The sequence below is a fragment of the Phocoena phocoena genome, chromosome 8 (genome assembly GCF_963924675.1).
Source record: "Phocoena phocoena chromosome 8, mPhoPho1.1, whole genome shotgun sequence".
Classification (NCBI taxonomy): domain Eukaryota; kingdom Metazoa; phylum Chordata; class Mammalia; order Artiodactyla; family Phocoenidae; genus Phocoena; species Phocoena phocoena.
The window spans coordinates 55,247,147-55,391,325 of record NC_089226.1 but is presented as its reverse complement, the minus strand read 5'-3'; the positions used below and the strand labels follow the sequence as shown (position 1 = coordinate 55,391,325).

The following is a 144,179-nucleotide window of genomic DNA, read 5'->3' as shown; positions in this document are numbered from 1 at the left end:
TATTGATGAGAAAGACCAGAATCTAGCAGGAAAAATCTTCTATAGTTAAGATATAAAGAAGGAATCATGAGACATGTAGGAGGGGTGAGGTTGCAGTAAAACCATACCCCCAGGTGGGAAACCCACAAATGGGAGGTTAATTGCAATTGCAGAAGTCTTCCCCAAGAAGCAATAGTTCTGAGCCCCACATCGGGCTCCCCAGCCAAGGGATCCTGCACCAGGAAGATGACCCCACAGAGCATTTGGCTTTGAAGGCCAGCAGGGCTTACTTTGGGGAGACGCAGAGGGCTGTGGGAAATAGAGACTCCATTTCTTCTTTTCTTTTTTTTAATAAATTTATTTATTTATGGTTGTGTTGGGTCTTCGTTGCTGCATGTGGGCTTTCTCTAGTTGTGGCAAGTGGGGTCGCTGTGGTGCACAGACTTCTCATTGCAGTGACTTCTCTTGTTTCAGAGCACAGGCTCTAGGCGTGTGGGCTTCAGTAGTTGTGGCACGTGGGCTTATTTGCCCTGCGGCATGTGGGATCTTCCCGGACCAGGGCTCGAACCCGTGTCCCCTGCATTGGCAGGCGGATTCTTAACCACTGCATCACCAGGGAAGTCCCAGAGACTCCATTCTTAAAAGGCGAACAGAAAATCTCACATGATCCAGGACCCAGGGCAGAAGCAGAAATTTGAAAGAAGCCTGGTTTAGACATACCTGCTGATCTCAAAGAGCCTCCCAGAGAGGCAGGAGGCAACTGGAGCTCATCCTGGGGACAAAAACACTGGTAGCAGCCATTTTCGGCAGCTCATTCTACCACATGGACACTGGTGCTGGCAAGCACCATTTTGCAATCCTCCCTCTAGCTTATTAACACTGGGACCCAGCCCAACCCAACAGCCTGTCAGCACCAGTACTGAGACACCTCAGGCCAAGCAGCTACCTGGGTGGGGACACAGCTCCACTCTCCAGTAGGCAGGCTGCCTTAAGACCCCCTGAGCCCACAGGTGACCTGGGACACAGCCCACACACCAGTACACAGGCACTAGACCCAGGACCCCAGGGCCCTGCAGCCAGAGACCCTAGGACACACCTCTGCCAGTGAGTGGACTGGCACTAGCCCCAGGACTCAGCTTCATCCACTGGTGGGTGGGAACCAGCAACAGGATCCCTTGGGCCCTGATCCCACCAACCAGCAGGTGGACACCAGCCCCAGGACCAACGTAGCCCCAGAGCCTGCCATAGCAGGACCCAAACCACCTACCAGCAGGCTGGTACCACCCCAGGACCCCCTGGGTCAGAGCCCTACCTACCAGAAGGCCAACACCAGCTCTGAGACACCTTGGGCCCCTCACCCAGCTATCCCAGGATAAAGCCCCACCCACCAGTGGGCTGACATAAGCTTTTGGACACCCTGGACTCCAGAGCCAGCTGTGTAAGGAACTGGCTCCACCCAACAGCAAGCCACACCAGCTCCAGTACCCCCAGGACCCTGCAGCAAGAGATTCTGACACCCACCTCTGCCCACCAGTGAACTGGCACTAGCCCATGATGCCCCAGGTCCTGGCCCCACACCAGCAGGCCACACCAGCACCAAGATACCTTGGACTCCTCAGCCAGCCACTCTGAGGTCCAGTGCCACTCACCAGCAGGTCAGTACCAGTTTTGAGATACCTCGGAAACCACAGCCAGCCATGTCAGGAACCAGCACCCCCACCAGCAGACCAACAAAAGCAGTAAAATCAAATACGTCTGCAATTAGCATTAAAGGATACAAAACAAAAAGCAGTAAGATATGATGTCAAAAACCATGGGGAAAGAAGACTGAAAATGCAGAGTTATTAAAATGAGTTAGAAATTAAGAGATTAGCAACTTAAAATATTTACATATATATAAGTATATATATAAATAGATATATGTAAATAGATATACACACACACACACACACACACACACACACATAAACACACATTGCTCTTATACACCTCATGGTAACCAGAAACCACAAATGTATAACAGATACACACACAAAAAAGAGAAAGGAATCCAAACATAACACTAAAGGTAGTCATCAAATCACAAGGAGAGAGGAAAAGAGAAGACAAAAGGAACAAAAAAGAACTATAAAAACAATTAACAAAATGGCAATAAGTATATACCAATCCGTAATTACTTTAAATATAAATGGCCTAAATGTTCCAGTCAAAAGACCTAGAGTGGCTGAATGAATACAAAAACAAGACCCATATGTATGGTACCTACAAGAGACTCACTTCAGATCTAATGACACAGACACAGAGAAAGCAGGGGATGGAAAAAGATATTGCATGCAAATGGAAACAAAGAAAAAGCCAGGGTAGCAATACTTATATCAGACAAAATAGACATTAAAGCAAAGATTGTAACAAGAGACAAAGAAGGACATTACATAATGATCAAGGGATCAACCAAAGAAGATATAAAAATTGAAATATGTATTTACCCAACATAGGCGCACCTAAATACATAAAACAAATATTAACAGAAAAACATAAAAATACTATGAGAATTTAACACCCCACTTGCATCAATTGACAGATCATCCATAGAAAATCAATAAGGGAGATCAGCTCAGTGCTTTGTGACCACCTAGAGGGGTGGGATAGGGAGGAAGGGAGTGAGACACCACAGGGAGGGGATATGGGGATATATGTATACGTATAGCTGATTCACTTTGTGATAGAGCAGAAACTCACACATCATTGTAAAGCAATTATACTCCCATAAAGATGTTAAAAAAATAAATAAATAAAAATAAAAAGATAAGTGTAAAACATGAAAAAAAAAGAAAATCAATGAGAAAACACGGCTTAAATGACACATTAGATGAAATGTGTATCTATTAGACTTAATAGAATATTCCATCCCAAAGCAGCAGGAGACAGACACATTCTTTTTGAGTGCACATGGAAAATTCTGCAGGAAAGGCCACAAAACAAGTCTCAATAAATTTAAGAAGATTGAAATGATATCAAACAACTGTCCTGACCAAAATGTTATGAGACTAGAAATCAACTACAAGGAAAAAAACTGCAAATACACAAACACGTAGAGACTAAACAATAAGCTTACTAAACAACCAATGGATCACTGAAGAAATCAAAGAAGAAATTTAAAAATACCTGGAGACAAATGAAAACAAGCCAACATCTATGGAACACAGCAAAAGCAGTTTTAAGAGGGGAGTTTATAGTGACACAAGACTGCCTCAGGAAACAAGAAAAATCCGAAATGAACAACCTACCCTTACACCTAAAGGAACTAGGAAAAGAAGAACACACAAAACCCAAAGTTTAAAATGAAAGAAATACAAAGATCAGAGCAAAAATCAATGAAATAGAGACTAAAAAAATAAACAAAAGAAAAGATCAATGAAACTAAGATCTGGTTTTTTTAAAAGATAAACAAAATTGATAAACCTTTAGCCATAGTCATCAAGAAAAAGAGAGCATCCTTAGCAGGTGCAAACTATTATATATAGAATGGATAAACAACAAGGTTCTACTGTATGGCCCAGGGAACTATATTCAATATTCTGTAATAAATCATAATGGAAAAGAATATGAAAGACAATATTATATATATATATATATATATATATATATATATATCCAGAAACTAAGACAACATTGTAAATCAACTATACTTCAATAAAAAATAAATTAAAAAAAAAGAAAAAGAGAGGGCCCAAATCAATAAATCAGAAATGAAAAAAGTTACAACTGACACCACAAGAATATAAAGTATCACGAGAGATTACTACAAACAACTGTATGCCAATAAATTGACAATCTAGAAGAAATGGAAAAACTCCTAGAAATGTAAGATCTCCTAAGATTGAACCAGGAAGAAATAGAAAATATGAACAGACCAATTACCAGTAGTGAAACTGAATCAGTAGTATAAAAACAAACAAACAAACAAAAACAACAACAACAAAAACCCAATTCCCAATAAACAAAGTCCAGGACCAGAGGGTTTCAAAGGTGAATTATACCAATGTTTAGAGAAGAGTTAACACCTATCTTCCTCAAAATATTCCCAAAAATTGCAGAGGAAGGAATGCTTCCAAACTCTTTCTATGAAGCCAGCATCACCCTAATACCAAAATCAAAGATACAACACACAGAAAAAATTACAGGCCAATATCACTGAATAACATAGGTGCAAAAATTCTAAACAAACTATTAGAAACTGAATTCAACAACACATTAAAAGGTCCATACACCATGATCAAGTGGGATTCATCCCAAGGATACAAGAATGGTTCAATATCCACAAACCAATGTGATACACCACATTAACAAATTGAAGAATAAAAATCATACGATCATTTCAATAGATGCAGAAAAGCTTTCGACACGGTTCAACATTCATCTATGATAAAAACTCTCAACAAAGTGGGTATTGAGGGAACATATGCCAACATAAGAAAGACCATGTATGATAAGCCCACAGCTAACATCATTGTCAAAGGTGAAAAGCTGAAAGCATTTCTTCTAAGATCAGGATCAAAACAAGGATGCCCACTCTCACCACTTTTTCTATATACTAACAATGAACTGTCAGAAAGAGAATTAAGAAAATAATTCCATTACTGTACCAAAAAGAATAAAATATCTAGGAATAAATCTAACTAAGGAAGTAAAAGAATTGAACTCAGAAAACTATAAGATGCTGATGAAATAACTGAAGACAAAACAAACAGATGGAAAGATATACTGTTCATGGATTAGAAAATTAATATTATTAAAATGACAATATTACCCAAGGCATCTACAGATTCAGTGTAATCCCTGTCAAAATACCAATGGCATTTTTCATATATCTAGAACAAATAATTTTAAAATTTGTATGGAAACACAAAAGAGCGTGAAGAGCCAAAACAATCTTGACAAAGAAGAACAGAGATGTAGGAATCATGCTCCTGGACTTCAGACTATACGACAAAGCTACAGTAATCAAAACCGTATGGGCCTTTCCAGTTTTTATAGCAGGAGGTGGTCCTGTCTCTTAAAGTAGAGGACTTCCCAAATACAAGAACAGTCTGGGGCTCAGAGTAGCCTGCCCAAGATATGCCATAATGCATATTATTTTGAATTAAAGTTACTTGAGAGAGGAGATTCAAGATGGCAGAGGAATAGAAGGACGTGGAGTTCATCTCTCTCTATGGAAGCATCAGGAATACATCTATAGATGCAACAATTCTCACAGAACACCAGCTGAAAACTAGCAGAAGACCTTGGACCCCGGAAAGAACTATAAAAATCCCTACATAACTGGGCAGGATGGAAAAAGAAGGGAGAGGAGGAGGAGAGGAAGTGGGACAGGGCCTACACGCCGAGGCAGGGGAGCTGAAGCAGAGGAGAGATTCCCGAATTCGGGGAAACCCTCTCTCCAACACAGAAATCGACCGGGACAGAAGGGAAGCATCTGAGGCTGTTGGAAGAGGGCCAAGTGGCCAGTCTGTGACAGATGGGACAGAGTGAGAAATACACAGATAGTCTGTACCATGGCCCAACGTGCCCCGGACTTGGAGGTGTGTTCACAGATGTGCAAGGGGGCTGGGAGCTGGAGTGTGGGGATTTGAGAAGAGGCCTGGAGGGAGAACTGCTGTTGGCTGTGGGTAGACGGACTGAGGGGACAGGAGGGAGGCAACCCGCAGCAGGGAATGCCTACAGAGGAAGACTGGACTGCCTTGGAAGCAGGGCATTCTTGCTGAGTCACACACAGGGGAAGGAGCTGCTCTTGTAACCTCTCTCTCCCCACATGCCAGTGCCTGCTGCTGAGCAATAAAAAAAAGCCCCCTCAGAGCTGGCCTTCATGCACTGGCTGCAGGGCAAAAAAAAAAAAAAGCCCGGGGAAGGGACCTTCACGATGGCGGAGGAGTAAGACGTGGAAGTCACCCTCCTCCCCACAAACACATCAGAAATACATCTACATGTGGAACAACTCCCACAGAAGACCTCAGACTTCCCAAAAGGCAAGAAACTCCCCCACGTACCTGGGTAGGGGAAAAGAAAAAAGAAAAAACAGAGACAAAAGATTAGGGATGGGACCTGCACCTCTGGAGGAGGAAAACTTTCCACACACTAGGAAGCCCCTTCACTGGCAGAGACGGGGGGTGGGAGGGGGAAAGCTTCGGAACCATGGAGGAGAGCACAGCAACAGGTGTGCAGAGGGCAAGGCAGAGAGATTCCCGCACAGAGGATCGGTGCCAACCAGCCCTCACCAGCCTGAGAGGCTCGTCTGCTCACCCACCACGGTGGGTGGGGGCTGGGAGATGAGGCTCGGGCTTCAGAGGTCAGGTCCCAGGGAGAGGACTGGGATTGGCTGCGTGAACACAGCCTGAAGGAGGCTAGTGTGCCACAGATAGCTGGGAGGGAGTCCGTGAAAAATTCTGGACCTCCCTAAGAGGCAAGAGACCATTGTTCCAGGGTGTGTGAGGGGAGGGGATTCCTTTCCAGTGTGCCAACAGAAGGCAGAGCACCACCTAAACAAGCTCCAGAGATGGGCACGAGCCATGGCTATCAGCTTGAACACCAGAGACGGGCATGAAACGCTAACACTGCTGCTACAGCCACTAAGAATCCTGTGTGCAAGCACAGGTCACTATACACAGCTCCCCCACCCTGCCCCAGGAGCCTGTGCAGTCCGCCAATGCCAGGGTTCCGTGATCCAGGGACAACTTCCCCGGGAGAACACAAGGCACACCTCAGGCTGTTGCAATGTCGTACTGGCCCCTGCCGCTGCAGGCTCACCCGGCATTCCAATTATAACTACTGTACACCTCCCTCTCCCCGGCATGAGTGAGCCGGAGCCCCTAATCAGCTGCTGCTTTAACCCCATTCTGTCTGGGCGGGAACAGAAGGCTGAGGGCAACCTACATGCAGAGGTGGGGCCTAAACCAAAGATGAACCCCAGGAGCTGTGCGAACAAAGAAGAGAAAGAGAAATTTCTCCATGCACCCTCAGGAGCAGTGAACTAAATCCCCAAAATCAACTTGAGGTACCCTGCATCTGTGGAATACTTGAATAGACAATGAATCAGCCCAAAACTGAGGCAGTGGACTTTGGGAGCAACTGTAGACTTGGGGTTTGCTGTCTGCAACTGACTAGTTTCTGATTTTTATGTTATCTTAGCATAGTGTTTAGCACTTGTTATCATTGGTGGATTTGTTTATTGGTTTGGTTGCTCTCTTCTTTTTAATTACTTCTTTATTTTTGTATTTTAATTATTTTAATAATTTTATTGTATTTTTTTCTCTTTTTTTTCTCCCCCTTTTCTTCTAAGCCATGTGGCTAACAGGATCGTGGTGCTCCAGCCTGCTGTAGGCCTGAGCCTCTGAGTTGGGAGAGCCCAGTTCAGAACATTGGAACACCAGAGACCTCGTGGCCCCACGTAATATCAATCAGCGAGAGCTCTACCAGAGACCTAAGTCTCAACGCTAAGACCTAGCTCCATGCAACAGCCAGCAAACTCCACTGCTGGATGCCTCATACCAAACAACTAGCAAGACAGGGACACAACCACACGCATTAGCAGAGAGGCTGCCTGAAATCATAATAAGGCCACAGACACCCCAAAACACACCACCGGATGTGGACCTGCCCACTAGAGAGACAAGATCCAGCCTCATCCACCAGAACACAGGCACCAGTCCCCTCCACCAGGAAGCCTACACAACCCATTGAACCAACCTTACCCACTGGGGGTAGACACCAAAAACAACGGAAACTACAAACCTGCAGCCTGTGAAAAGGAGACCCCAAACACAGTAAGTTAAGCAAAATGAGAAGACAGAGAAACACACAGCAGATGAAGGAGCAAGGTAAAAACCCACCAGAACAAACAAATGAAGAGGAAATAGGCAGTCTACCTGAAAAAATATTCAGAGTAATGATAGTAAAGATGATCCAAAATCTTGGAAATAGAATGGAGAAAATACAAGAAATGTTTAACAAGGACTAGAAGAACTAAAGAGCAAACAAACAATGATGAACAACAAAATAAATGAAATTAAAAATTTTCTAGAAGGAATGAATAGCAGAATAACTGAGGCAGAAGAACAGATAAGTGACTTGGAAGATAAAACAGTGGAAATAACTACCATAGAGCCGAATACAGAAAAAAGAATGAAAAGAATTGAAGATAGTCTCAGAGACCTCTGGGACAACATTAAACGCACCAACATTCGAATTATAGAGGTCCCAGATGAAAAAGAAAAAACAAAAGGGTCTGAGAAAATCTTTGAAGTGATTATAGTTGAAAACTTCCCTAATATGGGAAAGGAAATAGTCAAGTCCAGGAAGCACAGAGAGTCCCATACAGGATAAATGCAAGGAGAAACATGCCAAGACACATGTTAATCAAACTATCAAAAATTAAATCCAGAGAAAAAATGGTAAAAGCAGCAAGGGAAAAACAACATACATGGAATCCCCATAAGGTTAACAGCTGATCTTTCAGCAGAAAGTCTGAAAGCCAGAAGGGAGTGGCAGGACATTTTTAAAGTAATGAAAGGGAAACTCCTACAACCAAGATTACTCTACCTGGCAAGGATCTCATTCAGATTCGACAGAGAAATCAAAATGTTTACAGACAAGCAAAAGCTAAGAGAATTCAGCACCACCAAACCATTTACAACAAAAGCTAAAGGGACTTCTCTAGGCAGGAAACACAAAAGAAGGAAAAGACCTACAAAAACAAACCCAAAACAATGAAGAAAATGTTAATAGCAACATACATGTCGATAATTACCTTAAATGTAAATAGATTAAATGCTCTGACCAAAAGACATAGGCTGGTTGAATGGATACAAAAAGAAGACCTGTATATATGCTGTCTACAAGAGAGCCACTTCTGACCTAGGGACACATACAAAGTTAAGGGATGGAAAAAGAAATTCCATGCAAATGAAAATCAAAAGAAAGCTGCAATAGCAATTCTCATATCAGATGGGGAATTCCCTGGCTGTCCAATGGTTAGGACTCTGTGCTCTCACTGCCAAGGGCCCAGGTTCAATCCCTGGTCAGGGAACTAAGATCCCACAGGTCATGCCGTGCAGCGGGAAAAAAAAAAAAAAGGAAAAAGATATACCTTTTACATGTATCAGTATTCCATTACCAGGATAATGCTATGTACCAAGCATGGACAAAACCTAAGTCACACATAACAAAAAGCATCTACTACTCACACATCTGAGTTGATTGGCTCTCAATTCTGCTTATCTAGACTGGCCTCAGCTAGAATGACCAGACAGCTCTGCTCCATGCGTCACTCAACCAGGTTGGCCTGAGTATGTTCTCATGGTGATGGAAGTTGTCCAAGAGAACAAGTCTCAATGTCAAGCCCATCTCAAGCTTCTGCTTCAAGGGGTGTCTTGAAGTCAAAGTCAACTCATGGGAGAGGGCACTGTAAAGTTGCATGGCAAAGGGTGTGAACACAAAGAGTGTACTTAAAGGAAGGGTGAGAATCGAGGCCAAATGATATAATCTACCTCACTATATTATCAGCAAATCAAAAAACCTTGAGGCAAAAAGCATTAGCAAAGGGGCTTCCCTGGTGGTGCAGTGGTTGAGAGTCCGCCTGCAGATGCCAGGAACACGGGGTCGTGCCCCGGTCCGGGAAGATCCCACATGCCGCGGAGCGGCTGGGTCCGTGAGCCGTGGCCGCTGAGCCTGCACGTCCGGAGCCTGTGCTCCGCAGCGGGAGAGGCCACAACAGTGAGGGGCCCGCGTACCGCAAAAAAAAAAAAAAAAAAAATCATTAGCAGAGACAAAGAGGGACATTTCATAATGATAAGAAATTACTTTTAAACAATTTTCCATTTATAGGCAACTAATCACACAGCCTCTGTAGGAGAAACAGACAAATCCACAATCATTGTGGGAAATTAAGCACACTTCTCTCAATAAAAGATATAATAAGCAGATAAAAAAAGTCTGTAAGGATATAGAAGATTTTAACAACTTAATAAATTAGTCTTAATAAACATTTATAAAACACTGTACTCAATGACTGCAGAATTTATATTCTTTTCAAATGGAAATGGAACATTTATCAAAAGTACAATTAAGCCAGAAATCAGTAAGAAAAAGAGAACCAGAAAATCCCACATTTGGGAATTAAACACCATATTTATAAAAACCCATGGATCAAAGGAAAAAGACCACAATTGAAATGAGAAAAGAGTTTGAATCGGTTGATGATGAAACTACATGAACTTGGTATGACTAGCTGCAAATATTGGAGCGTCTAAGAAATATGCTGTGAACCAAAGTTCTGTGACTGGGAGGAAGGTGAGCTGCTTGAATACTGAATAAAAGGGAGCATTTAAACCAGAATCATTACCATAACCACTCTCCACATATCTACAGATCTCTAATTTTGTGTTCAACAGCCAGAGTAGGCAAGTTCACATGAAAATCAACAATATTTAGGGAAAGATCAATAGATATTGTTTCCCTTGAAGCTCCTTCTCTGATTTCCAAACCCATGTATCCAACAGCCTACTGAAATCCCCACCTGGATTTTTCAGGGGCATTTCAAAATTAATATGTCCAAAACTGAACCCTTGACTTTCCTTCCAAAACCTAGTCCTCTTGAAGTCTGTCCCATCTCAGCAAAGGGCACCACTCTTCACACAGTTGCCTGAGGCAAAAACCTGGGCTTGCCTGTCAGGATTAAGATACCAGAAGACGACTCACTCTCCCCCCATAAAAACTAGAAAACTGGACAAAATGCATGAAACAACTACTTTCAGACATTGAAAAGGCAGCCGTGAGCAGTGACCCTCAAGAGAGAAACAGACGAGCGCGCCCTTCACACCTGCAGGGACCTCCAGATAAGCCGAGCCACCGGGCCTGCCCAGGGGGTGCGGGGCTTGGTACCGCTGTGCCGAATGGGGACTGGGGGCCGGCTCAGGTGGAGCCCTTTGTTTTCAGCGTCGTCCCTCGGGCAGGCGTCACAGTGGCAGCTTGCAGCTACAGCTTCACCTGACGTGGTGAACTGACTGGGTAGAGGGCCTCAGGTGTGCCTGCCAACTTGAGAGTATTAATGTATTAGAGTATTTTCTAGAGATGCTTACGGGGGAAGCACGGAAGTGGCCACGGTACTTACTGTAACTTCACAGCCCCAGACCTAAACCTGGAATTCAGGCTGGAGAAGCCGGCGTCTCTCAAGATGGAGGCCAGGCGGAAGGAGGAGCCCAAGGCTGCAGGGGCGGGTGGGCGTGGCCAGGGGCCTGGCCCCAGATGCCCAGTCAGACACTAAGACTGAATCTAAAGCCGACACCCGACCTTAGCTCCGAGCACCACGCTTTAAATGTCTTTTAAGGTTTACCCTGTTTGTTTTGTTTTTGTTCTTCTAAAAATAACATAAATATAAACTTAACTCTTGTTAACATTTAGTTCAGGCATTATTTTCCAGCCCACTTATTCATAGATTGTCTTTTTTTTACTATTTTTTCTTGCCTTTTTTTCCCCAAGCTGCTTCAAAAATAGACCTGTTTTAGTCTTGTTTCTTTGTTTAATCTTTGATTCATACAGCTATTTCTCTAGCTCTGACCTCATTTCTGAGCTCTAGATTCTTGTCTCCAACTGCCTGCTGGTCATCTTCATCTGAATGTCCTGCTGTAGACACCTCAAACTCAGTAAACCGTAACCTAAATTATCTTTCCATCTCCTGTGGCTCCAAATTGCTAAATAATAAGATCTGAAACCTACTCCTCATTCTTAACTCCTCCTTTTCCTCTGCAAACCCCCTCCCACCTTATACCAACCAAATTCTGCTTATTATATTTCCTTATTAATATATGAATATATTAATATTCATTTCTATTCATTTCTCCTAGTCATTCTCTTGTTAATTTCAATGCCCACTAGGCCCCTAATCATCTCCCTGGGTATCAACTGCTTAGTACTGCTATCTATGATAAGCGTTAAGGTAGTTACTACAGTAGACTCCCAAAGAATCTCACTGCTTCCAGTTTATCTTTCACAAAATCTACCTTTCAAAGATCAGGTAGTGATCTTGTTAAAATGCAAACCTGAACACGGTTAAAATTCATTCCTAAGGTTAAAGTTTAAGCTCCTTAAATTGGATCCTGCCTTTCTCTCCAGCTTCATCTTCCACCTACTCACCTTCATCCCCACTCATATTGAAACTCCAGCAAAACCAAACCACTTGTACTGCTCCCCTACACCATTGTGTATCTTTCTTCATGTTGTCGCTACTGCCAGGCTGACCCACTTCCCACCCCCCAACTGTCACCTGTTAACTCCTCTTGTTGGTGGAAGACTCAGCTCAGGAAGCCGCCTTTGATCATCGCCACCCATTCCTCACCACCAGACTCGGTTAAATACTTCTTCCTCTTGTCCCATATGTCCCTCCAAATGATTGCACCCACTGAGATTAGGTAGCAATCAAGGGATTAAGCGATCTTTTGTGATATGAAGATTTTCTGAAACTTCATTCTGACTTTTTCTTTAGACACCTTTTCCTCTTATCAACAGAGAATGAAACAAGCTGTAGAGGTTGGTCCCATGTTAGGGCAAATACAGACCTGATCCTATCACTCTTGGTTTCAAAGCAGAAGCATAAAACTAAAGCATGCAATACAGAATATAGAAAAGGCTACCAAAGAGCTTATCAAATAAGTCTAATTATCACATTACTATTTCAAAGAACATAAGTATTCAATTAATCTCTGTGGGAGGCTTTAACTTTTAACTTGCCTGTTAAAAATCAGTAATGAAAGTTGACTTGGGGACATGAAAGTAAGAAACCACAGATTTCCCATTGATATCTAGGAAGGTTATTTTCCCAGCTTTATTGTCCCAACAAAACAGACTCAATTTTGTAAACTCATTAATCTAATTAATTTGTAATAAATATTGTTTTAAGTGTGGTGGGCCCTATCTGATCCTAGACAAAAAGTATGATGAACTCAAACAAGACTGTGTTGGAAGAACTTAGGTTTTTTTTGAAGACTCAAAACTACAAACTGAAAGTGTGTTAGTCATTTCTTCAAAACTCTACTTTCCTTCTGTAGAATATAGATTCTTAGTCCAATAGCTTCCACAAGGAGCAAGATGACCTGAGATGGTTTTTTCTAGTGATCATTGTTACACTATCATCTAAGGGAAAATTCTGCTTAAAATGACATAAGAGAAATTGTAGTTTGCTATGGACCATAAAGTCTAATTCAAATACTTTGCAAATGTATATTCTCCCTCTCTGTCTCTCTCTCTGTCTCTCTCTCTCTCTCTCTCTCTCTCTCTCTCACACACACACACACACACACACACACACACAAAGCTGTATGCTATTTAAACATCTAGGATGGCACATGGTCACCTAGGCCTTTGCATATAGGAGAGATTTCTCAGCAAAATATAAGAAGCTAGTAGTAGTATAAAAACACAGCAAATTCCTAACTTTGCCTGCATCCTAAAGTCTAGTCAATATCTATCTCAACTTTTTGTTTTCTAATTACTGTAAAAGCAATTTTATTGCTCACTGCTTGGAATGAAGGATGAGTCAGGGGTTGTTTTAAGTACCAGTTACCTAAATCTGAACAATGATAAAATTGACACAAAGAGAGATAAATTTGAGACCTATAGATAAATGTCACCTCATCAGCTGAGTGCCAGCCTCTGATTTCTCTTTCTTGGCAGCATGCTGGGGCTTGATGCAGATTCTAGTCGACTGTGCAGCAATGTATCAACCCCAAAGCTTGGGCCTTATTGCTGCTAAATATATACGGCATGCCTGTTGTAACAAATGTCCTTATTAAAAGGAATGAATCTCCTTTTAAGTGGAAGGTCACTGAAATTAACATTTTGCTTTTAATACACCCATAATAAAGAAATATTGAACTACAAGTCTGAAAGAGATACTAAATACTAACATTAGGGCTTAATCCCTTAGCAGCTTGGCAAGAAAGAAAAAGAGGTCCATGCTTTTGAACAGAGTATCCTCAAGTAGCCTCAAGTGGATACAGGTTTTTATCAATGTTGATTGGCCTTTGATTCTGTGGACCAAAACCAGTTACTGGCTAACAGGCTCAAGCACAACTTAGACTCCTAGTTGTTGGTTCTTCTATAAAACCTTCAATTTAGTGCCAATAAAAGAGTACGAGGCATAAAGTCTCCTGACAGACCAGGTAATTCCAAGCATTATAAAATAGGACTGCATTTGCTATGTGACAGGGATCGTGTTAAATGCTTGCACACGTTTTATTTCCTCAGGGTCTTAGAGTTAAATACTATAATTGTACTCATTTCACAGGTCTAGAAACTGAGGCTCAGAAAGATTAAGTAGCTTCTCCACAGTCACACATACCTCTGACAGAGCCAAAAATTAACCCAGCCCATTTGACTCCAATTACACTGTGCTACTTTGTTTCCTTAGACCTATGTGCTTCAGTTAAGTGGCTACTAGTCACCTATGGCTATTTAAGTTTTAATTAATACAAGTTAAATAAAATGTAAAAGTCAGTTCCTTAGTCACTAACCAAATTTCAAGTGTTTAATAGCTGCGTGTGGCTGGTGGCTACCATACTAGACAAAACAGTTATAGAATTCATTATTGCAGAAAGTTCAATGGACAGTGCTGGTCTAGAGTCTCTGGTAACTGGGAAGCTCTCCCTCTTTTCTGATAATGAGAATTACCTAAATTACCTCGTTACTTGACTTCCAGGAAGTCAAGTATCAAGTATACTTTAGCTCAAGTATAGCAATACTTTAGCCCCTGTGGTCAACATATTTGTGTTCATCTTTTTTTTGGTCCTGATTTTCTGCCTGTATTTTTTTCTTATTGTTTCACTGAAAATGTTCTGTTTGCAGGTTTTCTTAAATTATTTATGGAAAAGGCAGGATATAAATATAAATAAATAAAAAGCAGGACACATGACCTGATTTTTGTATGACCTTTCTGGTATAAGGTGCAGAATAGGACTCATGAGCCAGCTATATGCTGTCTTCAATAAGCTCACTTCAAATATAACAATATAGGCTGGATTAAAGTAAATGCATGGAAAAAGTTTTATCATGTAAGTTTTATCATGAATCAAAGGAAAGCAGAAGAGGCTACATTCATACCAGATAAATTATGTTTCAGAGCAAAGATAATTACTAGAAACAGAGAAGGACATTATATAATGATAAAAAGGTCAATCCACAAAGAAGATATAGCAATTCTAAATATGTATTTGCAGCAGACAACAAAATTACAAAATATGTGAATGAAAAATTGATAGAACTAAAAGAGAAATGGACAGATCCACAATAACAGTTGAAGTCTTCAACACCCAACTCACAACAATTGATAGGACAATTAGACTGAGAATCAGTGAATATGTAGAATTCAACAACAACATCAACCAACAGGATCTAATGGATATTTATAGAATACTCCACCCAAGAGCATCAGCATATGCATCCTTTTCAACGTGTATAGAACATATAATAACATAGACCATATTCTGTGCTTGAAAACAAACCTCAACAAATTTAAAAGGGTTTAAATCATACACAGTGTTTTGTCTGATCCACTGGAATCAAACTGGAAGTCATAACAGAAGGATAACATAAAAATCTACAAATATTTACAAACTAAACCACATACTTCTAAATAATCTATGGGTCAAAGAACAAATCTCAAGGTAAATTTTTAAAACACACTGAACTGAATGAAAGTGAAAATACAACACAAAAAATTGTGGGACACACCTAAGGCTGCGTTGAGAGGGAAATTTATGGCACTAAATGCATAAATTAGAAAAGAGGAAGTCTCAAATCAATAATCTAAACTCCCATCTCAAGAACCTAGAAAAAGAAGAGCAAAATAAACCATAACATAGAGCAAACAAAGCCAGCAGAAAGAAAGAAATTATAATAAAGAGGTATAAGGCAGGAGGGAAGTAGATGTGGCTATAAAAGTAATATGTGGTAATAGAAATGTCTGCATTTTCATTATATCGATGTCAACATTTTGGTTGTGATATTGTTCTATAGTTTTGCAAGGCATTACCAGTGGAGGACACTGGATAAAGAGTGTGTGGAATACCTCTGTATTATTTCTTACATTTCATGTGACTACAATTATCTCAAAATAAAGAGTTTAATTTTAAATACAAACAACAAAATAAGAGTATTTTATAACACAAATATAAAAAGAATAATTATCCAGAATATACAAAAAATTTCAACAAATAAAATATTTAAAAGATGACAAAGTAGAAAAAAATGAGGAGAAGATTTGAAAAGGCACTGCACAAAAGAGTAAAAGCTATATGAAATACTGCAGTACACACACCAGATTGGTTATGATGAAATAGTCTGACAATATCAAATGTTAGCAAGGACTGACTCAGCAATGTGAAAAAGGTTGAGCAATGTGTATGAACTCCAACACTGGTGGGAGATTAGAGTGGTGCAACTTCTTTGTAAAACTCTTAGGCATTATCTTAAAATAATTGAAGAGATACATGCCCTGTGATCTAATAATTCCACACCTAGGGTATCTTCTAGATAAATGTGTGCTTGTGGGCACCAGGATAAATATACAACACCGTTCACAGCAGCATTACTTGTCATAGCCCCAAATAGCAGCTAACTTACGTGCTCAACAGAAGAACGAATAAATAATATCTGCACATTCATACGACTGAATAACATAGACCAAGCAAAGTCAGATGACCAGACAGCACACACACCAGGCCTTTAGAATAGGATTTATAGGAGGAAACCAACAGCAGGTTTGGAAGTCCCCTGTTGCTCACTGCAATTTGGAGTCAGCACACAGGGATGAAAGGGATCCTGGTCCTGGCATGAATATGGCTGTACAGTGTCTCCTAATCAACTCCCTCCTCTCTCACTGCCAATAAGGAAGGTTGTTTCTTCACAAAGGAAGAGATTTAAAACCATAGAGTGGCTGCCTGACAAGGGTTGTGATCCAATAGATGCATGACATGGCAGAACCATGGCTTCTAGCCCCATTCACCACTTTATCATACATCAGGTAGGAGTGCACAGGCTGTTTCCTGACGAGGGGCAAAAGGACATGTCTTGATATGGCAGACAAGCATTCCAGTAGAATTGATTTCCTTAAGCATTCAAATGTAGCTAGTTCCCATGGAGCTCAAAAGCCATGTCTTTTCTAGGAGGCCAGCCTGCAGAGAATCTTGGGAAAGTTAGCCCTTATTTCTCCACCACCTCCAATCTCGGTGTGGCCTCTATGCATTATACCCCATTCTATCTGTCATATACACCATTTCAATCTATAGGCAACCCTGGAGAATGGTTACTACAGTGACTAGGGCAGTGGTTCTCAAAGTGGGGCTGTTGGAATCACCTTGAGGCCTCATCTGCAGAATGCAGATCCACGGAGGTCTCTGAGAATTTGCAGGAGTTCTCAGATAACGCTAATGTTGCTGGTGCAGGTACCACACTTTGAAAATCTCTGGAAAAAGGAAAGCCATGAATAGTCCTTTCCTAAATCAGGGGCTAAGGGAACTTAGACTCAGACAAGAAATGAGGTACCGGAGTTCTGACTGGGGTACATTGGATAACTATCGTGCCTTTCCCCGTATGCAGAATACAGATTATTCTACTTGCCACTAATCATGATCCATAAAAGCAAGATGTGTTGATTAGGGCACAGACAGCCCTTTGGCTATAAGATTATGAAGATCAGTTCTGTGATCTAAATCCACCTGGTTAAAATAATAACAATAATAAATAAAATCATCCTGGCTAAGGAGTCCAGGCTAATCCACCCAGTGACTAGAATGGTCTCTAGTTAAGAGACTCTAGGACTAGAGTTAAGCTATAGCATAACTGGCAGATTTCCTACTGTCTTCAGCCACAATTACCCCCAACCAGGAGTACGACTACGTCATGTCTCCTAGCCCTCCCCGCCACTGCCAACTGGGAAGTTTTCTCCTTTACATCTCAGCCAGGTGGTGGCTATGGGCCTGAGAATCACAGAAAACATGAAACAGCTGTGTTATCACCTCAGGTTCTAGGTCATGGTTCATGGAGGGAAACAGGTGACAGCCATTTGACCACACAGGAAAATAGCCTAGGAAGGGCATATTATGCCGTCCATTGTTGTGTGTTTTTGTGTGTACGCGTGTACACTGTGTGTAGTTAAAGTTAACATTCATAGTTACAGGGCTTGAATAAAAACTAACCAAGACCTGTAGGATTGCTCCCAAGTCTTTCCCAATCACCAAGAATCTTGTCATCCCAGGAGGTAGGAAAAGAACTAAACATGGAACTTAAGTGTCCATTGTTCACAGTCAATTTCATAGGCAGGGAGTGGGTAGTATAATTCAATGGAGTAACATAGGAAACTGGGAGTAGATAAGTGTTAGGAAACACTGGAGTGCTTCAAGCTCCCTTTGCTGCATCCAGTAACTGATGACTGATTCAGCATTATGACAGATTAGCAAAGGAGCCACTGTCAATAAGTGATGCACGGAAGAATGGGGTGGGCTGGGTGACAATCCTCCGGAAGGGATCCAAGTATAAGATGTACTTCCTCCAAATGCCTCCCATGGTTTCAGGTATTCCCTTATTTCTGGTGAGAGGCTTCTTCTGAAAACATCTATAACTGGCCCAACATAATCACCTTAACAGGAACCCAGGAGTAGCCCCATCACCACCAATCTCCTTGCTCCATGGTCCCATAGGAGTTGGACTGCATTTAGTTACACCCAGAGGTGAGGACGCCTAGCACAATGCTAGGTGGCAAGGTTTACAATAATATCAAATGCAGGATAAAGATATTACTGTGACCTCAGTTGGATGGGCCGCCACTACCCAGCCTCATGGCGTAGCAGTGCCTTCAGGTTGGATCTGCTCACTCTTAGTACAGGGTATTGTGCAGACTTCCCAACTACCAAAGAGAATCAGGTTTAGGAAAAAGTGCAGAGGTGTAGAAAGGAACATCTAGGTTCAGGTCCATGTACTACTCCAGTTATTTCCCCATCCCCTAACTGCTGGGTCCCTAACAGATGGCTGAGAGCATATAGACCCTTGCAGGGTTTGCTGGGCAGAATTCTAAGATGGCCCTTCTACGGTCTGAATGTGTCCCTCTCCCCCAAATTCATGTTGGAATCCTAATGCCCAATGTGATGGTATTAGGAGGTAGGCCCTCTGGAGGTGCTTAGGTCACGAAGGTGGAGCCCTGATGAATGTGATTAGTGCTCTTATAAAAGAGACCCCATAGAGCTCCCTAGTCCCTTCCACTATGTGAGGACACAGAGAGAAATTGGCAGTCTGCAACCTAGAAGAGGGCCTTCACCAGGACCTGACCATACTGACACCATGATCTTAGACTTCCTAGCCTCCAGAACTGAGAAATAAATTTCTGTTGTTTATAAGCTACCCAGTCTGTGGTATTTTGTTATAGCAGCCCAAACAGACTAAGACAGCCCCCCAATATTCCCTGCCTTTGGTATACGTGTACCTTTTCCCAGTTGTTCAATACATACAGTAATATAGGTACTATAGTGAAGGGATTTTGCAGATGTAATTAAGTTCCCAAATCAGTTGACTTTAAGATAGGGTGATTATCTAAATAAGGTTGACCTAATCATGTAAGCCCTTTAAAAGCAGTTTTCTCTGGCTAGTTGCCAAAGTGGATGTCAAAGAGCTATGTTCTAGCTGGTATAGAAGAAAGCAAACATTCATTTTATGAACTGCCTATGGGGGCCATGTGGCAAGAAACTTCAGGCAGCCTCTAAGAGCTGGGTCTCCCGCTGACAGCAAGAAAATGAGCACCTCAGGAACTTCTCTGGTGGCGCAGTGGTTAAGAAGCCGCCTGCCAATGCAGGGGATGTGGGTTCGAGCCCTGGTCCGGGAAGATCCTATATGCCACGGAGCAACTAAGCCCACGTGCCACAACTACTGAGCCTGCAAGCCACAACTACTGAGCCCATGTGCCACAACTACTGAAGCCCATGTGCCTAGAGCCCCTGCTCCCCAACAAGAGAAGCCACAGCAGTGAGAAGCCCATGCACTGCAACAAAGAGTAGTCCCTGCTCGCTACAACTAGAGAAAGCCTGCATGTAGCAATGAAGACCCAACACAGCCAAAATAAATAAATTTTAAAAAAAGAAAATGAGGACCTCAGTCCTACAACTACAAGAAAATGAATTCTACCAACAACCAGTGAGCCTGGAAGATGACTCCAAGCCCCACATGAACTACAGCCCTGGCTAACACCTGGACTTTCAGCCTGATGAGACCTTGAACAGAAAAACCAGCTGGAACCGAGCAGAACCCTGCGCCCCCCTCCCAAGTACAAATCCCCTCTATGTCTCCTGCCTCTTCTTTATAGAAAAGCTGAAGTCTCCAGGCCTTCCTGAGTCACAAAAGAGTAGGCTCAAGCAGCTAATGATTAGGACAATAGAATCACAGACTCAGTGTCTGATGCACATTGCTGAGTTGTTTTACAGACACTGTAACTGCCACCAGAGGGAAAAAGCTAACTGCACGATGATCAGACATGATCATGACATGAACTGCTCCATCTTGAGCAATATTGAACCTATGGCTAGCACAATTCCAAGAACTGGCCTTAAGAGAATGGGATTAACACTATTGCTCATAATAATCTATATCCTTGTGGGCATCAAAATAATTTAGCTTGTTCTGCCTTTCTATGTAAATGAGCAACTACAATGGTCAGCAAAGAGATGGTACAGACCCACGTCAACATCTTCCACTCTAAGAACATGACGCCCTATTTCAGCGTGAAGAAGTTACAGAAGACCGACCTTCACTCATAATCCCATAGAAATGGAACGATGTTCTGACAAGCGGGGATTTGTAAGCAGCTTTTGGCAGGAAAGAGCTCTTGGCAGGAAAAAGCTCTCTGCAGGAGGCACCCTTTTGTCTTGTCACTAACCTTAAACCAGGCACCCCCATGCTCTACTCATCCCTGGCCCTAGCACACCTTTCAAATCTTTTGATCACACAATACCTTGTCTAATCTCTTGGTTCTTTCTGTAGATCAAAGAAGTAGAAATGAAGTAATTAACAGATGACCAGATCTCTTCCCTAGGTTCCCCTTCAGTAATATTGTGAACAAACTCTGTGAACAAGATAGCATCTAAAGAAAAATCACGCGAAGTCAACAAGCCAGCACACAAGCCTGCACAGTGTGGGATGGCGACGACTCTGACCTCCATCTCAACGATTAACTGAGATTATGTCCCTTTTTCCCTTTAAACGCTTTCACGGCTGAGCAGAATCTTTGGAGATGGTTTTGGGGGAACAATGAATCCACCAGCTCCCCGGATTGCTGGCATTCTGATTAAAAGCAACTTTCCTTTCTACCAACATCTGTCTCTTTCTCTCGAGTATTGATTTTCGAGCGACAACCAGATGGACCTGATTCGGTAAAACAGCCACATCATGCTCCAGCTTCTGACCTATAGAAACTGCGAGACAGTTTGTGTTGTTTTAAGCCACGATGTTTGTGGAAATTTGTTATGCAGTAATAGAAAACTAACACATAGGGGACAGATGTGTTCAGTACTCATATAGAATTAGATAAGCAGTGATTGTCTACGAGTAGAGAGTTTCAGAGTTCTGTTTCCACACTCTGCAGGCAAGGAAAGGCATGGAAATATGCGGTTAAGCTGCATGGACCTGAAGAATATTCCATTATCTGAGTGGATGTCTAGATATACCAGTAGTAAATGTTACCAAACAAAAGTTTGAGCGTCAGACACACAGTAAGGCCAAACAAACCGAAACACGAGAGTCTGGAGCAGAGACAGGCTTATTGCAGAGCCAAGCAAGGAGAACGGGTGGCTCGTGCTCAAAAACCCTGAACTCCCCAATGGTTTCTGGAGAAAAGTTTTTACAGGCAAAATTTGGGGTGAGGGCTGAAGGGTTGTGTGACTTCTTCTGATTGGTTGGTGGTGAGGTAACAGGTTGATGTTCCAGGAATCTTGCGCTCAGCCTGTACCATCCTCCACCTGCATGGGGGCCTTAGTTTCTGCAGAAGAACTCAAAGATGTTGTTACGTATATCCCTTGAGGAGGAACCAGGATCCTGCTTTAATGGCTACATTACAGTTTCTTTTTTTTTTTGGCTGTACTGCACAGCATGTGGGATCTTAGTTTCCCAGCCAGGGATCAAACCCACACCCCCTGCATTAGACGTGTGGAGTCTTAACCACTGGACCACCAAGAAAGTCCTGCACTACAGTTTCTTGATTATTCCTCCTTTGTTTCTGCATTTCCTTACTTCACTGATTAGAAACTGTTTAATCTGCTCTTTGGAACTCAGTAAGGTCTAGAAGGCTGAAGCCTTGATCCTGCAAATAAGAAAGGAGGGGACATGGAACTGCTTTTGTGCCCAGGTGGGCCCCACAGGGTCCTGTTTGGTTTCATAAACAGTCATCCCTCTAATGCTTAAACTGAGTGTTGGAAAGTTCACAGGACAGCCAACACTGGGGTTTTAAAACCCAACCAATCAGATAACTCTAAGATTCCAGAGGGGTAATTAACTAACAATTCCTCAGCCCTCAGCAGACTAACCAGTTTACTTCTGCAATCTCAAAGTAAGGAGGTACAATCTTTGGGTCTTCATCATTCCTGTCTTCTGATGGGCCATACCATCATCTAACATTCCTTCTACCTTATACATAAGCAATCCAATTGTACTTGTCCTTTCAGTAACTGCATGGAGGTTCTCCTGTGCCTGTGTATTTTTTTTCATAATATTGGGGGTCACCAATCATCACTTTTGACCCCTTAATCTAAAAGCCATAACCACATAGCTTTATAAGAGTTGTTGGCTCACTCAGTCCTCGCTGGAGTTACCTCCTTCACTTGGAGGTGGGGATGGGGAGTGTGATGGTTAGTTCTGTCAACTTGTCTGGGAAGCCCATTATCTGGTTAAATGTTATTTCTGGGTGTGTCTTTGAGGGTGTATCCAGAAGAGTTTAGCATTTGAATTGATGGACTGAATAAAGCAGATGGCCCCCCCAGTGTGGGCATCATCCAATTAGTTGATGGCCTGAATGGAACAAAACGGGAGAGGAAGGCTGCTCTCTGACTATACAGCTGGGACATTGATCTCTGTCTGACTATACAACTGGGATATTGATCTTCTCCTACCCTCAGTGCTCTTGGTTTTCAGGCATCAGACTTGGACTAGAATCTACACCATGGTTCTCTGGCTGTCTGGCCTTCAAACTACACCACTGGCTTTCATGGGTCTCCCACTTGCAGATGCAGATCATGGGACTTCTCACCCTCCACAACTACCTAAGCCAATACCTTATAATATATGAACATTTTTGGCCCATTTCTCTTAATTAAATTATACTTTAAAGTGTTAAGAATAAAGAATACACATTGAAGTATATAGTGGTAAAGGGGCAGCTTATCTGCAACTTAATCTCAAATGATTCTGGAAGAAAAAAAAATTTTTTTTCCCCTTAACTTTCAAAATATCAAAATAAAAAATTAGAAAAGAAAGGAAGGGGAGAAGGAAGGAAAGAAACAAAGAAAGGCATACTCCAAGTAGAATATTTTCATCTCCTTTTATTGAAGGAAATAAAACTTGTGCTGCAGAGGCAGTAGTACCTCAGAGCATGACAAGGTGGCCATTGGGGCTGACATGACAAGCCATAATGCTGGCCAGGGGTCCTACCATAATGGGAGGACCAAAACCACAAAGATAGCAGGAGGTAGCAAACATCCCCAACACCCAGTGCAGGCATTTCCATTTGCAGAGAGCTTGGCCATGCATTGTAAAAACAGGGTCCCCTCACAGCTGGCAGACTATCATCTCAGGCCAACAAATCCATCCAAAACTAACACGTAGCCTCAGATTTGGAGATCGTTCCCTTTGACCCAAAGATTCAGGCCATCAGAAGATCTGAGTTAATCTTTTAGCTCCTTATTGCTGATGGAAAAAGAGGCTGAGTTCTTGAAACATCACATAGGTATAGCTGGACAGGTGCTGATGCCCAGCCTTGTTCTAAAAGCAGCTAAATTTTTTTCCCTGACTTTTCACACTGCTCTCACCCAGCATGTGCTCTAGGAAACCTCTCAACGTTCTAAACAAGGACAGAATGAGGGCAGCAGCCTAGGGGGATTTAGGGAGTCAAAAGCTGCTACATAGCCAAGACCATTTCACAAGAAATAGCGTGGGGAACACTATTGGGTCAAGATCCTCCCAAACAGCTGCTAGAAGCATACACAAAGAAAAATGTGGTAGCTCTCCCTCCCATATCAGGATCAGCTGTGCCAAAGTCATGGTCCAGAAAAAAAGAGCCATTTCATATCCCTGGAAGAATATCAACCTCCATGGCATTTCTCAAGTTATTCCAATTTTCAAGTACAATAGTGTGTTTGGGCAGTTTTGAAATAGAAAAGCAAGCACTAAAGAAAAATCTCAACCGACTGCAAATTGATAATGTTATAAAGCCAAAAATTTATACAGTCAAGAACTGATGGGTGGAGGAAGGATTTTGCTATGTAGAAACAGGAGTCCAAGGGTTTATTCATATAAGCCCTTGATCATAAACCACCCTCACATCCACAGATTGGGAGCAAATTCCTTATTTTAAAATGGCCATCATCCGATTAGTCAACTGCAGTTCTCTTCGATGCTGGACACACGGTTTTCAAGGATCAAAGTCTTGAGAGCACTAGATCAGGAAAGGGGAGGAGCAAGACAAGGAAGAGCATCAGGGGCTGGAATTTCCGAAATGAGCATTTATTTCACAGAAGGCGTGGCACAATGAGGCTGGGGTGACGTGGTTTTAGTGATTGTTCTTGGTTGCCTCCTTTGCTGCAGCAATCAGTGGAGTGAGGCTGGAGAGGGGCTTGGCAATCTTCAGGAACTGATGCTAAAGAGGAGAAAAAGAACAAAAGACACATGACAATTTACCATTCTTCCTCAGCAACCATTACAAGATGATAAGGGCATCCATGTTTGCACAAGGTGCTGCCTGGAGAGCTTCAGATCATCATCCCCAAATTGAAGCATATCTTTAAAAGATAACATATCATTTTGGAGAACTGTTTGGCAGTATCTACCTACAGCTAAATACACATCTATCCTATATCCCAGCAATTCCACTTCTAGATTCCACTTCCAAGGGAAATGAGCTTGTGAATCCACCAGAAGACACAAACAAAAATGCTCATAGCAGCTTTACTTATTACAGTCATAACTGAAAAGAACCCAAATGTCCAAGATAATGGAAGAATGAATAATATTATATTTATATAATACCACACAAAAATTACAGAGCAACAAGAAAGAATAAATAATTGATACACTAACAACAGGATGAATCCCACAGACATTATGTTGCATGAAAGAAGCCAGACACAAGACAGTTCATATTGTGTGATTCTATTTTATATTAGGTTAGACCAAACTATGGTGATAATCAGCTCAGAGGGAAGGTTATTAATTGATCATGACCCAATGGTACATTGCGATACTGCATTTCAGGAGCATTGATCTAGCAATTTGTTGTTCTATCCTTGAATCTAGTAAGGCTAATTAACCCAGGAAGGACTTCAATGGCTTGGTTCCTTCCCAAACCACTTTCACTGGGCTGTATTTTGGGCCACACTCACAACTATTAAAGAAGACCGTTTTGGAGAAAACACCACATGAAACCTATTTTTATGTTTTCAGTAAAAAAACATTATGGAAAGCGAATCTTTATGTAACTCAGAGCCTCTTAACTATAAATGACTTTTCTTACATTTACTAGTGAAAAAGCTTTGTGTCTTGAGGATGTAGGATGTTTCTTCCATTTGATAAGAAACATAGGAACTAACATATCTCCTTTTCTGTCCTCGCTACCAGGAAACTAAGAACCAAATCTGATGTTTAAACAAAACTATTTAACTCAAATGATTAGCATATTTGATTCTTCTGCCATCCTCATAAGTCTCTTTATTAATCATATTGTATATGTATATACACACACATATAGACATATTTACACATATTCTTTGCTGGAAGTGCTTCAACTTCTTTTTGGACAGAGATAGGATATAAAGAGGTACTGAGAGCAAGAAGTTACTATTACTACAAAAGGAATAAAAGATCTTGGCTAAATCATGAAGATACGAATTCAAACATAAAACCCTATGTATTTCTGTCCATATATGTGTTTTCACAGGAGACAAAGATGTGAAGCTTGCATGATTTAAGACTCTGAAAGTCACGGTTTTGAATATTTACAATGTACAGTAACAAATGAAAGAGTCAGTGTTCTCAGATCACATGTTTATACAACTCCCCTCCGAGCTGAGAAAGCAGCATGATCCAGCACCCAACTGGGAGGCCTCAATTTCCTTCTCTGTGTAATGAACAAAGCAGACGAGATAAGCCCTAAGGTCTTTCAAGTTTTAACACTCTGAGCCAAGCAGTGGCCAAGAGCATACACACTTGAGAGCCAAACAGACATAGGTTGACATCCTGGATCCACTGCTTATCAGCTACATAATCATGGAAAAGTTACTGAACACTTGAAACCTCAGTTGCCTCACCTGTAGAAATGGGAAAACAAGAATCTATTAACTCACAAGGTTATTAAAAAGAATAGATGAAAAAATATATAAAGTGCTTAGTGCCTAGAATGTGGTAAAAATTCAACATAATCTATTTATTAGTAGTTATATTAATCAGGAAGGAAACTCTAGAAGGCATTCATCTTTCAATAACTATATTTTAAGACCTAATTAACAATATCATCTTGAGGCTTAGAATAGCATTTGCACATTTCCCAAAGCTTAGGGTTTCCAGAACAAACCTCATATAGAAGGCAAAGGATCCTATATTATACTGCCTGTTATAAGGGGGTTTTATTCCCAAAGGATGCTAGAAACTAATGGGTTACACTTGGCAGAACTCAGATCTCATATCTAATAGACCAGTGCTCTGTAGTCAGTTACTCTGATAACAAAGAGGTGCTAAATATATTCCAGAGGGTAACATTTCAATGAAGGTTTAAGCAATTCCATTTAATTCAACAAGTATTTTCTGAATACCTATATTTTACTGAAGTGTAGCTGATGTACAATGTTATATAAATTACAGGTGTACAATATAGTGATTCACAATTTTTTTTTTTGCGGTACACGGGCCTCTCACTGTTGTGGCCTCTCCCGTTGCGGAGCACAGGCTCCGGACACGCAGGCTCAGCGGCCATGGCTCACGGGCCCAGCCGCTCCGTGGCATGTGGGATCTTCCCAGACCGGGGCACGAACCCGTGTCTCCTGCATCGGCAGGCGGACTCCCAACCACTGCGCCACCAGGGAGGCCCCACAATTTTTTTTTAACATCTTTATTGGAGTATAATTGCTTTACAATGGTGTGTTAATTTCTGCTGTATAACAAAATGAATCAGCTATACATATACATATATCCCCATATCCCCTCCCTCTTGCGTCTCCCTCCCACCCTCCCTATGCCACCCCTCTAGGTGGACACAAAGCACCGAGCTGATCTCCCTGTGCGACGCAGCTGCTTCCCACTAGCTATCTATTTTATATTTGGTAGTGTATATATGTCCATGCTACTCTCTCACTTCGTCCCAGCTTACCCTTCCCCCTCCCCGTGTCCTCAAGTCCATTCTCTGTCTGCATCTTTATTCCTGTCCTGCCCCTAGGTTCTTCAGAACCATGTTTTTCTTAGATTCCGTATATATGTGTTAGCATATGGTATTTTTCTCTGACTTACTTCACTTAGCATAGTATCCTCCAAATCCATCCATGTTGTTATAAATGGCAAGATTTCATTCTTTTTATGGTTGAGTAGTATTCCACTGTATGGAATATTCTTTATCCATGCATCTGTTGATGGACACTTAGGTTGCTTCCATATCTTGGCAATTGTAAATAATGCTGCTGTGAATATTGGGCTGCATGTATCTTGTCAAATTAGTGCTTTTGTTTCTTTCATATATATACCCAGGAGTGGAACCACTGGGTCATATGGTAGTTCTATTTTGAGTTTTTTAAGAAAATTCCATACTGTTTTCCATATTGGCTGCACCAATTTACATTCCCACCAAGAATGTAGGAGGGCTCCCTTTTCTCCATACCCTCTCCAGCATTTATTATTTGTGTTCTTTTTGATGATGGCCATTCTGACAGATAGGAGGTGATAACTCTTTGTGGTTTTGATTTGCACTTCCCTGAGGCTTAGCTATGTTGAGCATCTTTTCATGTGCCTGTTGACCATCTGCATTTCCTCTTTGGAGAAATGTCTATTCAGGTCTTCTGCCCATTTTTTAACTGGGTTGTTTGGGGTTTTTTTGCTGAGTTGTTTATATAGTTTGGATATTAACCCTTTATCAGTCATATCACTCGCAAATGTTTTCTCCCACTGAATACCTATTTTGAGTCAGGTCTCAGGTATAAGAGGAGACAAGAGATTAATAAGATAGAAGTTATAATCTAGTAAGAAAGACAGAATTGTTCATAACTAACTTTAATGCAGTACAGTATGGTAGGTCCTGCCCTGCCCTGACCAGTTGCTCTTCGTCCTCATAATACAAAAGTAACTGACTATGAAAGCCTACAAATTAATCACTGTCATTAAGTTGCATGTGATACTTATTAAAGCACCAGTTGGCACTGTAGTAAAATAACACTAGGCATGAGAAATTGTACCCGAGACATAAATGTTAAATAATGTGGTCAGCTAAAAGCAGTTTTTACAACCATATGAAATAATTATGCTGTAAGTTCAGGATTAAGCTGGTGGAATATAAAAGGCTTGGTAAACCCCCAGCTCCAGGTTCCCCACAGCCTGGGAGGATCTTACTCCAAACAAGCAGACTATATGGGACTTCCCTGGCAGTCCAGTGGTTAAGACTCTGCACTTCCACTGCAGGGGGCGTGGATTCGATCCCTGGTCAGGGAACTAAGATCCTGCGTGCTGCGTGGTGCAGCCAAAAATTTTATAAACAAACAAACAAACAAGCAAACAAGCAGACTATCATCCCCACCATCTGAGAGGGTTTCCAATGAAGAAACTGGGAAGACTTGAAAAGCTGCACTAACTATCCTCTAAACTAATGCCCTCTGATATACTGAAAATCTATCTTTTGAGCTTATCCCAGTAAAATATAACTTGTATAAGATTTGAACATCAAAGAGTTTCTTCTCATTAAGACTCACTCAAACTCTGCCAGACTAATTCAGGCAGAACAAAACAGGCACCGAAGGAAGATACAAGCAAAGCTCAACAGGAGCTCAGAAAGTAACTCTATAAGATACAGCCTAGGAGAATGTACAGAGTTTTAATAGGCTGAAGAAGAGCCTAAGGGAATAACATGAGCAAAGGCCCAAGGATAAAGATGAGGGAACTAGGAATACAAATTGAGTATGGGATGTGCTAGGACAGAAGCTTAGTTCTATAACAGCCAGTACCTCACAGACAAAAATGAAGCAAAAAAAGCCTTGGTTTAGTGATTTCTCGAATTAGGTGCTTCCCTGCATAGGGACAGTTACCTGCAACAGCTCTTTAGCTGAACCTCTCTTCTCCACATCCATTTCAAGACAGCGGTTCAGAAAGTCTCGGAAGATAGCTGACAGCTTCTCTGGGTTCTGAAGCTCCGGGGTCCCATTGGTGGCGATGAGGTACAAGGCCTGGCAACACAAACAGAGAATTGCCTTGGGCTCCAACTGAGGTTCTCTCTTGGTCCCCAGGCAGGCCCTCTAGAAATATGGTCAGCTGCTTTCTGCCTTCAGAACACAAAGAGGCAGCTTTGGTATACTGGAAAGAATATGAGTTAAGGGTCAGGTTTAACATTTAAAGGCCATGTAACCAGGTGCAAGCCAGTGAACTTCCAACTTCTTCATCTGTAAAACAGGGATGATAATAGTGCCTATCTCACATGTCTGAAAAATAAAACAAGATAGTATATTAAAAGCACTCTGTAAGCTTATGAAGTGTGTTATTGACCCAAGGGTTTATTATTATCCTTGATTATAGATCTAAATGGTTTATTATTCATTTAGCCTGATGATTTAAACACCTGCCCATTTGCTGAAGGAAATTATTCCTGGTGCCATCACTTCAGTCATCTAAAAACTCATCTCTTCCAGCAGGACAGAAATATGTATAAAGGAAGAGTTCTGTAAAGGAGCAACCTGTTTCACTGTTGCCATCCTGGTCCCCTAACATGAAGTATCTCCTGGGAAAGGTAAAGAAAAACAGAGTCAAACTAAACCTTTTAAAGCACTCAGCACTTTAATTCATAAAGTGTTTACACAAATACTGTTTCATTTAATGACCACAATAACTCTGGGTAATAGGCAGGGCAAGAATTATCATCCCCATTTCACAGATAAAGCCCAGAAACATAAAGAGATATGCCTGGAATCATGCTGTTTACACAAGTTCATGTCCTCTGACTCTACTCCCAGTCTTATTTCTGTCACACCCTACTGATATCATTTTCAAGGCCACTCTAAGGTGGAAGAAGATGAGTGGCATATGGATCCACAGGGCAAAACTGGGGGCCGAGGGTAGAAACTATGAAGGTAGTTTTACTTCGGTACACTAAAGCACTTTTCAATAATCAGAGCTATCCAACTAAGATTAGATGACCACCTATCAGTGACAATGCACAGGGAATTCCTGCACTGAATGGGAGGTTGGAATAAACAACAAAATGAAAATAAAAATAACTCTCACCTTTGCCCATGATCAAAATTACCAACCTACTTGCATCGGTATTCACATACCCTGCTTTCCCTCTCCTATTACAACGGATAAATTGGGCATGTTCTAATATAATGCTCTTTACTTCAGTACTTGATCCAACCCCCTTCATCTACTTAAGGACATCACTCCTACAGATGTCACTTCTCTCTTGAACATGACCATTTTCCTCTCCACTAGATCAGTCCCATCTGCACAAAAACATGCTATAATAATATCTTTAAAAAAAAAAAAAGGGACCTCCCTGGTGGCACGGTGGTTAAGAATCCACCTGCCAATGCAGGGTAGACGGGTTTGAGCCCTGGTCCGGAAAGATCCCACATGCTGCGGAGCAACTAACCCCATGCGCCACAACTACTGAGCCTGCACTCTAGAGCCCGTGAGCCACAACTACGGAGCCCGCATGCCACAACTACTAAAGCCTGCGCACCTAGAGCCTGTGCTTCGCGACGAGTGAAGCCACCACAATGAGAAGCCCACGCACCACAACAAAGAGTAGCTCCTGCTCATTGCAACTAGAGAAAGCCCCCGTGCAGCAACAAAGACACAACACAGCTATAAACAAACAAACCCTCGACTCCACTTAAAGATATTGCTCCACTGTTACCTTAACAAAACTCCTTACCTTAAAGCAAAACTCCTTTAAAAGAAAACAACAATGAAAAGTAAAAACTAACTGCTTACACATGCCATCTCAACTTTGCCCACCCTGGTGAATTTACTCTAATTAGGCTTCCATTCCTATCACTCCAGTGAAACTGACTGTCAAAGTCATCAATAACCTTCACACTGGCAAATCTAATGATCATTTCTTAGCGTTATCTTAAATGCAACCTATCAGTCAGGTTTGACACAGTGATCCATCCTCCTTCTCAAAACACTTTGTCCTCTTGGCCTCCAGGACACTTCTCTCAGTTCTCCTACCTGGAAGGCTACTCATTGGCCACTTTGCTAGCTCCTCTAACCTGTAGACATGACAGTATCCCAGGTCTCAGTACTCTCCCCTCACTCCCTAGGTGAGTGATCTCATTATCAACTAGCTCAGATTTTTAAATAAACCAACTATATAATACCTACTAATAAATTTATATTTAGAGTACTGACCTCTCACCCTTGAACTCTGAACTCTTATGCCCAATTCTACTCAGTATTTCCACTTGGATGTTTAATAAACATTTCAAATTAACATAGAACCTTGTCCACTCTGTTCACTCACTTCAGGGACACTGGCCTCCTCCTTGGTTTTCCCTAGGATGTATCCAGCACGTTCTCAAAACAAGTTCTTTATATACTTGACACCTGGAAAACTCTTACGTCAGATTAATCTCATGGCTCGCTACTTTATTTTCTTCAGATTTCTCCTCAAATAACTTATAAGAGAAGACTTCATTCTCTACCTAGAATAAAATAGCACACTTCTCCCTCCTTCCCCCCTTATTCTCTTAAGCCACTTACTCTGCTTTTTTTCACAGCTCTTATCTTCTCTTACTATATATTAATTTATTATCAGTAGAACAGTTTCTTGCCCATGATAAAAACTCAAATAATCATTGAATAAATGAATGAATGACTGCTAATATACCTTTTCTTTAAGCATTTATACTTTAAATTCAACAGTGCCTAGTTTTTATCCAGAAAAGAGAAATCCAACAGCCCAAACATCTTGATATGGGCCTAGTAATACTCACTCTCAGAGGATTTTCATTAAGGTATGGGGGCTCCCCTTCAATCATTTCGATGGCCATGATGCCCAGGGACCAAATGTCAACCTTAGGCCCATAGGCCTTCCGTGTAACAACCTCTGGTGCCATCCAGTACGGTGTTCCCACCATAGTGCTCCGTTTGCTCTGCTCTGGGGTGATCTGGGCACAGAATCCAAAGTCAGCTAGAAAAAGAAAGGACAAGACAGAAAGGATTTATATGTAGGGTATGCCTTCTGTAAATATTGACTATGTGCCTACCCCTAGGTATCAAGCTCTGCCTGCATCCTAGCCACTGCATCCCTTGTCTCTCCAAAGCCAGAATCACTTAACTGCCACCTTCAGCTCTTAGCCTGTCTCCTGTTCAACCCTGAAGGAGGAACATAACAAATATCATCTCTGGCTTCCTTACCCCTCCTCAAACCAGAAGCGCTAGGCATTAAAGTCCAAGCCACCCCCATTGACCTTGATTACTTGCCCCAGTACTGCTTTCTTCTTGAAAATCATTCCCATACACCAGTATCTGGTAACTAGGTCCTTGCTTTATTGCCTGGGCATGAGTCCTGGACTTAAACCCTAATCACCTACAACTAGGCATGGCCCTGCTTTAATAAGTTCCTCACCCTGTGCCCCGGGACAGAGACTGCTAACAGTCCTCCCATAAGCAGCCCATCCACCTGTGACACAACCTGTTTGTCTGGACTATTGGTCCTTACACATTCGAACAAAATGTTCTGCCTGCAGTTCATTCCCATTATATTGCAATTATATGTTTATTTAATTATGAGGCCTTCAATAAGAAGGACTGCCTTCTTACTCATTTTTTTCATTCCCAGAGGGCCCAGCATACAACAGACAATTTAATAAAAGTTTGCTGAATGAATGACTGAATGAAAGAAGTTACACTAAACTCTTTCTTCTAATTATGTATTTTGTGTTTCCCATACTAGATTGAGAACTACTTAAATACAGCCAAAAGTATTCTCAGCGCCCATCACGGGTCCTAGCACATAGTGGGCATTCAGTAAAGTTTTTTGGCTGAATGTATAAATGAGTGGGAAAAAAAAAGAAATGTCATCCTATATAGTGCTGAGTAATATAAAGTGCCCACATATCCAAGGAAATACAGATTCTCTGGTGAGTCTTGTAGCTACTCTTCTATGATTATCATCCCAGAGGAGACAGGGTCCCACAGGGAAGAGAAGTATTACCACTCCTACTCACTTAGCTTGACAGAGCCATCCATTCCCAACAGGATGTTGTCACTCTTGATGTCTCTATGAATAACTTGGCTCGAATGCAGAAACTCCAAAGCCTGCAGGCACTATTGAAGTGGTGTGGGCAGAGGGAGAAAGAAAGGACATATAATATGAAGACTTACAGAAAATCGCTAATCCAGCCTGCTCATTTGATGATAACAAAAGAGAGGCCCCAGTGAGTAAAAGGACTTACTCCAAATAAGTGGAAGAGGCAGGTCTGGAACCTAGTCTCCTGTCTCCTAGCTAAGCATTCTTTTAACATTCCGTGCTGCCTTATATCTTTCTTATAATATACTTGACCATACTGTATTATAACATAGCTTATAATAGTTTTCTTTAACTACGGGAGTTCCTCCAAAGTATTTTAGAGTTTTTTACAGAACATCAGCACCTTGACAAAGAACCCGAGGCAACAAAAAATAAATAAATACTGAGAAAGAATGGAAGGGATTTCGTAATGAAAAAACTGGAGGAAAGTGAGAGTCACATTTGGGAAACTAGACAAACGGAAATGATATTAGAAGCAGTGAACTTAGGAGGATAATCTTATTTTGGTGAGGAGATAAATTTGTACTGTTTGGGGTATGCTGGTTTTTATATTCCTATAAAGAGTTGCAGACTAACGTCCGTAGGCTACTGCAAATGTGAATCTTGAGTTCTGTAGAGAGACTGGACTTGAAATAAATGTTTACAAGTCATTCGTGAAGAGGTGATTTTTTTTTTCTTTTTAAGTTACGGTAATGGTTGGAACTGGCAAATGCTATAGGAGATAGAGGAGAAAGAAAAGAACCTTGGAAAATACCCAGACTTAGCAAGCAGAATAAGTAACATAGAGACTGAATGGAACAATGAAAATGCATGGTTCTGACCAACAATATTATTCTAGACAAATCTCTTACTCCCTCTGGGCTACTGGCTATCTCCCAACTGTAAAATATGGGGATCAGAAAAGATACTCTCAGAGTTACTACTAAATCTACTAGTTTAAGTTCATAACTGAAAGCTAAAATTTTAGGGGCTTCCACTGATTAAAAAACACTAAAAATGCAAACCAATTAGAAGATACTATTTAAATATTCTCAACTTAATACTTCCCTTTCTAAGAACATATCAATGGCTAAATTAAAAGCAAAACAATATCCAGAAGCGGCTTTTCCCTGGAAAAGTATGACTTGCTTTCCTAAGGAGGCTAGAGACTTTGGCCTCTGGATGTAAAAAATTATGAACAGGGACTTCCCTGGTGGCGCAGTGGTTAAGAATCCGCCTGCCGGGGCTTCCCTGATGGTGCAGTGGTTGAGTCCACCTGCCGATGCAGGGGACACGGGTTCGTGCCCCGGTCCGGGAAGATCCCACATGCTGCGGAGTGGCTGGGCCCGTGAGCCATGGCCGCTGAGCCTGAGCATCCGGAGCCTGTGCTCCGCAACGGGAGAGGCCACAACAGTGAGAGGCCCGCGTACCACAAAAAAAAAAGAATCCGCCTGCCAATGCAGGGGACATGGGTTCAGTCCCTCCTCCAGGAAGATCCCAGATGCCACGGAGCAACCAAGCCTGTGCGCCACAACTACTGAGCCTGTGCTCTAGAGCCCGGGAGCCACAACTACTGAAGCCCACTCACCTAGAGCCCGTGCTCCACAACAAGAGAAGCCACTGCAATGAGAAGCCCGTGCACCACAACAAAGAGTAGCCCCCGCTTGCCGCAACTAGAGAAAGCCCACACGCAGCAACGAAGACCCAAAGCAGCCAAAACTTAATTAATTAATTAAAAAAATATATAAACAAAAAGGATGATTTCAAGAAATTGGAACCCTCATGCATTGCTGGTGGGAATATAAAATGGTACAGCCACTGTGGAAAACATTTTGGCCAGTCCTTAAAATCTTAAACATAGAGTTGCTGTATGACCAGAATTTCCACTCCTAGGCATATACCCAAGAGAAATGAAAACATACATCCAACCAACAACTTGTACGTGAATGTTCACAGCATCATCCATAACAGCCAAAAAGTGGAAATTACCCAAATGTCCATCAACTGATGGAAAGATAAGTAAATAGAATCTTATTTGCTAGTAAAAGGACATATGCTATAACACGGATGAACCTTCAAAACATTAAGCTAAGCAAAAGAAGCCAGTCAGATGCACATATTATATGATTCCATTTACATGAAATGCCTGGGACCAGCAAATATACAGAGACAGAAAATAGATTAGTGGTTGCATAGGGCTGGGAGGGCTGGGAAAGAGGGTGGGGCGGGGTGACTGCTAATAGATACGGAGTTTCTTTTTAGGGTGTCGAAAATGTTCTAAAATTGATTATGGTGATGGCTATATAACTCAATATACTAAAACCCATTAAGTTATACACTTTAAATGGGTGAATAATATGGTATGTGAATTATATCTCAATAAAGATATTTTTAGAAAGGGGAACTATCTCTATGAGAACTTAAGGATATAGTAATGCCACCTATTTAGGTAACATTTAAATGTTTCTCCAAATGCTTTTTGATCCATATGGTACCCCTAATGCATATACAGTGTGAATGTTGCAATTTCTAAGATAAATCACTTGAGGCTTATTGATTTCCCCAAGCATACATTTGCATGTATCTCAACCAGTGAAAGTCAGTCCCTGGGGTGACTGAAAAACGTCTTAGATATTACAATGGTTGTGGCTTTCCAAAGGTCCCCAGTATATAAACAGATATACAGTTTACCTATGGTATCAAATTTCATGAAGAGAATGTGATTAGGCAAAAATGTCTTAAAAGGCTCCTGGGTGGGGGAGGGAAGATAATGAAACAAAAGTTGAGAAACACTGCCTTAGTGGTACAGCAAAGAAAAGAAATCAGATCTCCTAAGAATCCCAGGCCTGTGTTAATTCCATTAACCTATGTGTGTATGTGTTCTAGATCCCAGGGTTTTTAATGAAAATGTGATATTTTCTAGGACAGTATTGATTTCACATGACTTTATCTTTCCTAATATTAATATAAAAGTACATCGCTATGCCTCCAAATCTTGCATCATCAAAACCCAAGCATACTGATCCCCATAAAACTCTGAACCTAATCTTCTAATCACTTAAATCTTCTACTCTCCCTCATTCCCAAACTTTTCTATTATTAGGCTATCAGAAAGTTCCAGTCTCTTATCAGCAAAGCACCCAATATGCTCAACTTCTAATACTCCCCTCATCTTCTTGCTCTAACAAAAATGTGGCTATCCCCTGAGGACCCTGCTTTTCACGGAGGCCTTGCAGAGGTATTTATTTTCCCTTCTTATGCAAGCATTTTACAGACTTGAGACATATAATAGCAATGAGGAGAGAGGAGAATACCTATTTAAGCTTTGTTTCCTACTTCTTTTGCCTGGAAGTATTTTACCCTAGATTTTTGCTTGGTTTACTCTTTCACACCATTCAGACCTTTACTCAAATCTATGGCAAAACCTTCCCTGACTACCTCCTCTGTCGCTATCTTTTTACTCTATTTCCTTCATAGCATATGACTAAAGCAGGAAAGCAGAATAAAAATATGATTAAAATATATACCCATATAAAAGAGGTAAAGGAGGGCTTCCCTGGTGGCGCAGTGGTTGAGAGTCCGCCTGCCGATGCAGGGGACACGGGTTCGTGCCCCGGTCCGGGAAGATCCCACATGCCACGGAGCGGCTGGGCTCGTGAGCCATGGCCCCTGAGCCTGAGCGTCCGGAGCCTGTGCTCCACAACGGGAGAGGCCACAACAGTGAGAGGCCCCCACACAGCAAAAAAAAAAAAAAAAAAAAAAAGAGGTAAAGGAAAATAAGTGTTCATAGCAGTTATTTTTAAGAGGTTGAAATTATGCGTGATTATGCATATATATACATATGTGTGTATATATATATTTTTTTTTTGGAACTTTCTAACTTTCAGAATATAGTAATCTTTAAAAACAGGTATAAAAAGAGGATGATGAAAAAAAAAAAAAAAAAGAGGATAATGGGAGAGAGTACAACTAATTTCTCCCACCTCTACAGTGCCCAGGCTGAGATTCCTTCAGATGCAGGACTTTGAGATATATGGATATGGAGACCATGTCCTGCTCAAGTCTGGTTGGCCACTTGCCTTACCTCACGGCACACAGCTGCAATCTGGCCTTCATCCATACAGGTTTCTGTTACCACGTCTGTCAAAGAACCTCCAGCCAGATATTCCATGACAACCCATAGCTCATCTCCCACGAGGTAACTGTAGGAGTAAAGATAAAGGGTGAGAAGGAATAGAGTACCCTGGACCAGAGCAGTGGCTTTCAAAGGATAAGCATGTACCAGAGTGACTCTGCATTTCCCTCAGTTCTGGAAGAGTCCAGCGTTCTTTTTTCTAAGGAAAAGCAGGATCTGTGGGACAGGATCACTAACTTGACATCTCTTAAGGATTCGCCTGGGGAAATCAAAGCACACTGTTCTGTGAAGCCCCAAAAGACAGAACTACAATCACTAGGTTGAAGATATAAAATTATTTCATCACAACACAAAGTAGTACTTCCTAAAATCAGGCATGATTCCCACACCTCTCTGCATGAAAGGAGAGAGCATCCAAACATTTGACAAAGATGGGATTTGGAGTCCATCTTACCAATATTAGGGAAAGTCACTAAACCTCCTTTAGAATTCTATTAGATTTGAGATCCATAAGACCCATACTGGGTCTTGTTCAAGATTCCATTCCCAGAAAGTGTGGCACAGTAGATGTCAATATTTACCGAATAATTCAATGAGTAAAATAAAAGATAATTGTAAGTGTAAAATGAAGTATTGACTATAAGAGCCACTGAAAAGCTGTAGAATTTTATACCCATAGCCATTATGCTGACAATGATCTCCATTTTGAATGTCTCTGATTCTAAGAATGGAATAAATTCAGTAAAGGCTGCAAAACCAAAGCTGCTTCTGGAAGCCAAGGGTTCCCAATTAGTACTGTATCCCTAGAGAGATTATGTGGCTAACATGAGTTAAAACTGATAGTCTCACTCAGGGACTGGATCACTCAGCTCTATTATGTGATAAACAAAAACATCACCTAGGACAGACCTTCAAGATGGTGGAGGAGTAAGACGTGGAGATCACCTTCCTCCCCACAAATACATTAGAAATACATCTACATGTGGAACAATTCCTACAGAACACCTACGGAATGCTGGCAGAAGACCTGAGACTTCCCAAAAGGCAAAAAACTCCCCACGTACCTGGGTAGGCAAAAGAAAAAAGAAAAAACAGAGACAAAAGAATAGGGATGGGACCTGCACCTCTGGGAGGGACCTGTGAAGGAGGAAAGGTTTCCATACACTAGGAAGCCCCTTCACTGGTGGAGACGGGGGTCGGGGGAGGAAGCTTCGGAGCCACAGAGGAGAGCACAGCAACAGGGGTGCAGAGGGCAAAGTGGAGAGATTCCTGCACAGAGAATCAGTGTCGACCAGCACTCACCAGCCCGAGAGGCTTGTCTGCTCACCCACCAGGATGGGTGGGGGCTGGGAGCTGAGGCTTGGGCTTCGGGTGTCAGATCTCAGGGAGAGGACTGGGGTTGGCTGTGTGAACACAGCCTGAAGGGGCTAGTACGCCACAGCTAGCTGGGAGGGAGTCCAGGAAAAAGTCTGGACCTGCCTAAGAGGCAAGAGACCATTGTTTCGGGTGTGCGAAAAGGGATTCAGAGCACAGCATAAATGAGCTCCAGAGACGGGTGCAAGCCACAGTTATCAGTGCAGACACCAGACACGGGCATGAAACGCTAAGGCTGGTGCTGCAGCCACCAAGAAGCCTGTGTGTGAGCACAGGTCACTATCTACACCTCCCCTCCCGGGAGACTATGCAGCCCATCACCACCAGGCTGGCGTGATCCAGGGACAACTTCCCTGGGAGAACATAAGGCGTGCCTCAGGCTGTGGCAAAGTCATGCTGGCCTCTGCCACCGCAGGCTAGCCCCACATCCCATACCCCTCCCTCCCCCGCCCCCCCCACCAGCCCCGCCCCAGCCTGAGTGAGCCAGAGCCCCCTAATCAGCTGCTGCTTTATCCCTGTCCTGTCTGGGTGGGAACAGATGCCCTCAGGTGACCTACATGCAGAGGTGGGGCCAAATCCAAAACTGAACCCGGGAGCTGTGTGAACAAAGAAGAGGAAGCAAAATTTCTCCCAGCAGCCAAGAGCAGCAGATTAAATCTCCATAATCAGCTTGATGTACCCTGCGTCTCTGGAATACCTGAATAGACAACGAATCATCCCAAAATTGAGGTGGTGGACTTTGGGAGCAACTGTAGACTTGGGGTTTGCTTTCTACATCTAATTTGTGTCTGGTCTCATGTTTATCTTAGTTTGTATTTAGAGTTTATTATCATTGGTAGATTTGTTTATTGATTTGGTTGCTCCCTTCCTCTTTTTTTTTTTAATATATACGTATATTTTTTCCTTTTCCTCTTTTTGTGAGTGTGTATGTGTATGCTTCTTAGTGTGATTTTGTCTGTATAGCTTTGCTTTTACCATTTGTCCTAGGGTTCTGTCTGTCCGTTTTTTTGTTTTGTTTTGTTTTAGTATGGTTTTTAGCGCTTGTAGTCATTGGTGGATTTGTTTTTTGGTTTGGTTGCTCTCTTCTTTCTTTCTTTTATTACTTTTTAATTTTTTTATTTTTAATAATTTAAAAACATTTTTTATTTTAATAACTTTATTTTATTTTTTTCTTTATTTTTTTCTTTTTTTCCTCCCTTTTCTTCTGAGCTGTGTGGCTGACAGGGTCTTGGTGCTCTGGCCGGGTGCCAGGCCTATGCCTCTGAGGTGGAAGAGCCAAGTTCAGGACACTGGTCCACCAGAGACTTCCCAGCTCCACGTAATAACAAACGGTGAAAGCTCTCCCAGAGATCTCCATCTCAAAGTTAACAGCTCCACTCAACGACCAGCAAGCTACAGTGCTGGACACCCTATCCCAAACAACTAGCAAGACAGGTACACAACCCTACCCATTAGCAGAGAGGCTGCCTAAAATCATAATAAGGTCACAGACACCCCAAAACACACCACTGGATGTGGTCCTGCCCACCACAAAGACAAGATCCAGCCTCATGCACCAGAACACAGGCACCAGTCTCTTCCACCAGGAAGCCTACACAACCCACTGAACAAAACATACCCACTGGGGGCAGACACCAAAAACAACAGGAACTGCGAACCTGAAGCCTGTGAAAAGAAGACCCTCAAACACAGTAAGTTAAGCAAAATGAGAAGACAGAGAAACACACAGCAGATGAAGGGGCAAGGTAAAAACCCACCAGAACAAACAAATGAAGAGGAAATAGGCAGTCTACCTGAAAAAGAACTCAGAGTAATGATAGTAAAGATGATCAAAAATCCTGGAAACAGAATGGAGAAAATACAAGAAACATTTAACAAGGACCTAGAAGAACTAAAGAGCAAAACAAACAATGATGAATAGCACAATAAATGAAATTAAAAATTCTCTAGAAGGAATCAATAGCACAATAACTGAGGCAGAAGAACAGATAAGTGACCTGGAAGATAAAATAGTGGAAATAACTACCACAGAGCAGAATAAAGAAAAAATAATGAAAAGAATTGAGGACAGTCTCAGAGACCTCTGGGACAACATTAAATGCACCAACATTCAAATTATAGGGGTCCCAGAAGAAGAAGAGAAAAAGAAAGGGACTGAGAAAATATTTGAAGAGATTATAATTGAAAACTTCCCTAATATGGGAAAGGAAATAGTCAATCAAGTCCAGGAAGCACAGAGAGTCCCATACAGGATAAATTCAACAAGAAATATGCCAAGACACATATTAATCAAACTACCAAAAATTAAATGCAAAAAAAAAAAAAAAATAGTAAAAGCAGCAAGGGAAAAACAACAAATAACAGACAAGGGAATTCCTATAAGCTGATCTTTCAACACAAACTCTGCAAGCCAGAAGGGAGTGGCAGGACATATTTAAAGTGATGAAAGGGAAAAAACCTACATCCAAGATTACTCTATCCAGCAAGGATCTCATTCAGATTTGATGGAGAAATTAAAACCTTTGCAGACAAGTAAAATCTAAGAGAATTCAGCATCACCAAACCAGCTTTACAACAAATGCTAAAGGAACTTCTCTAGGCAGGAAACACAAGAGAAGGAAAAGACCTACAATAACAAACACAAAACAATTAAAATGGTAATAGGAACATACATATCGATAATTACCTTAAATGTAAATGGATTAATGCTCCAACCAAAAGACATAGGCTGGCTGAACGGATACAAAAACAAGACCCATACATATGTTGTATACAAGAGACCGACTTCAGACCTAGAGACACATACAGAATGAAAGTGAGGAGATGGGAAAAGATATTCCATGCAAATGGAAATCAAAAGAAAGCTGGAGTAGCAATTCTCATATCATACAAAATAGACTTTAAAATGAAGACTATTACAAGAGACAAAAAAGGACACTACATAATGATCAAGGGATCAATCCAAGAAGAAGACACAGCAATTGTAAATATTTATGCACCCAACATAGGGGCACCTCAATATGTAAGGCAAATGCTAACAGCCATAAAAGGGGAAAAGGGGTAACACAATCATAGTAGGGGACTTTAACACCCCACTTTCACCAATGAACAGATCATCCAAAATAAAAATAAATAAGGAAACACATGCTATAAATGATACATTAAACAAGATGGACTTAATTGATATTTAAGGACATTCCCTCCAAAAGAACAGAATGCATGCTCTTCTCAAGTGCTCATGGAACATTCTCCAGGATAGATCATATCTTGGGTCACAAATCAAGCCTTTTCAAACTTAAGAAAATTGAAATCATATCAAGTATCTTTTCCGACCACAACGCTATGAGACTAGATTATCAATTACAGAAAAAAATCTGTAAAAAATACAAGCACTTTGAGGCTAAACAATACACTACTAAATAACCAAGAGATCACTGAAGAAATCAAAGAGGAAATCAAAAAATACCTAGAAACAAATGACAATGAAAACACGAAGACCCAAAACCTATGGGATGCAGCAAAAGCAGTTCTACGAGGGAAGTTTATAGCAATACAATCCTACCTTAAGAAATAAGAAACAACTCAAATAAACAACCTAACCTTACACCTAAAGCAATTAGAGAAAGAAGAACAAAAAACCCCCAAATTTAGCAGAAGGAAAGAAATCATAAAGATCAGATCAGAAATAAATGAAAAAGAAATGAAGGAAGCAATAGCAAAGATTAATAAAACTAAAAGCTGGTTCTTTGAGAAGATAAACAAAATTGATAAACCATTAGCCAGACTCAGCAAGAAAAAAAGGGAGAAGACTCAAATCAATAGAATTAGAAATGAAAAAGGAGAAGTAACAACTGACACTGCAGAAGTACAAAGGATCATGAGACATTACTACAAGCAACTATATGCCAATAAAATGGACAACCTGGAAGAAATGGACAAATTGTTAGAAAAGCACAACCTTCCAAGACTGAACCAGGAAGAAATAGAAAATATAAACAGACCAATCACAAGCACTGAACACGAGACTGTGATTAAAAATCTTCCAACAAACAAGGATCAGAGATTTGAATTGACTACAAACTTACCAGGGGTCAACAATGAAACAGAACTCTTAAAAAAAAATCAAATCAAGTTCTGTAGTGTTTAGCACAAAGGAGGGGTCCCAATGTCTCCGTAATGGTGAAATCTCAAACGAAACTACTGAATGTCACATTTTAAGAGAATGCAGACAAACTAGAAGTTATTCAGCAGGGTAAGCAGGATAAGGAAAGATGTGAGATGCAGAATGATTTAAAGACCTACATGTTTGACTCAGGCAGATGGCCTGAAGGCATTCCCTGGGATAGAACAAACAGTATCAGGACCAGCTGTGAGAAGCTACAGGGTGGTAGGGTTCAGCCTAACCCAGAATACTGTGCAGCAATCAGAGGTGTCCACCAACATGCAGGGTCATTGGCAGAGAGCCAAGCATCATAGATGAATCTTAAATGGAGGCAGTTCTGAGTGCTGGTGTTGCCTTCTCCCCTAAGAGCTCCACCATCCATCCATCCCTAAGGCCCTATCTCTCTGACAGGACTACCACTCCATACCTGTCCAAGTAGTTCACAATATTTGGGTTCTTGTTTTCCCTCATGACCAGGATCTCATTAATAATCAGCTCTTTCTTCGGCTGCTGCTGAAGGTTCATCTGCTTAATGGCCACCTGAAATCAGAGTACATTCAATGTACAACCAGAGTCACTCAGCATTTACTGAACACCTACTAAGTACCAGACATAAACACTAAGGAGATAGAAATGAGTAAGATATGGTCTTAGCCCTTGAGGAAATCACAGTTCATCTCCGGAGACCAGTGGTACTCAGCGTGAGGTCCCCAGACCAGCAACATCAACATTATCTAGGAATGTGCTACAAATAAGAATTTTCAGTCCCCACATAAACCTACTGAATCAGAAATTCTGTGGGTTGTTTTTTTTGTTTTGCTTTTTTTTTTTTGCACAAACTTTCTATTTAATGGAAAAGTTCACTTGCTGAGTATAAGGATCATTTATTACTTGGTATTGGTACTGGTGTCACTGGAGATGAGGATAAGACATAGTTATGAAGAATTTAAATGAGGAAGTGAAAGAATTTAAAAACTGATCTTTCCATTCATCTCTCTACCTTCTTAGATCTCTACTTAATCCAAGCCTAAGTAAACAGGGACTTCCTTTTCCTCAAAAACTCTGCCCTTTAATAAGCCCTCCAGGCAATTCTCATGTGCACCAAAGTGTGAAGATCAAACTTGCTACTAAATAAAATACATATATTAGAAAAATACTTTTAAAAATCACAATATAAAAGAGGTATGCTATAACAAAAGTCCCTACAAAGTGTTACAGGAACATAAAACTCGGCCAAGAACTCTTTCACACTATCAATGCAGAGGTTTCATAAAGGGGAGATGAGTTTTTGAACTTGTTGTGGAAAAATAAATCAGAGTTGACCAGGTTAAGAAAGAATAGAAAAAGGGGATCCTTAATGTTTATGTATGAAAAGATATTGATAGGCTTTGTGTCTACGGAAATAAACAAATTTTCACATAATACAAATTTAAGGAACACGTTAGTTTCCAAGGCACTTTTGTGTCCTTTTTATGTGTCGGGTACTATGTAGGGTATTCTCAAATGTATTTAATTTAATCCTCTGAGACACGTTATGAGTTAAATATTACTATTGACCCCCTTTGACAGATGAGGAAATTGTGATTCAGAGAGGATATGTGACTTGCCTACACAGCTATTCAGTAGCAAAGTCAGGATTAGAATCTCAAAAGTGATGCCCGTTTATCCTGCACACACAACCAGATTAACCTTCCCCACAGTACACATTTGGTGACTCTCTCCCCTGTTCAAAGCAGAAATGGCTCCTGTTTGCCTAGAGATGCTCCTTGGCCCAACATTCGAAGTCCTTATGATCTGACCCCTATCTTACTTCTTTCTCACTGTATTCCTTCATATACTACAATCTGAGCTTCTCTCCATGTAGAACATCTTGCTCCACTGTTTTCACATGTTCCAAACCTTCTCATACTTTGTATCAGACCAAAAGAAACCTCATTCTCCAAACCAGATAGGCTTTTTGCCTTCTTTAAAGCCCCATAAGATTATCCTTATACCTCTCTTGTGGAACTCAGCACATACTGAATTGTATGATGATTAGTTAGGGCGTGTCTCTCGAGAAGCTTGAGAGCTCATTTGAAAGCTCAGAATCCCTGGTGCCAAGCCCAGGGCCTGACACACAGTGGGTGCTCAACAAATCTTTTCAGAAATGAAGAGGAAAAGACAGAATTGAGTGGGTTGATAAATACTTTGTTTTTAAACCACAAAGAGCATTAGCAATAGGCTGCCCTATCCTATAGGAGTAGACTTTAAATTATTTCCTAAATGTTTATTCCCTAGAAATAACAGCCAAGAACATGAACACCTAACAGAACAACTAAAATTAGCCTTTCCAGAATCAGCAAGAAGTGTAGAGATGAATAATTCAAATTTTTATGGGAAAATCCTAGACTCTATTATTTCTTCAAGTCAAGTATAGACAATCTTCTGCCAAGAGCCAGTTCATCAGTAAGAATAGAAATGATTTTTTAAAACAGTTTGATCACCTCCATTCCCTGCCCCAAGTGAAAAAAAATTGCTTTGGAGTGGAGTCTCCTATCAGGTTAGGTTTCTGGTCTGGCTGCAGCTTGCTATAACAGCTGATGATTAGCTTTTTCTAATGTCTGAAGAGGAACACAGTGATCTAAAGACACATTACATTAAGACTGTAAGCCCTTACAACACATACTAAGACCTGGAGCCTCTGCAGTTCCTCAGGCCATCCTGGAGGATGGGACAGTGCTAGTGAACCCCACAGAGGTCACTGCTGGCAGCAGCAAGGGAGAAAAGAGGCAGCCTGTGAGTAACAGACAGGCTGGCAAGACACCAGGAATCCTTTTCAATAGCCACTGACTAACTATGGGCTAGGCTAAGTGCCCTTCACCGAATCAGATCCCTCCTATTCAGGCCAGCAGATAGCACTCCTATAACAGAAAAAGAACTGGACTTGAACTCTGGGGGCCTAAGCTCTGGGGCTGGGTCTGTCACTTACTAACCTTGACTAGTCACAAGCTCTCTGAGCCTTGGTCCCTTTATCAATACTGAGAATAATAAATCCCAACCCTGAATCCCTTCCTCACAGGATTGTTCTGAGAACTAAATGAGACAGTGGTCAATGTGTTACTCATACATAAGAAATGTAAATAATACAGTAAGACAACAATGAAAATGCTAATCATTGTCATAACTGCATTTGATGAGTAATTGGCACAGAGCAGCAAGAGTGACAACGTTATCAGCAGGAATGACAGCAAAAACAAACCACCCTCCCACCACTACTGTTTATTGAATGCCTACTCTGTGCCAGCGCTGTGTTAGGTGCTCTACTGACGTTATCTCTGTAAAACCTAACAACAAGCCTGTCGAGCAAAAATCATTATCTGGGGCTTCCCTGGTGGCACAGTGGTTGAGAGTCCTCCTGCCGATGCAGGGGACGCGGGTTCGTGCCCCGGTCCGGGAAGATCCCACATGCCGCGGAGCGGCTGGGCCCGTGAGCCATGGCCGCTGAGCCTGTGCGTCCGGAGCCTGTGCTCCGCAATGGGAGAGGCCACAGCGGTGAGAGGCCCGCGTACCGGGGGGGAAAAAAATCATTATCTGCATTTTCAGGGAAGAAAATGAAGACTAAGACTTACAAGAAAGTTGCCCAAGGTCATAATCAATGCTTTCAGGTTCATATGACTTCAAAGCCACTTCCAGTTTACTCTATTACACACATTCCCTCTAAAAAATGGGCTTGAAAATTAATTGCTGGATCTGTAACTGGAAGATTTCCAGCACTAATATGCTAATCTTCTTACATATGACAGACAATAGCTCTCCTCTTCTCAGCTGGATAACTCCCAATAGGCACTTGCTCACAAACACAGAGTATCCCGCTAGCTCCACTAAAGATTTACACTCCCTGGGGGAGGAAATGAGGCCTTCCTGGCTACACTGCATTAGCCACCCTTATGGATTCCCTTCCATTCATAGTTTTCTAACCACAAGGCAGGCACATAGTGAAGTCAAGTTTGTTTCCTGTGGCCAGCTGCTCACACATGGAGCCTCAAGGCCTTCCAGGAACTGGCCAGCCCCAGCCTGCCTCCCATCAAGGGCTGTGAGGCCCCAAAGGCCAGAAACACGACAAGGGGCCGTGGTGCCTAACCTTAACTCTGCTGTGGCCTTGCAGCCCAGAAAGCACAAGTTAAAATTTTAGAATCAAAAGATTCTAACCCAGCCCTTGCTAACTGCTATTAGCACAACTCGGCCAAAGTTACTAAACTCCCAAGTCTCAAATTCCTCATCAGTAAAAAGGAAATAATATTACCTACCTCATAAGGTTCTTTTTAATATTAATATTTAATATAACCTCCTTTTTTCTATCTCTACCTCCAATACAGCATATTTAAAATCAGCAGAATGGGGCTTCCCTGGTGGCGCAGTGGTTGAGAGTCCGCCTGCCGATGCAGGGGACACGGGTTCGTGCCCCGGTCCGGGAAGATCCCGCATGCCGCGGAGCGGCTGGGCCCGTGAGCCACGGCCGCTGAGCCTGCGCGTCCGGAGCCTGTGCTCCGCAGCGGGAGAGGCCACAGTGAGAGGCCCGCGTACCGCAAAAAAAAAAAAAAAAAAAATCAGCAGAATGATACCATCCTTCCTTCTTTACCATTATTTTATCACAGGTTCCTGTCAGCATTATAAGAGTTTTATATGTACACAATAGAAAGTATGGTTGCTTACATTTATATATATGATTTTAATGCCTGAATCTTTCACATAGGTCTTAGCGCAAAGTGTAGCGTAAAGCAAATGTTCAGTAAACAGTCTGTAGAATAAATAAATATTAATATAAATGTAATTCTTAGTTTATGGTATATTTTTGCACGCATTACTTCACTCAACTCATTCACATTTTGTAAGGTATATGTTATCATGCACATTTTATAAATAAATAAAATTCAGGCTTAGGAGGTCAAATGACTTGCCCAAGGTTTTATAAGTAAGTAAAGGTAAACATCTAGGTTATTGGATTCTCACATAAAAGAACAATTAATAAATCTTTAAACATAATAATGTTTTTTCTTTTAAGTTGACTTACCCTCAATGGAGCCTCAATATTTGGCTCAGACACTTGTAAAAGCTTGACAAAACGTGCTTTCCCTATTAACCATGACTTCTCTAGTACACCATGGGGTTTCAACCACCAAACATATACAAGCAGGTCCTAGTAGCCTCCCTCAGAAGAGTCCAACTCTGTTTTCACTGGAACTGGAGGTGCCTCTCTTAAGCTCTGAGCCCCATTAGTCTTTTGAGCTAAGATCTTCCCCAGGCAACTCCCATATACAACCCACCTTCCAACATTCCTGCTCTGCAACCAAAGAGTACAATGCAAAGAAACTTCAAGCCTTCTAGATTCCCTTCATGGCTTCCTTCTGCTGAAAATAAGATCTTAGGTATCAGGCCTTAGCAATAAGATCAGAGCCTTCCCAGCTTATGAAATGTGAGAGACAAAGAGGTGCCTCCAAATGAGGACTTCAATGTCTACTGGAATCCTGGGCACAGAGTAATGGAAGGACCACTAGATTGGGAGGCAAGAGACACATGTTTAAATCTCTTCTATATCAGATTTCTCTCCCAAGCACCAGACTTGTAAAAATAATTGTCTACCAGGCAGTTTCACAAGAAAGTCTCTCAGGCAACATCTAACTTCCTCAAATCTGTACCTCCTCCTTTGTTCTTTCTCCTTGACTAGTACCACTCACTTGTGAGCCATCCTCACATTCACCAAATTCTGTCATATCTACTTAAGTACCTCTCCAATTCATCCACTTCTCCCCATTCATGCTATGCTACCACCTTAGTCCAGACCATCATCTCTCACATGGAATTACACAGTAACCTCCTGGCTCATTGCTCCACTCTTATCTCCCCCAATCTCTTCTCTGCACTGTAGGCACAGTGACTTTTTCCAAAATCTGTAAATCTCATCATGTTAAGGAGTTCTAGTCTGCAATACTGATAAACTAGAAGTGTCCCTATTGAGCTAAGAAGGGCAAAAACTTAACAAAAAGAAAAAAGAAACAGTGGAACTGAAGGAGTAGTAGTTGGTGGTGGATACTTACCTCCTGTCCTGTGGCCACATCCATTGCAGTGTACACAGTGCCTGAAGCACTGAACAACAGGTGGGGGAAAGAAAAAAACAGGTGTTAGATGAAGTGACATTTGTCAAATGAAGCTCTACACACAATCTGGCAATGCAAGTGTTAATAAAAATAGCAGCAAAAATAATCCTCCCCATTGCCTCTCCCACTCCACTCTCATGAGAGGCAGTATGTAGTAGTAAAGAGAATATATGCTCTAGTGGCCATCAGGAAGTGAGGGAAGAAAGGAGGGATGGACGAAGAATGGCAGAGAAATACTAAGAATAATGCTAGGAAAGTAATCATGTCCATTCTAAATGACTAAAAACCACACTTTATGCCTATAACCATGAACCCTGTGTGTTTGTAGATGAGTGATATGCAACAATATTTGTAACCTTACATGTCAGTATGTCAGATTTATATGATGCGATTGAAAGAAACTTAAAATTCTATGTACTGCAAAAATGTATTCCAGGCAAGCTCTGTGATTATGCTTCCCAGGGAAGTCATGTCAATTCGGGGGAAAAGTCACTTGTAAGTTTGCCTGGAAGACAGAAATTATGGTCACCAGCTTCCCAACTACAACTCTTCAGTTAGGATCCTAGCTACATGTCAGGAAGTTGGCATCATAAGATATGGACAATCAAATAAGGATGGGGGCTTCCTTGGTGGCGCAGTGGTTGAGAGTCCGCCTGCCAGTGCGGGGGACACGGGTTCGTGCCCCGGTCGGGGAGGATCCCACATGCCGCGGAGCGGCTGGGCCCGTGCGCCATGGCCGCTGAGCCTGCGCGTCCGGAGCCTGTGCTCCGCGACGGGAGAGGCCACAACAGTGAGAGGCCCGCGTACCAAAAAAAAAAAAAAAAAAAAAAAACAAATAAGGATGGGATTCTTTGCATTGGCAGTTTTTTTCCCCATTGCCTGATCACCCTACCTCTAGACATCTTCTGTCATAAAGCTGATGTCTATATTCCTATCCCCATTCTCCCCTATGCCACCAGATATACCATTCTTTAAGGGCAAATATGCCCAGTCCTCAGGGAACTGGACATTTTGAGACTGTGTCTCCATGATTACAGAGGCTCAGAAGCTATTGAGGCCCACTGGTTAGTTCCTGATTGTTTCTGCCTCAAATAGACATATGATTAGACATATGAATTCCAGGTCAAAAAAACCTTCAGGTGTTAAAGGGAAAAAACAAACAAGCAAAATGATAATAGGACTAATTTATCTTATTTGTGTGCCATGCACAGTTTTAAAATCATGGAATGTGGAAACATCAGCATAGGTGCTTAATACATATTGCATTCCTCCCTTAGCACTAACATACCTGACAAGTAAGCAAGGAAAAAAACTTCTGCAGATAGTGCCTATTTATGGGCCTCATACATCTGAACACACACATCAGCAGTTTGGGAGGTGAAAGACCCTGAATCCACAGCCCCTTTCGCTTAAATGAAGAAACTGAAGTCCAGAGATAGGACCTGATTTGCCCACACTTGTCTGTGTACCTTTCTGCTACATTCTTAACATCTCAATGTAATTATCTAAAGGAAATACCATCCCAGATTACTCTGAGGCAAGCAAAACAATTTCTTCTCAAGGTGTTAACTACCTTATACCGGTTCAGACTCACAAAAGCACCAGACCAGGAAAAAATGAGATGCACTCAAGTCCAGGGTTGTTTTGAAGATTGAATTAAACAATAGATGCAAATAACAGATGTAAGCTGTAGAATACTATACAAATACAACATCAGTGTATTATGCATTACTTTATCTTATTTCAGAAGTTCTTGGATGCATAAAAAAGAAAACTAAAACAGAAAGCTTCAATTACTTCATTAACAACAATGCTTTCACTCAAGTTAACACTGAGAGCTTTCTACAAGCCAGACACTTTTCTTCAGTTTCTTTTTAATTTTAGCTAATTGGGTATATCTGTAGAAATCTTATTATTTTTCTTTTTTATACAGAGGTATAACTTACCTAATCTGCACAAATCTCAAGTATACAACTTGATGATTTTTCAATACGTACACACCTACATGTTCACCATCACCATCACCCCTGAAGGTTCTCTCTTGCCACATCCCAATCAACACTCCCCTCCCAGACGCAATGATTATTCTGACTTATATTAGCATTAGTTTTGCCTGTTCTTTAACTCCATATAAATAAAATCATACAGCATCTGCTCTTTTGTATCTGGCTTCTCTTACTCAAAATAATGGCCACTTTTAAGACTTATCACAGTATATTATAATTTTTTGTTTGACTGTCTATCTCCTTCTGTAGCCATGGGGTCTCTGAAGGGAGAGACTGATTCATAGCTGTATTCACAGTGCCTAGCACCTAACAGGAATTCAGTTAAGATTTGCTGAGTTCAGTACATTGAGGGCAGTATACAAGATGCAGAGAAGGAATCAGAGAGCAGGAGACATGAATTCTGGCATCCACTAGAAAAACAGTTCCCATTATACTAGCAGAAGAGTCTGCAGTTCTGAGTCTTCCATTACATATTAGTGCTGGTAGGTCTCAGCATCAGGTAAACAGGGTTAATCTGGAAAAGCAGAGCTATAATTTGGGAAGAAGGTTTTGTGCCAAGAAAATAAATGGGTTTTTCACTCTCACCACAGGTGTATTTTTAGCAACCATGTCAGCTAATGGCACATCTCACATATTAAACATAATTCTGTAAACCTGAGGTCAGCCTAACAAAACACCTTCAGATGGGTGAGGGGTGAGGTGGAGAAAGAAGAACAAGATTTATGCGAGGCAAAACAAAAGCAAAATCGTATATACCAGCACACACAATTTTAAGTCATTTTTCTAGGGAAGAAAATGCCCCTACTAACCCTTGTCCAATCTTCTCAAATCGTGTATATTTCTTCTTAGGATCACCCACACTCACTATGCTCCCTTTGAAAGAAACACAGAACATGAATCAGTTTTTCCCAGATCAACATACAAAACAGGCCCCATATTTTCCCAAATGCTGAGCTGAGCTGGCAAGGATTAAAGAACTATCTCCAATACCTAAAAACCACACTAAGCAGGTCCTTAGTTTTTCCTCTTTAAGTTTCAACCAGAAGTTTCATCTCCTTACCACTTTTATTCATAGTACTCTAATCCAATTCTAAACTCCTAAAAATTATTCATTCATTTTAAAATCCATTCATTCAATAGACATTTACTCATTTTAACATGCTCACTTACCATGTTCTAAGCTCTATGTTGAATGCAACAAATAAATAGATTAGACACAGTTAAGACAGTCTCTGCTCTCAAGAAGCTCTAATCTCAGAGGAGACAGACAATAAGTATAAAGTTCCATGAAAATATAATAACTGTGGTGATACAGAAAGAGGCAAAAATATAGACTGGAAAGGCTTCAGAAGGGAAGTGATATCTGGACTAATTTTTACAGGGTTAGTAGGAATTAGCCAGGGAGAGAAAGTCAAGAAAGGGTTACAACAGAAAGTACTTCAAGTACAAAGACACAGAGGTATGAGAGAGTTGACAGTTTCAAAAAAAGTATTCTGGAGATGGTAAAACTGAGGCCCACAGAAAGGAAGATACTTCCCCTCAAGGTCACACAGCAAATTGGTGTCACAGCTAAGATTAGGAGCTTGGTTTTGGTCTCCCAGTCCAAAGCCCTTTCCACTAATGCCAATTACTAGTATTTGGTACTTTTCACATACATTATTTCCTCTGACTTACAAATGAGACAGGTATTAACATCCCTATTTAAAAGATGAGAAAAAGGAGGGCCAGAGAACAGTAGGAAATCACCCAACATGCAGGTTAGTGGCTGTGCTTCAACCCAAGGGTCCGTAACTCCCAGGCCAGTCTGCTTTCCATAATTCTATGTTCTAAGTATTACTGTTTAAAAAAAAATATGGTTCAGAGAAAAAGAATACATACAAGAGTAAACAGACGGCTAGGTCAGTGGCTTTTCTTATTTCATCATTTCGTAAGGGCTCTGGGCAAGGGCAACTTTTAAAAGAGTGAAATATTTTTTAAAAGTCAAGTAAGAATTATCAGGACAAAATCGAGAGCTGCGAAGCTGAGGAACCAGAAACCTCAGCTTTAAAAAGCAGTGCCAGTGTGCAGACTTGACCAAATCAGTCACATCAAATCCTCTTTAGAAAAAAAAAAAAATCCTCTTTAGAAGTAGATAAGTTCAAAGAATAAATCAAAGGCCTTGGCAGATGATTCTTCCAAGCCTACAGACCAACCCAGTCCTTTCTTCTCATATGAATTCTCCTGCAGATTACTGAAAAAGAGAAACAAGCTACCCTAATATTTCTGGTCACTAAAAAAAAGTAAAATGGAAGTTTCCACCTGACTGCAAGAAACAGCATGTTCTGATTACAGGAGCACAAGCTGCGCTCTAAGCCCAGCTCTGTCACTGTTTGGCTGTGTGAATTTTCGCAGAGTATTTCGCATCGCTAGCCTCAAATACCTTAACTGCAAAAAATGAGGATTATAATGTCTGTCTTCAAGGGTTAAAATGAGGAGTAAATGAAAAAAAAATCAAGAAAATGCCTTGCTTGTCATTTGGTACATAACACAGGCTCACAAAATGTTCGTTTCCCTTACTTCTTTTCCTTCAGCCAAGATGGCAGATCCATCTTATGTCAACAGGAACATCAATAATCAACATAGCACTCTTTCCCACCAGGTTTAGACAAGGCCTCAGTCTTTCTCAACACAACATTCCAGACTATTCACTAGGTAAAAGCTATCTGTCATCTCCATAACCCATGCCCAGTGGTAAGTGATTTCTAGCCCTTAAAGTGGGCTATCCACGCTATCATCACATTCCCATCCTAAGGTTGCATCTAATCAGGGCTGGGGAGACAGAGGAGGTGGGTGCAAGGACAGGTGAACAGAAGCACAGTCTGGCTAAGATATAAAGCACAGCCAGCCAGCCACATACACCTAGTGCAGAACCAAGATCTTTATAGCAACAGAATTCCACCTTTGTGCTTGACCAGTCACATACCAGAGGGAAATTAAAAAACCTGGGAAGTGCTTACGTAATTTCTCCAAGATCTCCTCATCAGACATTTTAGGCTTCTTCTTCTGCTTCTCAGTATTCCGGGTCAGAGCATCTGGCGGAGTGGTATTATTCTCAGTAGGTGAAATGGGAGATGTAGCCACATCCCGAGTTGGAGTAATAGGAAGTGGTTCAATCACGGACCGTGTGTATACCTGCATTGTTGGTGCAAAAATTTGGCAAGGCCAGTCTCTCTTAGATGTGTGTGTTAGAACATCCACAGAAGAACAAATCCCAGTAAACTCATCCCTTCTCCTAGGTCAAAATCTATGTTACTCTTCCTCTATACTCAGGCTGTGAGGATGGAATGGCCTTCCTTGCTCTCACTATACACAACAAGGGTTAGTGAGAGTCTGAGCACTTAAGATATTCAGTACAAGTTAGACAACTCTCATTATAAATAGTTTAAAGGACATTCTGTCATTAGATGGGAATCCCCTTCATCTGTAAAATTCTATTCTTTCCCACGCTGAAATGAACATCCTGTATTCCCATAGTACTTTCCACGGCTAATACAACACAACATTATCTTCATTTGAGTTACTGCCTCTTTAAATCCTGAACCCTCACAGAGAAGGAACTGCAATTGTTCTTCTTTAAGAGGCAGTAACAGTGTAGTCATTTAGATCACAGACTCTGGAACCTGACTGACTGGACTTAAATCCCAACTCTTATTCTGTTTTTTTTGTGTGTGCGGTACGCGGGCCTCTCACTGTTGTGGCCTCTCCTGTTGCGAAGCACAGGCTCCGGACGCGGAGGCTCAGTGGCCATGGCCCACAGGCCCAGCCGCTCCGTGGCATGTGGGATCTTCCCGGACCGGGGCATGAACCTGTGTCCCCTGCATCGGCAGGCGGACCCTCAACCACTGCACCACCAGGGAAGCCCCCAACTCTTATTCTTACCTTGTATGACTTTGGGCAGATTATTTAACTTCTCTATGCTTTAGTTTCCTCATTTGTAAAATGGTGATGTTAGTGATACCTATCTTATAGAGCTGCTGTGGTAATAAATTAATTAATGTGTGAAATGAGTAATATCACACCCCAAAGACACTAAGCTTTCAAATTTTGGCAAATATTATTATATTTCCTATTCATTCATTTACTTAATAAACATTTACTGAGAATCTATTCTTTGCCTTGCTGTACAAAATGCTGCCCCATCCACTATTCCTGTGAAGGAAGTCTTGGAGAAAGTCCTAACTGCAAGGCAAAAGGGATAAATGTCAGAAGATACGAGCAAACTGTATACTATTAATGTACAGAAGAGGTGATCATACGTTATACTGCCTTTCCCCAGGAGATGCATCAAGGCATTTATCACCTTTTTTCATAAAAATATCACAACAATTTTTTGGTTAGTCTATAAGCTCTATGAAGACAGGGAATCTGTGTCATTCATCCCTGAGTTCCTATATCTAACCAGTTGCCTAACAGAAAGCAAGCATTCAGGAAAATGTTTGATGAATCGATAAATAAATAAATAGGATTCTTCAGCTGGATCTTGAAGGATGGACATGATTTTAATAGGTAGAAAAGGGAGAGAACTTTCCACATAGGGGAAATAGCAATAAGTCAAGACACAGACCAGAGACTACAGCTTCTTTCCTGACTATTCCAGCATAATGATTTCTTAATTTTCTATTCTTGTACCTGTAGACAAACTATATCCCTGGCACCTTAACCTGTACTTTCATGCCTTCTCCTCCTCCTTTAGTTTTCTTGACATGCCTCCTTAAGGGCACGAACCCTGCTTTTTCCTTCTCTAAAATTCTCTTTTTCTGGCTCCCAGCACAGGTCTGCTCACATAAAAAGGCCACTGCGCTACGCTGGAATACAACCTGGACCTGGGGTCAATTACCTGCTTTCAGTTCTAGCTCTTTTGCTTACTTAGAGACTTTGGGTAGATCAATTAACCTCTCCAAATCTCAGCTTCTTCTATAAATTAGGAATTAACAATGTCTTTTTAGAAAGGAATGCTATCAAGATCAAATTTATCAATTCATTCAATACTAAATGCCTTTCTAAAACCTTCCAAGAGCTATATTAAGCACTGCAAATACATACATATATATATATGTATTTGCATATATATGTGTGTAAATGTATGTGTGTACACACACACACACAGGAGTTCGTGGTTTAGTGGAAAAAATTTTTAAATGAACATACTTGCAAAACAAAAAAACATACCAATATGAGATATCCTGAGAACGCTCCAATTTGAAGCTCATTTTCCTTAAAGTGATTTTGTAGCCTACAGAGAGGGTGATTCCACAGATTCTGCTTATAAATTCTAATCCTAAAAGGTCATCTAATCCTCCTGAGTTTCCTCCACAGCATCTCCATAGTCAGTCAACCAACATCTGCTTGAACACTTCCACGAATTCTCTAATCCAGAGACAATCTTTTTTTGTATTATCACAGAGTTTAAGCCCTAGATCATTCTTTCATTATGAAGCGCTTGTCATAATAAAAAGTCCAAACAAAGAAACACTAGTAGAGTATCATCTGATGAGAGATCAGTGCTCAATGATGCTAAACCATGTAAAAGGCAGATTGTGCCAAGTGAGGGCAGAGGGACCTGGCTATTCAGAGATGCAAGAACCTCAAAAGAAGTTAAATAAAAATCACTGCCGGGCTTCCCTGGTGGCGCAGTGGTTGAGAGTCTGCCTGCCGATGCAGGGGACACGGGTTCGTGACCCGGTTTGGGAGGATCCCACATGCCGCAAAGTGGCTGCGCCCGTGAGCCATGGTCACTGAGCCTGCGCGTCCAGAGCCTGCGCTCCACAATTGGAGAGGCCCGCGTACCGCAAAAAAAAAAAAAAAAAAAAAAGCACTCCTGATGTCCAGCATATTAATATCACTAATGTTTTTATAAATTCTCTTGAGTCTTACAGTATCATCAATGATGTACTAAGAGGCTGAACACTGCACATTTAACAGAGAAGAAAAGATCTATAGCAGACTAATATGTTGCTTCCCAGGAGACTGGAAATAATTTATGTTAGTCTTGCACTAAGTAACATTAATTCTGTATATCTTTCTGTATGTGAACAGGCTAAGTAAACTAGGCCTAAGTTGGTACAAAGACCAATTATCTAGGACACTTTTGGACTATATGCAAACTAATGATAAATAAATACACCACTTCTTGTCTTTAATCATACAGAAAATACCTTTCAATCAAGGTAATTTGGTGATTTCACCACCTGCAAAATCTAAGGACCGCTACCAGATTATTAAACCTCTAGGCCTCAGCACCCACCCCTCACTCCCCCTCCAAACTCTAATATATCACAAAGCTGCCCACGTCCGCAAAGACTCACAGATTTTGTGTGCTCTGGGCGTGGAGCAATCACTGGAGGTGGGGTAGCATCATCATCATCATCTTCATCTTCTGAAACTGGTAGCACTGCAGGGGTCTCAGACACCGTCTTCACGTTCTGCACAGTGGAGAAAAGCCAGATTCAGCATGTCCAGCTGACATGCAACTTAAGCTACCAGAGTCACCAATCTCCCAGAAGAAACCTTCTCCTGACACTCCTTCTGAAACACACATCAGCCTCAAGATCTCCACCTTTCTGTAGCCAGTCTCAGGAACTCAGCCACCTTCCCTCTCTTCTTTTAGATACCACTCCCCACTCAGGCCCTTGGGGGCTTCCTTCTCCCACCCAAAGCCTAACTGTGGATGGGGAAACCAGCTTACAGCTTCTCTACGTGCCTAGCCCAATCCAAACCCTGAACACAAGATCATAGTTCCTTCTTCTTCTATGAATTTTACTCCCTATGCTAAAGAGAGGATAAAGTACAAAATGCAGGGGAGGGATCAAAAGTTTGGGATTTCACAAAGTTTATCATTGTAATTCCTTAGTCTTTTCTGATACGATAAAAGTGGAAGTCCTGAGAGGCCTTTCCCTCTCCTTTTCCTTTCTTTACAAAAACTTACTGCAACCATTATGCCATCAGGTGCCCTTGCCTCAACCTGAAGATACAGAACATCAGAAGACCCTTGTCTCAAGAAGACAATGAGTTTTTCCCCAGATTGGATGCTATCTATTTCACTAAGCTTTTGCCCTTTCCTGGAATGAACCTTACCAGCACCACTGATTGAATATGCTATAATCTCAGCAACTTGATTTTCCCATGTAAACTGTACCAAAGCTGGGCTAAGACTGGCAGGTTTTAGGGCAGGTCCAGGCAAAAAGATCATACCATTACTGTTTATAACACATATTCAAGAGACAAAATAGCTCCAAAACATGAGATTTTTGATAGAGATTAAATGATTACAGTGTAGGGCCAGAGAAGCAAGGGATTTTTTGTATATATTGATATAATTCAACAGTTTCAGATATTTTCAGAGCATCTGCTTTGTGCTCAGTAAGATACTGTGATGAATGCTTTTGATATAAATGCACAAAAATGAAAAAGATGGCCCATGTCCTAAAGCAGCTCACCATATGATGCAGGAGACAGAGGGACAATTCCCTTCTGCTGCCATTTGGGACCTCTGGAGAGAGGAATGTCAGGAGTCAGATTGACAGGGGATAAGTGAAGGAACTGTCTAGTCAAATGTTAGTCTAGAGCTACTGTGTGGGAGCCTGGTCTTTACTACATTTAACATACTAAGATAAAGAAAACTGGCAAGCTCATAGATTCTAACAGGGCCTCCAGTGCAGGGCATAACTAGAAAACTGCCAGTGACAGGCATATGTAAGCAACTAGCTTTGGTGATCACAGGCAATGAATCCATCCTCTGGGTCTCAAGTTTCATCACTCGAGGAACGTGGAAGAATAGGACAGGTATAATTTGAGGGGTGACCCTAAGTCACTTTTAGTTCTAAAATCCAATAGAGGTTCTTCCCTTGTCAAAGCACATATTTTGATATTTTTCTGCTCTAATTTCTTTTCTCCCTAATATTTCACTCAGCAAAATTTAACTAGGAACCCAAAATGAGAATGAGGTTAACTCAGCAGCCTCTTCATCATCAGGTGAAGAGGCCCTAGGTCTGACTAATGTAGACTATAAACACTTGTTTGTTGCCTCCTAAAACTCTATAAAGAAGGGGATTTCTGTTTTCCACAGGTGATGGCTTTGTGTGGTAGTATTAACAACTACCAGAATCAAGAGATTTAGGTTTTTGTCCCAGATTTTTATTTCTTATCCCTGTGTTCTTTGGCAAGCCTGTCCCACTCTAAGCTACAGTTTCTCATCCATAAAATGGAGGTGATGACAGATGCTCTCTGCCTACCTCAGAGGGCCACTGGGAGGAAGAAATGAAGTGATGTGAGTATACAAGCACTTTGTAAATGGCAAGGGGCTAGAAAGATGTAAGGAATCAATTAAATTATCATTATGTTTAATAACCACAAACCTCTTTTTTAAGAAGTGACTTCAACTCACCCATTCATTCACTGTGTACCAGGCTCTATTCAAAGCTCTGGGGCTATACTGAAGAACAAATTAGATAAAGCGCCTGGTTTTATGGATTACATTTGAGAAGAAGATACAGTCAAAATTAATCACCAAACTACCAGGCAGTAATAAGATAAACACAGGAGAACAGAGAATGGTTGAGGGTAGGGAATTATTACTTTACATACAGTAGTCATGGAAAGGCCTCTCTAATGGCCTGAATGAAATGAGAAAATGAGCCATCAGACCCTCTGGGAAAAGAATATTCCTGGCAGATGGAAGAAATACAAAGACTCTGAGAGAAGGGGACATGCTTGGTGTGTTCCCAAAACCTCCAGGTGCCTACCTATACTACTGAGAAGTGCTTATGATGTTAAAACTGCTGAACTTTGGGTAGAAACATAGGAATCTCTGACGTTCTGGCCCAGGATTGCTCCCAACCATCCCACCCTAGCTCCATCAGAGGAGGGGTTCTTCCAGGACGAGGTAGGCTGTAACTATGGGACCCAAGAGGGCTTACATTCATTTGAAGCAGTGGGCAATGCCCAGGCCCAGTGGTGCCATCAGTGGAAGTGACCTCCCAGAGGTAGTAGCAGGAAAGTGTCAACCACTACTAGCCTGAGGTTGCAATACTGAATAAGGCAAACAAATTCTGGCCAAAGGTACAGCAGACACTAGAGAGAGGCCCCATACTAGTCATACATGCCTGGCTCTGTGCATGTACCTAAAAACTTCGGAAGAGCCAAGCAGAATGTAGAAGTTTCTGGACAGCCCTGAAAGAGGTCTCAATAATTAGCAAGGATATAGATTTTAACAATACTATCAATCAACTCAACCTAACTGACATGTACAAAACTTCCCACCCAAGTTCTACAGAACACACATTACTTTTAATCACTTATGGGTAATTCTTCAGATAGAACATATGCTGGGCCATAAAACACATCTCAATAAATTTTGAATGACTGAAAACACACAAAATGTATTCTTTCACCACAGTAGAATTAAATTAGAGATAAACAACAAAAAGGAAATTTCTCCAAAGAAGATAAACAAATGCCAAAAAGCACATGAAAAGATGCTCAACATCATTATTAGGAAACGCAAATCAAAACCACAATGAGATACCACTTCATATCCACTGAGATGGCTATAATCAAAAGACAGACAATAGGGACTTCCCTGGTGGTCCAGTGGCTAAGACTCCACGCTCCCAATGCAAGGGGCCCAGGTTCAATCCCTGGTCAGGGAACTAGATCTCACATGCCACAACTAAAGATTCCACATGCCGCAACTAAAATATCCCACATGCTGCAACTAAAAAGATCCCACACGTGGCAATGAAGATCCCCATGCTGCAATTAAGACCCGATGCAGTCAAATAAATAGATAAATATTTTTTTAAAATGACAGACAATAACAAATGTGGGGGAAGATATGGAGAAATTAGAAGCCTCCTAACATTGGTGGGACTTTAAAAGGGTGCAGCCACTGTGGAACACAGCCTAGCAGTTCCTCAAAAGGTTAAACATAGAGTCACCATACGACTCAGAAATTCTACTCCTAGGTATATACCAAATAGAAATGAAAACATAGATCCACACCAAAACTTGTACATGAATGTTAGTATGAGCGTTATTTAGAATAGCCCAAAAGAAGAAACAAGCCAAATGCACATCAACTGATGAATGTAAAAAATGTAGTATATCAATACAATAGAATATTACTCAGACATAAAAAGGAATCATGCTGATACATGCTACAACACGGATGAACCTCGCAAGCTTTTAAGTGAAAGAAGCTAGACACAAAAGACTACATGTTATACAAGTGCATTTATATAAAATGTCTAGAAAAGGTAAATTTATACAGACAGAAAGAAGATCAGTGGTTTCCTAGGGTTAGGCATGGGAGTTTGAATGAAGTGTAAATGAGTACAAGGGAACTTTTGTGGTGGTGGCAATATTCTAAAACTAGACTAGTGATAGTTGCACAAGTCTATAAATTTAATAAAATCATTGAACTGTACAATCAGTATGGGTGAATTTTATAGTATGTAAATAATACCTCAATAATGCTGCCTTTTAATAGTTAAATTTTTAAATTATATGTAAAACCAGTAGGTTCTCATTACACATTTCATATAATACAGATATATAAGGAGTTAGAAGTGAAAATTCCTCAGGAATGCCTGACAAAGATGGCAGATTGAACACAGGCATTTATTTCTTAAAACCTCACTAGAACTATAATAAACGAATGGCCTTTTAAAGGCATTAAACCCGAAGGTTGGAGAGAACAGGATAGGAGGCAAGATTAGCAAAGGAGGCAATGACTGATGGATGAGCAGTAACTGTCAAGGAGAATGATTCCAAAGCTGATGGTAGGCAAACCTGAAAACCAATCTACATATCTATGCTGCAAAATCAAGGCAAGGTAAAACAGAGTAAATATTTTTAAAAACAGAGAATCAGTCCAGGAAGTCTAAAAAACCAGGAGTTCCAGTAAGAGAAAACAAAGAAAAGTGGGGAAGACATCATCAACGAAATAATTCAGGAAAATTTCCTAAAACTGAAGCCTTGAGTCCAGGTTGAAAGAGTCCACAAAGCTCCTCACAAATTAAGTAGGTGAATATAGGGATGTAATTATGAAATTTCAAAGCAGTGGTGACAATAAAAATGCTACAAACTTCCCAAGTGAAAAATAAAAAATAGGTCAGATGCAAAGATGCAAGAATAAATAGCTTTGAACTTGAATAGCCACTGCTGAAAGCTAGATGACAAAAGGGCAATGTTTTCCAAATGCTGGTAGAAAATTATTTTCAACCCAGAATTCCATATTCAGCCAAATATCAATCAAATGGTAGAATAGAATAGAGGCGCTCCATTTTGAGACCTGAAAGATATTAAATATTTACTTTCTCAAAGCTACTGGAAGATGGACTCCACCAAACTGGGAAGCCAACTAAAAATGAAGAAGCATTGCACAGAGAAACTCCAATACAGAAATTTCAAAGACAATAATCTTAAAAAACAATAATCCTAATCTTCTAATCCTCTAATTCTTCCTGAATCTCCTTGAATAATCTTCTGTGTCCCTTATTCTCATACTTTCCATGTGTTTTTATATTTTATATCAATAATCCACCTTTACATGCATTTTTTAATCCTTGGGAATTTGTTTCTTCAACTATACTTTTAATTTCTAAGAATTCTTTTTTTATCCTCTGATTGATCTACCATGCAGTGTTTTTGTGGATGCAACATCTATAGAACCTCTCAATATATTAGATTTTTTAAAACTTTCTTTCCTGAATTATCAATTTCCTCTGGGGTCAGTTTTATTTCTTTTTCTTGGTCCTTTTCTTTAACGCTTTGTTTCTCTCAAATGTCTAGAGATCCTTGGCTCTCCCCTCATATTTATCAGTGAAAAACCATATTAATTAGTGTATTCGACTAGCATGAGTTTCCTCTGTAGTTGTGTAAGTCTATTTCTCTGCTGTACCTTCCTCTGAATGGGAGGTCTGATGCAGTCTGTACGTGAGTTATACAGATGTGGTAACTGGCAAGCATCACTTTAGGGTGAGCTGCCATGGAAGAGTATGTATGGTATGTATACCTCTCCTCCCAGTTGTCAAAAGCATCAGGAATTTATCCTTGGGATGCAGAAATTTAATGTATTTTCTTCCACTGCAGAGCTATTTCTCCTTTTTCCTCTACTTTATGCCTGTTGCAGAGATCTGTAGTTAACTCCAGTTCTGCTCTGCTTCTCTCTCTTCTCTCCCTGTACCCACACTAGGCATTTTCCTCAAGTAGGCAGTTTACCTTCTTCAGACAAGTATCTGGTTTAAGCTTAGGATCAACCTTCTGGTACCTTTTGCTCACTGTAACATGGACACTGCCCCTGCTGTTTCACTTACAGAATTTAATTTACTCTTGAAGATGACCCAAGATTCCTTCCTTTTTTTTTTTTTTTTTGCAGTACGCGGGCCTCTCACTGTTGTGGCCTCTCCCGTTGCGGAGTACAGGCTCCAGACGCGCAGGCTCAGCGGCCACGGCTCACGGGCCCAGCCGCTCTGCGGCACGTGGGATCTTCCCGGACCGGAGCACGAACCCACGTCCCCTGCACCGGCAGGCGGACTCTCAACCACTACACCACCAGCGAAGCCCTCCTTCCTGCTTTTTATATATATTCTCTCAGACCATTTTCTCTTGAGCTACTCTTATCTTCCTAGGAAATTTGTCTTCCACATACATACAGCAGCTGTGCTTTCGGCTGCTCCAATCAATCTGATCTTATCTGCTTTCTACCTTCCATGAATTCCCGACAATGGTTTATTAACATCCTGTTTTTGTTTTGGAGCACTGTTTTGAATTAATTTTTTATGTATCTTTTCTGAAATTAAGAAATTTAGTATAGCAGGAGACGTAAACATATGAATTCACCCCACTACACTGACCCAATTTCCAGAGGAATCTTTCTAAGATGGTAGTTTAGACTAAAACGCACAACTAACTATCTCACTTAAAATACTTCCGATTTAAAATATTTCCTTAGGAGACCTTCAAGATGGCGGAGGAGTAAGAAGTGGAGATCACCTTCCTCCCCACAAATACATTAGAAAGACATCTGCATGTGGAACAACTCCTACAGAACACCTACTGAATGCTAGCAGAAGACCTCAGACTTCCCAAAAGGTAGGAAATGCCCCACGTACCTGGGTAGGGCAAAAGAAAAGGGAAAAAAGAGAGACAAAAGAATAGGGATGGGACCTGAACCTCTGGGAGGGAGCTGTGAAGGAGGAAAAGTTTCCACACATTAGGAAGCCCCTTCACTGGCAGAGACGGGGGTGGGGGTGGGAAGCTTCAGAGCCACGGAGGAGGGCACAGCAACAGGGGTGCAGAGGGCAAAGTGGAGAGATTCCCGCACAGAGGATCGGTGCTGACCAGTCCGCTCACCTGCTGGGATGGGTGGGGGCTGGGAGCTGAGGCTCGGACTTCGGAGGTCAGATCCCAGGGAGAGGACTGGGGTGGGCTGTGTGAATACAGCCTGAAGGGGGCTAGTGCATCACAGCTAGCCAGGAGGGAGTCCAGGAAAAAGTCTGGAGCTGCCAAAGAGGCAAGAGACCATTGCTTCGGGGTGCTCGAGGAGAGGGGATTCAGAGCACCGGCCTAAACCAGCTCCAGAGACAGGTGCAAGCCACGGCTATCAAACGGACACCAGAGATGGGCATGAAACACCAAGGCTGCTGCTGCAGCCACCAACAAGCCTGTGTGCAAGCACAGGTCAATATGCACACCTCCCCTCCAGGGAGCCTCTGCAGTCCATCACTGCCAGGGTCCCGTGATCCAGGGACAATTTCCCCAGGAGAAAACACGGCATGCCTCAGGCTATGGCAATGTCATGCTGGCCTGTGACGCCCCAGGCTTGCCCCACATTCCGTACCCCTTGCTTCCCCCGGCCTGAGTGAGCCAGAGCCCCCTAATCAGCTGTTCCTTTAACCCCGTCGTGTCTGAGCGAAGAACAAAACTCCTCAGGTGACCTACATGCAGAGGCGGGGCTGAATCCAAAGTTGAACCCCAGGAACTGTGAGAACAAAGAAGAGAAAGGGAAATTTCTCTCAGCAGCCTCAGGAGCAGCAGATTAAATCTCCACAATCAGTTTGATGTACCCTGCATCTGTGGAATACCTCAATAGACAAAAAATCATCCCAAAATTGAGGCGGTGAACTTTGGGAGCAACAATATATACATTTTTTTCATTTTTCCCGTGTGCCTGACAGAGTCTTGATGCTCACACCGGGTGTCAGGCCTGTGGCTCTGAGGTGGGAGAGCTGAGTTCAGGACATTGGTCTACCATAGACCTCCTAGCTCCATATAATATCAAACAGCAAAAGCTCTGCCAGAGATCTCCATCTCAACGCTAAGACGCAGCTCCACTCAATGACCAGCAAGCTACAGTGCTGGACACCCTATGCCAAGCAACTAGCAAGACAGGAACACAACCCTACCCATTAGCAGAGAGGCTGCCTAAAATCATAATAAGATCACAGACACACCAAAACACAACACTGGATGGGGTCCTGCCCATCAGAAAGAGAAGATCCAGCCTCAGCCACCAGAACACAGGCACCAGTTCCCTCCACCAGGAAACCTACACAATCCACTGACCAACCTTACCCACTGGGGGCAGACACCAAAAACAACGGGAACTACGAACCTGCAGCCTGTGAAAAGGAGACCCCAAACACAGTAAGTTAAGCAAAATGAGAAGACAGGGAAACACACAGCAGATGAAGGGACAAGGTAAAAACCCACCAGAACAAACAAATGAAGAGGAAATAGGCAGTCTACCTGAAAAAATATTCAGAGTAATGATAGTAAAGATGATCCAAAATCTTGGAAATAGAATGGAAAAAATACAAGAAAGGACTAGAAGAACTAAAGAGCAAACAAACAATGATGAACAACAAAATAAATGAAATTGAAAATTTTCTAGAAGGAATCAATAGCACAATAACTGAGGCAGAAGAACGGATAAGTGACCTGCAAGATAAAATAGTGAAAATAACGACCACAGAGCAGAATACAGAAAAAAGAATGAAAAGAATTGAAGATAGTCTCAGAGACCTCTAGGACAACATTTATCGCACCAACATTCAAATTATAGAGGTCCCAAATAAATAAGAAAAAGAAAGGGTCTGAGAAAATCTTTCAAGAGATTATAGTTGAAAACTTCCCTAATATGGGAAAGGAAATAGTCAAGCCCAGGAAGCACAGAGAGTCCCATACAGGATAAATGCAAGGAGAAACAGGCCAAGACACATATTAATCAAACTACCAAAAATTAAATACAAAGAGAAAATAGTAAAAGCAGCAAGGGAAAAACAATGAATAACATACAAGGGAATGCCCATAAGGTTAACAGCTGATCTTTCAGCAGAAACTCTGCAAGCCAGAAGGGAGTAGCAGGACATATTTAAAGTGATAAAAGGGAAAAACCTACAACCAAGATTATTCTACCCAGCAATGATCTCATTCAGATTCGATGGAGAAATTAAAACCTTTACAGAAAACCAAAAGCTAAGAGAATTCAGTACCACCAAACCAGCTTTACAACAAATGCTAAATGAACTTCACTAGGCAGGAAACACAAGAGAAGGAAAAGACGTACACTAACAAACCAAAAATAATTAAGAAAATGGTAAAAGAACATACATCGATAATTACCTTGGGGTAAACAGATTAAATGCTCCAACCAAAAGACAAAGACCGGCCGAATGGATACAAAAACAAGACCCTTATATATGCTGTCTACAAGAGACCCACTTCAGACCTAGGGACACATACAGACTGCCAGTGAGGGGATAGAAAAAGATATTCCATGCAAATGGAAATCAAGAGAAAGCTGGAGTAGCAATTCTCATATCAGACAAAAGAGACTTTGAAATAAAGACTATTACAAAAGACAAGGAAGGACACTACATAATGGTGAAGGGATCAATACAAGAAGAAGATATAATAATTGTAAATATTTATGTAACCAACATAGGAACACCTCAATATATAAGGCAAATGCTAACAGTCATAAAAGGGGAAATTGACAGTAACACAATAATAGTAGGGGACCTTAACACCCCACTTTCACCAATGGACAGATCATCCAAAACGAAAATAAATAAGGAAACACAAGCTTTAAATGACACATTAGGGCTTCCCTGGTGGCACAGTGGTTGAGAGTCCACCTGCCGATGCAGGGGTCATGGGTTCATGCCCAGGTCCGGGAAGATCCCACATGCCGCGGAGCGGCAGGCCTGTGAGCCATGGCCGCTGGGCCTGAGCGTCCAGAGCCTGTGCTCAGCAACGGGAGAGGCCACGGCAGTGAGAGGCCCATGTACCACACACACACAAAAAAAGACACATTACACAAGATGGACTTAATTGATATTTATAGGACATTCCATCCAAAAACCACAGAATACACTTTCTTCACAAGTGCTCATGGAACATATCCAAGATAGATCATATCTTGGGTCACATATCAAGCCTTGGTAAATTTAAGAAGACTGAAATCATATCAAGTATCTTTTCCGACCACAATGCTATGAGACTAGATATCAATTACAGGAAAAAATCTGTAAAAAATACAAACACATGGAGGCTAAACAATACACTACTAAATAACCAAGAGGTCACTGAAGAAACCATAGAGGAATTCAAAAAATAACTAGAAATAAATGACAATGAAAACACAATGACTCAAAACCTATGGGATGCAGCAAAAGCAGTTCTAAGAGGGAACTTGATAGCAATACAAGCCTACCTCAAGAAAGAAGAAACATCTCAAATAAACAACCTAACCTTACACTTAAAAGCAGTTTGAGAAAGAAGAACAAAAAAACCCCAGTGTTAGTAGAAAGAAAAAATCATAAAGATCAGATCAGAAATAAATGAAATAGAATGAAGGAACAATAGCAAAGATCAATAAAACTAAAAGCTGGTTCTTTCAGAAGATAAACAAAATTGATAAACCATTAGCCAGACTCAGCAAGAAAAAAGGGAGAATACTCAAATCAATAGAATTAGAAATGAAAAAGGAAAAGTAACAACTGACACTGCAGAAATACAAAGGATCATGAGAGATTACTACAAGCAAGTATATGCCAAAAAAATGGACAATCTGGAAGAATTGGACAAATTGTTAGAAAAGCACAACTTTCCGAGACTGAACCAGGAAGAAAGAGAAAATATAAACAGACCAATCACAAGCACTGAAACTGAGACTCTGATTAAAAATCTTCCAACAAACAAAAGCCCCAGACCAGATGGTTTCACAGGCGAATTCTATCAAAAATTTAGAGAAGAGCTAACACCTATCCTTCTCAAACTCTTCCAAAATATAGCAGAGGGAGGAACACTCCCAAACTCATTCTAAGAGACCACCATCACCCTGATACCAAAACCAGACAAAGATGTCACAAAGAAAGAAAACTACAGGCCAATATCACTGATGAACATAGATTCAAAAATCCTCAACAAAATACTAGCAAACAGAATCCAACACCACATTAAAAGGATCATACACCATGATCAAGTGGCGTTTATCCCAGGAATGCAAGGATTCTTCAATATACGCAAATCAATGTGATACACCACATTAACAAATTGAAGGATAAAAACCATATGATCATTTCAATAGATGCAGAAAAAGCTTTTGACAAAATTCAACACTCATTTATGATAAAAATCAACCAAAAGTAGGCATAGAGGGAACTTACCTCAACATAATAAAGGCCGTATATGACAAACCCACAGTCAACATCGTTCTCAATGGTGAAAAACTAAAACCATTTCCACTAAGATCAAGAACAAGACAAGGTTGTCCACTCTCACCACTATTATTCAATATAGTTTTGAAAGTTTTAGCCACAGCAATCAGAGAAGAAAAAGAAATAAAAGGAATCCAAATCAGAAAAGAAGAAGTAAAGCCGTCACTGTTTGCAGATGACATGATACTATACATAGAGATCCTAAAGATGCTACCAGAAAACTACTAGAGCTAATCAACGAATTTGGTAAAGTAGCAGGATACAAAATTAATGCACAGAAATCTCTTGCATTCCTATACACTAATGATGAAAAATATGAAAGAGAAATTAAGGAAACACTCCCATTTACCACTTCAACAAAAGAATAAAATGCCTAGGAATAAACCTACCTAAGGTGACAAAAGACCTGTATGCAGAAAACTATAAGACACTGATGAAAAAAATTAAAGATGATACAAACAGATGGAGAGATATACCATGTTATGGATTGGAAGATTCAACATCGTGAAAATGACTATACTACCCAAAGCAATCTACAGATTCAATGCAATACCTATCAAACTACCAATGGCATTTTTCACAGAACTAGAACAAAAATTTGCATAATTTGTATGGAAACACAAAAGACCCCAAATAGCCAAAGCTATCTTGAGAACGAAAAACGAAGCTGGAGGAATCAGGCTCCCTGCCTTCAGACTATACTACAAAGCTACAGTAAACAAGACAGTATGGTACTGGCACAAAATCAGAAATATAGATCAATGGAACAGGATAGAAAGCCCAGAGATAAACCCATGCACATATGGTCACCTTATTTTCAATAAAGAAGACAAGAATATACAATGGAGAAAAGATAGCCTCTTCAGTAAGTGGTGCTGGGAAAACTGGACAACTACATGTAAAAAAATGAAATTAGAACACTCCTTAACACCATATACAAAAATAAACTCCAAATGGATTAAAGACCTAAATGTAAGGCCAGGCACTATAAAACTCTGAGAAGAAAACAGGCAGAACATTCTATGACATAAATCACAGCAAGATCCTTTTTGACACACCTCCTAGAGAAATGGAAATAAAAACAAAAATAAACAAATGGGACCTAATGAAACTTAAAACCTTTTGCACAGCAAAGGAAACCATAAACAAGACCAAAAGACAACCCTCAGAATTGGAGAAAATATTTTCAAATGAAGCAACTGACAAAGGATTAATCTCCAAAATTTACAAGCAGCACATGCAGCTCAATATCAAAAACACAAACAACCCAATACAAAAATGGGCAGAAGACCTAAACAGACATTTCTCCAAAGATATACAGATTGCCAACAAACACATGAAAGAATGCTCAACATCACTAATCGTTAGAGAAATGCAAATCAGAACTACAGTGAGGTATCACCTCACACCAATCCAAACGGCAATCATCAAAAAATCTACAAACAATAAATGCTGGAGAGTGTGTGGAGAAAAGGGAACCCTCTTGCACTGTTGGTGGGAATGTAAATTGATACAGCCACTATGGAGAACAGTATGGAGGCTCCTTAAAACACTAAAAATAGGTGCTTCCCTGGTGGCACAGTGGTTGGGAGTCTGCCTGCCGATGCAGGGGACACGGGTTCGTGCTCTGTTCTGGGAAGATCCCACATGCCGCGGAGCAGCTGGGCCCGTGAGCCATGGCTGCTGGGCCTGCGCGTCCGGAGCCTGCACATCCAGAGCCTGTGCTCTGCAATGGGAGAGGCCGCAACGGTGAGAGGCCCGCGTACCGCAAAAAAAAAAAAAACAAAACACACACTAAAAATAGAACTACCATACGACCCAGCAATCCCACTACTGGGCATATATCCTGAGAAAACCATAATTCAAAAAGAGTCATGTACCACAATGTTCACTGCAGCTCTATTTACAATAGCCAGGACATGGAAGCAACCTAAGTGTCCATTGACAGATGAATGGATAAAGAAGATGTGGTACATATATACAATGGAATATTACTAAGCCATAAAAAGAAACGAAATTGAGTTATCTGTAGTGAGGTGAACAGACCTAGAGTCTGTCATACAGAGTGAAGTAAGTCAGAAAGAGAAAAACAAATACCGTACGCTAACACATATATATGGAGTCTAAAAAAAAAAAAGGTTCTGAAGAACCTAGGGGCAGGCCAGGAATAAAGTAGCAGACATAGAGAATGGATTTGAGGACACGGGGAGGGGGAAGGGTAAGCTGGGATGAAGTGAGAGAGTGGTATGGACTTATATATACTACCAAATGTAAAATAGATAGCTAGTGGGAAGCAGCCACATAGCACAGGGAGATCAGCTCAGTGCTTTGTGACCACCTAGGGGGTGGGATAGGGAGGGTGGGAGTGAGACGCAAGAGGGAGGAGATATGGGGATATAGGTATATGTATAGCTGATTCACTTATAAAGCAGAAACTAACACACCATAGTAAAGCAATTATACTCCAATAAAGATATTAAAAAAAATAAAAATTAAATAAAATACTTTCTTAGCTCCAGCACAGAGACCAAGTTCTTTTGCCTGACATGATGGATCCTTAACAACTTGGCATTTGTTCATGCTACCTCACACAAGAAAGCATTGATTGCCCTTTTCTCTGGCTAGTATCATTGCCTATGTTTACCTGAAACTGTATTATCAATCCTTGTTTACGTGTTCTGATTCCTCACTAAACTGTAAGATCAAGAGCAATGACCTTACCTGCCCTTGATCTTAGGCACTCAAAGAGCCTATCACATAATAGATGATCATTTTATAAATGAGAATTCAGGCACTTAAGTGCTATGTAATCTGGGAGATATATCTCAGACCAATGAGCCACAAATAAAAGAATTTTCGAGCTAGAAGAAACCTTAAAGGTTATGTTTATTAAATGAACAAATCGTAGGGCCCAAGAACCTTGTGCAAACTGTTCTGTACTACCAAGCAGAATAAATCACTCCATTAAATATGACCCCCATGGTACATTATTCATGTACCCCTCTTGCAGCCCTTATCCTTCTATTCTGTTGTTAATTTTTTCTCAAGGACTAAGACAGTGTAAAATTTATCTGTGTATCACTAACACCTGGGCACAAAGAAAGTGCTAAGTAAATATCTATGGTATGAATGTATAAATGAATGCTGAGGAGAACTGAATTTTGTATTGGTTTCTACTACTAATTCATTCAAGGATAGGGAGCAAGTCACATAATCTCTCTGAGTCCCAATTTCTTAACTTGTGTCATGGAGGTTATAATCTCATCCAATTATTTCCCAAATCAATTGGAAAGATCTGTGTGAAACCAATATGGAAAACAATGCAATACTACCACAGTACAAACCAATACTACCACAGTCACATATCCCCCATGTGAAACTAGTAAGAAAATAAAGAGGACTGAGCCACAGGGAAAAGTCTGAGTTGGGGAGAAAAATGTCCTTTACAGCCTGGTAAACCAGTACACGTTTTTACCAAGCAGGTGTCATCCTCTCTGCCATATGGCATGAGCCCCAGGGCCCCTCCTCCTCACTAAGGAACAACAGAGCTAAAGCTTTACTGCAGTCTCCTTTATAAGACCTCTCTGACATCATCTTTCTCAGTTCCCTGCCACAGTGAAAACAATCCAGGACAGGGACTCAGACGACCCTAGTTCTAATCTGGTTGTGCCACAATAGCAATTATGAGCCTTCAGGAAAGTCTGTTTTCCTACCTGTGAAGTGGGGATGCTAATCTGTTCACTAAGTAATTGTGAGGACTAATTATGCTAACATACATAAAGTTACTAGCACACTGCCTGGCACATATTAGCTACACGATAAATAATAGCTGTTACTCCTCCTATAAAGGCATAAAGACATTTGTGCCACAAGGCACAGCTCAGCTTTGGTTAAGGTCCCTTCTTCAATAATTTGCAGTTCAATAATGGGGAGAAACTCCCAAGGATCTTAACATTAGCAAATTCTTCCCCACCTTTTAATTGTATCTATTCCATTTGATGAAAGAATGAATAAGGGGAAAGCGATACAGACTGGGAATCAGATATCTACTGCCATTAACCATTCTCAATTTCAGTTTTATCATCGATTATACAAGGATAATAACCCACCTCATTAAACTCCTATGAAGATTAAAAGAGGTAGTGAATAAGAAAGGACTCAGTATGCTACAAGGCAATGGACATATGAACATTTTTTATCATTGATTACAGTATAAATGACTCAGAATAAACCAATCCCCATTGCTGAAAGCATGGTTCAAAGTATTTGGATGGTGACTCAGTATTGTGTTAGAATGTATGACTCCCCCACTTAAAATTCTTCAATAGCTTCTCATTACCTTTAAGATAAAGTTAAAATTCCTACATGATCTGACCTGCCTCCCCTCCCCTCCCCTCCCCTCCCCACCAGCCACCTCTAGTCCCTTCACACTTCACATCCCAATCATAACAAACCACTTGCAGTTCTCTGTACAAGCCTACCTCACGAACTTCCTTGTCTTGGCACATGCTAATTATTCTCTGTCGGGAATACGCTTGTCTCTTCATAATTCTTCCCCAAGATAACGAATTCAGCTCAGACTGCACCATCAAGAAGCTTTCTTTATACACCCAACCTTTTATTCAGTAAATTGTTCCTTGCCAGATGCCAGGGATCCAGTAATTGACAAGTGAGACACAGCCCCTGGCCTCGTGAAGTTTTAGCAGGCTGCACTGTAAGTGTTTGTGCCTTCGTGTCACTTACAGGATTGGGAGATTCTTAGGAGTTGGGATAATGTCTGATTCATCCCTATATTGCCACTTCTCCACACAGGACCTGGCATAGAATAGGGGCTTTGCAAATGTTTAGTAAATCAATATGAAATAACCAACTTTGCACAAGAGACAACACTGGATATAAAGAATAGCAGTATTCTAGTATATAAGTCACAGCTTAATAGCCATTAAGACCCTTTTGGATACATCAGCATCTCATCTTATAATCTGCCTTGGAAAACAGAATTTGTAAGTTATGAAGGGCAGAGGGACCTTTGAGGTCACCAGTGACTCCTATCACATTCCTTCAAGTGATAGGGCATTCACTACAACTTCAGAGGACAGAATGAATGACCTTAAATTAATAGGATCTGCTCCCTTCAACAATTAGCCCTAATCCTGGTTTTGTAGACCCAACCAACCCAAAAGAAAGAATTCTCCTCTAAATGCAACTATTTGAAGACATCTCTAAGTAAAGTATATCATTCTCATTTATTGATGAAAAAACTGAAGCTCAGAAAGGCAAACTGGCTTTCGTAAGGGTCAAAGTGAAAACTGAAAATTGAGCCTAGCAGCCAGTTCTTCTGGTTCCAGGGTTAGGATTTCTAGCGCATTCATAAATTAAAGCTGGAAGGGATGTTTGTTGTTTATTAAGTCCAATTCCTTTACTCTGAGGCCCAGGGTGGGAAAGTGACCAAGATGAGTACCCCCCAGCCCAGGCTCTGCATCTACCACACTTGACTTGATCCCTAAAAAATCATACCTGCCCATATCAGAATAGAGGAAATAAAGGCTTACCAAAGTGTTAGAAGAATTATAATCCTCAGCTGATTTATCTGCAAAAGGAAAAAGACAAGGGACTCAGTCAGTAAACAATTACAGTTAATCCTTTCTTGAGACCTAAGGAAGCCTATTCACTAAAGCACTTGCCAAGCTCAGAATAATAACAGTGTTACTGGTACTACAGGCCCAACACCATTTTAAACACATTATACACATTACGTCCTCTAATCCTCACTACAGTTCTCAGTACTATTAGTATGTCCACTTTCACAGATTTGGAAACTGATGTTCAGAGAAGAGAAGTAATTTGTCCACAAATTACTTAGCACAAAGGTTATTAGGAGTCAAGATTTGAATCCTGGTCTAATTCTAAATACTAGGTTAGAACTATATCCACATCATCAGGCCTCAATGATCAAGGAAATTTCCTGTATTCTAAGAGAAAGGGAAAGCATTCCTGGCTGGCATCACCCTGAGCCATCTATAACAAATCATGACCAGCAAGTGGCTTTAGCTTTTAGAAAGGATCCTTCTACATCCATGTCTATTCCCCACAAGGAGAGAAAGACTAAGCCTTAGGAAAAGAGATGCATTAGTCATCTCAAGTATAATTAAAGGCAGGGTCTTATTTCTAAGAATAGGTCCAAGCTCCTTCAATCAGATAATCACCATATTTTATTAATTCCGAGACATGTATTTTTTCACGTTAACATCTCAGAAAGAGATGTGTCCTACAATCAAAAGTATTTCATGATTTAATTGGCAGCTTCTTTTTCTTTAGGGGCATGTAAAATAACAATGCACCTTACAATCAATGATATCTTAGACTTGATAAACTATGAAACAGACCCAATGGAAATCTTAGCAAGAAAATAAGTTTAAAGACCAAGTATTGTGTTTGGATTTATTCTTTAATTCCTAAAAGTCCAAGAAGAAATTGATTTCACCAGTTCACCACCAATGGGAATTAAGGAGAAGAAATATTATATCAAATCCTACATCTTCCTCACCGAGAAACAAGCCCAGAGAATGTCCAAGATCTCAATTCCATCATACATGAAAGTATCAGGTAGAGCTTCTTTGGTCCTATGACAAATTATGAACCCATAAACTGTGACAATATGTTCTTAAAACAAACCCTGAATAGCCAGCTGTACTCTGGATAAATCAATTCAGAATATAGCTTAAACATAATTCACTTGTTTTTCTTGTCCAAAAGCACATTCTATACCAAGTGCAATACTATGCCTTCCTTGCACCACCCCTAACCTTATGTACTGCTAGTATTTTTGAGGACTGGGTATTCTGGTAATAAATATATCTCCACCATATAAAAAATAAGTACGTTTGCTCCTTTTAAATGTGATGTACAATTTCTGTATATAAAAATCAAATTCCATAGCACAGAATGACAGAGCAGAAAGTACTTGCAATCCCTTCATTTTACAAATAAATAAACTAGGGTTCAGAGGAAAAGAAACTGGTTCAAGGTTACATAAATCAGTCGCAAAGTAGGGCTAAAACCCAGAACCTGGCATTGTCAATCTAGTCAAGGCTTTGCTTATCACATTAGCTACTAGTTGGTACAGAAGATAAAGTGATGAAAAGACAGGAAACTTAACAAAAAATTGGCACGGAGGATTGTGCTTGGGCTTTTAGACAGCGAAGGATTTAAAGGCCCAAGTTGAAAACACACTTCCAACACTGGTATATCACTCAACTGATATGTTGAGGTTCTATGAATAAGTCACTTAATTTCCCTGAGCCTAATTAATTTCACTGAGTCTGCAAAATGGGGATAATGCCCTTGCGTTTCCAATCTCCCAAGGCCGTCATGAGAATCAAATGAGATGGTTTATGTGCAAGCATATACAAATTGAAGTAGTGTTATCATAATTAATAGTATGAGAAGAAAGGAAATAGGAAAATGAGAGATAGGACATTAAAAATAACTGTGCCAGGGCTTCCCTGGTGGCGCAGTGGTTGAGAGTCCGCCTGCCGATGCAGGGGATGCGGGTCCGTGCCCCGGTCCGGGAGGATCCCACATGCCGCGGAGCGGCTGGGCCCGTGTGTCATGGCCACTGACTGAGCCTGCGCGTCCGGAGCCTGTGAGGCGCAACGGGAGAGGCCACAACAGTGAGAGGCCCGCGTACCACAAAAAAATAAAAAATAAAAAAATAACTGTGCCATAAACAACAAGGTCCTGCATATAATACAGATAACTATAATCAGTATCCTGTGAAAAACCATAATGGAAAAGAATATTTTAAAAAAGAATGTATTTATAACCGAATCACTTTGCTGTACAGCAGTAATTAACACAACATTGTAAATCAACTATACTTCAATTAAAAAAAATTTTTTTTTTAAAGTGCCAAATATACAGTTTTGCTTGGAGTTGCCTTGGTCTTCAACTTACAGAAAACAAAAAATCCCTCACGTGTGTATGCATGTGCACACACACACACATTTGCACAAATTTATACACACAGAAGTAGCTGTATGGACACATATCTATACATTCTATACATATACACTCAATGTTATTCATTTATGCATGCATGGAACATATACACAATTACCTGAATGTGTATATCTATACCCATATTTAGTCATAAATTCTTAAGTGGACTTTAATTCCAAACATATGCAAACCCACATAGCTATGCTTCCATATACATAAATAGTATTTGTACACATCTACACACATATACATAAAAACAGATTCTTCGAAAGACTTTGCTGCTGAGGCTTTCAAAGCCAGCTTCTAATCTGAAGTCTCCACAACAAACTCTTGAAAACACAAGCCGTAACCTAGAAAACTTTCCTACCCATCACCCCTCAACCCCAATACTGCCTTGGAATGACCCAGTCCCTCAATGGAAGAAGTGAGACAGACCCAGCAGGCCAGATATCAGGAAGGAAACATGCTAGGAACATGTATGACCCTCTCCAGGGCACCACTATGCAGCATGAGCAAAGCTGCAGTCTGTCATCCTCACCATCTGTGCCTACTGCTGCAAGCCAGATACTTGCTGGGGAAAGCATCCTTCAAAATTAGCTAGTTCATCCCGGCTCTCACCTTCCCCAACAATACTGCCCTTTGAAAGAGACAGCATGAACACCAGAAAAAGCACTGGACTCAGAGTTAAGACCAGTGGTTAAGAGATCACTAATGTAGCCACATTAGAAGGGCATTTTGGGCTCTAATGTTTGCAAAACAAGGGGAAACTGGAAGTGGTATATACTAAAGATACTTCTTGCCCTAACATTCTAAGATGCTATATACAAGGCAAGTTTCCAGAAATGTAGGCCTTCCTATGACTTGTCTAAGAAAAGAAAGATCTCTCTGCTATGGAAGGAGGTGCTCCAAATAGAGTTACTAGAAGCAAGTGGTAAACTGAAAAGGTACTGGTCTAGGAATTAGGAGACCTGGATTCTAATCCCAATTCTGCAATTAAAATCATTCTGAAAAACACAGTCCCTTATACATATAGAGAGAGTACATCTAAAGAACATTTATTATTACTGGCCAGTTTTTCATTGGACTGATTGGACTGATAAAAATCAGTTCCTTGAGGAAGAAATTGGGCTTGCCTACTTAACTGGGTTATCACATAACCTACTGATATTGAAAACGATGATAATGATGGCTACATTTTCATGGTGCCATTTTGCAACCTATAAAGAACTTTCGTATCAATGAGCTCATTTATCCTCATTACAACCTCTTGAGATAGGAATTATTATTCTCATTTTGAAGCTCAAAGAAATGAACTACTAGAACATAATGAGTATCAGAATCTAGATCTTCTAGCACAAAGTCTATGTTCTTAACACGTAATATCACAGTACTTTTTCAAAACATGCAGTTTCAGAGTAAAGACTCAAGTTTGATGCAAAAACCCATCATCTTGGCTCTCAAATTCCAAAATTCCATCTTAGCGAACGTGCCATCTCCACTCTTTTGAAAAACGCTCTTCCTCCACCCCACACCAATAGGCATCTACTAAGATGAAAACCTCTTTTTTCCTAGACTGCCCTGGACACAATCCCCATACCTGTAAAGCTCATGTACTTCTGGCTGTTGGAGGTCTTCTTCGAGTTATAAAATTCTAATACATCCAGGACAGCCTGCGGGTTTTTCTTCTGCTCCGACTTGGTGATATTTGATGTCTGAAGCAAGCGGGCCCACTGCTCTGGCATCCCCTACAAGAGAGACATGCGAGGCTGTCAGCAAGGCATAATCACAGGGGACCCTGAATGAAATTCAGAACTAACTCTGATAACTGATGGCAGCTAAAGATGGGTTTAGTCATTCCTTTCTCTCTCTGCCCTCAGAGTTCCACACTGGTCTCTCTTATAACACATCTCTTACTATATCTGTCATTTCTTGTGGTATTTGCCCCTTCACCAGGCTATTCCTCCTTTACAGCAGCAATCATGTCTGATTTGTCTCTGGATCATCAGTGCCCAGCACAGAGCCTGATGTTAAGGGGCCACTTAACCGAGGTCTATTTAAGGAATAGAGATTCAAAGGCTTCTCTAGTACAATTCTGGAGGGGAGGAATGTGTCCCTCTCATTACTATAAGAAGATAGTAATGAGGGTCTCGGGCAAAGATAGAGGCATCAGGAAGTCTGGAAAGGATTAAATCTAACAGTGCATAGCCAGAACTCTGAAAGACCAAATGTCTTTCTGTGGCCCAGGACTTACTGTAAACTCGCCTGTGACAGCATCAAAACCAACGTGAATCGTGTGCTCAAAATCTGAAGGAAGAGAAATCTCTGGCCGTTCCTTCTCCTTCTTTTTATTTGCTGTAAGAGAAACAGGAAAAAGGAGATAAAAACAAGGACATTACTACATTTTTAGGCTTATTTAGCTCTTTGTTGAGCTCTAAGCTCCTTTAGAGGCCAAGGACTGTGATACAAATGAGTCAGTTGACCCAGAGCAAGTCACTTCCTTTTTTCTGAACCCTGGTTTCCCCATCTGCAAAATGAGAAGACTCAAGTAGATGGTCTCTAAAGAGCCTTCCAACCCAGACATCCTACATTCTATGAGCTTATATAACCTGCTTCTGTTTGTTTGATCCTTGATTATGGACCACTTTAAGGTTCTCTACATTACAGAATTTTAGATTTGGAAATTGTTTTAATTAAATGAATAGCTAATATTTTATCATGTGCAATGATTCAAGTTCCTTCTTTTTTCTATTATAGTTGATTTAAATATTATATTAGTTTCAGGTGAACAACACTGTAATTCAATATCTGTATAGATTATACTCCATTTAAAGTTGTTATAAAATATTGGCTATATGCCCTGTGCTGTAAAGTATATCCTTGTATCTTATGAATTAATTCAAGTTCTTTATTAATATTCACTGTAGCCTCACAACAACCCTGTAGTTAGGTACTGTCATCCTTATTCTGCAGATAAAGAAACTGAAGCACAGAGACTAAGTTATTTGCCCAAGATCAACTGGATAGTAACTGGCAGCAGTCAGACCCAAATCCAGGCCGTCTGGCCCAGGCCCTGAGCACTAAACCACTCTACTATGCTGCTTCCCTAGGCTACAAACTTAAAGAATCACTAAGTCTGAATATTTGTAATCATCAAGGGTGTTGCATACAGTAGGTGTTCACTAAGGTTCTGGCATAAAAAGCTTCAATATTTAAAGAGTTGTCGTGCCCTTGTCGTACCCTCGTATTCCGCCAAGATTCATATGTTCTTAACTCCCAGTACCTCAGAATGTGACTTTATTTGGAAACAGAGCCATTGCAGATATAATTATTTAAAATATGATTAGGTCAAACTGGAGTAGGGTCAGCCCCCTAATCCAGTCAATGTCCTTATAAAAAGGGGATATTTGAAGACAAACGTACACTAGGAGAACACCTTATGAAGATAAAGACAGAGATCAGAGCAATGGTTCTTCAAGCCCAACAAATCACCAGAAGCTACGAGAGAGGAATGGAACAGATTTTTCCTCACAGGTATCAGAAGGAACCAACCCTACAAACACCTTGATCTTGGACTTCTAACCTCCAAAACTGAAACAATAAATTTCTGTTATTTAAGACCCCTAGTTTGTGGTAATTTGTTGCAGCAGCTCTAGCAAACTAATATAATCCTTTTCCAACTCAAAAGACTTTCTGGCCTTGGTATTAGCTAGACCTAGTCCACTGGAGCCTCAAAACAACTGTGTGACAAGCAGGGTAGTGATTTTGGTGCCCATATGACAGAAGAAGCCAGAGGTTCCAAGAAGTTAAGTAGCCTGCCCAATGTTACAGAGCAAGTTAGAAGCAGATCTGGGGCCAGGACTGAGGTCTTCAGCCTCCCAACCCCAAGGCCTTTGTATTCTCTTACACTACTATATATAAAATAGATAACTAATAAGGACCTACTGCACAGCACAGGGAACTCTACTCAATACTCTGTAATGGCATATATTACATTATATAATAGTAATATATATTATTACTACGCTTTTAGAAAAGAATCTAAAAAAGAATGGATATATGTGTATGTATACCAGATTCACTTTGCTGTACACCTGAAACTAACAAAACATTGTAAGTCAACTATACCCCAATAAAAATTTTAAAAATAAAAGCTATAATTTCATACACAAGAAAACCCTCAACAATAAGAAAACGCAATTAATGAAATACGCAAAAGACCTGAAGAGACACATCACCAAAGAAGATATAGATAGAAAAGATACTCAATATTGTATTTCATTAGGGAACTGCAATTAAAACAACAATGAAAAACCACTACACACCTATTAGAATGGCCAAAATCCAAAACTGACAACACCAAATACTAACAAGAATATGGGGCAACAAGAATTTTCATTCATTAGTAGTGGGAATGCAAAATGGTACAGTCACTAAGACATGTTGGCAGTTTCTCACAAAATTAAACATACTCTTACCATACAATATAGCATTCGTGCTCCTTTGTTATTTACCCAAAGGAGCTGATAACTTGTTCACACAGAAACTTTCACGTGGATGTTTGCAGCAGCTCTATTCATAATTACCAAAACTTGGAAGCAACCAAGGTGTCCTTCCATAGGTGAATGGATAAGTAAACTGTGATACATCCAGAAAATGGAATATTATTCAGCACTAAGAAGAAATGAGCTATCAAGCCATGAAAAGATAATGAGGAACCTTAAATACATATTACTAGGTGAAAGAAACCAGTCTGAAAAGACTATATACCATATGCTTCCAACTATCTGACATTCTGACAAAGGTAAAACTATGGAGACAGTATTAAGGGTCAGTGGTTGCCACAGATTTGAGGGGAAGGAGGGGTGAATTACCAGAGCACAGAGGAATTTTAGGGTGGTGAAACTATTCTATATGATACTATAATGGTGGATATTTGTCTTTATATACATACACTTGTTCAACTCATAGACGTAAAACACCAAGAGTGAACTCTAACGTAAAATACAGACTTAAGGTGAATATGATGTGTTGATGTAGGTTCACATATTGTAATGTACCACCCCGGTATAGGATATTGGTAGTGAGGTAAGTTGTACATATGTGTGGGCAGGAGGTTTATAGGAAATCTCTGTACTTTCCACTCAATATTGCTGTGAACGTAAAACTGCTCTAAAAAATAAACTCTTTTTTTTAAAGACTTTGAGAACTCTGCTCTACAGACTTACATCTTCTTTATCTCCCACTACAGGCATACCTCGTTTTACTGTGCTTGGAGTTACTGCACTTCACAGATATTATACCTTTTACAAATTGACGATTTGTGGCAACCTTGCATTGTCAGATGATGGTTAGCATATTTTAGCAATAAAGTTTTTTTTTTTTTTTTGCGGTACGTGGGCCTCTCACTGTTGTGGCCTCTCCCGTTGCGGAGCACAGGCTCCGGACGCGCAGGCTCAGTGGCCATGGCTCACGGGCCCAGGCGCTCCACGGCATGTAGGATCTTCCCCAACCGGGTCACGAACCCGTGTCCCCTGCATCGGCAGGCAGACTCTCAACCACTGCGCCACCAGGGAAGCCCGCAATAAAATATTTTTTAATTAAGGTATGTACATTGTTTATTTAAACATAAATGTACACTTAATAGACTACAGTATAGTGTAAACATAAGTTTTATATGCATTTGGAAACCAAAAAAATTCATGTGACTCTTTTTATTGTGATGCTCACTTTATTGTGGTAGTGAGCATCACAATAAAACTGGAACTAAACCCACAGTATCTCCAAGGCATGCCTGTACTTATGTTTCACACATTCTACACCACTGAACCAGTGATGGTTCACCAAACGTAATGGGCTCTTTCACACCTCTTCCTATTGTCTCAAGTTACTCCCTCTGCCTGTGAATCCTGCCTTTCCCTTTCCCTTCCCTTGCCACCTCACCACACAAACCCTTTTATTTATCCTTGTCAGGTCTCAGCTTAAAGGTCATCTCTTCTGTGAAGTCTTCCCTGATCTCTAGGTTGGGGAGTTCTTCACCCTCCCTTCTGTTCCCACAGCACCATTATAGTAATTGCCTATTTTAAGGGTCTATTTTTCCAACCAGACTGAATTCTAAGTTCAGGGGCCATGTCTAATTTATCACGAATCCCCAACAGCTAGCAAAAGCCAGGCATAAAATAGGTGCTCAGACACTGAGTGAAGAAAGGAACAAACAATCAGACACCTAACTCAACTTGACAAGGAGTCTAAGGAATCTGCCTAAGACATGCAAATTCTCTCCAGGGCAGGAATAAATGTTCCATTTTTATCAGCTCTGACATGATTTTCACAATCCCATTTCAAAATCCTGCTCTGTGGTAGCTCAGCACACTGGCCAAAAGATATTCTGAGGTCCTAATGCCTCCAAAGACCCAATATAACCTTGATGAAAGGCAGCAAAATGCAGGGGGCGGCGGTGGGGGGTGGGGGGGAGGACACACAAGAAGGTCTAGAATCCAGGCCAGTTTTGCCTCTACCACACCATACAGTCCAGGTGCTCAGCTTTCTCATCTGAACAATGGGGAGAATGAACTAGATGATCTTAAGTGCCCTTTCAGCTCCTACACTCCAAATGTCTTTGAAAACAGAAAGATCAGCACTCTCAAAGCCCTGTATCTACATTTCTTCCTGACACAGCATCCCACAGTTTTAATAGGTACTTCATATACATCATCTCATATATCACCACAATCCTGAGAGTCAACTTTACCTGGAGATTAGGAAATTGAAGCATGGACCTGCCTACAGTTCTTGAAGTAATTCAAATTCAAAAAGTGTGGCATCAAGAGCCAAGGCCCTTTACATTCTACTACTTTACCTCCCCTAAAGAATTTCAAGTTGAATCAAGAAAGCATACTTTGTTATGATGAGAAGAAATGACATTAAATAAGAACTTACCATGTATAAGACACTATAACCATAAAATATTTTCCTTAATTCTTATAATCCTATGGGATACATTATTACTACTGTCATTTTACAGATGAGGAAACTAAAAAGCAGTTAAATAATTTGCTCAAGCTCATACAGCTAGTAAGAGCTGGGATTTGAACCCAGGTCTGATTCCAAAGGTTCTTTCCTTAGTATCTTAGTGAGAACCATTTGCCTACATGCCAATTGCTAGGGTTTAAGCTATTTTTACACTTGGCAATTTCCCTTCCAGAAGCAGCTGCTTTGAGAAAGGGAACGGTTTATTACGGTTCATAAATGGTTCATTTATGACATAAGTCCATCTGTCTTTCTCATAGCTAGAATGCATGGGACATGTCGCAGGGCTTTGGAATTGCTTTCTGTTCCTAAATTTCCTCTGATCTAGTCAATTAAAAGATTGTAGAGAAGAACACTTATGTTATTTTTATGCTTTACTTAGATTATTTTTATGTTTTACTTAGATTTTTGTTTTATAGTTATATATCTTATATTTTATATATTATTTCTATGATATGCTATTAATATGCCATATAATATACCATCACAGGCACGGAATGTCAAATACAAAACAAACTTCGGTAATGGAAACACAGAAAGACAGTGGCTCAGAGGATGAATAGCCTATAGAAAAGAGCCCCAGGGAAGTGAAATCACTTAACACATGAACATATAAAGAGTATCTGACATTTGTAGTTTTAAGAGGCTTACCTTTTTGGCCTCAGTTTCAAATAGAGTATTTGTTCCAGAGGTCCAGGCCCACATCCAGAGCTTAGAATCCTGCTTCTGACATTACAGAGAACTCTTGAGAACTCCTTAGGAAACCTCTCCTTGGGTCTGTTTAGCCTCAGTGCACAAATTCTTTAATCTGGCTTAATAGCCCTATCTAAACCAACAGGAAATACAGGCTATATGTAGGAAGAGAAAGGTATTTTACCCCAGGATCATTCTTTAATTCTATCTTGGAGGAATCCCATTAAGAGTTGTTCTTTTGTAAATCTCATAACAACTCTTAAGTGTTAATCACAGATTCCAAAAGAAAACCATGACTGCAAGCAATAATAGCCACAAAATTACTTCCAACTCTTAATAAAGCTGCAGTTTGCATAACCTTTTTCACACCTTTAGCCTTATAATCCACTCAGCAACTCTCTGAGATAAATTTTTTTTTTTTTTTTAAGACCTTTTTAATTAATTTATTTATTTTGTGGTACGCGGGCCTCTCACTGCTGTGGCCTCTCCCGTTGCGGAGCACAGGTTCCGACGCGCAGGCTCAGCGGCCATGGCTCACGGGCCCAGCAGCTCCACAGCATGTGGGATCTTCCCAGACCGGGGCACGAACCCATGTCCCCTGCATCAGCAGGCGGACTCTCAACCACTGAGCCACCAGGGAAGCCCTGAGATAAATATTATTATGTACCCATACTATGGGTAAGATAAGTGAGGTGAAGGAAGGTAGAGCAACTTACCAAAGGTCCCAAAATTAGGGATGGTCAATGGTGATAACCTCCAGTGCTTGAACTCCAATATAGCTGCTTCTACATGCACTATGCCTTCTGCAGACTAAGTGAATATGAATGGAGGTCATTAAATGCAAATTTGTTTTAAAATAAGTTAAAAGAACTAACCAAATCAGTTCTACTAAAGGCATTAGTCTGAACATCTCTAGGATGGGAGCCTTCAAACAGTACATGGTGTCTGAGGACTTAGAAGAATTAAAGAGCACAGTCCAGAAGTCAAGAGACAATTGTTCAAATGCAGACTCCATGCACCGCAACCATGTAGCATATGACCTTGGGCAAGTCCTTGACTCTCTGAGCACAAGAGTATCAGTGGAAAGGTCCCTGGAATCATAGAAAAAAGCTATAATCGCAGATCAGCCACTCCTAACCAGATGACCTTGGGCAAGTTACTCAAACTGAACTACCTCAGTTTACTGTCTACAAAGTGAAATATTTATCTCCCTGAAAAATTGGCACATTTTACAAACATCAAAGTTCCTAATATAATATGTAGTAACTAACAGGCATTCAATAAATAGTAGCTCGGTTACTGCTGTTACTTTTTATGGTTATTACTACTGTGTTAGTACTATTTGTTATTACTATTTTTATTACTATTGTTCTTATTATTTTAAGGATTAACGAAGATAAAGAAAATGTACGTGCTGTGTAGAAGCTAGAGAGCTTTACAAACATGAGTTATCATTAATAAAAGAAAGTGTCAGAGTAAGATTTCCCAACCCACTCATTAAGACAGTTTAGAAACTGTGGCTAAGGAAAAAGAAGAACGAATCATCTGATTTCATGAAACTAGAGATCACAGACTTGAGGAAATAAAGTGAAAAAAGAAGCCTGCAAAACCATCCATCCTAATATTAACCCTATCTTTGGCCAAGTCCATTTGGCTTTCTGGTAACATGGGAAATGAGGCTGACATTACAAAATCCCAGGTTGCAGTACAGCCATCCAAGTTTCAGCACAAATCATTGACCTTATTTATTTTTTTTTTAAAGATTTATTTTTAAGAAGCCCTTCTCATTGGTTCAGATGACCTAATCTAAGCTCAAGGCAGTAAAACACTCCAAACTTGGAGAGATAAACACTGACGTAGTCCAGTTTTAAAATTAACTTTGCTAAACTCTTCCCAAGCTTGGAGAATTCCACTTCGGTTGTGAAAATGCAGCCAGGAAAAGATTCCAAACTAAATGCTACAGGACTTCTTAGAATAAACCAAAGGCTCCAGATCCTAACCACAGGAACCAGGCTTTCCCACATGGAATTCTGCAACTCAGCGCCACCTATCACAGGCCCTCAATTACAGCTTCTTGCAATCATTTATGCATCCCCCCAGGCACACACTGAAGCCACGCTGGAGGTCAGCATTAGGTAATGCCCATAGACATTCTACCCATTGCCAGCTCAAATCTCAACCACTAACGCAGCCCACAGAGAGCTCTTCTTTCTCATCCCCCAAATCCCTTTAGACCCCAAAACTACCCCTCTGGAAATTCTGGCTCCAAAAGTCTGGGTAGGATCTGGGCAACTGTATTTCAGAAAAGCACCATGAGTGAGTTGGACGTGTAATCTGGGTTGGGAACAACTAACACAGATAGTATGTTGTGATGTAATAGATACTTTAGGAAGACTATGTTCCATACTCATCCCTGCCACTTTCCAACTGTAAGACGTTGATCAATTTACTTTTCTCTAAGCCTCAGCCTCCCCAACTGAAAATGAGTTGTTACAGATATCAGATCAAACAAGAAATGAGGTTTCCCTTAAAAGAAAAGAAAAAAAAAACTTCATATTTGTATAGTGTTTTAGAGTTTAGAAAATGCTTTTACATCCACCACGTCAAATGACAAAAGCCTACTCATGATATGGGATGGATGGGAATTAAAATCATTCCCCACTTTACAGTTAAGGATACAGGGATTAAAATAAATACGTAAAAGGGCAAAAAATCACAGAGTTAATAAATGTTAGAGGTAGGACTCAATCCAGACTAAGTCCAGTTCTAGCCCATTTCTCTGTATAGCTGGTATAAATTCTCAAATACTTCATGAAGGGCATACCACTTCAAAGACTGCCAACACTGCGGTGCATCCTTCTAGGACTAAGTTAAGCACGAAGTGGCAAGTCAACAAATCCTTATTGGTTGAATGATAAAATCAAAAAGCACAAAATCAAGCTGAATAAAGTTTCCAAACAAAAGGAAAAAATTCATTTATTTCATTTTGATGTATGCATTAATTATAGCCATCTAAGGTCTTAAAGCAAAGGAGTGAAACCTATGTGCTCAGGGTATGTATAGGCAATACAAAACTAGGTGGTGAAAGAGAGGCCACTACATCGTTTCACAAGAACTTCTTAGAACTCTATGCTTTCTACATCTATGCTTCGAATTTATAGAGCTACAGCTTTGATCTTGAGCTATGAGACTTATTTTCAGACCAGATTTGGCCTAGGGTTACTCAGCGAGGATTTCCAGAAGAACCTCTGCATCTACAGCTTTATTGCTGAACAAAGTACTTCACAATGGCCTAGTTTTGTTTCACATACATATACAACCTGATCCAACCTCATCTTTATATCTCATTTATGTAATTACAGCATTTCAAAACTATAAGAGGCTGTATATGTCTACTGGTTTGACTAATTTTTTAAAATTGTTTTTTATTGAATGAAAGATTCTTCAAATTCTAGAGTGCTTTACAATTTTCAAAGGTTTCACACATGATTTCTTTTTTTTTAACTTCATTTTATATTGGAGTATAGCCAATTAACAGGGTTGTGATAGTTTCAGGTACACAGCAAAGCAACTCAGCCATACATATACATGTATCCGTTCTCACATGATTTCATATAACCCCATAATAACCCTCTTTTTCCCACACCCCTATATTGTCTTTTCCCCCTTCCCTCTCCCCACTGGTAACCACTAGTTTGTTCCCTATATCTGTGTGACTCTAATATTTTAGATGAAAGCACTAAAGTCCAAAGACAAGTAACTGACCCAAACCAGGCAGCCAAATTATGAGAGAACCAAGACTACAACACCCATATCCCAATCGCCATCTCCCCATTCAATACATAAGGTCATCCCTTCGGTTCCCAATGATGTCTAAACACTTCCATCAGCTGTTTTTTTTTAACAGAGTATTATTGAGATATAATTCACATACTATACAATTCACCCATAGAGTCTAAAATTCAGTGACTCAATACATTCATGGAGCTGGGGAATCATCTCCACAATCAACTTTAGAACATTTTCATTACCCCAAAAAGAAACCCCATACCTCTTAGCCACCGTCCCCTAAATCCCATTCACATCTCCCTACAACCCTAGGCAACCACTCTTCACTTTTTGCTTATGAATTTGCCTGGATAATATGAATTTGCCTGGAAAATTCATATAAGCAGAATCACACAGTATGTGATCCTTTGTGACTGGCTTCTTTCACTAATAATAATGTTTTCAAGGTTCCCCCTTTTGAAGTATGGATCAGGACTCCATTTCTTTTTGTTACCAGCTAATATGTCTTTGTATGGATATACCATATTTTATTTATCCATTCATCAGTTGATGAACATTTGAGTTGTTCCCACTTTTTAGCTATTATCAATAATGCTGCTGTAAACATTCATGTACAAGTTTTTGTGTGGACATATGTTTTCATTTTTGGTAATATAGTAACTCTTTATATTTTTGATATAACGTCCTTATCAGATATATGATTTGGGAAAATTTTCTCCCATTCTGTGGGTTATCTTTTCTCGTTCTTTCTGAAGCAGAAAAGTTTTAATTTTGATGATGTCTATTGGTCAGGAATCTCATCATCTTCCTGGTTTGTCAGTAAGAACAATTCCAGCTTTTTATTTTTAAAAGTCCTTCTTATTGCATGTAGAAACTTGGGCTGAAAGCCTACTTATTTATAGAGATCAAGAATTATGGCTGATAAAGTGCAATATTAAAAATAAGCACACATCTAAACTGAGGGATAAACAAAGTGGCCATATATGTGGGAGAAGATTCTATGGTAGAGTAACATCACCTAGATCATAGCCCCTCACCTAGGAAGTTGGCAGCTACTACATAAATGAATTAGCCAGAAAACAAAGTTAAGCAAGTTATGTGTGCCTCTTCTATCTAGACCCCAAAAGAGTTCACAATGAAGGTGGGGTAGAGGAAAGGGTAAACACAAAGATGCATGCCCAATGTACTCAATAAGAGTCCTCAATAGTTCTCATTTCAGTTTTTCAACAATCATTTCCTATATGTAAGATCACTGCCTATTAGACACCTCTATGTCAAGATGTCTCAAATACAAAGTGTCTAATATTATCTTTTCACTTCAAATGCAATGCGTTTAAGTCATCATCTTTCCTGCTCTCCAACCATCAACCTTCCTCACTTGTTTCTCTTCCTGTGTTCCCTATTTGGTTAATGATACTATTATCTACCATCTCCCCTGATCTGTAGTTATGCGTATATTTTTCTGCAACATATTTTCTGCAATTCACCACTGTACTTGACATATTTGGCCTACTGTTTCAGAATCCTAATTCTGACTTTACCATGTAGCCTACTAGCTATGCCTCCTAGCTTCAATGAAAGAGTAAGAGAAAGGGTACTGGGACTTCCCTGGTGGCAGAGTGGTTAAGAATCCGCCTGCCAATGCAGGGGACACAGGTTCGAGCCCTGGTCTGGGAAGATGCCACATGCTGCAGAGCAACTAAACCTGTGTGCCACAACTACCGAGCCTACGCTCTAGAGATCGCAAGCAACAACTACTGAAGCCTGCGTGCCACAACTACTGAAGCCCGTGCACCTAGAGCCCGTGCTCCACAACAAGAGAAGCCACTGCAATGAGAAGGCTGTGCACCGCAACGAAGAGTAGGCCCTGCTCAACGCAACTAAAGAAAGCCTGGGTTCAGCAGCGAAGACCCAACGTAGCCAAAAATTAATTAATTAATTAAAAAAAAAAAAGAATCTGGATACAAGGGACTTCCCTGCACTGCTGGTGCAGTGGTTAAGAATCCGCCTGCCAATGCAGGGGACACAGGTTTGATGCCTGGTCCAGGAAGATCCCACATGCCGCGGAGCAACTAACTCTGCGAGCGACAACTACTGAGCCCGCATGCCACCACTACTGAAGCCTGAGCACCTAGAGCCAGGGCTCCGCCACAAGAGAAGCCACTGCAATGAGAGGCCTGCGAAGCGCAACAAAGAGTAGCCCCCGCTCAACACAACTAGAGAAAGTCCGTGTGCAGCAACGAAGACCTAATGCAGCCAAAAATAAACTAATTTAATTTTTCAAAAAAAAAAGAATCTGGAAAGATGACATTCCAAATGAAACTAGTTTGGGGGAAAAACCATATCCAAATGAAGACATTTCAATATTTCTTATATTTTGTGAGGTCATAAACAGTTTAAGAACTTAAAAAGTAAGTAAATATATGGCTTCGGATTGCCCAAAATCTGGCAAGAGCATAATTATTTTCCTAGAATTTTGGTCAGATATAGTTAATAGAGTATAATAATGGGTCTATTTTCCATTTGACTTCACAGTCATTTCAGGAAAAGAAGATAAGGAATAGGGAAAATATTTAATGAGAAAAAGAGGGATTAAAGGAAAATTAAATCAAGGAAGGGACAAATATTATATTCAGGTTACCAAAAAAAATTTTTTAAGTATACAAATGATGAGAAAGAAATGAAATACTGTACTTTTATCACCAGGTAAGATGGCTCGGTAAAATCGGTCCTTCTTTTTCTTCTCCTCGGGGTTTGGAGGCAGAGGTTTGGAACCGTGGTTTAGGGTTCCAGCATCTTTGCTGCCAGCTCCAATCATAGTGCTGGTATTTCTCATCGGAGGGGCTGGGGGTTTGTCTTGAATGTCTAGGCCGTTATTCGACATTGTCAGCACCAGCAGCAGCTACTGGAATCAGAAAGAAGAACATAACTCTTTTATTATTTTTTGAGCAAAAGGAAATAGGTATTGAAAATTTTAAAGGAATCCAAAATTTTACAACCCTTCCTCCAGGACCCACCTCAAGCCCTTCCACTGCATACCATGACTACTGCTATCTTATTCAGTCCGCCATACTCAAAGATGTAATACCTACTCTGTGCCAAGCACTGCTGAAAATTCACAAGGTTCTTGCTTTTTTCTTCATTCTCCTATTGGCATTGGAGAGCACAAAAAGCCACCATGATGTGATTTAAGAGGCAGAAATTTGGCCCAGTTAAACTGAGAATGAATCCCTGTGCTACTTAACAAGCTTTAGAGAAATTCCTTAACCACTTGGGTTCCATTCAGTCATTCACATGAAGATTAAATAAAACTGCCAACAGCATTCCACATAGTGAGTTCTCTGCCAAGCTCTAATTTTGTTACCTTAGGAACATCATTCCTTCTCTGGTAGGAATTGTATCACTATACCAATGGTCAGTAAAGCTGCTGGTTTTGTAAACAGTTTTACTGGAACACAGCCACATCCATTCACTTACCTATTGTCTATGGCTTCTTTCACATTCTAAGGGCAATACTACGTAGTTGCAACAGGCCTAAAATATTTAGGTTGTTCACAAACCTACAATATTTTACTATCTGGTCATTTACAAGAAAAGTTTGCTGATCCCTGGCCTTTATCATCTCTCCAGTATCTCCTTCCTCTAAAATTTGACCTTGTTCTAAATATATGATGATCAATGCATTAACCATCTTGTCCTATATGGTGCTGAATTTACAGGCAATTTCCAGTGCTTCCGGGAAACAGAAGGAATAAAATCTAAAAGAAAAGGAAAAAAAATCCCTATCACATGGAACCACTAGTTTTAGTGAAGATAGATGTTATTACCTTAAATAAGTGTGCTTGACAATAGATAAATATGAATATATCCAGAGTTAATAAAGTTTCTCATTATTCTTCATGCTACAGTGGAAATTATATCTTTTGTTTTGTTTTGTTTTTTCTTGGTACGCGGGCCTCTCACTGTTGTGGCCTCTCCCGTTGCAGAGCACAGGCTCCGGACGCGCAGGCTCAGTGGCCATGGCTCACGGGCCTAGCCGCTCCGCAGCATGTGGGATATTCCCGGACCGGGGCACAAACCCGTGTCCCCTGCATCGGCAGGCGGACTCTCAACCACTGCGCCACCAGGGAAGCCCCTGGAAATTATATCTTTAACCATGACTATTTAGAATGTAAGCTCCTTAGAGTCAAACACAATAGTGCTTTTTAGACTGAAGTTTCTAATCATCAAAAAAAAAAAACAACAGTGTAATAATCATCGAAACTTTTCAGAAATATAGATGTCCTTGTATGACCCTCATAAATTCTGATTTAGTATGGCTGGGTTAAGCCCAAAATTTATAATTTTAAAACTTAGTGATCCCAGTGCCTGCCAGAATTGAATACCACTGCTTTAGAAGTTAACTACTTAAATGCTATGGACAAAATCTATAGGAGTCTTAACATTTTCTAATAAGTGCAGAGCTAAATGATCCCTTGCATCCATTTTTTCCCTCAATCCTTTCTCCACATGCCATCAGTGATCTTAAAACACTCATACCTCTACTTAAAACCCTTCAGTGACATCCCAGAATAAAAGCTAAAGTTCCTTAGCTTGCTTTTAAAGGCCCTCCCATTGTTTAACCCATTCCACCATCAGCTTCATTTCCCACTACTACCACTCCCTCTAATTCCCCTTATACTCTAGCCACACCCAACTTCTTCAAGTATACTGTAGCTTTCACACTTTCATTCCTTTACACATGCTGTTCCCTCTGCTCAGAATGCCAATTTCCCTATCCTCAAATTCACTCATCCTTCAACTGCTTTTTTTTTTTTTTTTTTTTTTTGCCGTACAAGGGCGTCTCACTGTTGTGGCCTCTCCCATTGCGGAGCACAGGCTCCAGACGCGCAGGCCCAGCGGCCATGGCTCACAGGCCCAGCCGCTCCGCAGCATGTGGGATCCTCCTGGACCGGGGCACGAACCAGCGTCCCCTGCATTGGCAGGCAGACTCTCAACCACTGTGCCACCAGGGAAGCCCCTCAACTGCTATTTCTTCTATGAAGCCCTTTTGAAATGTTCTCACCTTCAAGAAGTTAAGGTCCCCTCCTCCACACTCCAAAGGCAATGGGTATATTTCCAGGTTATCACATTTATTTTTACTATGTTTTAATTATCTTCGCCAGAAGAATGTAACCCAAAGGTCAGGCACGATTTTGTCACCTTTGTAATCCAAAACAGCCCAGTATAGTATCTAACTCAACAGTGGATTCAATAAATATTTCTATTAATCAAAAGTTTGACAGAGTTATATACCTTGCCTTTAAGGAATTCAGTACAGACGAAATTTTAAGGTCCTTTGCAATCTTTGATATTGAACTGTCTCACAAACTAAGCCATTGTACCTGGACACAGCTTGCATTCAAACCACACTTCAGAAATCTCTGTTCTACTGAATTTGCCAAGTACTCTCCTACCCTCCTCTTGCCCTACCCCCACCCCCCACCCCCAATGCTTCTTGTCATCTCCTCTGACTGATAAAAATCTTACTCATCTTTTAAGATCAAATTTAAACTTCATCTGTTTATATAATTCATCCTGACCTACCTCTGACAAACCCACTGCTCCTCACTTCTATTTTTGAACAAAAGAAATCAAGTAAGCAAGGACAATCTTGTTAATCTAGAGTAACTCTCTGGGTGGTGTGCTTTTTATCCATTTCTTCCAGTTTCATTTTGCAGATTTGTCTTTGCTTTCCCTCCCAGCCCCAACTCAAGTCCCTCAGCTCCCCCAAAGAGAATTTCTACTGGCCCAGCTCTCAAGAGTACCTTCCCACTCCAGACTGCCAGTTCCAAAATTACACTCCCTGCAGCCACCTGATACCCTAAGCAGGCCCTTCCTTGCCTCTTAGGTCCTTCAGCCAAAAGCTTCATTGAATATTACTCCTGTTCAGGATGACAGCCCAGAATTGCACCAAGAAAGGTTTCATCAGGGCTTCCCTGGTGGCGCAGTGGTTGAGAGTCCACCTGCCGATGCAGGGGACACGGGTTCGTGCCCCGGTCTGGGAGGATCCCACGTGCCGCGGAGCAGCTGGGCCCGTGAGCCATGGCTGCTGGGCCTGCGCGTCCGGAGCCTGTGCTCCACAATGGGAGAGGCCACAGCAGTGAGAGGCCCGCACACCGCAAAAAAAAAAAAAAAGAAAGGCTTCATCAACCTTTCTGATAAGGCTTTTCTTCATTTCTCAGTTCTTCCACTGTGTTTGGAGAACTCTAGGTGGTAGATCACCACTTTCAAAAAAAATTCTAAATTATTAAAACCTAAAATCTGTTGTTGGAATACAATGTTTGAATACTCTGTACCACATTCCAGACCAGGTCATCTAGCCTGTGCTTGAAAACCTCCAGTGATAGGAAATCTACAGTCTCACAAGTCAGCCTATTCTATCTTTGGTGACCTCATTTAGAGAGCTCTCACTTATATTGCCTTTTTTTTTTTTTTTTTTTTTTTTGCGGTACGTGGGCCTCTCACTGTTGTGGCCTCTCCTGTTGTGGAGCACAGGCTCCGGACGCGCAGGCTCAGCGGCCATGGCTCACGGGCCCAGCTGCTCCGCGGCATGTGGGATCTTCCCGGACCGGGGCATGGACCCATGTCCCCTGCATCGGCAGGCGGACTCTCAACCACTGCGCCACCAGGGAAGCCCCCACTTATATTGTTTTATCTTCTCACACTGAATTGCAATTATTTGTTTACACATTTGCCTCTCCCTGCACTTCCCTTCCCTGCCAGACTTAAGACTATGAACTCCTCAAGAACAAAGTTCAGTCATCGCAATCCCCAACACCAGGCCTGGCACAGAACAGGTAATCAGTAAAGATTTGTTGAACAAATGAACAAGCAAATGAATAAATAAATGAACAACAAATGAACAAACACTACTTCTATCTATTATTTCTAAATCCTAGATGAGGGCTGCTCAGCGAAAGTCTATTGCCTCTTCAGAACTTTACGTACCTGAAATCATCTCTCAAGACTCCCCCCACCGCCCAAAATCTATTTTCTCAGTGCTAAACATTGCCAGTACTTTCAACTATACTCACAGAACACAAGTTTGTGCCTTCTTGAACCTTTCCTTTGAACTTACTTGGACTTAATATTTTTACACTACTTTCCAGTTTCTCTGCAGCCCTCCATCCAGTTCTTTCCTATGGCTTCTGCACAAGTCTTTACTCTCTTTACACTTCATAGATCCACTCAGAGGTCATTTTGTCCATCTATACCTAGCACAATAATTAGCACATTTTAAAACCTACACTATTCTAAACTTTGTTTATAGGAAAACAAGTCCAAAATTTCAATCCTGATAGGAAAAAGAATTCTTTTTTAAAAATTTTTATTGGAGTATAGTTGATTTACAATGTTGTATTAGTTTCAGGTATATAGCAAAGTGAATCAGTTATACATATATCCACTGTTTTTTTTAAGATTATTTTCCCATATAGGCCATTACAGAGTATTGAGTAGAGTTCCCCGTGCTATACAGCAGGTTCTTATTAGTTATCTGCTTTACATACAGTAGTGTGTATGTGTTAGTCCCAATCTCCCAGTTTATCTGTCCCCACCCTTATCCCCTGGTAACCATAAGTTTGTTGTCTACATCTGTGACTCTACTTCTGTTTTGTAAAGAAGATTCATTTGTACCCTTTTTTTTTAGATTCCACATATAAGCGATATTTGTCTTTCTGTGTCTGACTTACTTCACTCAGTATGACAATCTCTAGGTCCATCCATGTTGCTGCAGATGGCATTATTTTGTTCTTTTTTACGGCTGAGTAATATTCCATTGTATGTATGTACCACATCTTCTTTATCCATTCCTCTGTTGATGGACATTTAGGTTGCATCCATGTCCAGGTTATTGTAAATAGTGCTGCAACGAACATTGGGGTGCATGTATCTTTTTTTGAATTACAGTATTCTCCGGATGCCCAGGAGTAGGATTGCTGGGTCGTATGGTAGTTCTATTTTTAGTTTTTTTAAGGAACCTCCATACTGTTCTCCATAGTGGCTGCGCCAATTTACATTCCCACCAACAGTGTAGGAAGGTTCCCTTTTCTCCACACCCTTTCTGGCATTTATTGTTTCTAGATTTTTTGATGATGGCCATTCTGACCAGTGTGATGTTACCTCATTGTAGTTTTGATTTGCAAGAAATACACTCAGCTCTTGAATAACATGACCAAATATATATTAAATCTTCTAGCAATCTCTGCTGGTCAAAGATTTGGAAGGATGACAAGCCAACGCCTTCTGACAAGCTGCAGAATAAAGCTAAGCCCGAGGCCAACATTTAGAATGAAAGTTCATCAATCTTAAGTCCAGCCCAAACATGTTTATATATTTCTGTATTTGCCATTGGCTAGATTTGACGGATCTAAATGTAAATCAGAAGTAGCATAGTTTAGGTCAGAATAGGTACAGCGGGGTGAGAATTACCTCAAGCATAGTTGGAAAATCCTTTGGCAGAGAGTCAGAAGACTTGAGTTCCAGTCCCCACCTTTAAATTTCTGTGTGATCTTTGGCAATTTCTTTCTGCTTTTTGGACCTCCGTATTCCTGTTACGTGAGGGGGTCAGATTAGATGACCTCTGAGGTTGCTTCTGGCTTTGATGTTATGTGTATCTTAAAATCTTTACTAACCTTTATCTGTCCTAGATGACAAACTGATATAACAGAGAGAAAAACAGATTGACCATGTGTTACCAATGCCCCAGAGGCTCAGGGAGCCTAATAATTTATAAGCAACTAATTATACTGAAGTACTAATTATTAATCAACTGAATGACTCTATAATAAATGTAGGATCACTGTGAGGTTTCAAAAGGGCCACTGGCAGGGCGATATAGTAAAAAGATGACTGGAGTTAAAATCAGACAAGTTTAAGTCCTGGTTCTGTTATTTACTAGCTATAGTCCTAATAGAACTCTCTTCACCTATGAGCTGCAAACTGTTGTTTCCTCCTGAGCAGTCAGTCTCTAGACAGACACTAGTCAAGAGGCAACCAAGGAGGGGAGGTGATTTATGTTTCTTTTTCTATAAAAAGCATAAAGATACAGTGCTAGAGTAGAAAAAAGGGAAAGAAAACACTTTTCAAGTAGCCAGTATGTACAAGGTACTTTACATACTGAACAAAACCAGTCAGGGATTCAGAGGAGTATGTTCACCAACAATTACTTCTTTCTACTTTACCACATCTGGATTCCACAGCCACAAGTATAAATCACAGCCAAGATAATCAAAGATTTTAAGATACACATAACATCAAAGCCAGAAGCAACCTCAGAGGTCATCTAATCTGACCCCCTCACGTAACAGGAATACGGAGGTCCAAAAAGCAGAAAGAAATTGCCAAAGATCACACAGAAATTTAAAGGTGGGGACTGGAACTCAAGTCTTCTGACTCTCTGCCAAAGGATTTTCCAACTATACTTGAGGTAATTCTCACCCCGCTGTACCTATTCTGACCTAAACTATGCTACTTCTGATTTACATTTAGATCCGTCAAATCTAGCCAATGGCAAATACAGAAATACATAAACATGTTTGGGAGGGACTTAAGATTGATATTTACTAAATGTCTGCCATGAGCTAAGCAACAGAGAAGATAAATAATTTCTTGGTCCTCAAATCAGCCACGTGAAAGTTATGTACACCTTTTACTGCACTTGTAGGCTCTTCATTCAAGTACAATTCAAATAAATAATTTTTAATGAGTACTTACTCATAAGGTGCTATGCCAGAAACCAGGGATATAGAGATAAATAAATGAATACGTTCCCAACTCTAGAGGTTCTCACGGTCTAGTAAGCAAGACAGACAGGACCTAGAAAACCACAACGTCAGGCCAATTGTAAACAGTGCTGTAGAATAGTACAAGCAGTAAAATGTCAGAAGAGACAGAAAGGAAAGACTATATTAAACTGAGGTCATCAGTGAGGCTTCACAGAAGAAGTGGTGTTAAGAGTAGGGGCTTAGGAGAATGCCCTGGTGACCCAGTGGTTAGGACTCCACACTTCCACTGCAGGGGGCACGGGTTCCATCCCTGGTCGGGAAACTAAGATCCCACATGCTGCGCAGTGCAACCAAAAAAAAAGAAAGAGTAGGGGCTTAAAGAATAAATAGGTCAGACTAGTGGTCTTTGACTCTGGACTATTAGAATTCCCTAGGAGCTTTTTAAAACACCAGATGAAGTACTTAAGAGAGGAAGTATACTAATATCTGCAATTTACTCTGAAATGCATTTTTAAAAAGATACATTAGTGGATGAACATAGGGATGTGATATAATATACATGTCAATATAATATATAATGGATGTGATAAAGCAAGTTAACATGAAAATGTTAATGGTAGAAGAATCTACATGTCGATTACACAGGTATTCACTATAAAATTCTTTCAACTTTGCTGTATGTTTCAGATTTTCCTAATTAAAAAGCGGGGGCAGCAGGGGTGCGGGGGGGGGGGGGGGGTGGAATACCACTGCTTTAACTCTGATTTTAGTTGGTCTGGGATAGGCCCAGGCATTGGTATATTACCTTGACCAAGGAAAACAGACAATAAAATGAATGATTTTGACAGAGAACGATGACGGCAAATATATCCCAGACCACAGGAATAACGTGTGAGAGTACAGTGTGGTAGAACGCAACATGAAGGTGAAAAAGTAGGACACAGCAATCACAGAGGACCTTTCATTTTCTGCAATACATACAGCGCTAGTCAGAAAAATGGTCCTTTCTGAGCAGTTCTAGAACTGTACAATGAATGTCCCATGTTAAAAATAAAAGATGACGCTGTTGATTAAAAAAGGCTGAGGGATGACAATGAGCAAAGAAGTGTTCCCTGGAGGAGGGGACCAGCTGCTATCCATCTGCACTAACGACTCTGTGGTGCCTTGAGCTCACACAATGGGACTCGGAATTTAGGAGAGTTCTCTAAATTGCCTAACAAAGTTGCTAAAATCCTTTTAAGAGTATCCCCATTGAACCTCCTGGACTAACCGTCTTTACAAATAGGGTTTCAGCCATCACCTGGGGCTGATATTTCAATAACCACTAACATTAATGGAGTGTACAAGAAAACCTGGAAATCTATTTGGTTGGTATTATTTTTCTCATTCATTCATGTAAATATTTATTCATCACCTACTGTTTGCCAGACTGTGTTAGGTGCTGGGGATAAAAGAGTGAACAAATCAGAAGAAGCAAAATCTCAGAGATGCTGCCAGCCACCCAGGGTCACACAGCTAGTGGAGAGCAGAGGCAGGAACCTGAAATGAAGTCTGTGTGACTGCAGAATCACCTCTCTTTCCACTATACCATACCTCACTGTTCACTCTAGAGGCAAAGGAATGGACTAGATAACCTTTAATATTACCTCAGGCCATTATTTAAATGAAGATGCGGAAGGAAAAAAGAAATAAAACCTATCTCATGTATTAATCACATTTCTCAGTTCCAACAACTCAGAGCTGCTAAGACTGGCATGCTCAACACTCCACCTGAGACTGGGGAGTACTGCATGCCCTTGACACCTGGTTATGAGAATCTGATCTTTAATTAATTTGTGCCAGGAGGTTTTCTTGGCAGAAGCCTGGAATGCTACAGTCTTGAATTTGCTGAAGGATGTCCTTCTGACAAGTCAAAGACATTCCCGCTATGCAGCCTCCAGCCACTCGCAGTGGTTTAGCAACAAGAAAGCAACTGCTGAGGTAGCAGGGAGGAAAACTGGAAGCTCTTTCTGAGCTGTTAGGAAAGCTACTTTAATTTTTGACCCTCAGTTTCCTCTTTTTAAAAATACAAATAGGATTGTCTATTTTACAGAGCTATCATGAGAATTGAAAAGCATATATAAAAGCTCCTAGCATGCTGCCTGACACAAAATAGATGTTCAAAAAACACCTGTTCTCATCCCCCACTCATCTATCCAGTTTCACCTCTTCTATCTCTAAACTTGTCATTCCAACCCAATCTGCTTTCAGGCTACTGCCTTTGCCCACACTGTTCTCTCTGCCTAAAATGTCCCAACTTGTCTGCCAAGAAAACTCCTACTCATTCTTCAGGACCCCGCTTGATTCACTTCCTCTACAAAACCTTCACACAGCCCTCCTATTTCTACCTTGCCCCAAATTTAATAGCATTTTACACATAATTCTATGCAGCAGGTTCCATATTTCATGATATCAACCTCACCAGACCATGAACACGTCAAGGGACAAAACTAAGTCTGATTAATGTCTGTGTCCCCGAGTCCCACCCAGCACAGACCTGGCACAACTAGGTAATTAGTAACGGTTCACTGACTAAAATGCAGCCTGGTTTAGAGAAGAAAAACACAGGAGTTGGAAGGATCTTGAAAAATCAGCTAGTTTCAAATCTTTATTTCATAGTTCTAACATGAAACCCATAAGGGTATGCAACTTAGCTAAGATCACTCAATGAAACAGAATACCTGGAAAACTTCCTACAATTGGAGAGGTATGAGAGGCAGCAAAGTGAAATGGAAAAGGCAGAGAGATTTGGAGTCAGAGACTTAAATTAACTTATGTTGACCCTATACCTTCACCCTCTCCTCCCCCTACCAATAATACTACACATCTTCCTCACCCCTATCACCCCTGCAGATAGTCACTAGAGTCACTCACAGAAACCAGCACCAAATGTCTTATAATCCTCCTCCTACCATCTTGGGAAATTCCTGACTTGTATCCCCCATTGAGCTATTCCCAATAGTTAAGGGAAAAATTCAAATTTAAGCTTCAAACCTCCAGCCCTCCCCACGGATGGCCTGAAATGAGAAAATAATCACTAAAACCTGAGGCTCATACAATCTGAGAGCTGAAGGAACCAATAAGGTGATCTAGTTTAACCTCCCAAGAAACACTGGAATCTATTCTGCTGTCTCCTAGATAGATGATCTTCCAGTCAATCTTCCTGAACATATCCTATGATTTCCCACACTGCCACACGCTGCCTCAAAGGAACATATTCTCTTGGAAGTATTAGGAACAAAAGAATGAAAATAGACTGCCCTCTCTCCTTTAAAAGAGAATCACAACTAATTTAATCAAGCTTCCAGTGTCCATTTACTTCAGACAGCCTTGACCACCCAAACTCTCATACCCAACCTTTCCTGTATGTCCTCTAATCTGACCAAATTCCTCAACCCTTTCCTGACTCTGGATCCCTCCCACTATTTCCTCTGGAACTTCCCATTTGTCATGGGCTCATTCCCCTTGCCTCTTTGCCTTAAAAGAAATTTGGTTATCTCCTGAGAAAGAGACTTCTCTAGCACCTCTCTCAACTGAAGGCTGTTTTCTCTCTTACATCCAACCTATCAGTGTGGTCCTTAATTTTCAGTGCCATTTCCAAACCGCTCCTTTTTCTTCCTCTTGTAAAACTTCTGTTCCTTTGAGTAGCCTCCACTGGCTGCTATCACACTCCCTTGCTGCCTAATACCTACTTCCTGGACACTCCACTCAAAGGTCCCTAGATCAGTGTTCTTCTGTACCCTTCCAGTTAACATTCTAGGTGATTCAACAGCCACAATGATGACCCTTCCAATACTCTGGCTATTTCATTTGCTGACCTATAGTCCAAGTTAACCAACACTCCCATGATCACACCCTGGACCTTATCCTCAAAATGTTCACTGACTCCAATATCTAGAGAGAATCATATATACTCCAAACACAACTTCCTATCCATGTAGCTCACTTGTTCAAGAACTTCCACTACAATTCCCAGACTTTATTTTGAGCTCCAATCCACTATCGGTTAGTCCCCACTACAATCACTTTCTTTTTTCCCTAAACATAGTCCAACAAAATCACTTAAACATCAAAAACCATCAACCTGGGCTTCCCTGGTGGCGCAGTGGTTGAGAGTCTGCCTGCCAATGCAGGGGACACGGGTTCGTGCCCCGGTCCAGGAAGATTCCACATGCCGCGGAGCAGCTGGGCCCGTGAGCTTTGGCCGCTGAGCCTGCACATCTGGAGCCTGTGCTCCGCAACGGGAGAGGCCACAACAGTGAGAGGCCCCGCAAAAAAAAAAAAAAAAAAAAAAATCAACCCTCTAAAATTCAACAACAAAAAAAACAAACAACCCAATTCAAATATGGGCTAAGGATTTGGATAGACATTTCTCCAAAGAAGATACATGAATGGCCAACAAGCACAAAAAAAAGATTCTCAACATCACTAATATTTAGGGAAATGCAAGCCAAAACTACGAGACACCACCTTATATCCTTAGGATGGTTACTATCAAAAAACCCCAGAAAACAACAAGTGTTGGTGAGGATGTGGAGAAACTGGAACCCTTATGAATTACTGGTAGAAATATAAGATGGTACAGCCACTATGGAAAACAGTAGAGCAAACAGTTCCTCAAAAAATTAAAAATATTACAGAATTACCATATGATCCAGCAGTTCTACTTCTGGGGTATATACCCCAAAATATTGAAAGCAGGGTCTGTAAGAGCTATCTGTACACCCATGCTCATAACAGTATGAACAAACTATTGGCTCATTGGCTAAGGGAGGGGTGAATGAGAGGCCCAGCTGATGCTCATTTGAGGCAAAGTAAATCTGATAAAAAACAAAAACAAGAACAATCAACCCCCTTGCCTTCTCTCCCTTTCCAAAATTCAATTGACAAAATCCCAGCTTTGGGATGGCTGAGCTCAACTCTCTCCAAACTGTCTCTATATTGAAAGAGCTGAGTATCCTAGAGAACATTACCTGGTTGACTGTTTTAGCTTGAAAATTATGAGGCTCTCCCTACTTATGATTACCTTGCCTCAAATGAGCATCAACTGGGCTTCTCATTCACCCCTTCCCTTAGCCAATGAGCCAACTTTCAATGAGAAAACAGAAATCTTTGCAGAAGAACTCTATCTTCCCACTCCTAAATCTGTATGCTTCCCTGCACTGTACCACCCAGTTACAATGAAGGAGGTGACCCTTCTCCCATCAAAAGCCATCCTCTCATTCTCTCTTCTCCCTCTACTCCTTTGCTTGTACTCCCTCCTCTCACCTGGAATGATCTCCTCCTTCAGCAGCTACATTAATCAATCTCTCTCTCTCTCTCTCTCACACACACACACACACACACACATATTCAGTCATTCCACAAACATTTATTTAGCATCTACAGTGTACCAATACTAATCTAGCTGAACAGGACAAAGTCCCTGTGTTCATGAACTTTATGGATTAGTAAGAGAAGCAAAGAAATAAGCAAATAAATATACAATGTCAAGTCCATAATAAAAATTAAAGAGTAGTTCGTGTGAATATGAAGGGACAGGGATGGGGATGGTACATAAGATAGTGATCAGGAAAAATCTGCTATGGAGGGGAAAGGATTAGAAAGGCGAAGCATGAGAGGAAAGGGATTAGAAAGGGGAGCAGTAAGAATGGAGAAAGCGGGGATGGGAGAAAAGGTGGGTAGAGCGCAGGACAGGAAAAATGTTCAGGAGTAGGAAGCAGAAAGAAAAGTGGGGAGAAGATGATAAGGAGGTAGAGTCACAGAACAACTGGGGGGAGGAAGGCAGTCCAAAATAATCAAGGTAGGTTAGTATCAGGCCTGACATGTGTTTCTTAGTTTCAGATGATCAAAAAGGAAAGAATTATAGTGATTAAGACATTACACAGCCTCAAGGTCTGTCATTAGCTTGACGGAGTATGGAGGAAGCTCCAGAGAAGACAGCCAAGTTTAAAGCAGCTTTATGCCCAAGTATCGAACAATTGGCCAGTTTGGAGAAAAACCATTAATATACCTTGATCTGCTTCTTCCCAACCCCATCTCCCTACACCCAATATACCTACACTCAACACTAAAATAATCAGCATTCTCAACCTCTGCCTCGTCTGTGAAGCCACTGGGTCCTGAGCAGCCCAGTAAGATGCCATTCAAAAGACTGGCTGGAAGACAGGGTACCAAGGTCTTTTTCCCAAGTTTGCCTCCAAGGTCTGTTTCCCAAGTTTGCCTATCTCCTACAGTGTTGAGGGGGACATTTCTGCAGTCCATTCTAGGGCTTTTACCAACTCACCTGTCCAAAAGGCAGTTTGACAGCCTGAAAATGCCAGAGTCACAAACAAAATGTCAAGCCCTTCATTGCACAGGTAAGGAAACTGAGGCCCCACAGAGGCTGCCTGAACAGGACCAGCCCCCCCACCCCACCCCACCCCAGGTCTCACAGCTCTCAGTTTACTCCACCTCTTAACAAGTCACTTATAATGCAATGCACCCCCCCCCCCAGCACCCAAGAGAAAAGCCCCCATGGTCCCAGCAGGCCAGCTGCTAATCCAAGGCTGAGGGAAGCATCACCCTAGCCGCCAAGCAGAAGGGTGCTTACAAAGGGGCAAGGCTCCTGAGGCAGAGCAAGTTCCTCCAAAACCAGCTTCCCCTTCACACTCTTCCCTAGCCAGAGCTCTGATTCCAGGGATGGCCTAGGCCTGGGTGGGCTCATCTGGGGGTTCCACCCTAAACCCCTTCTCTCACTTAGGGTCTCTTAAAGGAAGAGACCCTAAATCTACCGGACTCGCGTCACCACTCCCCGGAAACCAGCAGAGACGTCCCCACCCCCCCCCCACCCCCCGCCCCAGCACCGCGCAGCTGAGCGCGCCCCAGGGTGGGCCAGCATTACCTGGCGGCGGGATATGGCCCCGGCATCTCTGCTTACGGTTTTTGTAGCAGAGCCGCACCTCCCTCACGCCTGGCCGGCCGCGCAACACCCTGGGCTCCACCCAGGTGGCTCTACTTAGCTGGGGCCAGGCTCCCAGCAGCTCGGCCGCCCCAGCTTTGGCTCCAGGGCGCAACACGCTCCCGCCCTCGCAGGGCGCAGCGAAAGCTGTGCTCCAGGGTTGGCGAAGCAGAAGGGGCGGGGAAATAAGGGAGGGAAGGAGGCGGGAGAAAACCGCGCTTCTCCTTTCTGCAAAGAGGCTCTGAGGGAAGGCGGGGAGACTACTACCTTGCCACCCTCTCAGCTATTCTCCCCAACCTAGTCTTCAGCAGGAGGTAATTTCTCAGTGAATCCAGGCTTTCCAGGGACTGTCAGAGCTTCCTGGGTGGGCCCCAGAGTCAACGAAGAGAACCAGAGCTCCCCTGTGCCTTAGTTTCTCCAGCTGGGTCTGGACTCCAGGACAACTCAAATCAGACCTAGCATTCTATCAGATTAGGCTTCAAGGAAAGAAATGAGCCTACCCACCGCCTCGAACAAAGGGGTCAGGTGCTAATTCTAATGCCCTAGGGAAAACACTGGGTGGACGCTTATAGCTGCTTCTAAGCAAAGAAAGCTCAGCAGCAGCTACTATTTATTAAGTGCTGTTGTGTACCAGGTACTTTACAAAATCTTATGTCTGTCTGACCACAACCTTATGAAGTAGACACACTACCAATTCACATGTGTCAAAACTGAGTTCCAGGAATTATATGGTTTTGTACAATAAGTATTTCTTAAACACATATTGTGAATGAGGCATTGTAAAGGGCCCTGAGCAGAACAATACAGAATATTTATCAACACTGGTCCAGACCCCCTAAATGCTAGTAGTGCCCCTCAATAACTGAAACAATAATAAACACCTTCACACATTTCCAAATGCTCCGTAGGACGTAAAATTACCTCGTCAACTACCCCTCTATGTCTTGCTCTTGAGAGAGGTGTCAGGAGTCAGATTATGCATGGTCTCTTGTGGGTCATAACTAGGAGTCTGGGATTTGTTCTAGGCTTTAGCAATGGGAAAGCTTTGGAAGGTTTTAAGCCGAATGACAAGATCTAATCTATATTTTTTAAAAATCACTGACTGCTGAATGGAGAACAGAGGGGAGAGTTATGGAAATAAGAAGACAAATCAGTAGATTCTTTCAGAACTCCAGGCAGAAGAAGACGGTAATGATTTAGAATAACATATTGGAAGAAGAGATGAGAAGAAACAAGAATATTCTAAGCATACAGCTTGGAAGAAGCAGCAGCCAAACTCGGTAAAAGACAGGATGTGATGAGTGAGAGAGGGCAGTGACTTCCCCAGGACCACACAGCTGGTAAATGGCTGAGTCATTCCAACTTGGGTCTGACTCCTAAGCCTATGCTTTATTTCTCTCTGCCATGTCAGTCATCTTTGTATTGACTACCATATCCCTCTCCCTACAGCCTGGCAAAGAGCAGGTAACCAGCATTATGTCTGATCAATAATTTAAGTGTGCTAGAGAGAAATTTTCCCTGACAGAGGTCTACACCTCCATTTGATATGCTCAAAGTAATCTAATTGCAGAAGGATGTAGAGGAAGAACTCCAGGAGGACAGAAAGAGCTCTTCTGTTAAGTATTTTTCACCTTTCCCAGACCCTGAGTACTTGTGCTATTCCAACTATCAAAGTCTCAAATTTGGTAGAGGAGACAGGAAATTTCTTGAAGATCCCCTTGCCCACACAGAGAATCGGTCAGTAATACAGACTGGAGGGATCTGCTGCACTATGAGAACTCAGCTTCAAAGTAGTTTTAGGATGTTCTTTTGGGCCCACACCCTTGTCCTTCAACTTATGAATGAGAGGAGAACCAAAAAGAGTCTGCAGTCTTGGACATAGTTTTTCAAAGTAATCATCAATAATCATAACATCTGACCTTACCCAACTTCCCATCCCATGCAGCATTTGCTCTTACAGATAGGCTCTGCTGGAATATGCAGGAACAGAAAGCTCATCTGCAACGAGCACTATGAGACAGTGCTTCCTAATATTCAGCCAGGTGCCTCTCTGTAAACTTCCAATTCTGGCTACTAGAGCACTCAGAAAACATCCTTCAATGCCAAATCATATTAAAGGCTTTCAGATATGTGTATATGGTGATCTATCAAGGCCATGCACATTTTCTCTTCTCCAGAATAAACACACTCAGTTCTTTTAATCATTTGTTTATTCAATAACTATTTAAGCATCTTGTACAAGCCACCAGAGACATACACACCATCGAACAGGACTACACCTTCAAGAAGTTTATGGTTTGAGTACGGCAGTTTTTAACTTGCCCTGTGTATCAGTATTACCAGGGAAGCTTTAAAAATATATACTGAAGTCCTAGCAGAGATTCTGACTCAACTGGTCTGGGATGTAGCCTAGGCAACGTATCTGATCAATATAACTATAGCTACATATAGATATCTATCAGAGGACTAATACTACCTGATTTCAAGACTTACTATAAAGCTACAGTGATAAAGGTGGTGTGTTATTGGTGAAAGGACAGAAAAATATATCAGTGGAACAGAATAGAGACCCTAAATAGACATACACAAATATAGTCAACTGATACTTGACAAATGAGCAAAGGAAATTCAATGGAGAAAGAACAGTCTTTTCAATGAATGGTGCGAGAACAACTTGACATCCACCTGCAAAAAAATTTAGACACGGACTTCACACTTTTCACAAAAATTAGCTCAAAATGTATCCACAGACCTTAATGTAAAATGCAAAACTATAAAATGACTAGAAGATAACAAAAGACAAAACCTAGATGACCTTAGATTGGGTGATGGCTTTTTAGATACAATAACAAAACCACAATCCATAAAAGAAAAGGTTGATAACTTGGACTTATTTAAAAATTATAACTTCTGTTCTGCCAAAGACAGTATTAAGAGAATGAAAAGACAAGTCACAGACTTGGGAAAATATTACCAAAACACACATTTGATAAAGGACTTATATTCCAAATATACAAAGAACTCTTAAAACTCAACAATAAGAAAACAAACAACCCAACCAAACAATGGACAAAAAAAATCTGGACAGACACCACACCAAAGAAGATATAGAGATGGCAAATAAGCACATGAAAAGATAATCAACATCATATGCCATTAGGGACTTGCAAATTAAAACACAACAAAATACCACTACTTACCTATTAGAACGGCTAAAACCCAAAAGAGTGATAACAGCAAATGTTGGTGAGGATGTACAGCAACAAGAATTCTCACTCACTACTGGGGGAATGCAAAATAGTACAGCCACTCTGAGAGACAGTTTGGCAGTTTCTTATAAAGCTAAATATAGGCTTACCATACAATCTAGCAATTGCACTCCTAGGCATTTATCCAAATAAGTTGAAAAACCTGTCCACAAATATTTATTGCAGCCATACTCATAATTGCCAAAATTCAGAAGTAACCGAGATATTCTTCAATAGATGAATGGATAGACAAGCATCCATACAATGCGTATTATTCAGCAATAAAAGAAATGAACTATTGGGCTTCCCTGGTGGCGCAGTGGTTGAGAGTCCGCCTGCCGATGCAGGGGACACAGGTTCGTGCCCCGGTCCGGGAAGATCCCACATGCCGCGGAGCGGCTGCGCCCGTGAGCCATGGCCGCTGAGCCTGAGCGTCCGGAGCCTGTGCTCCGCAACGGGAGAGGCCACAACAGTGAGAGCCCCGCGTACCGCAAAAAAAAAGAAATGAACTATCAAGCCATGAAGACCTAGAAAAACCCCAAATGTATACTGCTAAGTGAAAAAACTAGTCTGAAAAGGCTGACTCCAATTATATAATATTCAGGAAAAGGAAAAACTATAGAAGCAGCAAAAAGATCAGTGGTTGCCAGGGGCTAAGAAAGTGGGGGCAGGGATGAACAGGTGAAGCATAGGGCTTTTTTTTTTTTTTTTTTTGACTGCGCAGCGTGCGGGATCTTAGTTCCCCAACCAGGGATGGAACCCATGCCCCCTGCAGTGGAAGCTCGGAGTTGTAACCACTGGGCTGCCAGGGAAGTCCCCACAGGGCATTTTTAAGGTGGTAAAACTATTCTGTATGATACTATAATGGTGGATACCTGATACGATGCATTTGTCAAAACCCATAGAAATATACAACACAAAGAGCTTTAGTTAATAATAATGTATCAATACTGATTCATCAATTGTACCCACTGATAACAAGATGTTAATAGAGGAAGTGCTGGGAGGAGTGGGAGAGATGGAGTACACAGGAGGTCTGTGTACTTCCTGGTCAATTTTTCTATAAGCCTAAAACTGCTCGAAAAATAAAGTCTATTAAAATAAAATAAAAAATAAAGGGCAAATATCAAACAAAAAAGACATATAAGATAAACCTCATTTTCTTTTTCATTAGATTCATTAGACCTAAAATTACTCTGTCAAATTATTGTAAAAGTTTCTAAACTCTCTCAATTTCTACGCTTACCTCATTGCAGACTGGGAACAGTTCAAACTCTACTTTGAGTGATCTGGGCACCTTTTACTAAACACAGTCCTGTTTGCAATCACCCTGGTGCAACTAGGGCACCTTCCACTAAACACAGTCCTGTTTGCAATGACCCTCTTACTGCCTGGTACCCTGTGGGAAAGGTGATAGTCTAAGGGCAGTCTATCCCCTATAGAACGTAGTTGGACTATCACCTCCATTAACTATACTTTGTACTTCTCATAATTCAGTCTGAAGCTGCGCTAGCTTTTTAGCCACTGCAGTGCCTTTGGCTGACACTGGCCTTAGGCAGCCAAAACCACAATTTTCATAAGAATAGCATCAGGCTAGGTCTCCTCTAGGCTCCCCATATTTTGCTATTTCTTTCAGACTCAAAATACAGCACTTCACTGCCATCCACCTTAAATTTCATCTTTTTTGGCTTCAACCCACCTTTTCAAGCTCACTCGTTCTCACTCGCTCATTCTGTCTCTCTCTGTCTCTCTCTCTCTGTGCCATCTAGCATAGTAGTTTTTCCTTCTAGTCTTTATCACCTGCAAATCTAGTCAGTATTCTATCTCTTCAAACATTTATCAAACATCTACCATGTGCCCTTGCCTGTACTTGGTTACAGGGATTAAAGATGACCTAGAAATGGCCTATGACTCCAGGAATCACCACTAATAAGGGAGAGTGGCATACATAAAACTAAAAAGTACTAGAAAACTGAATAAACAAAATAAACAGGATAAGATGGAAGAAACTACAAAACATGTATCATATAGTATAAGGCAGGACCACTAATATCTTTAGCAAGGAAGATCAAATTCAGGCATCTTCTATTCTAGATTTCAGTTCTCAAAAACCAGATGCTGGTTTGGTTATAGAATGCAGACCAGCCAGCTCACATGCTGTCTCTTTCAATGGTGGGTACTGCTATAGGAAGCTTGGCTAACCATGGCTTCCTCTGATGAAATACAAGACTCATGAAATTGAGGTATATTAATAAGAAGCCAGCATTTTATTTATTACTGAGGGCTAGCAAATTATAATCAAGGAAGAAACTATTAGCTAAAGAAATGAAAAAGCAGAATCAAATGAGGTAGAAGGGACTTTAAAAGACTAAACTACATAGTCAATGAAAGAAATAAAATCCTACATATATCAAATAACTGGCCCAAGTTTACACAAGTTAGCAGTTAACTTGTTTTAAGTGCAATTACTCCTTGCATTTATATAGTCCTTTGGTTTTCCAAAGTAAATAATTCACAAACTATTCATTCAACCCATGGATCTTGACCAGTGATGTTTTGTCTATGTAGTCATCTTAGCCTAATCAGGCCCTTTCAGGTCATTCAGCTGACTTCTACAAGCATATGAGTTTGCAACCACTGTTAACACTATACAAAGGCTAATGATCGGTAATAATTAGCAAAATTTGTTTAGACATTACAGGTTTCAACTGATAGCAGCTATAGGATTTGAAAGTGATTGTTTTTATTTGATTCTTGTGCAACCACAAATAATTTAAGACCAATACATTTACTGATTGAGAATTACAACTTCTGATATTACCAGTTAAATGTAGGAGGAAGTGGGGACTTCGCTGGTGGCGCAGTGGTTAAGAATCTGTCTACCAATGCAGGGGCCACGGGTTCGAGCCCTGGTCCGGGAAGATCCCACATGCCGCAGAGCAACTAAGCCCATGTGCGCACAGCTGCTGAGCGTGAGCTCTAGAGCCTGCAAGCCACAACTACTGAGTCCGTGCACCACAACTACTGAAGCCCGCGCACCTAGAGCCTGTGCTCCGCAACAAGAGAAGCCACTGCAATGAGAACCTCACGTGCCCCAATGAAGAGTAGCCCCTGCTTACCGCAACTAGAGAAAGCCTGCACGCAGCAACAAAGACCCAACACAGCCAAAATAAAAAATAATAATTTAAAAAAATAAAGTCTTTAAAAAAAATGTAGGAGGAAGTCAGTCAACAATGATGATTTGGGTTCTATTAAAATAGTCACCTAATATACCATTCTTTCTTGTAATTACATGGCAGAGCCAGTTGTCTATTAAGCACTATGGAATGAGGTGGAGAATAAAATAAATAGATAACAATAATGGCTTACCAAAATACTTCAAGAAAAGAAATAAGCAATGGAAGGATGGAAAAGGGGGGAAAAAGGCAAAAATCTATTCAGTGCCAGTCAGATACAAAGCAACTAACTAAATCAAAATGTACACGAAGTTCAAACAAGGCAAAAAGTACAGAGAAGGGAGACACCAACTACATCTGTAGAGCTGGGGGAAGTTTTGTGAAGGAAACAGTATTTGGGTTGGGTATTAAAAAGGAGTAGAATTTTCATAAATAGAGGTACTGAGAATGGGGGTGAGGGTTGAGAATCCCCTTGAGGGAGCCACAAAAGCAAAGGCCCAAAGGAGGAAAAAGCATGAGCTCTGTTTAGGAAATAATAAATAATCTAGACATTCAAGGAAATAGTAAAATAATCTCATCATTCATTCACCATTTACTGAATTTGTTCTACATGCCAGATACAGTGCAGTCACAAAGGATGAAAATATGAGGAGACCTACTTCTTACTTTCAAGAAACAGAGCATTTTTAAAGACAACAGAAGACAAACCTGTGTCACTGGCAGTCAGACTTAACAGATCCAAAAATCTGTTCCTTCTTCACCTGTCCCCATCTCAATGCAATTCTACTCCTCCAATTACCCAAGCCAAAAATCTGATTCATCTTTTTTTAATATATAAAAATTTATTTATTTATTTTTGGCCGTGTTTTGTCTTCGTTGCTACGCGTTGCAGCGAGCAGGGGCTACTCTTTGTTGCAGTGCGTGGGCTTCTCATTGCAGTGGTTTCTCTTTTTGTGGAGCACAGGCTTTAGATGCATGGGCTTCAGTAGTTGTGGCACGTGGGCTCAGTAGTTGTGCCTCACGGACTCAGTTGCTCCGCAGCATGTGGGATCTTCCTAGACCAGGGCTCAAACCTGTGTCCCCTGCATTGATAGGCGGATTCTTAACCACTGCGCCACCAGGGAAATCCCAATCTGATTCATCTTTGACTCCATTTTTTCTATCACCTTTACCTCAAAGTCACCAGCAAATCCTAACAACTCTACCTTCAATATATATCTACAATCCAATCACTTCTCATTACCTTTACTGCTACTGCCTTGGTCCAAACCATCAGCAACTTTTACCTAGAATAGTGGTTCTCAATATTTGGAGGCTAGCGGGGAGAGATTTTTCTCCAAAGGAGAAATTTGGCAATGTCTAGAGAAATTTTTGTTGAAACAACTGAGGAGGTACTACTGGCATCTAATGCGCAGAGGTCAGGAATGCTACTAATAATACTATGATGCACAGGACAGCCCCTCGCAACAAAGAATTATCTGGCCCAAAATGTTAATAGTGCAGAAACTGTGACTTAGAGTATTGCAGTAGACTCTTAACAGATCCACTCCTGCCTCCCAGATGATCCTTTTATAATGTAAGTCTCAGATCACATCACTCTCTTCTGCTCAAAATCTTCCAGTGGCTTCCCAAGTCCCTCAATGTAAAAGCTAAAGTTCTTATGAAGACCTACAAGGCCATACATGATCTTACCTCTATCCTCCTCCTCCACCCCCCATCTTACCCTGCTACATCTCTGACCTGGTCTCCTACTTTTCTCTCCTTCGCTCACACTGCTCCAGGCACAATGGCTTCCACCAACAGGCTATGTACACTCCCACCTCTGGGCTTTGGTACCTATGGTCACTCCGCCTAAAAACACATTTTCCCCCAGATATCCATATGACTCCTTTCCTCACTTCCTTCAGGTCTCTACTCAAATATCACTTCATCAGAGGTCTTCCCTGACCACTCTTCATAAAATGACAGGAACCTCTCTTCACCCCATCTCAGCACTCTTTATTCCCTCCTACTCTGCTTTATTTGTATCCATAGCACTTACCATCAACTGACATATTTGTTTGCTTTTTGGTTGACTCCCACCAATAGAAAATATGCTCCACAAGCAAAAACTTTTCCTTTATCCCCCGACCTAAGAACTATTCCTTGCACACAGTAGGAGATTGGTAAGTAATGGCTGAATGGATGAATAAGTGAATGAATAAGTGGAGCTGGAAAGACCAGTCAGGAAGAAACTAGAAAGACCAATGAAGGCCAGAAATGTGGATATAATCTTAGAATTGGCCTAAAGAAGAGGTTGCCCAAGAGTGATTATCTTGTCATATGCCATACAAATCACCTTGTCTTCTCCATCAAATAGAAACAGAGAGAGTAACAGGGCATTCTATTTTATATCAATATAAGAACATTATAATAATCAGAAGTATACAATAATGAAATGGATAATCTTTAAAGTATTAACACCCTCAATCAACCTCTCAACACGTAGGATGCAGTAACAAACTACTCTCCCATAATTTTCCCCTCTGCTTATCCTTTTGGATTCAGTTCAAATGTCACCACCTCTACCAAGGTTTTTCCAAACTCCCTCAAACAGAGTTAGCCACTGCTACTTATGGTCCTCAGAGCAATCTGTCCACTTATCTCAATTTACTAAAAGTGTTTGTTAATATATTATTATGACTGAATTCTGCCCTCCTTACCTCCATAATTCATACGTTGAAGCCCTAACCCCATCTGTGACTGTATTGGAGACAGGGCCTATAAAGAGGTGATTAAAGTTAAATGAGGTCAAGGAAGTAACTTCAGAGGAGGATCTGATGGATATGGAAGTGGTCGTGGATTTGGGGATGGCTATAATGGGTATGGAGGAGGACCTGGAGGTGGTAACTTTGGAGGTAGCCCTGGTTATGGAGGAGGAAGAGAAGGATATGGTGGTGGAGGACCTGGATATGGCAACCAGGGTGGGGGCTACGGAGATGGCTATGACAACTATGGAGGAGGAAATTATGGAAGTGGAAATTTTAATAATTTTGGAAATTATAATCAGCAACCTACTAACTATGGCTCAATGAAAAGTGGAAACTTTGGTGGTAGCAGGAACAAGGGGGGACCATATGGTGGAGGAAACTATGGTCCAGGAGGCAGTGGAGGAAGTGGGGGTTATGGAGGGAGAAGCCAATATTGAGCTCGTTTCTATTTACCATGGGCTTCACTGTATAAATAGGAGAGGATGAGAGCCCAGAGGTAACAGAACAGCTTCAGGTTATCAAAATAACAATGTTAAGGAAACTCTCATCTCAGTCATGCATAAATATGCAGACTACACCAGAGGAGATGCAGAGAACCATTTTGTGAATGGATTGGATTATTTAATAACATTACCTACTGGGGAGGAAGGATTGTAAAAAAAAAAAAGCCTTTGAGACAGTTTCTTAGCTTTTTAATTGTTGTTTCTTTCTAGTGGTCTTTGTAAGAATATAGAAGCAGTCCTTCCTTGATAATGTTAAATTTGTAAGTTTCAGGTGACATGTGAAACCTTTTTTAAGATTTTTCTCAAAGTTTTGAAAAGCTATTAGCCAGGATCATGGTGCAATAAGACATAACGTTTTTCCTTTAAAAAAAATTTAAGTGCATGGGTAGAGTTTAAAAGCTGTTATACATTTATAATTTAATATAATAATTCTAAAGGAAAAAAATGTTAAGTGTGGTCATAAGGGAGTAACCTTGATCAAACAGAACTGCTGTCCTTATAAAAGAGGAAGAGATACTAGAATCTCTCTCTGTCTCTCTCTCTCTGCCTCGAGGACAGAGTGAGAAGGCAGCAGTCTGTAAGCCAAGAAGAGAGCTCTTACAAGAAGCCAAATCCTGCCAGAACCTTGATCTTGGACTCCTCAGTCTCCAGAACTGTGAGAAAATAAATTTCTTTTGTTTAAGCCACCCAGCCTAGCAGATTAAAACATATACCTTTTCACCCCTAGACTGAAAAATTACTTTATGTCCCCATTTACTATTATATCCCCAGACCAGAATATGGCAACTTTAATAAAATGTAGGTACCACGACATATTTTTATGGAATGATATAGAGTACAAATACATTTTTTAAAACCATATTAAAAAGTCATCAAAGTCAAATGACTTTCAAATGCTTAACCAATAACTATTCTTCCCTTCATTCTCGCTAAATAAACCCTAATTTTGTTCAGGAAGGCAATGAGACAACTAAATATTCATTTTCCCAGCCTTCCTCAAAGCTTGGTGTGCCCATGTGACACAGTTTTAGCCAGTAAAGTCATGAAAAGCTTCTAAGAATTCTGGGGAAATGGTTGCTTTAAATACAAAATAGGACATAGAAGACGTGCTAGTTCTGCCTTTCCCCCTTTCTTCTTCCTCGAACATTCCTGCTGGAGCTACAGTAGCCATCTTGTAACTATGAGATCATAAGCACAAAGGCTGAAAGCAAACACTCTAAGGATGCAGACTGGAAAAACAGAAATAGCCTGGAATCCAAATAGTATTGTGAGTAACTGAACCCACGCCAGCAACCATCCTTTCTCCTCCAGACTTCTTGTCAAGAAAGCTAATCCCTACATTTTAAGTCATTGTTAGGTTTTTCTACTACTTACAGCTGAAGACATTCCTAATTAACACAAACAAGAAGCATACTAGAGAATAAAGAGGAAGAGGATTCTTACTAGTCTGAATCCTCTATCCCTTATCAGCCACTGGCCTCTAACCATAAATGAATTTCTCTTATTAGCATGAGATTGGAGATCATCTAGCAAATTTTAAAAATACAGAGTAGATATAAAAGGAGGACTGCACAGTAACAGACACCAGACAATCACTCTTCCTAGTAAGTCCTTATTTTTATAAGAATAACGCTATAACTCTGTCTTCTTCAAAAATGGCTTTCAAGTTGCTTGCACATATAAAAGATAAGATAGATAGACAGACAGACAGACATCCTAGGACAACAGTAATCATCAATGGGGTATAGGTCATAAAGTAGAAGAAAATCACAGCAAGTACCAAAAAACCCACACTGAATGTAGCTATTGCGATTCATGACCGAATTTTGCTCTGTGTATCCTGGAAGCCAAATCAAAATCAAAAGGAGGGCTTCCCTGATGGCGCAGTGGTTGAGTCTGCCTGCCAATGCAGGGGACACGGGTTCGTGCCCCAGTCTGGGAAGATCTCACGTGCCGCAGAGCGGCTGGGCTCGTGAGCCATGGCCACTGGGCCTGCGCGTCCAGAGCCTGTGCTCCACAATGGGAGAGGCCACAACAGTGAGAGGCCCATGTACCGCAAAAAAAAAAAAAAAAAAAACAAAAGGAAGGGAGTGAAATTCAAACTATTAACTCTCATTGTCTAATGGAAGAAGTATATCAGTTTTGTTATGAGACAACCATCATCAGTTGAAGCAAGGATTGGAAAACTTTTTTCTGCAAAAGGCCAGACTAAATATTTTAGGCTTTGCAGGTCGTATCATTGCTGTGTCAACTACTCAACTCTGCCTGTGTAGCACAAAAAGAGCCATAAACAAATGAGTATGGCTGTATTCTAATAAAACTTTATTTACAAAGACAGTCAACTGGCCAAATATGTCCTACAGGCTATAGTTTGCTGACCCCTAAGTCAGAATATTCTTGGATGTAAGCACCAGACCTCTTCTGGCAGTGCAGGAATTTGGCTTGAGTGCAACAGCCACTAGCATCAATGCTACTTCAGTGACAGAAACTCAACCTTGCAGGTGATGCTACCTGCCTCTACAGCCAAAGAGAGAAAGTTAGCTCCTCATTACCTTTTCTCTCATGTCATTAAGTCCTAAACCAAGTGCGGTGTGGGCATACGGTATTGGTGAAAGCTAGGTCACTGCCAGTGCCCTAGAAGCAAGGAAGTTTGAGAAGCAAGTATCTAAATTTTTATCTCCTTTAGGGGACAGCATCTTTGCCACCAAGAAGACTCATAAAACGGGGGACACGCGGCTTCCCTGGTGGCACAGCAGTTAAGAATCCGCCTGCCAATGCAGGGGACACAGGTTCGAGCCCTGGTCTGGGAAGATCCCATATGAGCACGTGTGCCACCACTACTGAAGCCCGCATGCCTTGAGCCCGTGTTCTGCAACAAGAGAAGCCACCGCAATGAGAAGCCCGCGCACTGCAACAAAGAGTAGCCCCCCCTCGCCGCAACTAGAGAAAGCCCGCATGCAGCAACAGAGACCCAACTCAGCCATAAAAAAACAAATAATTTTTTTTAAAAAACGGGGGACACAAAGTGCTGTGCAGTAAAAACAAATGACAACTATCCATTTCAGTTAACTCTTACTTATACCTTCCTTCCATATATAAATTGGTTTTTTAAAAAATACTCCAGCCTATCATCATCACTAATCAACAGGGAAATGCACATCAAAACCACAGTGAGGGCTTCCCTCGTGGCACAGCGGTTAAGAATCTGCCTGCCAATGCAGGGGACACGGGTTCGAGCCCTGGTCTGGGAAGATCCCACATGCCACGGAGCAACTAAGCCCGTGTGCCACAACTACTGAGCCTGCACGTCTGGAGCCCGTGCTCCACAACGGGAGAGGCCACGACAGTGAGAGGCCCGCGCACCGCGATGAAGAGTGGCCCCCGCTTGCCGCAACTGGAGAAAGCCCACGCACAGAAATGAAGACCCAACACAGCCAAAAATTAATTAATTAATTTTTTTTAAAAACACAATGAGATATCACTTCACATCTGTCAGAATGGCCATCACCAAAAAAACCAGAAATAACAAGTGGTAGAGAGGATGTGGAGAAAACCGTTCTCATGCACGCACTATTGGTGGGAATGTAAATTGGTGCAGCCTGTGGAAAACAGTACAGAGGTTTCTCCAAAACCTAAAAATAGAACTACCATATGATCCAACAATTCCACTCCTAGGTATATATCTGAAGAAAATTAAAATGCACCCCAATGTTCATAGCAGCATTATTTACAATAGCCAAGATACGGAAGCAACCTAAGTGTCCATCAACAGATGAATGGATAAAAATGTGATACACACACACACACATACACACACACACACACACACACACACACACAATGGAATACTACTCATCCATAAAAAAGAATGAAATTTTTGCCATTTGCAGCAACACAGATGGAGGGTATTATGCTAAGTGAAATAAATCAGACAGAGAAAAACAAATACTCATATGTAGAATCTAAAACTACAACAAACTAGTGAATATAACAACAACAAAAAAAGCAGACTCACAGATATTGAGAACAAACTAGTGGTTACCAGTGGGGAGAGGGGAATGGGGAGGGGAAAGATGCGGCAGGGGATTAAGAGGTACAAATTGCTATGTATAAAATACATAAGCTATAAGGATATATTGTACAACACAGGGAATATAGCCAATATTTTATAATAACTATAAATGAAATATAACCTTTAAAATTTGTGAATCACTATGTTGTACACCTGAAACATAGACTATTTACCCCAACTATACCTCAATAAAAAAAGAACAGTAGAGAAAATAATACACTCCAGCCTAACATATTGTCACTAACCCTAACAAACTAAAAATGCTCTCACCTTCTCCCCAAAAAAGGGACAACACACAGTCTCATTAGTTGCAACATCCCAGCATTAAATTCTAAGGAATTTATCTCTATTTGTTGAGTGCTTTAAGTACCAGGTACTACTCTAAGCCTTCATGCCTTTGTTCATGCTGCTATTTCTGACTGGAATAGCCTTATCTCTCCTTATCTCCCTTTGTTTCCAGGAAAACTCTTAATCTTCAGGTGTCCTCTCCTCTAACTGGCCATCTCTGATGCAGTCCTGCCCAAAAGTTTGAATAGGTCTTCCTCCCTTAGGATATTAGAGCACCTCATGAAAACTCTTCTCACCTTATTTACCACAGGTGTCTTACATTTCCAGCCAGACTGTAAGTCCCTTTGGTAAGGGAATGTTTCATTCATTCACTTCCATTCCCTCAGTACCTAATCAAAGCCTCATACATAGAAGGTTCTCAACAATTATACCTACTGAATCCAAACAAATCTAAACAATAAGAGCATCACATACATTTTGGCCCAGCCGCCTAATTTCCTTTTGTCTTGCTGATTCCTCTTATATCCCAGGATATATTCTTGTTTTCAAGGCTGCCTTAAATATCTCTCCTAAATATTTAAAATCCTGCAGCAACACAAGTGCTTCTTTAAAAAGATGATTATAAATAAGTTCTTTATAAATCCAAAAGCAGTTTGAAGGTCCACTGTGTCGTCAAAGCATAAGACCATTTTAAAAGGTATATCCCATTTTAAGGGCTCCTAGACTCAAAACACTTTTAGACACAGATTTCTCTTTAATGAGCTCCCATCTTTCTTGCCACTGAAATCTTTCTTCTCAATTAAGCTTGGACTCCAACTATAGTGTTCCACTGTGTCAGCCAAGGCTTCGGAAAATAAGTACCTTCTATAAGATATGACAATCCCTAACGTTTAACGTTTATGCAGTTCTTTTTTTTTTTTTTTTTTTTTTTTGCGGTACGTGGGCCTCTCACTGTTGTGGCCTCTCCCGTTGCGGAGCAAAGGCTCCGGACGCGCAGGCTCAGCGGCCATGGCTCACGGGCCCAGCCGCTCCGCGGCATGTGGGATTTTCCTGGACCGGGGCACGAACCCGTGTCCCCTGCATCGGCAGGCAGACTCTCAACCCCTGCGCCACCAGGGAAGCCCTATGCAGTTCTTTACAATCAACAAAGCACAGTCGTATCCATCATCCAATTTAATTTTTGCATACAATCCTGTGAGATTTCTCCTCACAAGCAAAGCCCAGTCCCAAAGCCGTCTCTCGTGGACTACTACCACCACCAGGGCCACCCCCTAACCCCACCAAACACACACACACACACACACACACATTTGCTATAGCTCTTCTCACTCATACAGATAATCTATTATCCATAGTGAAGTGTGAGCAGCCTCAGGGAAGGAAGCAGGCCTACCAGTGTAGAGCACAGTAAATGTTTGATAATTGTCTGCTGAATAAACAAACCAAAGTGAGTTAGGCAAAACAGTCAGCATTTTTATTTCAATAAAGTAGAAACTGAGATGACTTTCCCATATTTTCCTAGCTAAGACTATAATCAGGGTATTCTTGATTTTCAATTCAGGACTCTTTTTACCATGCTGCCCTCTCCACGGATTGGTCAGTGTACAAAAGGAGTCCTGAACTGGGACTCATAAGTCCCGGTCCTCAGACAAGCCACTTAACTTCTCTGAGCATCAGCTTCCTCATTTTTTACAAGTGGGAACAATCACACAGTCTTTTCCTCTCAGAACACACTGTGAAGACTAATATAAGATAATGTGAGTAGAAGTGACTTGAAGAGTGAAATGATATACTAGGCTACAGACAATGCTTAGGTTGATGACTCCCACTGTCACTGACAAAGTCAAAATCAGTCTGCCCTAGAAGAAACATATTCATCCTAATAGCTAAAAAATCAGCTTTATTATCCTCATTTTACAGATGAGAAAACTGAGGCACAGAGAGCATAACACTTGCCAAAGACTGCAAACCTAGTAAATATTAGGCCTGGAATTAGATAGAATTCTAGTCCATCACATCCTAAAGATCTTCCCATACTGCTTCGCCAACATTACAGAATAAAAGCTTTCAATTGCTCCTAGACTGATGGAACAGTGCTAATCTTGAGTTGAGAACATTTCATTGTCTCTCAGACCAAATCAAACTAAGTTAGCCTTGTAGGTAAGTGCAGCTTGATTGCCATCCCTGTGGTGCCACGCCTCAGTAGGATGAGCTAAAAATTGAATATGTATATTAGAAAATGTTCTGATGTGAATTTTGAAATTATTTTAACTAGACTGAAAATCTGACAGGAAAAGCAAAAGTGAACAATCTATTTTTTTTTTTTACCATTCATTACAGTGATTATGAAACATGGAAAGAACCTAGGCTTTGAAATCAGACAGTTCAAACTTAACAGTAGAAAAGAAAAACCTAGACAAAGGCCAGGAGAAGGGAATTAGCAGAGAGGATCAAGATCTGACAATGGCTGGAGCAAGTAGGACTGGTAGTGAGACCTAAGAAAACACAGTCCCCTATCCTCTTCTTCCTCCCCAAACACCCCCACAACCTGCAAGAAACCTAACCTGTGATGCTTCTTTTCTCCCTACAGCACCTGAACAATGCAGATTAGTAAGTCATTGAGAAAGTCTAAAACCCTCCTTTGCTAACACTTCCTCCTAAATGCCTCTCCGGAGACAGACTGAATGGCAGACAGGCTGTCAGAAGACACATGTTGTCATCATACTGTCCTTCATACAGTTTGGGATAGGGTTTTTTTTTTTGGTAGTGATGTAGCTGCTATTACTGGCAGCTTTAAATACCCACATACGTGTAGCCAGCAATTATTTTATTTGGGAAGAGAGTGTAAAGAAATTTGTTTTAAAGAACATATTTGGAATTTACAAAAGAGGAAAGCCATGTGAATACATAATTTTCTCAGCAAGAGCTCTGGCATAGGCCAGGTATCTGACCCAGCAGTGCCACGGTCCAAACCCCTTCCTGTAGTTAGAGCCTCTTAGACCTCACCAAGGCCTATAAACAGATTTTAAATAAAAACAACAGACTCACAGTTGCTGTATGATCCAGCAATCCCACTCCTGGGCATATACCCAGACAAAACAATAATTTGAAAAGATACATGCACCCCTATGTTCAGAGCAGCACTATTTACAATAGCCAAGACATGGAAACAACCTAAATGTCCATCGACAGATGAATGGATAAAGAAGATATGGTATACATATTCATTGGAATATTACACAGCCATTAAAAAGAATGAAATAATGTCATTTGTAGCAACGTGGATGGACCTAGAGATTATCATACTAAGCAAAGTAAGTCAGAAAGATAAATACCACAGGATATCACTTATATGTGGAAACTAAAATACAACACAAATGAGCATAGCTACAATACAAAAATGGACTCACAAATATAGAGAACAGACTCGTGGTTGCAGCGGGTCGGGGGGAAGGATTGGGAGATTGGAATTAGCAGATGCAAACTATTCAACATTATATATGGGATGGATAAACAACAAGGTCCTATTGTATAGCACAGGGAACTATATTCAATAACCTGTGATAAACCATAATGGAAAAGAATATGAAAAAGAATATATATATATACATATATGTGTGTGTGTGTGTGTATAACTGAGTCACTTTGCTGTACAGCAGAAAATAAACACAACATTGTAAATCAACTATACTTCAATAAAAGTAAAAAAAAAAAAAAAAAAAGACTCACAACCCAGAATTCATTCCCTCGACAACTTCCATCAGGTGCTTTCGAGGACCAGCCAATGAATCAGAGACAACAGATAAAAATTAATCATGAAAACAGGAAGAATGAGCTGAGTACTCCATCAGAAGAAAAAAAGGGATTAATTTTTACTGTGAAGGTCAGAGAGGCTTCACCAGGTAACCCCCTCCCCTTAAAAGTCCCCTCCACACTGTTCTCAGATTCTGACATCTCACACCAGACATCTGAAATAGGACCCCAAGGGATTCTGTCAAATTGTGAAGAAAGGAGTTGGCTAAGTCAGGTAGAGGAGAAGGCAAAGGCAAAATGGAAGAGTATATGTACTGGGCTATGTCTAAGGAATGGCCAGTGACCATGACTGGAGTGCAGGGTACACAGAAGAATAAATAAGAAATGAGGCAGGAAAGGCACATTTGGGTCAGATCTTAGAAGGCCTTGAATGCCAGCCTAAGGAACTTGAAATTTATTCTACAAACAAGGGGAACTATTATTAAGCAGAGCTATGGTATTTGACATATTTTAGAAAGATCACTCTAGAAGTATGTAAGGTAAGGGAAGATTAGAAGTGGTAAGACTGTTAGGAATCTACTGTGTTATAATAGTCTAGTTAAGAGATGATAAGAGCAGCCCAACATTGTCTACACTGTCTATACCCCAGGTCTACACTGGGGAGGGTAGAAGGGAGAGGAAGCCTGGTAAGAAGAATCAGAGCCCAAGGTGGTGAGAAGGGCATCCACACATGGGGCAGGGAGGAGGACTGAGTATAGTGAGGAGGGCATCCATATTGGGTGTGGGGAGGGTTGCCTGATACATTATGTCAGAGCCCAAGGTGAAGAAGTGAAGGAGTCCCAATGGTAGAGCAGCCTGGTTTAGGATGTTGGAACCCAAGCAGAATGAGGAGGGCATCCACACAGTGGGAAGAGCCTATAATAGGGAGCTGGAACTTCATTTCCTCACTATGTCTACTGAGAGGGCCAGCACCCAGCACCAATCCAACAGCAATAAGCATATCCAGCAGCCAGACCTTGGCTTCTAAATACTACTGAACAATAAAAGAAACTATGGCTCCTTGGTGAAATGGATTATTCCAGGCCTGGGGCACAGAAAGCACAAATGAATCTAGAATATCTTGTTTGGTCAGAAAGAAAGGGAGTGGTCAAAGAGTAATAGGGACATAAAAGCAGACAGAAGCCAACCTGAATGGGGCTCCTAGTAGCCAAATCAGGGAGAATTTGAACATCAATAAAAAATGATATAGCAATAGATTGCTACCCATTGAATAAAGTAGGAAGCCAAGAGTCCAAACAGATACAAATAACTAACTATATTGAAAGTTTGGCAAAGAGAAAGATATTTACATAGTTTCATAGTACCTTCCTATAAAATACTTATTAATTATAGCCTCACAGTGGAGAAGCCTGGCAGACACCGTCCTGAGCAAGTTAGCAAACTGAACATCAACAGTAATGAGACAATGGCAGCAAAATATAATAGAAAGAATATGGACTCTAGAGTTAGGTCTAGTTTTGATTCCATACTCTGCCACCTTGGGCTGGTTATTTAACCTTTCTGAACTGGAATTTCCTCACCTACCAAATGAGATAAAGTTGTTCTTGTGAAGTGTTGGAGAAATAATGCTTACAGCACCTATCAAAAGTGCCGAGAACAGTAGCAGCTTAAAATATATCTATTACTTAGCTCTTTTTTGCTACATTTTATAACATTTTGCTTTTACAACATTGACAATCATTTGCATTATTGTTTATGTTTACATTATTTGATACATTATTTGCAACTCTAACTTCTGCAAATAACTCATGTTTATACCCAGTTCTATATGCATCTAGGATATCATTTACAACTAATATATCAAGCCTATGAGATTATGCAATAGAAGTGGTATTCTCTTTTCAATTTGACAGATGAGGGAACTGAAACATGAAGAGAATGCATTGATGTGCCCAACGTTTAACAGTTAGCTAAATGTACATCTCAGCCCTGAAAGATATCCCCAGTGACCTTTCCTCCTCATAAAATTTATGTGTTACTTAGGGACATGGCCTTTTTCAAGGGAATTTGGAATAATATGAAAGAAAATAATCTCTCCGAGATGGGAGTGTGATTAAGGTGAACTAAGAAGGAGTAAAGGATCTTTTTACCACTCAGAACACGAATAGGCACCTAACTACCTAGCCACTTGAAACTTACCAAAAAAAAAAAAAAACCCAAACTCTTCAGAAGGACTTAAGTGAAAGAAGCCCCACAAAAGGCAAGTAATTTCACAATATGTTAAAACTAGAAGGGATCTGAAATACCAAGAAGTCCAACCTTCCCTTCCCATGTACAGATGGTGAAGCTGAGACTTGGAGAAGGGAAAGGACATACCTCACAAAGAGTTACAATATGCCAACCCTAGGGAATTCCCTGGCAGTCCAGTGGTTAGAACTCCACACTTCCACCTCTGGGGCACCAAGTTCGATCCCTGGTAGGGGAACTAAGATCCTGCAAGTCTTGTGGCGCAGCCAAAAAAAAATGCCAACCCTATAATCACTGAATGGCCTGAAAATAAGGTCACTGTAGAGTTCATTTGGTAACTATTTATCACACATCAACACAAGATACTGTCTTTATCACACTCGTGTTCTCAACTTTAAGCCTGTGTTTTCTTCTGTCTCCTCAATTACAGTGAATGGCGCCAACATCTTAGTAATTCATGTACTCCTACAGGCTTGGTAAGTAGCTGGTGCCCAATAAGTACCTGTCATAAAATACAGTATGATCCCAGGTAGCTAGGTTGTTTTCACATCCAATAACATCAGTCAATACACCATATTAACAGAACAAATGAAAAAAAGCCATAAGATCCGGCTTCCCTGGTGGCGCAGTGGTTGAGAATCTGCCTGCCGATGCAGGGGACACGGGTTCGAGCCCTGGTCTGGGAAGATTCCACATGCCGCGGAGCAACTAGGCCCGTGAGCCACAACTACTGAGCCTGCGCGTCTGGAGCCTGTGCTCTGCAACAAGAGAGGCCGCGATAGTGAGAGGCCCGTGCACCGCGATGAAGAGTGGCCCCCACTTGTCGCAACTGGAGAAAGCCCTCGCGCAGAAACGAGGACCCAACACAGCCAGAAATAAATAAATAACTAATAATTTTAAAAATGAATATCTGCTTATAAAAAAAAGCCATAAGATTATTTTATTGATAAAGAAAAGGCATTTGACAAAATCCAACACCTTTTCATGTTAAAAGCACTCAAGAAAACAAGAACAGATGGAAACTTCCTTATATCTGATAAAGAGCATGTATGGAAAACTCACAGCTAATATCATACTTAATTGGTAAATAATTGAATGCTTTCTCCCTAAAATCAGGAACGAAACAAGGATACCTGCTCTTGCCACTTTTATTTAGCATTGTATTGAAGGTTCTAGCCAGAGCAATTAGTCAAGAAAAAGAAATAAAAGCATCCAGATTGGAAAGGAAGAAGTAAAACTTTTTCTGTTTGAGATGACATGATCTTATATACAGAAAATCCTGAGGAACCCACACAGGCGCACACATATACACGTACACACAGACACACACACACACAAAAACTATTAGAATTATAAAGTTCAACCAGGTTGCAGGATACAAGATCAATACAAAAATCAATTTTATATCTATACACAAGCAATGAACGATCCAAAAATTGAAATTTTTAAAAATTCCATTTATAATAGCATCAAAAAGATGCTATTAGGGCTTCCCTGGTGGCGCAGTGGTTGAGAGTCCGCCTGCCGATGCAGGGGACACGGGTTCATGCCCCGGTCCGGGAAGATCCCACATGCCACAGAGCGGCCGGGCCCGTGAGCCATGGCTGCTGAGCCTGTGCGTCCGGAGCCTGTGTTCCGCAACGGGAGAGGCCACAGCAGTGAGAGGCCCGTGTACCGCAAAAAAAAAAAAAAGATGCTATTATATGTGCCTATTGACCATATATAAATGGTCAATAGGCACATTAAAAGTTGCTCCACATCATTAGTAATTAAGGAAATTCAAATCAAAATCACAATGAGGTAGATGCCATTTCATATCCACCAGAATGGCTGTAACAAAAAAAGAGAATAGTAAGTGTTTATGAACATGTGGAGAAATTAGAACCCTCATACACTGCTGTGGGAATGTAAAATGCTGCAGTTCCTTTGGGAAAAAGTCTGGCTGTTCCTCAAAGGGTTAAACATAGGGCTACTGTCTGAGCCAGCAATTCCATTGCTAAGTATATACCTAAGATCAATAAAAATATACATCCACACACACAAAATGTTCAGAGTACCATTATTCATGGTACTAAAAAAGTAGAAACAATCCAATGTCCATCAACTGATAAACTGATAAATAAAATGTGGTATATCCATACAATATTATTCAGCAAAAAAATCATCAAATATTACTCAGCAATAAAAAGAAATTATACAAGTTACAACATGGATGAACCTTGAAAACACACTAAATGAAAGAAATAGGATACAAAAGGCCACATACTGTATGATTCCATTTATATGAAATGTCCAAAATAGACAAATCAAATCTAAAGAGACAAAAAGTAGATTAGTAGGTGTCTAGGGCCAGGGTGATGAGAATGGGGGAGAATGGTGAGTGCCTACTAATGGGCACAGGGTTTCTTTTAGGAGGCCTAATGTTCTGAAACTATTCAACGGAACATGTGATGATGGTTGTACAACCCTGTGAATATACTAAAAAACATTGGATTGTACACTTTAAGTAAGTGAATTTTATGGTATGTGAATTATGTCTCAATAAAGCTGTTAAATACACACACACTATGGTAGAGTGACAAGAGCATCCCCTGGTCTTAAGAGTAAGACCTAGGTTCAAATCCTGGTTCTTACTACTCACTACCTGCATCACGATGACTTCTCCCTGGACCTTATTTGCTTTATTTGTAAAATTAGGATAATAATAGTAATCACTACCTTTGCAAAGTGGCTGCAAAATAAGGTAAGAAAACAGACATGAAAAGTGCCTTGCATACAGCTAATTTCCTAAGACAGTTACTTCTCTTGATAGACATTTCTTGTCACTAGTTTAACTGACAAAAATATTTGAAACAAAGAGAGGACATTTTTCTCACCTGATTTAAGTAGCTTTGTGGTATTTTCCTACAAGCTATTAATAAAAAGAAAATGAGCAGACCCCCAAATTTACAATGAAGAGTAAGAAAGCTCTAAAGTTATGAACATAGGCACTCAGCATGCAGTACTGAAGAAAGAAGGGGTATAAGTAGATACCCGATTGCCTTCTTTCCCTAGAACCTAAAACTACTTTGTTTCAATTCCTATACCCTGACCACCACATTACCACTGAAATATGACGTCATTGTTCAGGAGAGATAACAGGATTCCTAGTTCTGGGTTGGCAAGGAGAATGAGGCTTTCCTGGTTCACGGTAGACACTTATCCTGTGGTTGGAGGCCACACCAGGACACCACTGGTGGGCAACCAAAGATGGAAAGGAGAAACAAGCAGCTGTTTAATACTTTTTGTTTATAGAAGGGAACACTGAGGGATTTGCCTAAGGCCACACAGCAAAATCATATAATCTCAACTGTATGATAGGTATATGGCAAGCAAAACAATGTTTTACAAAGAATTCTGGGCCTGAAGATAGGGAAAATCAGATCTAGTCCCAAAATTGCTACCAAATTGCTGCCTAATCTTGAATAAATCATTCTCTCTGACTCTGTTCCCTTCCCATGTGCCTACTAATTCAGAAATTTCACAAATAAAAGTAACTACTGCACACACGGCACTGTGCTGAGATAGTGTGTTGAACAGAGTCTGTTTACATGTAAGTCTGTATTTATGGAGTTTACAGAAGAGAACGCTACAGAAGTCAGATATCAAAAAATAAATAAGCAAGCCCATTGTAACATAATTACAACTTGTGATACACAGCCAGTGTCAATCAGGAAGTAAGAAGTGGGTAGGAGAGCACATATGCAGAAGAAAACGTCATCAACAAACTTTAGATTACAAATCAGAAAGAGTTCCTCTCACCTCTCCCTCCATCACAAATAGGGGCTCAGTATTTCTTTGCCATACACGTTGTCACCTGACTGCCTGCTGCTTTGTGTGGCTAGAGCCTCACGGTCAACCACAAAAAAAACATAAAACATATACACAATAAACGCCAGCTCCACCAGTTTCTTCTCCTCTCTCTGAGTCTCAGTGTCTTCAACTATAAAATGGCCATAATTCTATCTACTTCACAACACTATTCTGAAGATAAAATAGGAAAAAGTGCTTTGGAAGCTAATCCACTCCAGAGTGCCCCCAGTGCTCAGTACAGGGTTAGACACAGTACAGCTTCCCCATCTGTAAAACTGCAGTAACATCTGTACCCACTTCACAGAGTGACTGTGAGGATTAAATGAGATAACATATACATAAGGTACTTAGCAGAGTCCCTGACACATAGCAATTCATAAAAACATTAGCTGCTATCAATTCACTGAACCTTATTCCCTCAGTTTAACCATTTGTAAAACAGGGACAAGAAGAGTACCTAACTCATAGGATTATTATGGAGATTAAATGGGCTAATATATTTAAAGCCTCAGAACAGTGTCTGGCACACAGTAGGTGCTATTTGAGATTTTATTATTATTATCATCATCATCATCATTAAATTTATCTTTTAACTGTCCCTACAATTTGCATGTATGTAGACCACTGGTTCTCAATCAGGGCTGATTTTATTCCCTAGGGGACATTTGGCAATGTCTAGAGACATTTTTGATTGTCACAACTGGAGTGCGGGTAGACGCTACTGGGTAGAGGACAGGATGCTGCTAAACATCCTAGAATATACAGGACAGCCCCTAGCCCCTAACATAAAATGATATGATCCAAAATATCAATAGTCTCAAGACTGAGAAACTCCAATACAGACTAAACAAATCAAACAGAAGTTCTCTCTTTCTCCTCCTCTAAACTCCTAGAGTATTTTATTTGGATCTTTCTTCTGGACTTTATTAAACAGGTATAAAAGTTTTAGACCTAAAACAGATTTTAGAGAGCTCCTTACTTTACCAAGAGCTAAAATGGGCAAGTAGTTTATGAAAGAACAGAGATTCAGTGGGAAAGCCAGAACTGGAACCCAGACTGGTGCTCCTTCCACGAACTAATTCACATACCTAGCAAGCACTTCCTCTTTCTCTTCCCCACTCCCTCCAACCCTCTCCCTCTTCATCTCTCCCTCACTCTTCATCTCTCCCTCCCTCATCCCCAGGTTTGGAAACAAAATCTGTTTCTTTTCTAGCATCATCAGAAGTCAGAGAAGGGCTGACCTTTCTCCCCACCCTTCCGTTGCCTGCCTTCTCAAGGACCTGCCCTTTAGAGCTCCAGCCGAGGCTTTGGATAAGAAGCCAAGATTTCTTCCAATTTACCTGCCCTGGGTCCTTTCTTGCAGGAGCCAAGCTGAAACTGCTTTGGTCACTGTTCTCTCCCGAGGTTAGGCAGGCGTTCTGCCTGAAAGTATAACTTGGGTCAGACAACTTGGATTAATCTCCTTTTCCTTGTCTATGGGAATGAACTGGTCTCTGGAAGGGGCCAAAGGCAAGCTGTAAAAACTTACATTGGACTTTCTCCCCAAGAAGGGGTTTTGAAGAGAAAAACGACTGTGGTATCTTGGTGAGGAAAACATGGAGAAAGGATACATAAGAGAAAAACAGTGAGGGCTTTAACAGAGTACTCCTCCACACACAGGACTTCTTGAACATTTCCCACATCTAATTCTTACCAGTACTTCAAGGACAAATGCCTGACTCCTCAAAAAAGCCTCCGATGACCACTTCAGTCCATGAAAATATTAAGCAAGAGTTCATTATGAGCCAGCCACTATAGTAACTTTATCTCATTTAATCTTCACAACTTGAGGTAATTATTTATCCCCATTTTATTTTTTTTAATAAATTTTATTTTTGGCTGCATTGGGTCTCCGTTGCTGCGCGCGGGTTTTCTCTAGTTGCAGCGTGCGGGGGCTACTCTTTGTTGCGGTTCGTGGGCTTCTCACTGTGGTGTCTTGTTGCGGAGCACGGGCTCTAAGTGCGCGGGCTTCAGTAGTTGTGGCACGCGGGCTCAGTAGCTGTGGCTCGCGAGCTCTAGAGCGTAAGCTCAGTAGTTGTGGCACATGGGCTTAGTTGCTCCGCAGCGGCACGTGGTATCGTCCCGGACCAGGGCTCGAACCCGTGTCACCTGCATTGGCAGGCGGATTCTCAACAACTGCGCCACCAGGGAAGTGCTATCCCCATTTCAGAGATGAAGAAAATGAAGATAGCAGAGGTTAGTAACTTACTTGCCTATTGCCTTAGCTGATAAGTAGCACAGCTGCAATTTACCCCTACATCTTTCAGACACCAAAAACCTAAGCTCTCAATTACTTTACTATAATTGTTTCTCAAGACAGTTTCCCCTTTCTTTGAACCGCTATCACATTTACTGTCTGTATCATATATTAAGCAACTAATTTCAGGGTGCCTTTTCTTAGTTACATGTGAATCAGATTTGTTCCAGACCCTGTGCTAGATCCTGTGAATAAAAGATATAAATAGAAGTCTCTTCCCTAAAGCAGGGTTTATCAAACTGTTCTGACTACAATCTACAATAAGAATACAATTCAGATGGAATCCCAGTACATACACACACATGCACATGTGTGCACACACACCGTAAATATAAAACTGAGACAAAAGTTTCAAAAGACAATCCTTGTTCTTCGTATATACAGTATATTCTGATATTTTCACTGGTATATTTGACTTTTTTTTTTTTTTTTTTACTTTTTTAAAATGCTGGTCCAGCGTACTATGTTAAATCCGTGAACCATGGGTTATGAGGTACAGATTAAAAAAAAAAACCAAACACTTCCCTTGAGAGCTCCCAGGTTAAAGGGAGAAATAAGACATGAGTAACAATAAAAATAATTACAATAACAGTAGGCAACATTTCAGGAACTCTTATTACATGTCTAGCACTTTGATAAGCACTCTACATGAATTACTGGAGCCAAGATCCAACCCAGGTCTGCCTGTTTGAATCCAATATTCTTTTCACCATACTATACTGCCCACACAGCATGAAAAGTTCTATAATAAGAAACATTTCCATGAGGCATGGAGGTCAGGGGGAGGGAATGGTTTGGAAACTTCACAAAATAAAGATTTCTGAATTGTGACCTGAAGTGGACACTTTCAAGAATGTGGCAAATGAGCTCCTATAGGTGGTCTATAAATATTTGTTGATGGAGTCCTTCTACATTGTCTTGTGATGGGGAAAAACAGCATGATATTTTTAGATGGAAATCTATGTAATTTGTAACTGATTCTGTCTCTCCTAATAGAAATCTCAAGGTACCCAGCCACATGGCACTAAAAAAAGAAAAGTTTTAGAGTTTGGTATAGCTTCTCTGTAAGAGCTGTCTATGAAAAGGCATCCAGGACTGGCTGCCAGGAGATCAGGGTCCTAATCCCAGTTCTGTCACAGAATTTCTGTGTATAACTTTGGGCAGATGTCTCTACCCTCTGGAACGCAGTTACTAATTCATAAAATGATAATGAAAACAGGACATATGATTAGCAAGTTTCTTTCTAGTATTCATATATTCTAATAGTAATAAATTCTAATGATTCTAGTACTAATAAACTCAGCAAGTCCACAAAAAAGAATAAATAGTTTTAATAAAAATCACTCAGACACAAGGTTGAATCTGAGGCTCCAGAACTGAGCTCATGGGTCTCTGTCTTGCTTGATCCCCTTAGCTGGAGGCAGAATGGAAGATGCACACACAATGGCCTGATATACACCATTTCATCTGCCTGAGCCTAAACGCCCTTATGTGAGAGGCCAGTGATTAGAAGGCACACAGCAGCAGATTTTAGTTTTAAGAGCCAAAATGTCAAGCCATGAAAATGACTGCCTCTAGCAATAGAGAGCTCTTCATCATGAAATTATGCAAACAAACACTGGAGAAATACTTGACAGGAACTTTGCAGAAGAAAGTTAAACATGGGGTAAAGGCTGTGTTAGATGCCCCTAAAGGGAACTTTCAGTCCTAAAATTCTACAATTCTCTCCTCACACAACAGAAAGATTAGCAGATTCTGGAGGGAAAAAAAACACCCAAGGAGTTTTCCTTTCCATTCCCCTTCCCTCCTTCCTTCTGTGTTTCCATCACAGCACACTAGGTCATTCACTTCCACGGACATCATGGCTATACTACCCTCCTCTTTTCAGGATTTGTCTTCAACTCATGAAGAGGAAATGAGGGGTTAAGTTGTCAAGGAAAAAACCACCATGTATATCTGCAGTGGCCCAGGTCCACACCAGGGAATACTTCTCTCCTAGGACAGTACGAAATTATGACACTGGCTCCACCCAGCCGTATGCAAACTCAAGGGGAGCCACCAGTTTCTCATGGCACACAGACTGCTGGCCCTCAAAGCATAAAGTTAGGAACCTAGTGTGAATATCTAATCTAGCCCCAGGCACCCAGATTGGCCTAAGATACACCCGTCATTGGAGAATCAGTTGTTGTAAACTGAGTCCCTGATGCCATCACTGGGTAACCTTGGGCCATTTACTGCTTCACTCTGAGTCTGAACAATTCTAATTATAAAATGTACTAACTGTAAAACAAATATATAAGATGATCTGTACAACTTTTCTACTATTAGTTTGTTATTCTATCAAATTATAAGAAACTGGTATTCTTATAATTAGCATCTATTCTAAATTCTCAAAGAGGTAGTACAAAAGTAACAATAATTAAAAACTTACATACTAAGTTCACAGACACCCCAAAACACACCAATGGATGTGGTGCTGCCGACCAGAAAGACAACATCCTGCCTCATCCACCAGAATACAGGCACCACTCTCCTCCACCAAGAAGCCTACACAACCCACTGACCCAATCTTACCCACTGGAGGCAGACACCAAAGACAACGGGAACTACGAACCTGCAGCCTACAAAAAGGAGACCCCAAACACAATAAGTTAAGGAAAATGAGAAGACTGAGAAACACACAGCAGATGAAGGAGCAAGGTAAAAACCCACCAGACAAAACTAATGAAGAAGAAATAGGCAGTCTACCTGAAAAAGAATTCAGAGTAATGATAGTAAAGATGATCCAAAATCTTGGAAATAGAATGAAGAAAATGTAAGAAACGTTTAACAAGGACCTAGAAGAACTAAAGAGCAAACAAACAATGATGAATAACACAATAAATGAAATTAAAAATTCTCTAGAAGGAATCAATAGCACAATAACTGAGGCAGAAGAACGGATAAGTGACCTGGAAGATAAAATAGTGGAAATAACTACCACAGAGCAGAATAAAAAAAAAAGAATGAAAAGAATTGAGGACAGTCTCAGAGACCTCTGGGACAACATTAAATAAACCAACATTTGAATTATAGGGGTCCCAGAAGAAGAAGAGAAAAAGAAAGGGACTGAGAAAATATTTGAAGAGATTAGAGTTGAAAATTTCCCTAATATGGAAAAGGAAATAGTCAAGTCCAGGAAGTGCAGAGAGTCCCATACAGGATAAATCCAAAGAGAAACACACCAAGACACATATTAATCAAACTATCAAAAATTAAATACAAAGAAAAAATAGTAAAAGCAGCAAGGGAAAAACAACAAATAACATACAAGGGCTTCCCCATAAGGCTAACAGTTGATCTTTCAGCAGAAACTCTGCAAGCCAGAAGGAACTGGCAGGACATATTGAAAGTGATAAAAGGGAAAAACCTGCAACCAAGATTACTCTACCCAGCAAGGATCTCATTCAGATTCAACAGAGAAATTAAAACCTTTACAGAGAAGCAACAGCTAACAGAATTTAGCACCACCAAACCAGCTTTACAACAAATGCTAAAGAAACTCCTCTAGGCAGAAAACACAAGAGAAGGAAAAGACCTACAATAACAAACCCAAAACAATTAAGAAAATGGTAATAGAACATAAATATTGATAACTACCTTAAACATAAATGGATTAAATGCTCCAACCAAAAGACATAGACTGGTTGAATGGCTACAGAAACAAGACCCATATATGTGCTGACCTAGGGACACATACAGACTGAAAGTGAGGGTATGGAGAAAGATATTCCATGCAAATGGAAATCAAAAGAAAGCTGGAGTAGCAGTTCTCATATCAGACAAAATAGACTTTAAAATAGAGATTATTACAAGAAACAATGAAGGACACTACCTAATGATCAAGGGATCAAGCCAAGTAGAAGATATAACAACTGTAAATATTTATGCACCCAACATAGGAGCACCTCAATACATAAGGCAAAAGGTAACTGCCATAAAAGGGGAAATCAACAGTAACACAATAATAGTAGGGGATTTTAACACCCCACTTTCATCAATGGACAGATCATCAAAATGAAAATAAATAAGGAAACACAGCTTTAAATGGTACATTAAACAAGATGGACTTAATTGATATTTATAGGACATTCCATCCAAAAAGAACAGAATACACTTTCTTCTCAAGTGCCCATGGAACATTCTCCAGGATACATCATATCTTGGGTCACAGATCAAGCCTCGGTAAATTTAAGAAAACTGAAATCATATCAAGTATCTTTTCCGACCACAATGCTATGAAACTACATATCAATTACAGGAAAAGATCTGTAAAAAATACAAACACATGGAGGCTAAACAATACACTGCTAAATAACCAAGAGATCACTGAAGAAATCAAAGAGGAAATCAAAAACTACCTAGAAACAAATGACAATGAAAACAAGATGACCCAAAACCTCTGGGATTCAGCAAAAGCAGTTCTAAGGGGGAACTTTATAGCAATACAATCCTACCTCAAGAAACAAGAAACATCTCAAATAAACAACCTAAACTTATACTTAAAGCAATTAGAGAAAGAAGAACAAAAAAAACCCAAAGTTAGCAAAAGGAAAGAAATGATAAAGATGAGATGAGAAATAAATGAAAAAGAAATGAAGGAAACAATAGCAAAGATCAATAAAACTAAAAGCTGTTTCTTTCAGAAGATAAAGAAAATTGATGAACCATTAGCCAGGTTCAACAAGAAAAAAAGGGAAAAGACTCAAATCAACAGAATTTCAAATGAAAAAGAGGTAACAACTGACACTGCAGAAATACAAAAGATCATGAGAAATTACTACAAGCAACTATATGCCAATAAAATGGACAACCTGGAATAAATGGACAAATTCTTAGAAAAGCACAACCTTCCAAGACTGAGCCACGAAGAAACAGAAAATATAAACAGACTAATCACAAGCACTGAAATTGAAACTATGATTAAAAATCTTCCAACAAACAAAAGCCCAGGACCAGATGGCTTCACAGGTGAATTCTATCAAATATTTAGAGAAGAGCTGACACCTATCCTTCTCAAACTCTTCCAAAATATAGCAGAGGGAGGAACACTCCCAAACTCATTCTACGAGGCCACCATCGTCCTGATACCAAAACCAGACAAAGATGTCACAAAGAAAGAAAACTACAGGCCATTATCACTGATGAACATAGATGCAAAAATCCTCAACAAAATATGAGCAAACAGAATCCAAGAGTACATCAAAAGGATCATAAACCATGATCAAGCAGGGTTTATCCCAGGAATGCAAAGATTCTTCAATATATGCAAATCAAGCAATGTGATACACCACATTAACAAACTGAAGGATAAAAACCATATGATCATCTCAATAGATGCAAAGGAAGCTTTTGACAAAATTCAACACCCATTAATGAAAAAACCCTCCAGAAAGTAGGCATAGAGGGAACTTTACCTCAACATAATAAAGCCCATATATGACAAACCCACAGCCAACATCATTCTCAATGGTAAAAAAATGAAACCATTTCCTCTAAGATCAGGAACAAGACAAGTTTGTCCATTCTCGCCACTATTATTCAACATAGTTTTGGAAGTTTTATCCACAGCAATCAGAGAAGAAAAAGTAATAAAAGGAATCCAAATTGGAAAAGAAAAAGTAAATCTGTCACTGTTCGCAGATGACATGATACTATACATAGAGAATCCTAAAGATGTTACCAGAAAACTACTACAGCTAAACAATGAATTTAGTAAAATTGCAGGATACAAAATTAATGCACAGAAATCGCTGGCATTCCTATACACTAATGATGAAGAATCTGAAAGAGAAATTAAGGAAACATTCCCATTTACCACTGCAACAAAACGAATAAAATACCTAGGAATAAACCTACCTAAGGAGACAACCTGTATCCAGAAAACTATAAGACACTGATGAAAGAAATTAAAGATGATACAAACAGATGGAGAGATATACCATGTTCTTGGATTGGAAGAATCCACATTGTGAAAATGACTCTACTACCCAAAGCAATCTACAGATTCAGTGCAATCCCTATCAAACTACCACTGGCATTTTTCACAGAACTAGAACAAAAAATTGCACAATTTGTATGGAAACACAAAAGACCTCGAATAGACAAAGCTATCTTGAGAAAGAAAGATGGAACGAGAGGAATCAGGCTCCCGGACTTCAGACTATACTACAAGACTCCAGTAATCAAGACAGTATGGTACTGGCACAAAAACAGAAATATAGATCAATGGAACAGGATAGAAAGCCCAGAGATAAACCCACACACATATGGTTACCTTATTTTTGATAAAGGAGGCAAGAATATACAATGGAGAAAAGACAGTCTCTTCAATAAGTGGTGCTGGGTAAACTGGACAGCTACATGTAAAAGAATGAAATTAGAACACTCCCTAACACCATACACAAAAATAAACTCCAAATGGATTAAAGACTTAAATGTGAGGTCAGACACTATAAAACTCTGAGAGGAAAACATAGGCAGAACACTCTATGACATAAATGACAGCAAGATCCTTTTTGACCCACCTCCTAGAGAAAGAGAAATAAAAACAAATATAAACAAATGGGACCTAATGAAACTTCAAAGCTTTTGCACAGCAAAGGAAACCATAAACAAGTTGAAAAGACAACCTCAGAATGGGAGAAAATATTTGCAAATGAAGCAACTGACAAAGGATTAACCTCTAAAATATAAAAGCAGCTCATGCAGCTTAATAACAAAAAAACCATCAACCCAATCCAAAAATGGGCAGAAGACCTAAATAGACATTTCTCCAAAGAAGATATACACATTGCCAACAAACACATGAAAGGATGCTCAACATCACTAATCATTAGAGAAATGCAAGTCAAAACTACAATGAGGTATCACCTCACAATGGTCAGAATAGCCATCATCAAAAAGTCTACAAACAATAAATTATGGAGAGGGTGTGGTTAAAAGAGAACCCTCTTGCACTGCTGGTGAGAATGTAAATTGATACAGCCACTATGGAGAACAGTATGGAGGTTCGTTACAAAACTAAAAATAGAACTACCATATGACCCAGCAATCCCACTACTGGGCATATACCCTGAGAAAACCATAATTCAAAAAGAGTCATGTACCCCATGTTCACTGCAGCACTATTTACAATAGCCAGGACATGGAAGCAACCTAAGTGCCCATTGACAGATGAATGGATAAAGAAGATGTGGCACATATATACAATGGAATATTACTCACCCATAAAAAGAAACAAAATTGAGTTATTTGTAGTGAGGTGGATGGACCTAGAGCCTGTCATACAGAGTGAAGTAAGTCAGAAAGAGAAAAACAAATACTGTATGCTAACACATATATATGGAATCTAAAAAAAAAAATGGTTTTGGAGAACCTAGGGCAGGACAGGAATAAAACACAGACATAGAGAATGGACTTGAGGACACGAGGAGGGGGAAGGGTTAGCTGGGACGAAGTGAGAGAGTGGCATGGACATATATACACTACCAAATGTAAAATAGATGGCTAGTGGTCAGCCGCCCCATAGCACAGGGAGATCAGCTGGGTGCTTTGTGACCACCTAGAGGGGTGGGATAGGGAGGGTGGGAGAGAGACGCAAGAAGGAGGAGATATGGGCATATATGTATATGTATAGCTGATTCACTTTGTTATAAAGCAGAAAGTAACACACCATTGTAAAGCAATTATATCCCAATAAAGATGTTAAAAAAAAAAACTTAGCAACTAGTAAGCACATATTATGGGGCAGGTACAGTACTTTACCTGCTTATCTCCTTTAATCTTCACAGCAATGCTCGTTTACATATGAGGAGACAAACTGAGAAAGGTTAAGAAACTTGCCCAAGGTCACACGGGTAAGTGGGAGAGCTGGAGTTTCACCCAAAGCTACTGATTCTTAAATCTAGGCCTTGTTCCACTAAACCATTCATTTCCAGGCTTCTATTCCAAAAAGAATATTTATCTGGAAAGTAAGAGACCAAAGAATAGGGAAAAGATTGCTAGAGATTAGCTTCAATCAGCTGGAAAGATCTGCTTTCTACAGCAAACAGGAAAATAACAAAAAGTGCTGGAGTCTCCAAAAGACAAGAGGCCTTCTCAACGATGGAAGCAAAATTCATCTCAATACCTCCCACCCCTACCCACTCCATTAGTTTAGTCTACAAAAGATAGACGGGCTTGGGGACAAATTATAGGCCAGGGAAAGTATGTTTACATCTAAATAATTCAAAGGAGGCAGAGGTCAACTTAGAAAACAAGCCCTCTCACTTGCTGCTGACTCATCTAGTCCCCTCCTCTTCCAGAAAGTCTGTTCCATGACCTCTACCTCTCCAAAGAAGGTCTTCACTCTCCTAGATCTGGATCCTGATTCCTGAAGAAGCTACATCACCTTAGAAATGGAAGATGCAGCCATCAGCAATGAATGTTCACCTCTCACAACACTGGCTTAAAACAAAAAACTAAAGTGGAAAGGATGAGAAAAAAGTCTAAGTTTCTTAGGAACTGCACTGCTAAGGACCAGTGTCTTAGGGAACAAATGTCTTTGGAGACATCCAGGCCCACTGTTCTGTTGTAGAAATGCAGAAAGGAGGGTACTCCAGCATCCCTGAGGCAACTGCTTACCCAATGGCAGCAGAAAAACCAACCCCTTTCTTTACACAGAGAAGTCTTTTGAGATCACTCAATCCAGGGATTTCCAAGCTTTTTTAAAAGCCTCTCAACCTCTTCTTCCAATTAAATCTTATGGAAACACCAATACTTAAACAGATAAAAAGTAGAACTGCTCTGGCTGAAAAGGAGATGGGGAAGTTCTACTTCCTCAGCCTCTTTCCTCTTCCTAATCTCACCCCCATATTCTGTGAGGTTGCATTTCAAAACCCTGAGACTCTAGCTTAACACTACCATGTTAAACTTAAGGAAACTAGGGTCCAGAGAAAACATGTTTTGTCAAGATCACACAGGCAGTTAGTGCCAAAGTTGGAACTCAAAATCAGATGTACTGACTTATAGGGCAGTCGATTTCCCATATCATCACACTACTCCTTTGAGATAATCACATGAAAATGAATATGAAAGCATTTTTAAAAGCACTACGTGCACAGGCCTGTACAGTTCCCTCAGTGAAATTTCTCTAAGGATAAAATAATTGTAATGCTCAGACTTCTAAGGACAATTTCACCACATACAACAGCACCCAACAGCAAAGAAATCCTCTCGTGTTCCCAATCCCTCAGTAAAGTGTCTGACTATCCATAAAAACAGGCATGATTATGTCACCAACTTAGACTGATAGTAGATAACTGAGACTCAGGAGGCTTCTGAAGGATTCCCTGCTCCCTGCGTCCTGAGAAACCATCCCTTAAAGACATATGGGAATTCTCCTGGCATCCACCATGCATGAAACATGGAACAGAATCTGCACCTGTACATTATGGTTAACTCCTTAATAAATGATGTGTATAGGCTAGGCCTCAAAGATTTTCTACAACTGTGGTAGCTAGCCTCCAAGAAAAATACCCTGCCTCCTGGTATTTGCACCCTGTGTAACCTTTCCTACTTGGTAGAAGGGTCAGTATGTATGATCAAAAGAATACAGTAGAAGTGACAGCATGTCACTTCTGAAATCAGATTATAAAAGACATTGCACCTTCTGTTTTGGTTGCTCTCTCCTCTCTCTGATCACTTGCTGTGGGGAAGCCAGGTGACATGCTGTAAGCTGCCCTATGGAGAGGCCACGTGGCAAGGAACTGAAGATGTCAGCCTGTTAACAGCCAGCAAGAAACTGAGGCTGGCCAACAACCAGATGAGTGAGTGTGGAAGGGGATCCGCTAGGCCCAGTTGAGCCTCCAGATACCTGCAACCCTGGGTAACAGCTAGACTGTAACCTCATTAGAGACACTGAGCCAGAACCACTCAGCCTAGCCACTCTCAGATTCCTCACGCTTACAGACTGTGTGAGATGATAAATGTTTATTTTTTAAGCTGCTAAGTTTCAGAGGCAATTTATTTACACAGCAATAGATAACTAATAGAACCACAAAACTAAGGTTTCCTGGGTTTACATCAGAAAGTCCGTTATGAAACCAAAAGTCCCTCTGGAACAAAATCCAAGGCCTCAAGGGTTGGGGCTTCTCCTTAAATAATAACTGTCTCCATTGCTTATTCATAAGGTGACCATTTGCAAGTCACTTCATCTCTCTTACCTGTGATTTCCTTGTTGAATATATAGGGATTTTCCTTGCAGAGTACTGTGAGGATTAAATGGGAATAGTTTGTAAAATTATCTTTAAAATAGTTGGAACTATACAAATTAAAGTTGTTACAAAGACCCTGGAAGGTAACCCACCAAGCCCACGCCCAACAGCAACTGCTCAATGAAGTCAAATGGAAAGGCCTCTCCTGGGCCACTCATCCAACTGTATTAAAAGTATCCCCTCTATCACTGCCTGTCATAATAACAATAGGAAAAAATTACCAGTGCTTGATATTACATATCAAGCATAGTGCTAAATGTTATCGCATTATTTTCTCATTTCATGCTACATTTAACCCATAGAGAAAACTGAAAGAGGTTAAAATCATTTGGTTAGTAATGGAGCCAGGATTGAACTTCATATCCATGCAACTCCAAAGACCATGTTCTTTCCACTAAACCCATATGCTGTTCACTACACCAAGGAGTCTGAAAGTATCCAATACAGAAGGCATACAGGCACAACTTAACAAAAGAGTTGAAAAAATGAAAGAGACAGGAAGAAAAATCACCTTTCAAGTTAATGGGGAAATTAAAAGATTCAGGAGATGTAGAGTCTGGTCCTGTCTAGGGCACCAAGCAATTGTTAACACCTTGGACAAGTTATCTGTCATTGAAAATTTTTAAAACCCTCAGATTTACATAGTACTTTGGAATCTACAAAGCATTCTGAAGTACCCACAAATATTTGATTGTCACAGCAACCCTGGAAGGTAGTTTTAATAATCTCCATTCTATAAATGAAAAAACTGAGACTAAGAAAGAATTCCAGTAATTTGCCCATGGTTATTAGACAGCTGGTACATGCCAGAGATAATATACCTAGATTTCTTTATTCTCAGAAGTACCTGAGACTCAAAAGGTTTAGGGAATGCTCAAAGGTCACAACAAAGACAAGAATCCAATTTACTTCTTATTCCCCTAATCCAGTGAGCTACAAACTGGATATGCAAACCAGATATGCAAACCTGGAGAACTTTTAAAAAACACTAATGCCTGGGCCCCATAACTACCCCTGCCCCCTCCTCTCCCTGCAAAAAAATTTATTTGGTCCTGGGGGGAGAGGGGGGGCAGGGATCTGAGTATCAACGTATTTTTAAGCCTTCTAGGACTAGCCACACTTGAGAACTACTGCCCTAACCCCAAGAGCCACAGGTTAAGAAATGTCATGATCCACCCTCATTTCCTAATGTGAAATTCTCTCAGTGAAGTCATCTACTTTTCTGTAAATTCATTACATTTACAAAGCAAAAAACTTCTATTATTATAAACAACTATCTAAGTTAAAATAATTTAATTTCTGTTACCTAGAATAAATTTTTATGCACCATGCAATCAATATCTTAAAGGTCAAGACTGGTTATGTGATATGCAGCAATAAAATTGCTTATAGAAAGAGAAAAGCTGCCCACAAGAGTATACTGTGAACAAAACAACTAAGAAAAAAATTGAAGTAATCTTTTATCTCTAAATGTCCCTTCTTGGGGATCTCAGAACTCCTTGGTTCCACTAAGATGAATTTCCTGGAGCATCCTCTAATGAGGATTTGGATACTGCAAAGACTTGTCTCATAATATCTCCACTTCTCTCTGCTAATTCAAGTCTTACCTGACCAAGATCTTTCCTTAACCATCAAGCCCATTGTTATGGGTTTAAATTGTGTCTCCCAAAAAAAGAGTTGTCGAAGTCCTAACCGCTAGTACATCAGAATGTGACTTTATTTGGAAATAGGGTCTTTACAGAGGTAATCAAATTAAAATGAGGTCATGAGGGCCAGCCCTAACCCAATACAGCTGCTATCCTTATAAGAAGGGGAAATTTTGACACAAGAGACAGATACACACAGAGAGAAGACTGTGAAGGGACACAGGGAGAAGATGTTCATCTACAAGCCAAGGAATGCCTGAGACTTCCAGAAGCTAAGTAGAGGACTGGAACAGATCCTTCCCTTGTACCTTCATGGGGAGCATGGCCCTGCCAACACCTTGATTTCAGACTTTCGGTTTCCAAAACTGTAAGGTTATAACTTTCTGTTGTTCTAAGCCAACCAGTTTGTGGTACTTTGTTACAGCAGCCCTAGGAAACTAATCATCTACCTTTCACTAAATTCTCAAAGTTTGTACC

General features: G+C 40.7%; 1 protein-coding gene across 7 annotated transcripts; it reads right to left on the bottom strand.

The window, feature by feature from the left end:
• Nucleotides 1-23,579: 23,579 nt before the first annotated feature.
• Nucleotides 23,580-105,642, bottom strand: PAK1 (p21 (RAC1) activated kinase 1). 7 transcript variants are annotated; one of them, XM_065882864.1, is made up of 15 exons: nucleotides 105,520-105,642; nucleotides 91,525-91,735; nucleotides 79,574-79,674; nucleotides 78,920-79,067; nucleotides 74,874-74,911; nucleotides 57,904-58,020; nucleotides 54,556-54,730; nucleotides 52,369-52,432; nucleotides 49,494-49,542; nucleotides 43,847-43,959; nucleotides 37,833-37,950; nucleotides 33,687-33,786; nucleotides 32,451-32,647; nucleotides 29,547-29,684; nucleotides 23,580-24,910 (listed from the first exon to the last, which is right to left on the bottom strand). In XM_065882864.1, exons 2-15 carry the CDS (start codon nucleotides 91,712-91,714, stop codon nucleotides 24,824-24,826), a joined length of 1,635 nt encoding a protein of 544 aa, XP_065738936.1. In that variant the 5' UTR covers nucleotides 91,715-91,735; nucleotides 105,520-105,642; the 3' UTR covers nucleotides 23,580-24,823. The 7 variants fall into 7 exon arrangements, with proteins under 7 accessions (XP_065738936.1, XP_065738938.1, XP_065738937.1 ...); XM_065882866.1 differs by lacking the exons at nucleotides 29,547-29,684; nucleotides 105,520-105,642 and having other exon boundaries at nucleotides 24,824-24,910; nucleotides 91,525-91,714; XM_065882865.1 differs by lacking the exons at nucleotides 33,687-33,786; nucleotides 105,520-105,642 and having other exon boundaries at nucleotides 24,824-24,910; nucleotides 32,451-32,624; nucleotides 91,525-91,714.
• Nucleotides 105,643-144,179: the final 38,537 nt, after the last annotated feature.

Bases quoted from the DNA above. Each gene is read 5' to 3' on its own strand.
- PAK1 (XM_065882864.1), bottom strand. From the start codon at position 91,714: ATGTCGAATAACGGCCTAGACATTCAAGACAAACCCCCAGCCCCTCCG. The intron at 79,675-91,524 runs GTACAGTATTTC...TTTCTCTTACAG, and splicing joins CATCTTACCTGGTGATAAAA to CAAATAAAAAGAAGGAGAAG. The intron at 24,911-29,546 runs GTAACTGTCCCT...TCTCCTCTTTAG, and splicing joins CAGCTAAAGAGCTGTTGCAG to CATCAGTTCCTGAAGATTGC.